Source organism: Rhodamnia argentea, chromosome 9 (assembly GCF_020921035.1).
Source record: "Rhodamnia argentea isolate NSW1041297 chromosome 9, ASM2092103v1, whole genome shotgun sequence".
Classification (NCBI taxonomy): domain Eukaryota; kingdom Viridiplantae; phylum Streptophyta; class Magnoliopsida; order Myrtales; family Myrtaceae; genus Rhodamnia; species Rhodamnia argentea.
The window spans coordinates 13,519,812-13,644,700 of record NC_063158.1 but is presented as its reverse complement, the minus strand read 5'-3'; the positions used below and the strand labels follow the sequence as shown (position 1 = coordinate 13,644,700).

The following is a 124,889-nucleotide window of genomic DNA, read 5'->3' as shown; positions in this document are numbered from 1 at the left end:
CAAACCTTCACAAAAGTGCACGCACATGCTAGGGCTCTATTTGTTTTGCGGAATTTGGATTATGTGCTAAAAATAATCGCTTACATCGCTTGAAATAGTTAATTAGTGAAAATTTATTTTATTACGGGCAATAATCAATATTTAAATATTTTTGTAAATGATAAAAACGTATTCTTTTGTTCATTTTTATAAGTAATATAGGCAATCATTTTTAAGAAAGTAATATCTAATTCATAATTTTTTTGCGGAATAAATGGACCACGGATAACTATCGAGTAAAAACACATTATTTGAATCAAAAAATCAATCATGTTTTGAAAGGACATGACTTTCATGGGAATATACATATACTTCCCAGTGCCCACCCCCAAATTAACTTTTAAGCACGTTAAGGTACAACAAAAAATACCAATATATAGATCAAACATAAATTGATTTACATATCGAAAATGGAAACACCTTAAACCCTTTAAATTTCAAGATTAAAAAAATAATCATCCTAATTTTTAAGCCTATATTTATCTTTCCACGCAAAACGCATGTTCTTATAACATGCTCCTGTTATATGTTTATCATTAGGGAATTTACAACAAAAAAAAATCGTAAACATATTGCACTTGTTCCAATTGAGTCCTAAGCGTCTTTATTTGGCCAATTTAATCATAACATTTGGAGAATGTGTCAAGCGAGCCCTTCAGGCAATTTTGCTCGGAAATTGGTGATGTGATGATTCTATTTAGCACCGCCGACACTGACATGGACAGTTATTGTATTTTAAAAATATTTATTTTTAATGTTTATTTTCCTTTGTTTTTTTGCATTTTTTTTCCTGTGCTACGTGGCCTTGGTGGAGTCCATACAGACCGCGGGCCTTGCTCCTGGTCGCAAAATTGCGATGGCCTCACCCATGAATTTCGTCACCCCACCTGCCGCAGGAGGGGTGACCCTCACAAGCACAGAAAATAAATGCAAAGAAAAAAATGAAAATTAAATAAAAACATCATAATAATTTTCTATATTATCGCCGACGGTGCCACATAGGACAATCAACATCGATGCCAGCAATTTCTGGCATAAATTATTTGAAATGTCTCAATTGATAGACTGTCAAAAAACTTAGAACTAAATTTTCCGAATTAAAAGGTTTTGAACGTAATTGGCACAAGCGCAATAAATTTTGAATTTCTTTGGTGATTTTCCAAGCCTATCCTGACATAGTCACGTCTTTCATCAATAACAAATCTTCGCAAAAATGTACGTGTATACCAATGTTATAATGTCATTATATTTTCGAAAGAATATAGTGCTTTGTTAATAGTATTTATTTGATGCAGAGGACGTGTCTTTTTTTTGGTGCTCCTTTTTTTTTTTTCTTTCTTGCACATGTAGTTAGAAATTAAAATACTTTTTTACGCAATAAAAGGAGAACTTCCTATCTTCGTGATTTTTCCAATATAAGCACCACAGATCTATACATAAAACTCGTACAAATAAAATCAAGCATAAATAATAACCCAAAATTACTTTCTTTTATAATCAATTCACTTGTATGTGGTGCCAAAACTTTTCGTCGGCTTACTTACTTGCCAAATTGAAGAAACACAAGCACTTAAGTGGCTCTCGTTATAAATCCTGGCAAAAAGTCCTACGTGACCTTTTTTCTTTTAAATTTAATTGTACATATATATATATATATATATAATGTGCACTATGAGGTAGCTAGTGTCGACCTAAACGATGTTGCATTGAGTTCTTTTCTTCAAAAAGAGAGAGATCTAGTCGCTGGTTGCCCTCGCTCTCTTGCTTGTCGCTGTGTGTGTGTGCGTCTCTCTCTCTCGGCCATCGTCATTCTCTCTCATCCCCTTGCTCAACTGATGCCGAAAACAATTAGGGCTTGGCGGTTAGAGGGAAAAATTAGGGCTCAGTTCTTGGAGAAAAGAAAATTGGGGGTCGGTACCGGAGGAAGGAATCTTGTAACAAAGGAAAGGGTGAGCGTTCCGTCGGCGGTGAAATTAATCGCGCTGCCTGTTGAAACGAATTTGAGCCGCTTATCCTGCTCCTGCGCTCCATTACAAGATTCAACTTGTACTTTTGGGGTTTTCCAAATTAGGGTCTGAAGAATCTGGGGAAATAAGCTTGATTTGTCCAAATTGAGATATATTATTAGGCCAAAACACGTAGACCCTGTCGTTTAGGGTTATTTATGACGACTGGGCATACCAACAAGCCACATCGATTATGGAAGTTGCTAAAATGCTATTACGTCGGATGTTTGGGACTTTAGTGATCGTTTCTTTTTAAGCGGCACCAAGTGATGCGGCGAAAAGATTTGGCACCAAAATGAACGTTGTATGAAAGTTATGATACATGTGTAGTAAAATATGCAAACACATTAAGACTTACAAACTAATGTAAGTTGTGCATCTCATATGTTGCTTTTTTTTTATATATATTTTTCATTTTTTCTAAAGTTTTCAAAATGAAATTTAGCACAAGAATTTTCGCGCCTTTATTTTTATGTTTTAAAACTAATAAGTAAGGGAAAAAGAAGGAAATTTGAATTCAAATAGAAAATACGAAAAAGGGAAATGAATATAAGTAGATCACACGAGGCATAGTTTTCTAATTCATGCACACAAACCATGAATTGGACCTGAGCAAGTCCTTAAAAGGCTTAAGGAGAGACAAGAAAACAAACTCCCCGGTATGATAGAGAGGTCTCCCCGATATGATGGAGAGGTCTCCCCATAAGTTCTCTCCGTATTTTAAAAAAGAAAAATATATAAAGAGAACTTAGGAGCCTACAGCTGGAAGGTAGACCCCAAGTTAACTTCGGTTGACGACTATTGGGTAGATAGGTATAGTAACCTCCTATGTTTGGAGCCATGTTGGGGAAGCTTTGGCTTCCTACTAGGTAGACCTGTGCTTTGCACAGTGTCGAAATTGACTTGTCCACCTCGTACTTTGGTTACTAGATACCGTTAAATATTTTACCGTAATGTAAGGGAGACCGTCATTATTCTTATTCTGAAAATATGAATCTTACCTGTATGAATGAAGCCAGCTTTCAGGGGAAAAGAAAAAAAGTAATTTTAATAGCGCTGGTAAATTATAAACGTGACTACTACCTACAGCAAAGAAAGTTGCAATATCATATACGAAGTACGTCATTCACCATTCCCAAATCCCTTCTTTACCAAGCACAAGAAACCCTGGGGCTGCTTGAACTTTCTCATAGAAAACTGCTAACTCAAGCTACATATGGACACCAAATCAAGCAAAATAACCCGCAATACTTATAAATTATCTCCGTCCCTAATATCCATCAAAGACTGTAAGAATAATAACATCAAAATTTCATGATAACTATTTGTCATAAGAAAGGAAGAATTCTGTCGACAGATCCCACGATTTCAAGGTGACCCTGCAGTTTAACTGGGTTTCTATCCGTCAGTCTCTTTTAAACTGTGTCATCAGTTATAAGCGAACCACAAAATTACCGCTATCTTCTGCGCTTGGATTCTTTTCTCATCTCCATGAAGTAGTCATCCAAGTTCGACTTGATCCATAGACGTCTTTTGATCAGATCTTCTTTGGTCGGTTCATCTGGATTATAACATGCACCGTAATTGAGTCACCACAAAAACTCAGTATACAAATCTTACATTTATGGCAAAAATATCAGTATTGACTCAGTAAAGCGTTCACTTTATGATAAAGTAACTCATAAAGTAATTGTTACCAAACATTTTAGACCATACATTTTACATCGCCAATCTATCATTTAGTCCAACTATCACAAAGAATTTAAAAATGATCTGCCACCCTTTAGTTTTTAAGCAAGCATCCTTGCACTTTCTAAAGGCTTCTTTTGGCAGAAAAAGAGAAAAAAGGGCCATGAAATATTTACCTATATTGCTCCAGGCATCAACGGGAATGCTAAGTGCTCTCTGTGTGAGGTAAGCAGCATCTTCCCAAGAATATGGAGCCTCTTTCACCTTGTACCTCCAAAACCAACATCCGTACCATACTAATAGCTGAGGAAAAGAACCAAATTAGTCTATTCAATTGCACACGCTAAAAACCGAGACACAAGATGAGAATGATAAGTAGTGAACCATTATACCAGCGTATTAGATATATCCATTAGCTGATAATATATAAGTCTTTACCTTGACAAATGTGTAAGGTAGAAGTATGAAACGCACTCCGACAAGGTTCCACATAGAGGGTTTCTCAGTCCCTTTTATTTCCAATTCAAGTTCTTTGCTAATTTCTTCCTCCACTTTTCTGCAATAACACATGACACTTCTTTACCTCAATCACAAAAGAAGAACCATGCCAGGATAATAAGAACCTGCAGTTAACTCCAAGAGAAAAAGACACTAAAAAGCAACTTTACGTTTTCCAAATAAATGCCGCATCAAATGCTTATGACAGTATTGCAGAGAATTGTGATTTATAAATCCCATTAATCGAAGGGCTATACTGTTGCAAAACAACTAAGTCTCCAACTGATGCATCAAAAACTCAATATTTGGCGAGAAAATAATGCTGATTTGTCAAAAGAATATTAAACTGGGGGTAAATAATAAACCAATGGAAAAAAGGATAAAAGACAAAAAGGAGTCACTACTTTGCCCTTAAGTCATGCAAATTAGGAGTGATCCTAGCGTTCGATCTACTCTGTTTCAGTCAACATATGTCACCAAGTCACTCAATCTACTCTGTTTCAGTCACCAAGCTATTCATCAGTTCAGAACATGAGACTACATACTTGTCCATTTGTCTCTGGTTCTTTTTCTTATTTGTCACTCCTCCACTACGTTCCAGTTCCAAAGCTCGAAGTCTGTTTTTGTATGCTGGAGTCTTTTTTACCATGGCTACAGCCTGCAACATAAAAAAGATGCGATTTATTTATCAGTGTCATTTAAGGCTTAAGGATTATCAATTATACCAGAAAAAGCAAACTTGAAAGTTATCCAAATTATTGTTCCCACATATGATGCTTGCCTCGGTTTGAGAGTACGATGAAGAAAATAAACGATTAGCAAACTCTCGACTAAAGTGCATGTGGACACAGGGCCAGCATTAATATTCATAGCAAGCATCATTATTTAATATGACACTGAGAAAAACAGGAACTTAATGTATGAGAGTACCTGGTTGTACCTTGTACACTGGTTCAAGTATTGAAATCCTGAAAGAATAAAAAGGAGGCCGACAAGGACAGCACGAGTATCCTGACAAGTGAACCGTCGGTTGATAAGATGAAAAATATGCTAGAGAAAGAAAGTTCGACAAGAGGAGCAATACGCCATCGAAAGATGACAAGGTCTTACTGTTTTATGACCATAATATGCCTGATAGTATCTTGCCGTATTGAAGAATACCTGAATGGTGTAACAATAGTAAGTACTCATCGCAATAACAAATGATTGAACATATGCTTCTTAATGACAGAGGACATTTGCAGCCTTGCAGGCCATATTCCTACTTTAAGAGAATGGAGAAGAGAGAAAACTCAATTCGTATAGCGGTATGACACAAAAGTTGTAAACATACATAGATTAGACCGACTGAAATGTAACAAATCATAAATGGAGTTGGGAACCAAAATCCACATTGATGACACAGTAATCAAATCATTTTGCTCCATGATGATCCTAGCGCTCCATGAATCAAAGCAACAATTTGCTGAGCCACATTATTTTCCAAACAAGGGAGCTGCCTATGTCAATTGCCGTCAAACTAAAGTTAGTCTTGCAGGATCATGATGTCGTTTTGTCCTTAAACTAACACAAACACAGAGTAAGCAATGTATTCAGCTATAGAATGTGCATCAAGATGATTACTGCTGGATAACAAGTCAAATGCTCAATCAATTTGAAAACAATCCACAGAATTGAAGTAAACAAACCCATTTGGTACATTTTGAGTTGCACAAAAAAGGTTAACAGTACCTCCTCTGGATGCGCAATAGCATAGTCATACTGCTCGCGAGTTGCTTCATCTTTCAAAATCTGCAATTTCATCACCATTTGAGCTACACACCGAAGCTAAGCAAGGGTAGAAACCACACTAGTTGGCTGATGCCTCACGGCATATAATTCATAGAGCAGTAAAAAAAATCTCGAAACTCAGATAACTTGAGCATGATTGGCACAAACTTTGCTGCATCAAAGTCACATCACACTTCGCAAATCACAAATTCATAGGACTTGATTTTCAAAACAAGCTGCATTGACCAATGAAATTGAAAACTCCACCGACCAACACTATTGTGATTGAGCCAAAAGCAAGAGTCCCACAATGCTACAAACCTCGTAAGCATTGGCTATCTTCACGAACACCTTCCTTGACTCCGGATCCGGGTTTTTATCAGGATGACTGAGTATTCATGGCATCAGATCAGAAACGAAATGCGCAAAACCATCACACCAGAAAAAAAGGAAACAAACCCAGAAGGGCATGGACAGCGAACGTACTATTTCAAGGAGAGCTTGTAGTAAGCTCTCTTGATCTCGGAAGCATTCGCACTCTGCGAGACCCTAGAAATAACAAAAGCAACGATGAATCCCCAAGGCCTCCGATAGCGTAATGAGGTTAATTTCACGGTCAAATGAGCGAGCACTGAGCAGAGAGCTGAGCTGACCCTAGGAGATCGTAGCAGTCGTCCTCGTCGCAGTAGATGGCCGCCGATCGAGCGGCGAGGATTGACAGCACGAGGAGACCAGTGACCGCGCGCCACCCGGTCGCCGTCGCCGACGGTGGTGGCGCCATTATTCTTCCGGTGGCCTTCACGTTTGGATCCCCTTCGACTTCTAGCCCTTCCCACGGAATGGTTTGTGACGGCTTAAGTTTTTAGCTCCAAAAAGCAAAGAGATGGGAAAAAATAACAAGAATGCCATTGTTAGGAGAAGCGGAAAAGTCAACGAACTCCCTCGTTGACTATCTTGTTGATTCGGATCGAGCCCGAGCCCGAGCCCGAGCCCAAGCCCGAGCCCGAGCCCAAGCCCGAGCCCGACCGTCATGGCCCAGACGGAGTCGTCTTCTCCCTCTCTCTACCCTAATACTCAGGACTCCACCGGCAGAGGGTGGGTTCTGGGGTCTGCTGTAGAGAAATGGCCGAAGAAGCAATCCTAGGGTTCTTGGAGAGCCACGCGGAGATCGCCGATTCCGGCGAGTTCGCGGCGCAGCATGGGATCGACCACAACGAGGTGGTCAACGTCATCAAGAGCCTCCACGGCTTCAGATACATCGACGCTCAGGTCCCCCTCTCCTCAGTCATTTCCGCTGTCCAGGGACCACCGCTTGTGCTTATTGTCCTGCGCGCATGTGCGTCAACTTTGTGTGCTTTCCTGCGTTTTTTCCTTGTAGTAAGTGTAAAGGGCATGTGTACGGGCAATGCTTGTCCGTTGTCTTTCTCGTACACCACGAGAGTTTGATTGTGGGGTTGGACATGGCGGAATTGGTGTTGATATGGGTACATTGGAGTGTGGACGCCGATGAATTTCATTGAACATACAACTTGTCTTTACTTCTCTGGTACACCAAGGTGAACGTTATGGACTGGATGTGCAGGACATTAAGAGGGAAACGTGGGTGCTTACAGAGGAAGGAAAGACATATGCCGAGGCCGGATCACCAGAGGTGCAGCTGTTTTTGGCTGTACCACCAGAGGGTATCTCTCGTGAAGAACTTCAGGTCAGTATTTTGCCATTTTCAATCTGATTGGTTTTGCGATGCTGGCGAATGTTGTGCCCGGCAAGTGAGTCTTTCTTAGCAAGCTTGCTTTCTTGGGGGTCAATGTGGATTTCATCCTGTGGTTGTGTGTATAGCATCTCGAGCTGTTTTCTAAAACAGTTCCCTTTCAAATTCCACGTAAGAATATCTAAGAATGGATAGATTATCACTGAATTAATTTGTGGATGCAGAAAAGGCTTGACCCCTCAGTTTTCAAAATAGGTACTGCACAAGCAGGGAAGAATAAATGGGTCGAGATGGGAAAACAAATATCTAGAAAGGTAAGCAACTATGGTATTTTGTTGATGAATTTTCTAGTATGGTATTTTTTGTTCAAAAGCTTTCTTCTTTGCTTATTTAGGTTACCTTAGGGTGTGATACTTATGGAATTGATTAGATCCTCTGATCTGTATGCCTCCAATTTGTAAGAGCGTGATAGTTCTTTCTTATTAAATGCTTTTTTCTTGAGTTTCATGGAACACGTTAAGTACGTATTTTATAGGTATCTGGTTCTTGATCTATAAATGTTCTGACTGCAGATGTGTAGATGCAATTTCATTCATAATGGCGCCTCATTATAGTTATTTGGATGCTACTGAAACTTACTGACTTTAAAGTTGGAAGAATTGAACTAAACATTCTGCTAATTGCTGTAAAGGTGTATTCCTGCCTTTCAGTTCAACATCCAATGAAAGCCATCTTTTTCTGGAGTATCCATAATTGAAGAAGAAAGCACTACAGAAAATCTGTTGTTTCTTATTCGCTGCTACTTACACATTGCCTTTGGCATTGACTTTTACTGAAAGCAGCTGAGATAGAAGAAATTTGCCCCATTTTCGAGTCATTAGGATTTCTCTGAACATTTTTCTGCCTTCCGTCCATGTTGGACTTTCAAGTTACCCAGTGCATTCTTTCCCTGTCAACATTTGGGCTTTCTCATTAGCTATTGTTTTTCTGTGTCCATAGTTGTACTTGTAGAATCTATGATGTACTCATCCTTTGCACATTTGTAATTTGTATCACAGTCAATGCCTTATGGTACACTAAATACAGAGCGCTAAGATTTACATTGCCAAAGTTTTTGTGGAGAAACACAGGAACACTTGTATTGAATCTTTAAATATCTTACAACTTAGGGTATTCATTTTAGCCTGATCTTTTCTACCATTTAGCCTTTTGAAATGTTTTCTTCCAACAAATAATTCATTTAGCATTTCGTTTTCATATGCCAATCATATGCCAATCGGCTGCCATCCTTGCTCTTGGCGATGTTGGTTTCCTTCTAATTTTTTTAATGCATGGCCTATTTAATATTTGTAGACTAAACTAAAAAGGATGAAGCATACGAGCAAAATAAATGGGCTTGAGATTTACTTGAGAGCTATAAAGTATTTTCTTTTAGGTTCTACGATGGAATATACTGTTTGAGCTGCAGCCGGCTCTTCATGTTTAACCTTCTACTTTCCGAGATTGTAAGCATTTGATTGTGGGTATTTAAGTTCAATGTGACTTTTCTTTGTACCAGTGGTATTATAAAGTGCTAAAGGAAGAATCACTGTGTTTTGGATGTTATATAATCTAACATCAGACAGTTTGGTGGTTTGCCTTATTTGGTTTGCTTCTTCAAGTGGGTTTTTTGTTTTTTGCAACATTACTTTTAGCATCAGTTGTCTTCATAAGTTTTAAGAGTGAAGTCAAATGTTTGATGCGATTGTGAAGAGCTTGTGGCTGGATTTGAATTTTAGTTGGTGATTTAGTTTCTGATACATAGTTATTGGTTGATTTTTTTTTTCAAGGAAAAAAAGGAATACTTGTTCTGGGCTCCAAGTTGTGAATGCACCCCATTTAGTATTTCTTTTTTTTTTTTTTTAATTTTTTAACAAAGAAACGGAAGACTTCTTGTAGGTTCAACACGTCGATGACAAAGTCAAAGATATGCTTACACGGATAAAAGATGGACAGGTGAGTGAACTGTTCATGAATTCTTTCTTACGACTTCATGTTTTGCCCTTTTCATTGTAAACCGTCATACACTTTTCTTTTGTCATTGTAAATACTTTCCATGTAATAAGCACCATCTAGTATGTAATGAGAGATCTCTCTGAAGTTTGAGCATATAACAGTAAGATCTTCTAGTAAGTGGGTTTCTTCAAAAGATGCATACGAATAATATCAAACACTCGAGAAAATTATTGTGTAATACATCCACGTCGTATATCTTTTGGTATGAAGTCACAAACCTCATTAAGCCAATTGTGGCAAATGGTCTCAGCTTTTTGCTAGAGATACTCCTGAAATTCCTGTGGTTAGTCAACATGCTACTGTTTGCGTTGCAATGGGTGCTGTAACTTATTGAGGTTCACAATGTGGGCTTATCCATCCAGGAGAAGTATTTTATGTGTTGGTCATACGGCTGATCTGGTGTGATTGACCAATCATGTTGCTATGCATTTCATTTTATTTGGCACGTAGAATTTGAAATCACTTGATTTTAATTGGCTTGTCACACCACGTATTATTGGGAAGTGGTGTACTTCTCACATGGAATAACTTTCTTGTCCACCAAAGAGGTTAAGTCATGCACAATAGGCTATGGATATTTGGTAGGCTTTTGTGAGTATGTGGTTGCTTGTGCATGGATGTGAGCTTAAGGATAGGTAGCATGAGGTTTACTACAATAAAATGGACACGTCAGTAATTTAAGGACTTGTTGCCCTCTTGTTGTTCTCTGTTTGATCCAGATGTATATTTGAGTAGTTTATACAGACTATTTTGTCCTTTTTTTTGCTTCCCGCTTATCTGATATTTGAAAGTTCTCCTTACCTAATATCCCTTATCCCTTTGTCTCAGTGTATTGATGCAGACAACATAAAAGCTCTCAAAGCTAGAAAGCTTATTACTCCGCAGTAAATACTATCTTTTGACTTTTGGTTTTCAAATCACTTGGTTGGTCGAGAAGTTGTAAACTTTCTTGGGATTTTTGTTCTTGATGATCACATCCATGTAAAACCTGTTATTTTCAAGGACATGGAAGGGTTACTCAGTGAAGAGAGGTCCTAATTATGCCCCTAAAAGGAAGAAGGCTGCTACAGATTTGACTCGGGAAAATATCCAGAGGTATTAATTTTACGTTTTAGTTAATTTATTGAGAAAGTTGTGCATTAATGTTGCTAAATTAGTTGGCATATGAATGAAATTGTTTGACATGTGAAAGTTTCTGTTTTCCCTATGTCTCCTACCTTATGGCTACATATTCCTAAAGATTTGAACGTCCATTTGTTTCAGGAAAAGTTTGGGATCTCTGTCGTATGAAAGTCTTCGGATTTATCATTAGAGAGAGGAAAAGGAACATATATTTACCTTTTAAGTGGATTTCAAATGCTTCTCACTTTCCTTATTGACAGAGGAAATGGAATTACCTCAAACAGCAATTCAGTTGAAGGCTGATTTTTGCCTTCCAGACATAACCTTGTCTTATTGTGCTTACGTTTTTGCATTTTCTGTTGCTAATCTATTCACTTTTTCTTGCTTTAGCAGCCAAGCAGTTCTCACATTGTTAGAATCTATAACACTATTACCTAGTAACTTTCCACTCTTCATTTTCGTAAATAGTCGGGTTATTTATGCTATTATGGGTTGTCTTTGGTCATATACATGTAACTTGGCTATTTTAAATTGAGGAAATCACACAAGGCTGAGTGGTCGATGGATGTAGCCTCTGAAATTGGTAGCTCATACTGTTTTAGATGAGATATCATGTGCTTGTGTCTGATTCACTTTTGTTAACTGATAAAGCATACACTTATATTGCAGGGGTGACTGGAGGGAGTTAGAGTTCAAAGAGTATAACTTCAGCGCCAAGGGTCCACCTGCCGAAGGTGGCCATATTCATCCACTTCTCAAGGCAAGGATTTTATTCTTTAAATGTTTTTTATTGAGGAGATTATATTGCCCTTAGCCTGTTCCAGTCTGTTTGATCCAAGATAATTGGACGTAGGGTCTAAGGAGAATGTGAATTAATGATACATATAGCTTTGACCTCTGCTGAAGGGTCCCTACTTGGTGGTCAAATCAACACAATGGACCAGCTACATGAGAACCCTGGTTACATTTGGTGACAAAAGTAGAACCATGAGTCATCATGGCTACTTTTAATCTCGTAGACAGTTAAGGTGCTTAGTGCCAAGGAAACTGTGGCTTCCCCGGGCATGAATCGAGATTTTGATGTTATGTTCTACTCAACTGGTTGTTGCATGTATCGTTTTATTAATTATCGTATTGCTTCTAAATTTCGAGCTTTAGTAGCATCTCCTTTTCATGACATTGATGTGGAAAACCTTAATCAATCATGAGGATGAATTCTGTGTCAATTGCGTAGAGAAATACAGAGCTAGGTACTCGGTGGGTCCTGCAAGAATTGTAAAGAGCACATTTAGTTGGACTGTTTGTCATTTTCATAGGAACTGGCCGTCTGGATCAATAAATTGGCATCTCTTGAAGAAAATTAAGGGAATATGATAGAGGAGATGAAATCTGAACAAAAATCTACGATATGTTTTAACCTGAAAAAGGAAATTATGGAAAGTCTATTTTGTGACATGCTGAATGTGTTGAACTAGTTCTTGATTATTTTTTATGCGGGCCTTGTGTCACATGTTGTTGACAACACTCCATAAGGTCCGAAAAGTTTCAATTTTTAATTGAGCACACTTTACAAACTGTGCTACCCATCAAAGAAGTGAGGACAGTAGCTGAAGTCAAGTAACATGACATGAGAAACATTCTTGAACTTCTTGATGACTCATCTAAGTTTTTAGATTGGCTGTCAAAAGTATTAATTGATCCTTGGAAGATAAAAAGCAATTATAGCTGCCCAAAAAAGAAGTCCATGTGATTTATATTTCCTACCATCTTGCTTTGTCTGATTTTTATGGCAACTAAAAGCTACTCCATTTGTAACGTTCATTTGAAATCCTTCATAAACATAGTGGAACTTCCATATGACAGTGAGTTCTTTGCAGTATCATCCTTAAGTTCTTGCTGTTGCCACTGATATTTTCTCATATGTCCATCATTTAAAGTTTTTGCAAATTCGACATATGCAATTTAAGCTTAATTTCTTAAATTTGAAGTTTCAACTAGTTATAGATGCTCATCAACTTTGAATAGTCTGACTTCCCCATCACTTTTCTTAACTTTGGTTACAATTTTTTTTTTTTCCCTCATTTTCAGGTGAGGCAGCAGTTGAAGAATATATTTCTTTATATGGGGTAAGACTTGGCAATTTCTCATGCTACTGAAAGTATGACAGTTTGTTTACCCTTTTGTTGCTTGGTTCCATTGTTGCTTACGGTGGCTCTTTTGTTGCTTGTAGTTTTGAGGAAATGCCCACAAACAACTTTGTGGAAAGCAGGTATAGGTTCTCATCTCTCTGTTTTGCAGCTATGATTCATGTTGTAGTCTGTGCTCAGTGATATGTTAGCACTTGTTACTATGATCACAAAACTTACACTAATTGGTCTTATGTAATACATCTACAATAAGGTATTACTATATGTTTAGATATTTGGTAGAAAATGATTATCATGGTAAAATTAGTTGGTAATTTTATCTGCCAAATGACAACATTCTTCGATTCCCGGTTTTTGCATGCTCTCCAGACCCAGAGATTGATAGGAGAAAGAATATATTTATGTACACGGTACACAAAATGTCCGTGAATAAAAGGCCATCTCAATTGTCTGTGAGTTCTATCAGTTTGTGCTCAACATGGGGGGTTTTGATGCCTACATTCTTCAACTAAACTCAGGCTAAGCAGATGCATGTGAGCCCACATCTTGAAGGCTAAGTTAATGAAAATGAGTTTAGTTGTTTATTGTCTACTTCGTGAAATAAGTAATGAGAATAATGAGATCCACCATGCATGAGGTGCTTTTGCGCTGTTATTTACTGTTGTCTAGCTTTATTGTAGAACACCAGTCTATGGGGATTTTACCTATTTCTGGTTAATGTGCAGTTTCTGGAACTTTGATGCTCTGTTCCAGCCTCAGCAACACCCTGCTCGTGATTCACATGATACTTTCTTTCTGAAAGGTCTGTCCTAATTGATTTCATAATCGGTAGTTTCACTTTATGTGACGATGTTCTGATAATTATGTGGCTTGTAAAATGCATATAGTTCCTTCCACCACAAGAGAACTTCCTGAAGATTATGTTGAACGTGTGAAGAGAGTTCATGAATCGGGTGGTTACCAGTCTCGAGGGTATCATATTTATTTGTTCATGTTCTTATCAATTCATTTTCATTTTTAACTCCAATCCTGCATTTATCTCTCTGATTGATGTGAGATTTGCCTCACATTTTTTTTTTGGCTGATTTTTGGGGTGAACAGATATGGATATGAGTGGAAAAGAGATGAAGCAAATAAGAACCTTTTACGAACTCACACGACTGCCGTTTCCACGCGGATGCTTTACTTGTTGGCACAGGTGTGGTTGTGCTTTATGTTTTCCTGTCAGAAAGCTTGCTCTGCAATTGTTTGGCCAACCCTAGATTTTGCATTTCTCTTCCTCTGCAATAATTGGGCCAATCCAGGAATTTGCATTTTCTGTTTATTGTCTCGTTGCATAGTGTTGTAATGGATCACTTCATCTAGAATAAGTTGCAACATTCCATTTATGAGTCTTTCATTTTTGCTCCCTTGCTGTACCATCTCATAGCTAGCTATAGTATGTAGAACATAACAAATTTGGTTTAGACACTTGGTAAATACCGTCAACATGTTTTCTGCTGTTCTTCATGTTGCTACAGAACTGTTACATATCCACTTTCAGCTGTTTCTTTCTCACCAAAAAAATAAATATATAAAAACAATTACATGATTGCAATTGTGAAAATGAATTTAACTGTCCATAATTTTGAAGAATCAAGGTGTTCAACATTGAATAAAAGTACAATATCGATTGATAAAAAGTAAAACCCAGAATAGTGAGGTGAACCTCGATTCACACACTAAATGACTTTGTGATGTCATTGTGCAATTTGTCCTAGTATGTTCTGCTTTGAACTAGAAACATTATGGGGCCTCTTTGGAAGCAGAAGAAGAACTGATTTTTTTTATGTATGTGATTCTGTCCAGATGATTTGAAATGAAAGAAATTAATCGTTTGTAATTATGAAAAACTAATAAATGTCAATGTTTACATACTTTGAAAGATTTTGGGGAGTTCAGAATTAGATAAAGCCAAATGTGAGTCGCAAATCAATTCAAATGGACCATTTATTGTTTTATTTCTTGACATTTCTTGCAGAAGAAACCCTTTGAACCAAAGAAGTACTTCTCAATTGATCGTGTTTTCAGAAATGAAGCGGTAGATCGAACGCATCTTGCAGAGTTCCACCAGATTGAAGGTAATTATTGGAATATCCTGGCATATCGAGAACTATCAGAGTATATCTGAATTCTATGGGATGTTCAGTTACACTGCTTTTTGAATAAGTAGAATAAATATTTCGTTGGAATTCACGTCCTTTCTTCATCCCTAGTTTTCCAATCTCTACGGTAAAAAAAATGGTAGATCTGTGGGATCAGGAGTCAAATTGTGTCCAACGTACAGATATGCTGTCTCTAGATAGAACTGTGTTGAAGTGAGAATGAGTAGAAACAAATTTGTGTATTCTGGTGGAAATCACATTGGTTCTTTGTATTAATAACCTTTCTGAATCATGTTTCAGGTCTTGTATGTGATCGAGGACTTACTCTTGGAGACTTGATTGGAGTCCTGCATGATTTTTTCTCTCGTATAGGTAAAGAGTGTTTCCACGATAACAGCCAACAAAAAGATCTTGGGGAGCCCTCGTACAATGATGTGCAGGTTTAAGGTAGTCTTGGTAAACTATGTATATTTGATGTACCTCAATTCCTTATCCAGGCATGTCGAAGCTCCGTTTCAAGCCTGCTTACAATCCATATACCGAACCTAGCATGGAGATTTTCAGGTGAAGTAAATACCTTTACATAGCTTGTTTAGTATGGAATAGGGATCGATCTAGTAGCGGTGGTCCTCCCCATTACAAGACCTGTCTTCCGTTCAATTCCTACCTTTCTTCTCCCTATTGCTTACCTTCCCACCCCTATACTTAGCTAAGTAAAATGTTTTACATTTTGGCCAGTTACCATGAAGGCCTTGGGAAATGGGTGGAGATAGGGAACTCTGGCATGTTCAGACCTGAAATGTTGCTTCCAATGGGACTTCCTGAGGATGTTCGCGTTATTGCCTGGGGACTCTCCCTTGAAAGGTACATAGTGTCTCTTCATATCCTTTTTTGTGGCTTAATTAGCTGGTGAAGTTGTGGGGGTACCATCACATTGGGGCATGTTGTGTTGTTAGGATAAATCCAAATGACATTGATTTCCGAAGTAGCTGTGATTTTTCCAGTTTCTTTCGTTACAAAATGTTTAGGCTGCTTGGCATATTTGTTACTTAACTCCTTTCATGTTTTGTGGTTTTTGAACCAGACCCACAATGATACTTTATGGGATAGATAACATCCGGGATCTGTTTGGACACAAGGTATGATCTCTCTTTGTTCTTCCTTTTCGCGAGACCTATCTAGTGAGCTGCCCCTACTATAATCCATATACTTTTGTGTTGTGCAGGTTGATCTCGGTCTTATTAAAAAGAACCCAATATGCCGTCTTGGAATTAACTAAGTTTTATGCGGAACTCATTTTTTGGGCACATTTCAATTCTACACCTGTTTTTACCTTTCTGAACAAGCAAGCAGAAATTCTTACACAGGTCAAAAAGGGCGTTTCTTTTGAAGAACTGAACGTGCTGTAGAAGCACCATACTTCAATTTTAGTGGTTGCTAGTGAAATTGTGTTTCAAATCCTTTTTGCCTCTCTTTTTATCTTCGTAGATGTCCATTCCGCTGGCTAGTATCTGAAACTTTCGTCGAAGAAGGTGAGCCATGGTCACAGATCAGATATCTAGTAGGAGGTGTTGAATCTCATGATATCTGCGATCTTGGCTCTGTTCCTCCTCGCCATTTTGCTGATTTATAAAGAAAAAAGATAAAAGGTGTTTAAGCATAGATCTATCTCCGAACTTGTCCATCTTCATTACAGGATCTTAGATCTCTTTATATTTCACATTGTGACCCTCAGTAAGTGCATAGTAGTTGTATTTTTCCGTTTTCGTATGAACACTCGGACAACTTTCTGGATTCTCTCTCCTGGCGTAGGCTGTTTGTCATCTTCCGTGAGTTTAGTTAATCCAATCCTACTTATTCAATTAAATTGCATAGTCCTCTGTCGTGGGGTTCGCCGATCGTCTGCGAGAATTATAATTCTAAAGTTGATTTTGCATATAGAAATGATGGATTTAATTGGAAAATGTATGTATAATCAACCCTTTTATAGATATGTATATTGTGGAGACAAAAAGGGTTCGAGTAGCACATTGCAAAGATTTACGAGTTGTGTCTGATATCTATACTTACAATCATCGAAGATCATTGGTGAGACGAGGAAAGACATAAAACCTAAAAATGCCAATAATAACGGAACTTACCGGAGAATATGGAATTAGCTTAGTTTAATATGGCAAATTCTGTCTTTGTGCTCCTGTTTTTTGAAAAAAAAAATGGAGGAAAATTCTAAATAAGAGCTCAAAGTGCTTTCATTTTTTTAAATAAGAGATCAAAGTGGTCCTTGTTTGAAACAAGGACTACCTGAAGCGCCTATATTATTTCAAATAAAGGTTTGAAGTAAATATTTCAAATAAAAGTTTAAAGTTGTCTTATCGGTTTCAAAAAAGGGCCTCTCACTAGTTGATTAGGGGTATTTTCATCATTTATTTTTTTAAAAAATTTAATTTTTTTTGTTTATTCCTCTTTCTATTTTCTAAAAATTCAAAAAAACTCAAAAAATAAATAAACACAGGCAGGAGGGGCTGCCTCCTGCTTGTGGGTGCCGTCCCACCACCAATAGGGTGCAATGATTGCCGGCGACCTTAGGCCCTCGCCATATTCGAGAGAGGGTCGGTGACCCCAACAGCAACCCGTGGGGCGGCGTCCATAGGCAGGGGGCGGCCCATTCCCCCTTGTGTTTCCTCTTTTTCTCCATTTTTTATTTTATTTTTTGTTTTTTAAATTTAATTTAACTAAAAACAAAATTAAAATTGTATTTTGACGAAAATGTCCTTGAGCGGCCGATGAGGTCATGCCTTTATTTGAAACAAGTATAATCATTTCGGGCTTTTGTTTGAAGCAAACAGGTACTTTAGGCCCTTATTTGAAATAAGGACCATTTCGGACCTTTATTTGTAGAAAATGAGGGTACTTTGGGCCCTTTATTGAAATTTTTCCAAAACCTGAAGATAAAATCTAACATGACTAAAGTGGGGAGTCGTGGTGGTGGACTCATGCGCTAGCCCCTCTCGAGGACAAGTCGTATTCCATCGCTGTGTTAAGCGAAGCTCGCCCACTGCGCGGAACCTCGGTCATTAAAAAAAAAAAATCTAACATGACTAACTCACCCATGGGTGATTTAGTTGGTTATGACACACTTGGGATTGTGTGGTTATGCGCACCGGACTCGGATTTGATTACCCAACCGAGCACCCGTGATTTAAGTGGGGGGGCCATGGCAATGGATTACTATGCTAGTCTCTTCCGAGGAATAGTCGAGGTGCGCCCAAGCTGGCTCGGACACCTCGGTTATAAAAAAAAAAAAAAAATCTAACACAACTACTCTTCGTCATATTCTGCAGCAAAATCTCAAGGTCTTCTTCATCTTCCTTCCATTTGATTGATGTGTCATTCCTATACTTGGTTAGCACAACTTAATTGTCACAATGACAATAGTTCTTTCAACATCGTAATTTTGGTTGGCATTGATCAGCGCACCAACTTCAATTTGCTGGAATTAGCGACCGAGGTACTTGATTTTCTCTTGATTTTCTACCGAGGTACTTGATTGCACAAATTACAAATCGGAAGATCGAATTGAGGAAAAATATAAAAAATAAGCAACACAGTGGAAAGAGAGTACGTTTGCTTCTTTCCAATCCTCAAGGAATCTTAGTACCCTTTCCACACAAAAGAGAGATGCACTTTCTGTTCCCACCACGTGATTTCTAGCAGTGCCCCACGGTGGAATGCTTGAGTGGTCTTGCTGCTACGATCCACGATCTAGTACCAAGTTTAGATCCGCCCACGATCAAATGTCACTCAGTGCAATGTAAAAATTCATTGAAATCTCTTCTGGTTACTCTAAAATGTTAAATTGTTAGATGAATGTATGATAGAAGAAGGGTATACGGTAGACAAACGGAGGAAGTTTTGGGATATGAATCTTTTCGGTGCCCTTTTCCTCCCGCCCTTATCGACCAACGGTTGCTTTCTCATACTTAGGCTTAGGCATGAGAAGATGCTTTATTTTAGGGTTGAGCATTTGCATTTGCTTCCTTGGACGTGAACCCTTCCTTTCCCGTTAAGAAATTCGAATAAAGGGTGGGTTTATTTTACTAAAAATTGCATGGTGCAGAAAAATACTTTTCGCAAAAATCATTTTCGAGGAAAACGGATAGTTTTCATTCATTTTGTAGTTTGTGGAAAGTGATTTAGTTCTTAATAGGAGAGAAAGTCGTTTTTTCCAAATCTAAACTGTTTGTTTTCGATCCATAAACATGTTTTCCGTTCATTTAAGCACGGAAAGCAAGAAATTTTTTTCTCGGAAACAGTTTTCATTCAAATAAACCGAGCGAAGTTGCGCTTATCAATTGGTATAGTTATTAAAATTTGTCGATTATGAACTCATGTATCATGATTTCATTAGTTTCAAGACCTAAACAAGGTGTTCTCGTGAAAAAAAAAAAAATGAGAACACCTTGTTTCTATGGTTGCCTTTTAAACTTTTGATTTAGGAAGGCTAACGATTTCCTATTCAAACCCATTCACAACTCATTTAGTTTATAAAGGGTATTAGTTGAGTCAAGTCATTTATGTGCCTCTTGAACAATTTCGATTTTATTATTACAAAGAAAGATAATTTTTACATATTTCATATTTTGAAAATTTTTGATTTTTTTTAATTAAAACCGATGGTCAACAGAAGCATGCCGGCCGATCCTTGTCCCACTCCGAGCGCTTTTGTTGGGAGACGCATCTGACACTCGTCATGCTTTCACTGGTCGAGGAATGGCCGATGCTTTATCAAACATTGATGTTCTACTAGATCTACTTGGATCTTTGAGCGATTTCGATGATTCATCAACCTCGTGCTGTTATCCTGAATCTTTCTGTACAATTTGTAAGGTGAGCAATGAGCAGCAAGCTTTTAGGACAAAAGATCCGTTTTGGTCACTAATATTGAAGTATTTTAACTGTATAGATCGGGTCAGAAATAAGTCGCTAGATTTGTATTGCATGAAAATGGGTCAAAATAGATTAAATGGGTTAATATGTATAGGACAATTTTGAACCCCGAATTGTCCATTTGACACGTCTAATCACAATAGAAATTCTATCTAAAAGGAAACAAATGCTTGAACGCAGAAGTTGGCCGACAGAGCTGTAGCCATGAAAGATTTAGGATAAATAGACAGCCAACGAAGAATTGGAAAAGGCTGACAAGAAGAACTAAATAATATTAAAAGACAGTGGCAGTTCAGCTAGAAGAGGTCCCATGGTCTAGTGGTCAGGACATTGGACTCTGAATCCAGTAACCCGAGTTCAAATCTCGGTGGGACCTTTCCCCTTCTGATTTTTTTTTATTTTCATTTACATTTAATTTTAGTCTTCTCCGAGTTTCCAACCACACCCGTCCTCCGCTTCCGTCGTCACCGGCGAACGAGCCGCCGATTCGTTGACTCTGTTGTCTTCGCCGTCTCTCTCCGTTGCCCTCGTCTCCACAAACACAGCTCACGGCAGAGGGAGAGCTCAGCGGCTGGTCATGTTCTGTCTTATCCGTCCGACTCGTCGACCGACGTGCTCTGCAGGTCCTGAGCTCCTCGGTTGCCACAGAGCTCGGCATGCATGGCTCTTCAAGGCTCGGGCCTTGCCGGCACACATGAGCGGCTCTTCAAAATGGGGACAATCGATGGGGGAGCTCGACATGCCAGGGCCAAGCTCCGCCGTAGGCGACGAGCTCGACATCACCAGCGAGTGACCAGTAACAGAAGGGTGAGAAGAGAGCACGGCGCAGACGCTGGGTGTCGGTGATCGCGATGGTCGCCATCGCCGAGGTAGTTATTCCGCCAAAGATAGAAGTTACGACTAAACTTAAGCAACAATCCCCATTTTGCTTCTGATACAAGATGAATGTGCAACGAACATCCTAGGATTAATAAATCCTTATTGGCGAAAAGACCATTGGAGATAAAGCTCTAGGTTTTCTTCTGTAAACCACAAGCATGCAGCTCGCTTATGTCTCTATCTCTCTCTCCAGCCAATTTTACACAACAAAGATCAAGGGAAAGAAACGTAGTTAGAAGAGGAATACTATTATATGTCGAGATCAATCGAAAAATTCCCACGGGTTGGTGGCGGTGGCCGCCACCACCGCCCCCGGCGGCTCCGGTGGATGATCGAATGTCTCCCACTTTGTCGTGACGATCACGGGCTTTATTCTGGCATTCGATACTTTCAGCACGTCTAGGGTTTCAACACATTTCTGCACTCTCTTTCCCTGTAGAGAAAAACACAGCCATGGAGAATCACATCCTCTTCAATCCGATCCTAGTACTAGCTTCATATCATAAACCACATACTGCTCGGCACGAAGATACACGTCGATCTCGAAACCATCCGTGCCTTATAACCATCGGTAAAAAACCGGGAAGTGAGAAAGAGAGGAAGACTCAAATGGGGTCGCTGCGGCGCGTACCTGCAAGTTCTTGAGAGAAGCGGCGTCTCCCTCGGCGAAGATGCCGTCGAGCTTGATGGCTTGCCGCATCAGCATCTCTATCAGCGTCGTGATCTGGACATCCGGGACCTTATTTCCTTTGGCGATTGATTTCTCTATGGCGGAGACCTGGTAGCCAGTTAGCCACATTACGTACGCTTAGCATCATTTCGTCTTCAATGTACAACAAAACAGGCAGAAACCATTTGAAATAGTACAGAGAAAGAAAATGCTATTACTATAGAACCCTAGCGGTCCACATTTTATATTCGATTAGAGTCGGGGAGACAAAAAGGACTGAATAGATTGACCCAAATCGAAAATCGGTAACCGGATCGAACAGGTCTGGACAGCTAAGGTAATAATCCTCAAGGGGTGGTGCCGCTTGCTCGAGCGCTGGCCACCACGCCAAAGAAAGACATTCCAAATGGACCGTCCCAACCCGATCGATGGACCCAAAGACATCGCCAAGGTTTGGCGGCGGACCCACATTGATCCGCTCGATCTATGGTATGGTATTCACCATGCACCGCCTCGTTTCCATCTAGGCCAAGTATTGCACGCGCTCGGTGCATATGAGCCCACTCCATCTGATCTATCGGATCATATAGAAATCTCATACCGAGTCTGCGGTATTCGACGATCGAGACGGAGTGGTCTCACGTGATCTTGATGCACACGAAAACTTCTCCCAATTGGCATTTTTTTTTTTTTTTTGTGGTCGGCCCAATTGGCATTGATGGAGCAGAAAAGCCACCTATGTTTGGTGCTTCCATTGCAACATTGGCCCGCCCCCAAAACAAAACAATGTTAGCCAGCTATGTCGTGATCATGACAATGCAACTGTTTTCCACCCACTCTTTGTCCCTCTCACTCTCAGCATCTCCCCAATTTAGAGACCCTTGACATATCAACCCAAACACAAATAATAAAAAAAAATAACAGTACAAATAGCCTCGTAATGGCAGCGGAAAATTCGTTTTGAAAATTGAAATTACTCGGGATCGTTCGTATGCCCATCCCTTTCGTTTCGACTCGACGAGGTGCCAGTGCAGATCGAACATAGCGCGTTATAAATTCCGAACACGGAAGTGTTATGGCTCCATTCCCCTCCGAGTAAGGCCAGGCGGCGATGAGCCCCGGCCATTCGTCCCGTGAAGGGTTTCGATTCGCCCCCTCAACCCCGATTTCAGCTCTCCCATGGTGGTTGCAGAGCCCCTAGTATGACCCGGGTGGTTTCAATTTTACCTCATTGCCAATTTTGTCAATTGGAAGGCCAAAAATTGGAGGATACATGTCCCTAAAAAAAGACTCTATAACATCAAGTCAAAGTTTCCATTTTGACTCACTTTTTCCATTCTTCCAATTTTGCCCCCAAACCCCAAATTTGTTCTTGGTGGTAAGGAAAAGCCCACGAACTTTTTTTTTTTTTTTAATGAGCAAAATAGTAAGTTGATGCTCATGAAAGTTCACATCGACCGATCCACGTTTCGGCCACGTTTTGCTTTCACTTTCCAAATGTACCAAAAATTCGAAACTCTTTAAGAGGAAATTTATGTTAAATGATCCTCAAAATTTTATTTTAGGAAGATCTCTCGAAAGTAACGCTGATGCTCGAATCGAACATTCAACTCTAACCATAATTAATTCAAATTAAACGATCGCTTGGATACCACAAGGAAAGATGCGTTAAGGTGCAAAATGCGAAATTGATTGACTTTGCAAACATTAAAATAGTTGCCCGCCCCACGAAAAGACCGAAATACCCATGGCAAAATCGTAAAACCGGCTTCAAAAGTGCTGAGGTGGCAAAAATTTAAATGTGGATTATCTGATGGGTTAGTTCCTTGGTAATTACTATTAGGTTGCTGTCAACATAAAAGGGCAAAATATCATCTTCGACTATTTAATTTCCGCGATCACTTTTCAGTGGAAATTAGAAATACCGGTGAGAGAATGAGATTAATGGAGAAGAGTTTTCACCTGGTCGGCGAGCTTGTCGACCTCGGCGGCGACGTCGGAGATGGCGCGGCGGACGGTCTGGATCTTGGCGTTCCGGCGCATCTCGACGAGCCGCCGCTCGATGCTGATGGGGTCTTGGATGAGGTTGACCTTGGACCGGTCCTTGACCCCGCAGGAGTCCAGGTACTCGCCGTCGTCCCTCTCCTTCCCGCGGAACACCAGCCTCTGCTCCCCGGCCTGCAGCCCCGTCTCCGCCGCCAGCAGCTTCTTCAGCTCCCCTGTCCCCGGACGTCCCAAATGCGGGTCGATTCAGCATCGTAAACGAAAAAAAAAAAAAAAAACTGAAGAAAAAGAGTGATTTTTAAAAATTAAAAAAAAAACGCATGTTTTTTAGACTGATATCGCCGATCGACATAGCGTACCGAACGTGGCCTCGGAATTCATGGAGATCTCGTGCCGGATCGCGCCGTGGGCGACCCGGACCCGGACGTTCGGGGCGGGGAGGCCCGAGTTCTCGGTCCGCTTCTGCACCAGCATGCCTCCCGGCCTCACCTCCCACTCAACCTCTTCGTCTCTGCTCGTAGCGCTCGAGGACGACGTCGTCGTGGCCGCCGTAGCCGCCGCGGAGCTCTCGCGCGTCCTTGCGTACACATTCGACCTTCTCTTCATCATCTCTCCGCCCCCCACAAGAAGAAAAACACAGAATCCCCGACGGTTTCTCGTTGGCTTTCCCGATTGGGCCGAGGCAGTTTGCTCGGGAAAACGAGAGAAAATGTCGCGTCTCTCTCTAGACTCTTAAGACATTGACTGACCCAGGTTCCTCTGCCGACACAAGCTGGATCGTGTGGAGTGGTGATGGTGGTCTTTGGTCTATCTAGTACAGACATGTGACGATGAGAGAGAGAGAGAGAGAGAGATACATGTGGAAAGAAACCATGGAAGAGAGTGTTCTTTCTTTGTTCTTGGGTGGACCAATGGGAGGCGTGCCACGTGTGTTGACTTGTCCGATGAGCTTGTGGTGACAGCCAAGCACAAAGAAGGGAGGGAGGAAGAGAGAGAAAGGGAGAGATTGCCGACGGTCCAAGGAAGGAAGCATCCGCGCGTCCGGCGTGCAATTGGGGTCCGGTGCTCGGCCGCCCGGCGTACACCGACACCGTCTCGTCAGTGTAGTTCCGTCCCTTTCGTTCGAATTTTATTCCCTCGTGCTGAGTCGCTTGCAGGATCAAATCCTGTTCCACAAGATCCCATATCCGCTATACATCTGCTTTGCATTTTATGTCGAAGGCCACCTTGTCTCTCTCTTTTTTCCCCCCAATGCCGGGCATACCGGATAGCGAAACGAGTGGTGGGTCACAAACCGACCCACCACATTGTGGTCGTGGAAACTCATTTCAATTATATCAATAGCGGCGAAATTGGCTCATTTGCCTATCGACTCAATCGATAGAATGGATACATACATTCTATCAATCGTGTTCCAAAAAGTACAATACATGTGCCCGTAGTCATTACAGCCTTTCCCTATGAATGTAGGAAACTTATATTCTCATGTCTAGATAAGACTAATGTATGTTGTGATGCGGGATGCCATCGTTATTTAACTTACAAGTATACAGAAAAAAGAAATTAAGTTCTTATAATGGGATTTAACATGATGTCATCGTGAGCTTGATTCACTTGTATAATGTATGAATCTTGTCGCCACACAATCCTATCTGATGGGAAATAAAAAAATAATGTATTTGTTGATGACATCATTAAATAATTCTGACATAAAAGAAAAATAACAAGTTGAATAATTAATTACTTTAGACCAAAAATAATAATAATTAATTACTGAAAAAAAGAATGAGATAAAGTCCAAAATTAAAGTATTTTTAGCCAAGCAAGAACGCCTTGTAGGACGCAGATGACAACACTTTTGGAGTAGAATTTATGCTCTAGAAATGCTTCTGGAGCAAAAATCCATTTGGTAACGTAACATTTGGAGCATAAATCCGTTTGGTTAAGCAAATTTATTTTTCTATTTATATAGCATTTTTTTTACTTCAGAAATAATTTTAAAGCCACTTGAAGAAGTAAAAGTATTTACTTATCTCCATAAGTATAAAAATTAACTTTTGGCTAAAAATTGGTTTTTGGAGCATAATGCGCGCCCGGTTTACATGTTTATAGCTCAGTTTATTTTATTAAAGACAATTTTTCTTTTCAAAATTCAGCAAATGCTTAGTAAACTTTTCTTAATTAAAATTACCGACATATGTGTATTTTACGTTGAAGTACGAGTATAATATTAGGTGTGAGCATGGTCCCGTTCCTCATGAACCAAAGATCGGATCGGTTCTTGGGCAGTCCAATGTAACTGGAAAAATGGAAATAAAAGGGAAATGTATCCAAAAAAAGGGGATTTGTTCGATACTCACATATCTACGTATAATATTCTTGTGATTCATATGGAGGATGTCCATGACACGATGAATATCAGATACAATGTTCTATACCGTACGGAGATATATGAATCTCATTTCTATGTACAATATTTTATTTAACAACAAAATATTTAATCGGAAATTTTTCCTCTTGTGCAAATCCATTTCTTTGCCTAAAATCTCATTTCTACGTATATCAAATGTATTTAAAAATAAAAAATGTTGAAAATATGTCAGTCCAGATGGGCGGTCCATCGGTCCGTCTCCCCACTATAATTGGGAACGGAACCGCTTGGACATTGATTTTACCTTGAGGAACCGGGAACCGGACCTATAACATCCAGAATCGGACTAAACCCGTGAGTCCAGTTTGATCAAAGCAATCGGTCCATCTTGCTCATTCATATATAATATCGTGGGATAATAACACAAATTATCCTTGAACTTTGACCCAATGTGCGATGAAGTCCTTAAACTTTTAATTTGCCAATACGGTCTCCGAACTATTAACTCGATGTGCAAAATTGTCCACGGGCTTCTAATTTGACCAATACGGTCCCTAAACTATAATGAGATATTCAATGTGACTCTTCTCTTGATTCAACTTCGGGGACTAGATCGAACATGTCTCAAAAGTTGATTGATCATATTGGTCAAATTAAAAGTTCATTGATCATATTGCACATCGAGTTAAAGTTCGGAGATCACGTTAATGAAATTAAAAGTTCAAAAATTACATTATATGTTGAATTAAAGCTCAATGACTATTTGTGTTGTTTTGCCTAATATTATGGCAACAGAAATGCTTGCACAACAGCAGCGATGCCATAGTGCTTAATGCTTCTCGCCACGCGGAGGAACGTGATTGGTCAGACAACTGCAGGTGTTGGCCCTGGTGGTTTCGATGGAAGTGTCATGTCTAAATTTTTAGCACTTTTCGCTTTTTTTTTTTGTACTTTTTATTGCCTTTACTTTTATTTATCCAATTATTTATTTTGCCAATACTTTCTCCTACTTTGATGAGACTGGCCTTTGAAGTATTTCTTTCTTTCTTTCTTTCTGTTTTTTCTTTTGATGGGTGGCTTTTAAGTATTTCGAATTCACTGGAGAAGGTGGGGAAATCAAGTATTTTCACACGCAAAGTCGTGTTGTGGGGCTGGGGCCCAAAGAATTTGATGTAATTTTAGGTGAGCATTCGATGAATGCCTGCTTAAAAAAAATTAATTATTTTACATTTTGAGACTTGATTGGACGATAAATCCCGTATGAAGTTCTTTTTGTTTATCTCTTAAATATATATATAAGAGCGATTTTTGAAAATCATGAACAATTTGCAGATAATTTTATGTCCGAATGTCGAGATTTGGATCATCCGGTGTTAATAAATTCGAATATTAAGTGCTGAAAATAGAAAAAAAAAAGGAATTGGAAACAGCAGAAATGAAAGCCTACAAACACCCTCGAAATAACCGTGTTCCGCGCATCAATCGAGTTAAGAAGGAACTATCTTTGACCGGAATGATTATCCCTACTCTCTCGACGGGTCTAAAAGCGATCGACCGAACCGTCCATGCGAACGGCTCATTCCACGAATACCGAAAGGATAGAGGAGAATTGGATTCAAGAATTACAAAAGACATGGAGCTGCCGAGAGATATAATCGAGAGCGGGTTTTTGGATCTAATCGTGGCCGATGGAATAAGTTGAAGCCCGACATTTTTTGGATTTACGACAATGCGGTTCCCATTGCGTTTTCCAAATGGATTCATTCAAGACGTGAATTTTCACATGGCGCGACTACTATAAAATATTTTTATCACGATCAAAGATTTCACAATAATATAACTTAGGTATAGGTACGAGTTTTGAGATTGTACAACAATCCGGGCGGGAGGGAGGTCAAAAGGGGCATGATTTTGGAGTCGGTCGATGAGGGGTCGGTTCGGCCATAAGCGGTTGGTGGTGGTGCCGTATCAAGTCCGTTGCTTAGGTCCACCGCTTTATTACGGTTCAAGTTCGTATCATTCAAGCAGTTAACAACTTCCAAAGCCAACTCAAACATCCCAACAAACTCAGGGTTGGTGGTGATGTGGAAACTGAATCGAGTCCAGGTACCGTCCAAGGTTCGAACCCTCGACCTTGTCCCGGCGTCTCCAAACTCCTACCGTTCGGGCGGGCGGGCTCCCTATGCACGAAAAATGAGAATCATGGAAGGGGAAAATTTATCAAAATCGAATGCCAATTGACCAATTTAGTCATAAACCTTTTGAACGATTTACCAATTTAGTCCTTCCGACCAATTTAGACCGAAAATCGCCGATGTGAACACCGACAGTCTCACATGGGACCGCTGATGCCAATGTGAACAATTTTTGTAATTTTTTTTTTCCATTACTTGCATCTTTGGCGGATGCATAGAAAAGGATGGTTACATGAACAAAGTTACACTCACATCTGAAGGCACATGAGACGCTCGAAACTAAGTTTTGACAACATGCCCGCCACGCCATTTCCCAACGAGGGACATGAGTGGGTAGCGGCCGTGTCGAAACGGCCCATACATTTCGACATCGTATCGTTCTAAGCTTCTAATGGCGTCATAGCCAAAAGTCTACCCGGCAACCATCCACGACGGACTCGAAGCTCGCGGTAACGGACTTGAAGGGGACGGCGATGGATTTGGAGTCAACAACGGAATTGGAGCTCGCGACGATAGAGTTGAGGTAGCGAGAGAGGGAGAAAACGTGAGTCGGTTAATTTGCTTTCGGTGTTTTTTGGTTTTTAGGGTTTTGTCTATTTTTCAATTGGTTACGGGAACCTTGATTCAATCTAGGTAAAGCCACCAAATTTTGGACAAATTTGCCCTACTTTCGTTGCCGGAGCAAGCCGGCTAGCGTGTTCGAGCCTTTATTTGAGACTAATTTTGTTACTTTAAGCTTTTTATTTGAGAAAAGATCCACTATGGGCCCTCTTCTAAGTAAATAGCCAAACTTCGAACACTTATTTGAAAGTTCTTAGTATTTTCAACATACAGGCAATGAGTTCATTAAGTGTAGTGTATGGATCTGGATTTTAAGTTATTCACAAAATTACTGCAGGATTTCACAATTTAAACATAGCAAATAGCGCATATAGTGTGCATTCTAAAATAGATTAGGATAGAATAAAATCATAAAAACAAAAATCTAATTGTTTCTATTTTATACGACATATGCCTATGTAATGCCAATCACCTTTTGTTTGCCACCTCCAACACTAGGAGCGCGCATAATGACACTTCTACTTTACAAATCAATTTTTTGTCAGAAGTTGATTTTTCTACTTCAACTCAAAAGCGAAAATTAATTTATGATCATAGAAATTCGTTTGGTAATAATTAAAAATTTTTACTTCTAAAATATTATTAACATAAAATCTTCTATGAAGAATTATTGTCGATTGTCAATAAATTTCTTAAATTTCTTTAAAAAATAATTTTTATTATTAAAAAATATTATTTACTTTTTAAAAATAAAAAATTATTATTTATTTTTTATTTCGGCGGCCAGAGATGGTGACTTGGCGACAGTGGTGGTGGTCGGCGATCACGACCGGCGGCAAGCGATGGACGATGGTCGGAAATCATGGCCGGTGGTGGGCGGGGTCATGGCCGGTGGCGAGCAGTGGTCACGGCTAGCGAGGGGCAATGGTCGACGGTTGGCGGTAGTCGTGGGCGATAATGGGCAATGACCAGCGGTGGTTGGCAATGGCGGTTGTCGGCGGTGGCGGCGGGTGTTGTGGTTAGGGGTGGGCGGCGATGGAAGTCGGCGGAGACGGGCCTAATTGAAAAGAGGGTGAAGGCGTAATAAAAAGAAAGTGAGGCAAGAAGTACTTTGTGAGGTCTTTTTTTATTTATTTGAGAAGTACTTCTTGAGTTGAAAAGTTACTTTTTTTAACTTCTCAAATTGGGAGAAAAACAACTTTAGAAGTGAAAATTCACTTTAGAAGTAAAATTTTTTTTTAGAAGTAAAAGTTTTTACTAAACGAATTTACGCTTCAGAAGTTACATTACCAAACGAATTTCTACTCCAGAAGTATTTATGAAACATACATCCACTTCCAGAAGTATTATCATGCCCCCCCTAAGTAGGCACATCTTAATGGGAATTTTAACGGTGGCCGGACCAGAATTATCGCTTGGATGAAAGGTAGATGCCTTTTTGTACGCGCTTGAAAATTTGAGTCAGAATCGTCTATTAAGGTTCTGTTTGTTACATGAAAAATGTAATATTTACAAAGAGTCATTTTTTTTATGAAAATGATAATATTTTCGGTATTTGGTTGATACGTGAAAATGAATTGAAAATTATGTTCCGCTTTATGGTAAGGAAAATCTAATTTAATTTTTTTGCGTTATTGTTTAGCTGAAAATTACTAATGTGAACGCCGAATATCTTAGGTGGTTTGGTCAGCTAACATTGTCTTATAATTTAAAAAAAAATGAATTATTTTTTGAAATACAATGAATACCTGTGTTGCATTTTAGTTTGGAAAATTTTTAAATAAGAGTCCGAAGTGTCCTCATTTTCTCAAACAAGGATATGAAGTGAATATTATTTCATATAAGGACCTGAAGTGCTCAAATTATTTTAAAGAAAGGCCTGACCGAATGGCATTTTCATCATTTACTTTTTAACTTTTTTCTATTTTTTGTCATTTCTTTTTTCTATTTTTTTCTATTTGCCTTTTTTTGCCTTTTCTTTTCTTTTTTTCCTCAGGCAAGGAGAGTGACCCTCGCTTGAAGCTAGATGGCTTGGCGAGGTGAGGGGAGGAAAAAAAAAAGAAAAGAAAAGGCCAAAAAAAAGAAAAAAAAAGTAAAGAACGAAAATGCATTTTGATTAGGCTTTTTTCTGAGAAAATTTGAGCATTTCAGATCCTTATTAAAACAAGATCTACTTTATGCTCCTATTTGAAAAAATGAGGGCATTTCAAATTTTTCCAATAATTTTTCGTGTGAAAAAGGATTAAAGCCGAATAATTTATATATATTTTTGGTAATACCTCGACTGACGAGGTACACAGTAAAACCTCAGTCCGTATAGCAAATGGATTTACGTCCAACGTCGGATGTCAGCATCCATTCGAAGCCACTTGTCCGAAACCCTAATCCATTGCATAACTACAGCGTAATCTTCCGTTCCTCCATTTCTCAGCGCAATGTGCCATTGCTGATGGCGGGGAAGCAAGACCCGGCTCTCTCTTCTTCAAGTTAGGCAAAAAGTTCGTAACTTTTTTGTTCTTTTTTGGGTGATTCTTGATGATGTGTCGAGTTGATAACGATGATTTGATGCCATGTTTTCCTCGATCTCTGGATTGTTTGATTTGGTGTCTCTGTATCAGTTCGCATCCTTGGTGTTTGAGTAAATTACTTTGAAGCAAGTACCGTTTGGGTCCAAATCCTGAAGGGAGGAGATGGGTTCCACGAATCTGCCTGTTCATGATGGGTATTCGTTGGGAGTGCAAAGAATTGAATGTGAGGAGTTTGGTTTAAGTATCGCCATCGGATGGTGGCATTTCCATCCGTGGTGACCTGTCGTTGAAACTTTTAGCGATTAATTTTATTGTCGTCCTCAATGACCATTTGCCTCTTTCCTTATCGGAAAGGAAGATGCTTCCTGCCTTGACTTAGCGAGCGGAGACGCATGGCAACATGGCCACAAATGACCTGTGCCATTGAAATTGCCAAAGCTACCGGTTGACCTTCCTGTGAGTGGCCAGCTTGTTTTAGCGGTCCAATTTGTGGGAATGAGTAGCATTACTCAGCATATTATTGTGGCTTCTAGAACCTTTCACCGTGGTTTGGTGCTTTCTTTCAAATTGTATTTAAGGAGATTATGGCTGAGTTTGCCATTTTATGTTTGTCATCCACAAATGGCGAGCACAAAGTTAGTAGATGGTGTTGCGAGCTATATAAGTTTCTTATTGGCTCCATCTTGACAGTAAGTTATTTTGACAGTTTTATAATGACTCTGGTAAAATCTGGTTGTCGAGATTAAGTATCTGGAATCTCTATATTATCCTTGGCAAGAACTCTTTATGTTCTCCTCTCTTCCCAATGGAACTTTTGGACTTTATCATTGCAGAGACTGCTGGTCACTATTCCCTACATTGATGAAATGATGGATCACGAGGTGGATAGAAGGTTTGGAAGAGGTGAGTTACATTTATCTAAGGTTGATTTAACTTTCTAGTTCCTACAATGGGAGATTGCTACTTTTCTTAGCTTATGTTCTTGATGATGTTGGTTAATAGTACTTCTTTATGAGAAATCATTTCGTCATGCTGTCTATCAATTGGGATGTGTTTTGTTTTCTTCTGGTTTTTACATCAAATCACATATCATAGGCATTACTATTACAATATGGCAAGAAAAGCAAATTCTGGATTTGCAAGGGATGATTTGAACATAAGGAAGTAAAAAAAAAAAAAAAGAAGAAGAAGAAGCACTGTAGTGTGCTTGTTGGTTTGCTTTTTCCCTGTTCTCATCCTATCAGTGCTCTTGAGGTAGAGCATATTTTGTGAGCAAGAGCCTATCATTTCTTCAAATTTTGTGTTTACACTCCCTCTACCAGTTAATGCTAGATCTCCTAGCTTCTGTCATTTGCTTACTTTCCTTCCACATTCACTGTTTATTGGAGCTTCACGTTTTGAAGATTTTTGCGTGAAGTTTAGACGCAGTGAAATAACAATTCGAGGATATATCCCCTTCCGGACAGGAATAGATCGGTTGGGGTAGTTCTATGAAAGGTATACCTCAAACACGGAAAATGCGTTGCCAAGAGGTTTTTTGATCAGAAAATGGAAGATATTTGAGATTAATATTGTGTACAAAAATTTGGCAATTGATAGCAAGGTCAATTTGGTTTATCTCTGGGGTCATCACAAAGTATTCAACGTCCTTTATCTAGTCATAGTAAAAGGCCCTTTTGGAGTCCTCCCTCCTTCACTTGTGATAGAACCGGTCTTTTTGTACTTACTGTATGTCAGTTTAAAGACGATTGAATCTATTTTATGCTCCAGTCTTGATTTTGGTTTTCACGAAAATTTCATCTCAGAGAAAATTCTTATAATTATTACCTCATCATTTTGGTTTGTGATAACCGATGTGGTCGGGAAGTTTTGTGCCTAAAAGAGAGAAGGTTCAGATTAAAAAGGATTACAATTAAGAGCTGTTCACTGAACATTCTCCAGCGATCCTTAATGCTATGTTTGGGAAATGCGGGAAAATGGGAGAAGTGAAAATTTTAGTGGAAAAAACTTTTGAAGAATTAGAAATTTTGTTAGAATGAGAAGGGAAAATTTAAAATTGTGGGCTTTTTCTTTCCACTTTGTTCTCCTAGGGTGCTTCCAAACAGAGTGTAAATCTTGAGCTATCTGATGAGCGTCGGCATTTTCAAATTTTGCTCTTTCATGGGAGAACGATGTCATTTCACTGATTAGAGAATGCTGTCACTCCCCCTCATTGTGCTTTGGATTATCTTTGGGGAAGGAAACTGCCAGGTGATACGGCAAGCTTATCTTTATATTCATTAATGGGTCCTTGATACTTTCCCTCAAGAGTCATGCTGCAGCATCGTTTGTTTTTTCCTTTTTTACCTATATATGTGAAACAGTCAAGGTCAAAGTCATGTGAATAAACATGGATGCAAAAGGTTATATCTCGACGTTCATGAATGTTGTGTATGATCAGCAACATGCAAACATAATTAATATCTTATTTCCAAAAGTAGGATGTTACCAATTTATGTAGATTGTTCTAAAGTGTGGTGGATGTGCACAGTTTGTGTGGTTTTTTCTCTGTAGTTGGGGGGTTTGGGACTAGGGAATGTGGGTGGGCAGGATGGTGGACTGGCTGCTGATCTTTGGAAATTCATTTATAGTGACACCATTGGTTTACTTGGAAAGGGTAATAGATAGTTATGCAATTATAAACATTCATTTGCTACTCACAAGATAAATCTACTTAGTATGCTATTTATGAAAATTTTCTAGCCTACGAATACTATCAATACGAATCATTGGGATCGATCAACTTGATTACTCTAAATTAATACTGAGTTTGCCTCCTTTAAGAAAAATTTCTAGGCATATCCCTGATGCCAATTGCTCTCCTCCTTTGTCTAATGTACTATATCATTCAATTTTTAATTTTTCTACATTCTTTTACATGTCATTCAATTTTTTTTTTTTTTCCTTAGATGTTGCTATAAGGTGGTATTATGGGATGTTTTCTTTCTTTTTCAAGATTATGTTTAAATTACAGGACCTAGGGAGCTTTGTGGTGCTGTTGATCTTATAAGCAGGTTCAGGCTTCAACCTTACCATAAATTCTTTTGCAAGAAAGCACTTCCTTCATCAGTTTCAGATACAAATTATCTCAAAAGTATCGTGGGAGATAGAGAAATTAGGAAAGGAGAAAGGCTAATTTCGGACCAGCTACCTCTAAGCCCGCCTCATGTAAAGAAAGGAGGCTCACAAATCCATGCATTCGACTTGAAAGTTCTCTGGGAAGCTTTTGAGATTAGACAAGCACCATCTTTATGCCTATATCCTGTAAGATGCCTTTTATGCTTTCTCTATACCTTTTCCCTTTTGAATTTGCTATAAGATTGTTGCGCTTGCATTTCATGGTCCGTTGGCATGTTTCATGAATCACGTTGTTGCTTTCGAATTTCTTATGTAAATTAAGTTACCAATGTTGTGATAGCGACAGGGAGTGGAGAGGGCTGACGCTGCAGTTGCTAAGTATGGATACAAGGGCAAGAGGAAGCACAATGGCCACAAGACTAATAGAAAAGATAACAAGAGAAGCAAACATCATCATCATCATCATCATCATAAAAGGATGCGATCAAAAAGTAAATGGGCTGGATAGGTCTTGATCTATACTCGGAAGGAACGACCTGACAAGGTGTGTAATCCCTCTCTTTTTTTACTAGTAATATGCTTTGGAAAAGGTAGACACATTATGAGCAAATTTCAATTATCTCTAAAGCTAGGATGGACTAACCAGTAGAAGTTATTTCTCGCCATATATTTGGTCACACTATTAGTTGACCTTTGCTCTATCGCATGATGTGGTTACTATATGCAAGTCTTGAGATTGTTCAGGCCGAGTTTTTGATAGACATTGTGGTATTATCTTGTTCGGCGTACTTTTTATCATGCTATATTCTCAGTCTCCCCTACTTTTGAGTGTGTTTTACTTGGCCCTTCTTGTGCATTAGATATGCAAGTGCGCTGGTGCTCCTTCTGAACATTCTTTTCTGTTTCACTTATGATCAGCAACTTATTGTCTTTAAGCATGTTGTAATAGTCCAAAATTTGGCGATGGTTCCTTTCTTGTAGTGCATTCTCAAATACCTTTAGCTTCCTGCCGTTTTAGCTTTACCAACAGGTGAGAATTTGGTGGTTCGGAGCTCGCTTGCCAATAAATGAAGAGAGGAAAGAAAGAAGGCAACCTGAAAACCTCAACGGAATTCTCTCATTCTCTTTTTCTTGGTTTAGATTATTTAGATCCGATGATTTCACCTATGTTCTAGGGCTTCACTTCTTTCTCGCCCTGATCTTTTTCTGCTTGGCTTTTGTTCCTGTTTCAAAGGACTTGAGCTCGTTCGCATATATGGCTGGATTTTTCGACAGAGACCAGACATTTCTGTTCATTTCGTTTTGGCCTCAAATTCTGCTACTGAATGCTGATGCTGCATCTCTGTGCATAACTCTGCTATTTGAGAGATAATATTGATTCAAGCCTGAAGGTTTGTGCCTTTAGTTTTAGCACGCTTTGCTCGCTGTGCTAGCGAATCCCGTATTGTTTGCCTTCTCTAGGCCAGATTTTGTAGATTCTGTGGTGTGACATTGCCATATCAAGGCCTGTTCATCCTGGACATTTCTTCTTGAGGTATTATTTGCCAAGTTGAATAATGTTCATTAAGCTAACTTCAAATATTCGAACTAAATTGCGGATGAGTTCCTGTATAATAATTGAAATCAAATGACGAGGTTTAGTCAAACTAGTGCAATTTCTGGTTTTGGCGGCATTAGACGCTACATGAATCTTGCTACTTTAAAAACCTTTATTAAAGGCTTCAGTCTTGTGTTCTAATACGTGTGCCATATTTGTAATTTCTAGTTGTTGCGATCAAATTCATAATGCAAAAGAAGCCCTTAAAAGCTCAAACCTGTGAGATTGACAAGTTACGAATTTCACAAAGGTTGCGGAGCTTATGCTATAGGATTCAGGTTCGAAACATGTTCAAACCATATTCCATAAGAATTCAATTTCGAACTAGGATTTATGTCCCAAGGTAAAGCCGAACTGTATCGACACGCACTATTTCCTCCAAAAGAATTCACCCATGGAGTAGGAAGCCTTTTTCTTGGACTCTATGTTGATGACTTAAAACGAAAATGTCAAAGAGCTTTCCCGCCAAATGGACAGATTCCTAAGATGGTCACCATATAAGCCTTAGCACTTGAGTAAACGATGGAGAGAGAGCAATTCACCTTCTCAACACAAGCAGTGTGCACAATACTACTTTGTACAGTTACTCTCCCAGCCATGGACTGCCATCTCCCTAGTTCAAACACTTTGCATCCAGTTGCTGAGTCCACTCAAAGAAGGCAATGCTCAACTTCAAAATTATTACAATGCACTATAGCTCCACATTTAAGTGGCGTTGTTTGGTTCATCAATGAAAATGAGCATTGGGGCTTTAAAGTCCCTTGTCCAAATACAAATGGTGTTTGGTTACTTTTTTAACTCACTTTGGGAAGATGCAATTGTATCTCAAATGCTCTTCGAAGTCCGTTAGCCCAAAGTACCAGTACCTCTAGAGGTGCTTTGGGCTAAAAGATTTTTGCGAAATGCAACTAATTTTTTTTCTTTTAACTTTGTCACCTTTGCTTGCCGGCCCCCGCCCGCAAGCCCCCGCCGCTTGTCGATCGACCGGCCGCCCCCCGCCGCGGCAATCGTCGATCGCCGCCCGCCATGGCCGTCGGTCGCCACCCTCCTAGGCCACCGCCGGCCGTCGTTTTTTTTTTTCAAAAAGTAAAAGTACTTTACAAAATTTATTTTTCACCAAATAACTTTTACGTCAATGTTATTTTCCAAATGTGTTTTTAAAATATATTTTACCAAACACTACTTGCATTTTGAAAAAAGTCTTTAGCCCAAATATATTTACATTTTCTCAAAGTCCCTTGGTCAAATGCTGAACCAAATAGGGCCAGTATTCTGTTTGAGAACACTGCATTGGCATTTGCAGATTAATGAGCTAACCCTTGGATTTTTCGTTGGTAGTCTTATGTTGAAGCACATACTCTCTACAGCTTACACACGGAAAAGAGTGTTGATACACATCAACTTATTGGAGCCTAATCACTGAAATCCTCAGTTGTATTGCAGAGATTTTCTTCTGAAGTTCTTCAAGAGCTTTCAACAATCTCTTTCTGGCTACATGAACTTCTGCTGGAGCACATAAGTATCGAAGGGGAGAACCAAACAATTGTAGTAACTGAAATTAAAAAACCAAATCGACCAAACAAAAAAAAAAAAAAACCAAAGAGGAGACAGATGAAAGATAAAAGTGCGCATATAGAAGCTCAAATGAGACTCTAGGACTTCAGTACAAACATGAATTGTGCTCACTACCGCAGGTTATCGCCATAAAAAAATAAGGAAAAGAAAGAAAAATCCAAATGGTAACATTCTAGTTCTTGTCTATCATGTTTGCAATATCTAATGCATTTAAGGGAATTTTCATCAGTATTCTGACAAAACCTAGAAAGAGGAACAACTCAGTGCCTCCTTGTCTTAGATTCGCTCTTAGAAAGTGCCGACCCTGAAATCTTGTTGACTTCGTAAAGCAGAGCAGCTGAGAACAAGAAGCTGCAATAAAGCACAACATGTCAGCACCTTCTTCTTCCAGGCTAGAAAGTCTGCATGCAGTTAAATTTTCATACTTAGTATCACAAATGCTGAAATAATCCTATACATATTCCACTGATTCTCTCAGTGGCTTGCTCTTTCCTTAGCACAAAGGATATTGGAATGACTTATAATTGCAGTTTCCAAGAGGGTATTTTTCCTGCAGGAATGCCGATAAACCTGAGACTTGCTTGCGTTTTTAGCTTGTCTAACTAATGACACAACTGGCCATGAAACACTAGAGGAAACCTAAACAACTGGAGCATAAACTTTGCAAATTCAATGAACAGAGATTACGTGGTACAATGGATAGCGATGGTAATGGTAGCCCGAGGAATAATGACCTACACTGGCTCTCTGGAGAATAAACCAAGTTTTAAGGCAAATAGCACAGAGGTACATATACTCTGGTCATTAAGATCACTTGTCAATGAAGTGTTACAGTTCCAAATTCAGGTAAATGTATGCATTGAAGCATTCTTTTGGGGTCATTTACTGTTTCTCCTTCAGAAAAATAAGTGTTGAACCTAAATCAACTAGGATCTTCTGAGGGTTAGACCATTACCAAACTATTCACTACAGTTGACTACGACAAACTTGAGACAGTAGTTTAAAAACTACAAATAGAAGAGTAGAATACACTGTAATACTAAGCATTAATCACTGAAGGTTTTTTCTCCATAGATTGCAAAAGCTCAACATTTATGTTTGAGAGCTAACACAATTAGATTTAGGTCGGCCTTTACTAATTGCGTAGGTCAGGTGCAACCACATCATGGTTTGCAGAGGGTAGAGAGATCCAGACGCATTTTAACAAGCACACGAAGGAACTAGTTTGTAGCCTAAAAATAAACAAGACCATCAAAGGCATGATCCATCGTAACCAGCATGGCATCCGCAATCATGCTTTTGGGAGAAGCTTGGGGAATAAGAAATACCACCTATGCTAAGAGCTTCTGATTAAAGGAGTGCAATCTTCACAATGACAATAAAAATTACCAGGTTGTGATACAAACTCGGTGAACAGTGCCGGCAGCAATGAGAGCTACTGCTTCAGCCAGTATAACTGAAAATAGAAGAGAGAAAAAATAGATTTGAATGATACACTTGTTCCACTGCCAAGCAAACTATGTAATGCTGAATTATGTGGAAAATCCGTGTAATTTCTAGCAGGAAAGCTTTCAGTGCAGTAGCAACCAATGAGGAAAGCATCATTCTCACACGTCGATTGCAACATGATAAACACACAAACTGTAGCGATGGTCAGAACTAATGTTCAGGCAAAGAAAACAGCATACAAGCCACACGGAGTATGTCAAGAAGCATTACTTTTAGTAAGAATGGTGCATTATGATAAACACACAAACTGTAGCGATAGTCAGAACTAATGTTCAGGCAAAGAAAACAGCATACAAGCCACACGGAGTATGTCAAGAAGCATTACTTTTAGTAAGAATGGTGCATTACTTACTGCATACAGAATTTTCAAGTCAATAGTTGAACAATCACTGAGTGTGCACAAGTGGACGATAAATTGTGGCTAGGGTGTAAAAGAGGCCCATATATCCTCCTATTAATGATAGAAATCTACATGGGGAAGAACCGTTCAGGATCATAAGTTTTAAACTCCTATACCACATTACTTCGATGGCCACCAACCATGTCATGTTTGTCAACACATATCATCATTGTAAAGTGTCCTGTGCCCTTAAACAGCCAATAGGCAGAAAAATTTAATCGGCCAAGTGAATTCAGATACTCATGCCATTCAAAGTTCATTTACAGGGCAAGAGGGATGCTTGGTGATGAAATGCAACAGCTTGTGCATTCCTCCATATCTAATCTGCCAGTTCTCTAGTAGATATCTTGATGAAAGTAATAAGCGAAAACAACAAAGAAGAAAGAAAACCACTGTCTGCTTACCAGCACCCCAACCAGTTCTCACGCCACAGGATTCCTGGAAGTTGCCAATGAACTGCAAGAGCAGCATTTCATCAATGCAGAAAACAGAGATTTGATATAAACTACGGATTATCATCGCACTATGTGCAATCACAGTCACGGAGGGACTAGAAGGCACATTCCTTGGTTTTGTACATTCCCAGCAGCAATAACATGTTACAATAATTGCTTAAACAGTACATTAGGACTCACTGTAAGCAGGACAAGGAATATGATAGAACTAGTGAACCCTCCGAGTATCGTGAACAACTCCGAGGACGCCAACTTCCCTCTGTACATTTCTTGAAGGGAAAGAACAACGGTAAACAGAAGGAAGGAGTATACCATGGAACTCCCTGACCCTGCCATTGGACTAAGTACAACAACAAATAGAAAAAACAAAAAAACAGGCAACCCATCATCAGAGAGTTGAACAATACGAAGAAAATCAGCAAACACAGTCAATATCACCAGAAAATTTGCAGCTAAATTGACACAATCAATCTTAAAACCAAGAACCGAGTACAATATAAAAGAAGAATCTTTTTAAGAATCAACAAATATTTCACAGTAATTAATTTATTTGAGAAGCTGTTCAATTGCAATCTCAACAAAACCACAACGAATCGGATTCTGCAAGAAGTAAAACAACCAAAGACCAGATTTGTCCCCAGTGCATCCATCAAGCATCAGCACACGAATCGACTGTAAAAGAGGACACAAACGCCAAATTGGCTGGACAGACAACTAGCAGAGAGCCTCAAACCACAAAGTCACGTCCCTGAAAACTCAGTAAAATTCTCGACTACCCATTACTCAAGAACGGCGACCCAAATCAGAAGGCCTGGTTTTAACTTGTTGGGTGAGATCCAATTCACCGAGAATGTAAACTCGTATGATCGGAAGATGAAAAAGATTCGATTACCTGAGAAGGGTGAGGTGATGGTGGTGCCGCCTTAGTCGGAGCTAGCGCCTAGCGGCGGCGACGGCTGTGACTGAAGATGCAGTGCGATCGAGAGAGATGGAGGTGGACTAGGTGCGCGGGGACTTTCCAAGGTACTGTGACGGATCGCACACCCCCAAATGTTTTACAGAGATTTACAATAATAGTGCATCGTAAAATAACGATTTTTTTCCGAATAGCTGCGACAATACAGTGTTACGAGGAGCAAAACGCCGTAAGATTCTTTAAGACGACAAGACATAAGCAAGACCAAAAATGTACCTCATGACATATTTTTTTTTTCCTCACATATCTTTGAAGAAAAATGTCACGATCACGATAGTGTCACGTAGGATGATTCGGTCTTTACGTTAGTGATTACCGGCTAAATTTAGCATAAATAACTACATTGATAATTTGTTAAAAGATTTATGGCTAAATTAACGAAATTAAAAAAATTATGGCTATTGATCTCTATATTATTCCAAATAAGAGTTTGAAACAATCTTATTTTTTTAAATAAAAGCCTAAATTAGACTTTATTTCAAATAAGAGCCAAAAATAGCCATGTCAGTCTCAAAGAGGGACTTGACCTCTTCGGCAAACCAAATATGGCATTTTCGTCCTTTATTTTTTTTTTAATTTTCTTTCTTTTCTCTTTTTTTTTCCTTGTTTTTTCCCTCTCGTTTCACCAGTGGGCGAACTTAAGTGATAGTTGGCCACCTAAGAGGGCTAGCCACATCAAAGAAAAAAAAGAAAAAAAATGGGAAACGAAAAAAGTAAAAAAAAAGTAAAAACGAGAAAAGGAAAATTAAATCAAAAAAGCAAAGAACGAAAATGCCTTTGATTAGCCGATGGAGTCAAACCCTTTTTTGAGCCACTTTATATCCTTATTTGAGAAAATAATGATATTTTAGACCCTTATTTGAAACAAGATCCATTTGAGGCCCTTATTTGAAAAAATGAGAGTACTTTAGCCCTTTATTTAGAATTTTTTTTCCCATAGTTTATGACTTTTTTGGTTATTAACCCTATGAAAGATGAACCTACTTGTCCTATTAATTTGAACCCAACTTGCATTGCCAATACAAGATCGTCCAAGTCTGCTTTGTTTAGTATCAATAGCATTATCTAATGCACTGATGAGCGGAGTAACCTTTGGTTCTGCTTTGATGGTTATGTTTCCGCTTGGATTAACATCCCATGGTTTATTCCATCACTCAAACCCCAAGCGAGACCCCCAAATGGAAACTTGCTTAGTGAAAACACTAAGGGTGTGCATAACAACATTTCTCGAGAAAAAAATGTTTGATAGCGCAATTTCTAAAATTGAAATCGGTTTGATTACGCAACTTTATTTTTCTACTTTTAGAGCACTTTTTTGCTCCCGTAGTAGTTTTGGAGCCTCTTGAAAAAGTATAAAAAAAAAAGAAAATTACTTTTCTCAAAAATAGAAAAATCAGCTTCTGATCGGAAGTTAATTTCTAGAGTAGAAGTATCGCCATGCATTTCTCTAAGGAAACCTATGTTGAGTATATGTTTCTCATATGCAAGGGGGCTCCGATTCCTTGTGCTATTCTCATCTACTTTATCTCCAGGTTTTTTTGGCAACTTAATGCCAGACTAAAAAACCCTAGACCCCCTCTCTCTCTCTCTCTCTCTAGAGAAATCATCAGTAATAAGCTTCAAGCCCTTTTTTGACAAGACAATACAGTTCGTCTTTCCTACGCACCTATATTATTGTATTTTTGCAATTTGTTACAACATTTTGTACACAGGTTACTCTCGTCGAGTAGAAGTGACTTAAGAATTGTTATCTAATGCGTCCGGCTATTCACATTTGAATTAAATTATATTTAACTATAGACACGACCTTTGCATGATTCAAAAGAAACACGGGTATGGATCGAGGCCAATTCAAGATGTTGTTTCCTTATTCGGCGGAGTTGTGAGTTAGATAAGCAAGAGATAGAGCACGATTGCTTCATCTACTGTTGAGGCAGAGTACATGGCTCTTACTCATGCTGCTAAGGAATTGATATGAATGCACAAATTATATAAATAGCTTGGTTTTACACAAGGTGGTGTGAAGATTGGTTGTGACAGTCAGAGTGCTCTATTCTTGGCTAAAAATCCTGGATTTTATGCAAGAACTAAGCTCATTGTCATACAATAACGCTCCATCAAAGGAAAAAGGGAAAAGAAAGTTGTAGCACTAGATAAAGTTGAAACATAGATAAATAGTGCAGATTTTTTTACCAAGACAATGAGCACAAAAAAGTATGAATGGTGTACAAGTGAGTCGAGTTTAAAGAATGTTGGAGATGTGGTTCATATTCTCTATCGACATAAAAGCACATGGGTCCCGTTGAATGAGAGGTGCGAGGTGTTGCGAGAAAGAATATGTATTGCTATATACATTTTTTTTTTTTGCTTGTATGGGTATGATTAATACTTCTCATCATTTGGGTTTAGACCAATGAATAACTGCTATAATATATACTCTTTTTCGCTTGTAATTAAGTGATGTAACGAGAGGTGAGAGGTGCTAATTATAATGGAATGTTCTACTTGGACGTAGCTCTAGTTTAAGGTAAACAAGGATAAAATATTGTGTATCGATTTCTCTTTCCCACTTTTACTCTTTACTTCATTATGATTTGCATCGAATCCTAACATCTATTTCTTCCCATTTTAGTCCAATGTTAAGAAATAGAGTAGACTATGAGATGATTGCTTTTTATTTGGATCTACTTTTCCAATATAAATTGTATAAAAACCAAAGCTTTTGAGAGAATGAAGTTGTCAGTTTTTTACGAGAAAAGAGTAAGAAGTAGATAATTTTTATTGCACACTTATTTATCCTTATTTGTTCACAATTTCAATGATATTTCCAAAAAAAAATATTTAGGGCATCAAATAAAGTAAAAATATCCTTAAAAATAGGACAGAGTTATACATGACTTTCTAAAACAAACCTTATATTGCACATTTATCCTCATTAATGTAATAGATTCAGGAAATCCTGATAATATGGGCGGACGAGGACTGGAAAATAATCCCTCAAATAAATTTTTTCCAATTATATAATAGACAGATCGATAGAGGGCATTGATGTTAAATTAGAGTTATGGTTTCTATATTATTTGTCGACTATATAAAAAAAACTGAAATGAGACAATTTAGGGGCGCAAAATGAGATACTGTCAAAATAAGAAAAACCGAACTTCTTGCATGTAAAATTACGAAAAACGTCTTCGCCTATATGTCTGCGGTCACCCGCGTTCATAAAGAAAGCTTCTTCTTCAAGGGCTGAAGTTGCGAGAAAGAATCTGGAAAACTATGTCCAAATGAAGGCGGTGATCGACGATTCGACGCTCGCAGTACGCCTTCGCTCGCATTGAGAACAAATCTGAAACTTGTACTGCGGAACGGTGTAATTTGTAGCGCCTTGCCTTGGCTTTGGACCACCTGTCTTTTGTTCTTTAGCACTTCTAAAACCCTAGTGATTCACTTTGAAGTCCAGGAAAGTATGTGCATTGTGATTTACTTTGTGCAGTTCAATTCAAGTTGTTCATCAGGTTGTTTCTCTACGAGCATATGGATCTGCTCTCCACAGTCCAATTCTCCTCCTATTTTCTCCTTCCCGAGATTGTGATGAGTGTCCGTCTTGCTTTGGTTTTCTCGCTTTCAAGTGATTCCCGCTAAACCCTATCATAGACCGCTCTAGTTTCTCTCTTCCTCTTTCTCCTCAGCCATCGTGCCCGATGATCGTTGCATACCTCGCGGTCATCAATGGCAAAACATGTCGTCGTCGTCGTTGTTTCCAATCGCCGCTGCCACCACCTTATCGTGTTGTCTCCGTGTGTCCCTCAGCGTTGTCCCCCACTCTTGCTCTAGTTTAGGATGGCTCTCTCTCGGCCATTGAGACGGCAAAGCTCGACGCTACATATGCTTGGAGCTCCTCCGTGGCCATACCTAGGGCTCTTATGGCAATACAATACCTTCCATGAGGTCGTGTGCCACCTAGGAGTGGCCAGGAGGTGGTGGTGACAAGTGGTGTTGATTAGACCTTATCATGCACCTGATGATCTATGGGTGCGATATGTTAGGAGCATGCAACAAAATTCCGATACCTTCATTTAGGAAAATCTCCTAGAGAGAGCTCAAGTTCGAATCCGTCAACTTGCTAATTTGTCTACATTCACTTGAAAACTTAAGGCAATGAGCTATGAGCCAACTTTATATATTAATTACTCTACACCACACCAATTCTTTGATGTATAACTTTTCTAATGCAACTCACACATGCATCTCAACAATCTTCTCTCACATTTGAGCTCAGTGTAAAATTTGCTACCCCTTAATTCAAGTATACTTCTTCATCAATACATCTCAACTTGAATCTCCATTTTATTGCCTTATGAGGACCGTAACAATCACAATGCTCACATTCATCGCTCGCCTCTTTCTCCGAATCAAACCATGGTAGATGTCATTGAGACTACATTTCTACACCATAAGCCCACCTTCACCCCAAGCCTCTTTTGCCAAACCAAACCATGGAGGCTGTCGAAAAACACGTTGGTCATGAGATTCATTCCTTGAGATATTCACAAAACACTGATACACACGAGAGTGGACCACTAATCAACTTCAACTTTGATACTCACTTGTTGAGGACACATCAAAAGACCAATACCTCTATTTAAGAAGATTATCAAGAGCGAGTTCAAATCCAAGCGCGTCAACATTTGCAGTTGTACCAACCTTTACCAAAAAGTTCAAGGCAATGAATTATGAATCAATTTGAATATATTAATAAGCTCACACCACATCAGTTCTTCAATGAGACCTGTTTAATACAACTAATGCATCTCAACACAACAACCCATGAGCTCAAATGATACTTTTACATAGTTTTGGACAAACCTACTTAGTTGTAAAGTACCACTCGACTCTATTCGGCACGGGCAACTCGTCCTAGCCCCAAAACTTTATACATGGGGTGCGTCTAGAATCACTTCCAATTTTTTTTGCAAAATGAAATCAAAATTTTTTTTTTTTTTGGTCTTTAAAATGAAATCAATTGGCTTGTGTGCTTTTAGTACTTTCAAGAACCCTATCGAAGATACGAGACTCTGAGTATTTCTATGAACTAATTTAATAGAAGCAACTGCCCACTATCGAAAAAAAATCAACCGTTCAACTTTTATTTTTATAAAATTTATCACTCCACTTATATTATGAAACATCAATTGATGTAATGTATAAATTTAAATATATTGTTAGATTCAATTAGTTATTGTAAATGTATGAATTAAATTAAATATGGATATCGGTCCAACGTTAACATTAATAGCATATCTTGAGTGACAATTATCTTACTAAATTAATAATGTGTGTATGAATTGACATAGATCAATTATAAACGAATGTTTTAGTGTTACGGACATTAGATGAAAATCAATTTATTAAACTAATTATATCTGTGGCCAAAAAATAATTATATCTAATATTTATCTCCATTATTCGTGTATGATTATTGATGTACTTGCTCACTATAAGTAATGTACTTTTTATTATGATTACGATTTTTATTTGTTACGATTGCAATAAATTCTATATTAAATTACTTCGTGGTAACCACGCATAAAGTTTTCTCACTTCCATTTGTACATCTTATCGTAAGAAAGTGATATCCTTCGTTATGTTCCATTCCTTTACTTTTTCCTCCTCAATTTTTCATTTCGCTTCGTTATGTCGAGGAAAGCATGAAAATTCATTTCTTTGATATAACTTCGGATCCCAAATTTTGAATTTCCAAACGTCATTCTTAATTGAGTTAATATCACGAAAAATCTCAAATTAATACATCTATGATAAATTTACTCTTATTTATTTTTTTGACCATAAAAAATTTCAAATTGATATACTTATGACAAATTTATCCCATGTTATTTTTTTTACAACGATAAACTTTAAACTGATATACATGTGATAAATTTATTCCAAATTATTTTATCAACCATAAAAAATCCCAAAATAGTTCACCTATAGTAAATTCATCCCAAATTAAATTTTTTAACCACCAAAATATCCAATGCAGTACAGACATGACAAATCGTTAGTTTCCGATAAATCAGATTAATATCATAAAAAACTCTAAACTGATACATATGTGACAAACTAATGATAAAAACCCCAAACTGATACACTTATGAACTAATGTCATCCAACTTAAAATTTGATGGTAAAATTTAACAAAAAACAAATAAAGGATAAATTTGTCACAAATGTGTCACATGTGTACTCGATCGAAATTTTTTGTGGTACAAAAATAGTTTGGGGTAAATTTGCCGCAAGTATATCAATTTAGAATTTTTATGATAAAAAAATAATTTAAAATAAATTTATTATATGTATACCGATTTAATTTTTTTTTTTGGTATTAACCCTTGTTAATTCCGTCAGTTGAATAAGAAAACAACCTTGGATTGCCCAAAAATGAAGAAAAGAAAAATCATTCATATTAATAAGAAAAAGAAAAGAAAAAACTCTCTCTCTCTCTCTCTCTCTGTCTCGCGCTCGCCTTGCTCGAACTGAATCGGATCGCAGTTGCTCCTTGCTCTGCTTGGATGCATCATAGTCTTCGTCTTCGTTCTGCGATTTGAGATACGAGGAGGCGTTCAAACATGGGCGAGAAGGAAGGAGAAGTGCTCTACGAGATTCGTCGTCACGCGTCAGGGCCTTGCGTTTCCAATTATCCTCCTCAGCAGGTTCCCATGCGATGATTCTCTCATCCCCATTTCTCGTGAATTCTACGCCTTTTCGGGTTCCTGATCTTCTTCCTCGTTTTCTTCTGAGTTCAGGTGAATGAGGCTTCGAGTGGGAGCTTCCTCTCCTTGATTTCAGGTACCAAAAGTCTAATTTGATCTGTTTCTTGGCGGTTGTGAGGGTGAGCGATGGTGGTCGTCCATTGAGGTTTTTTTGATGCATTGCTATCCATTTCGAGTTCTGGGTTGGCTGTGTTGGGATTTTTCGAGGGTTAATGACTGTTCCTGGTTTTTTTTTTTGGGTCTTGAAGGCGTGAGCCGACTTAAACAGAAATGGAACGAGTACAGGGAGCCCAGGAAGCTGAAAAAACTGATTTCATTGTTCGTCTCACCGAGTGGCGAGCACGTTGCCGTGGCCGTTGGAAATCGCATAACCATTCTGCACAAGAAGGACGATTACCGGGAACCTTGTGGAATCTTTATCAGTAAGATGCCTCTTAGATTCTAAGTTTGGCTATGTTGATGGAGTAAAGCAGCTACTTAGTTTTTTTCCCGCTGAGAAAACATTTGTTCGGGAATTCTGATGCTTAGGATACATGCTTTTCTACTGTCAAAAGGTCCTGATTTGGAGGTGGGGTTATTCTGTCATGTGAATTGATGGCAATCGGAAAGGGTATGTAGGGTTTAGTTAGCACAGAGCACAGTGTTTGGACCAATGTTTGTTACTCCAGCACTTTTCCTTTGTCACATCCGACAAACAATGCCCCATTGAGAAGAGGGAACAGACCACATCTTATGAACTCAAACGGGACATCCTCTAAGATTTGTTATTTCTTGATGAAGCTGGTTTACTGTTGGCAGGATATGATGTTTCTTCTGGGTTTGATTAGATTTTATTTGATAGGGTCAGACTCTGTGTTCCTAATAAATATTTACCGTGGCTATTTCAGTGTGGTTTTGTCGCTCAAGCCCCTGATCAGGAACTTTAGCAACATAAAAAATAAATGGTCTTTGTCTTCCTATTTCTACGGCCAATTTAACATGATTATTGAGTCGGTTTGAAGCTTGACAGTACTTTAGCAATATGGTCTTTTTCTTCCTACTAACGTTTTTTCTACGGCCAATTTAACATGATCATTGAGTCGGTTTGAAGCTTGACAGCACTTTAGCAATGTAATGAATGATAAACCTGTTTCCTCTAACTTCTACTCCATGCATTAGATAGAAGCTTCTGTACCTTTACTGCTGGAGCCTGGTCAGATTATCATGATGTTCTTGGAGTTGCTGATGACTCTGAGACACTGTACTTTATCAAATCAAACGGTGACGAGATAGGGAGAATTATGAGAAGACACCTGAGAGTGCCTCTACCAATAATTAGCTTGATTGCACCTGACGATCACGATATGCAGAAATCTTCCTTGTAAGTACTTCCTTGTTGTTCAACAGCTCTGCTGAAGTTTGTGACATCTCAGGTTTAACAGATATTTATCCAGGTGCGGCTTTACGGTTGTTACATGTGATGGTTCTCTTCAGCATATTGAGATTTGTCAAGATTCAACTGCCTCTGTTTCTTCCACTCAATACTTGAATACTAGTTCAACACTAAAGGGGCAGTTGCATGATATCATCTGTCTCGACTACCATCCTAAACTTTTTTTGCTTGCCGCGGTGGGTAGAGATGTTGGGGGCTTGTCTCTGTCCAAGGGTAGCTCTGGTATATTTTCTACGACCATTATTTTTGTTCAATATCTTCTATTCATACTTGATATGTTTTTGCACATATTATTCGCATCCAAAAGAAAAGGCTGTAACTTTTCCTGCACATCTGTATCCAAGAAGGCAAGACATGATTTATGAATTTGGATCAGCCATTTGTTCTGATAACTGCTTTTACATTTCATGCCAATGATGAGAGTCTTGAACCCTGCAAAACCCGACTTGTCTTGACTTTTTGGCTAGAAAGATTGATGGGTCCCTGTAGAAGTATAGAGCAGCCGTTAAAAATCTTTAAAATGAGGTTTGGGTTCAAAGTATAGCTTTCTCCTTGCTTAATGAAGTTGTGGAACTCTTAATCACGAATCACATTACCAGTCACTCCCAGACAGCTTGCTTTAGAGCACAAAGAGCACAATCTGATTGTATCATGCTAAGTCTCTTTAGTAACTTGGAAACCCTAAAATTGCAGGATGCTATGTGCTCTCTTTCTGGCATAGAAATGCCACGTCGGATCTGGAACATCTATACGCTGCTGAGTTTAAAGGTGTCTATTCATTACCGAAAGGTTACCAATGTCACCAATCATATCCAAAGGTGTTGATTTCACCGCGAGGCACATTTGCAGCTGCTTTGGATGTGGCTGGAGAGATGCACATTTTTAGGCGGGATACTAAGGGGCTTTCTTTGGTGAATAGCTCTCTAGGCGGAAGAAGTGAAGTACAGGAACTCCTCAGTGGTACAGTGGATTTTACTTGGTGGTCCGATTATGTTGTTACTGTTACAAAAAGGGGTGGAGTAACCACTATGATTGATGTGACAAATGGTTTAAATGTAAAGGATAGTGACCCTGCATATAGTATCTCAGTCTTACAAAGAGTGCAGGAGGTCGAAGGACAATTATTTCTTATAGAGACGACACCATCTGACAACTCAGCTATTAATAGGCAGAAAAATGGCTCATACATCGTAGAGCAGATTACTGAATATAACTTTGATCAATTTGATCTATCTAGGCTCCAATGGAGCTTGATATCATTTTCTGAGAAATCTATCCAGGAGATGTATAGAATCTTAATTTCGAATAAGAAGTATGAGGCTGCCATGGAGTTTGCATATCATCATGGGTTGGATAGGGACGATGTTATGAAGTCACAATGGTTGCATTCTGACCAAGGAAAGCATGCAATAAAAGATTTCTTGATTATGATCACAGATCAGGACTTTGTACTAGCTCAATGTGTTGAGAAAGTTGGTTCAACAGAAGATGCTGCCAAGGCCTTGCTTGAGCATGGTCTGCGCCTTACCGACCAGTATGTTTTTTCAAAGTTGGAGGATGAAAATCGTGTCATTTGGGATCGCCGTATGACTAGACTTCAGTTATTGCAATACAGGGACAGGTTGGAGACATATATGGGGATCAACATGGGCAGGTAAAATGTTCTTTAAAAGCCTAAAGTTGCTTCTTGTAAGAAGTAGGGATTATATAATCTATAACCTCCTTTCTTTTTCCTCGAAGTATTCTGTTTATTTTTTGATTCAATATTCACAATTCTTGCAAAATGCGAAATGTGATTGTTAGAGCGACTTGAACTTTCAAATGTTATGACGCCAGTATGCATGGTCAAGAGTATTGTTACTTTCAAGAGTGGGAGCCCTATCTTATGGATATATATTTGTCTGCCACTGGAAGGGTCTCCTCAGATCTTGGCCATTCTGGGAAACAAGTGTGGAGTCCTTTTGTCTGAGCATGCTTTAGCTGGAATTTCCTCTGTATCTAAGAGCTGGGAATTTGAATGAGTACGTTTAATGTTGCATTTCGTATTATGGAGGATGGTGCCAACTTTTTCTGTTTCTAATGGTTAAAAAATTTCAATTTGCTCCCACCAGAAGAAAATGTGAACCTGGAGACACGTGTTCCTCACACTACAGGGGCTCATGTATTTGGCTTTTATCTGTGCTTATTTTATTCATAGTAATCTATTTGAACAGTAGCACAAGTGTGGTTATTGTAGATAGATGATGGAGGCCTAGCCAGGAATTTCTACTCTTCTTTTTAACCCCTTTGAAGGCAGTGTTTAGTTATTGTGTGTTTATGTCGGAAGATCCTGAATTTCTTTGGCGTGGTCGTCCATGCAAATGGTTTAGTCACATAGCACTGCTTCATGGGCTGTTATATCTATTCCAGTCATATTGATTGCTACAATAAGAAAAGTTTCTCTAGACCTCAGATTTGTCAGCTTTAATTGAGAAGTACCTATTTGCCCTTTACATACCACGCAGTCACATGTATGTGTGGGCATGGCTTCTGTATGATATCTTTTGTAGTTTATTTCAAACTTTCCTTTGTCCTTTGAACTTTTGATTATTTAATTACCTTAAATAACCAATGGCATGATAGGATTCATTTTGCTGATTCCACTAAAGGGGAATTATCCACCATGTGGAATGCTCTCCTTCTTTAGTGTGGTTGTGATACAAACTTAGAAGTTCCTCATTCACTGAAACTCTATTTTGGTGACCAGAATTTTGTGTTGATGCCCGTATCTGGCGGCTGCTATCGTGTAGTTTTCATCTTTGTAACACAATAGTTTTTAGACCATTTTTGTGATGGTTTCTACTGACTTCCAATGACAATGTCTTCTGCAGGTTTTCTGTGCAGGACTATTTTAAATTCCGTGACATGCCTCTGAATGATGCAGCTGTAAAACTAGCTGAAAGTGGGAAAATTGGTGCCCTCAACCTATTGTTCAAGCGTCATCCTTATTCTTTAATTCCTTTCATGTTGGAAATTCTTGCTGCAATTCCTGAAACAGTTCCAGTGCAGACATATAAGCAGCTTCTTCCAGGGAGTCGGCCTCCTACTAATATTGTTTTGAGGGAAGAAGATTGGGTTGAATCTGAGAAGATGGTAAACTTCATCCAGAAATTGCCGATGGATGATGAGGCTGCTTTCAAATTTAAAACTGAACCTATTGTCAAGCGATGCCTAGCATATTGTTGGCTGCCAACTGATGAAATCTTAAGCTGGTATAAGAAGAGGGCTATAGATATTGATAGTTTCAGCGGGCAGCTTGACAACTGCCTCTGCTTAGTTGATGTTGGTCGGAGCACAGGCATCAATGCATTGCAGCACCTCTATGAGGATATTTCATACTTGAACCAGCTTATTTACACAGATGATGTCGATGCTGACTTGAATATTAGTCTGAGTCTTGTTGCATGGGAGGACTTGTCAGATTATGAGAAGTTCAAAATGATGCTCAAGGGAGTCAAGGTTGAAACTGTGATTGAGAGGTTACACAACAGAGCAATGCCCTTTATGCAAAATAGGTTACATGGAGCAGCTTTGTTTTCTGAAGATGAGGTTGAGTCATTTTTGGTTAGATGGCTGAAGGAGATGGCTTTGGAAAATAAGTTAGATCTTTGCTTGGTGGTCATTGATGAAGGATGCAGAGATTTTGGACATAATGGCTTTTTCAAGGATGAGGTTGAAGCTGTGGACAGCACTCTGCAATGCATATGTCGATGCTCCAGTACCAATCAATGGAGTAACATGGCTGCCATATTGTCAAAGCTTCCACAGGTGCAAGGTGAGTTTTTGTGTTTTCATAGAGATGATTTGTGAGAAACAAAAGGGTGATCATTATAATGGCTAGGTGAGTTTTGTCTTTACATAAAAGTACTAGTAACATGCCAATAAATAAATGTTACTAACGGGTAAATATGCGAATGGAAAAAAAGGGGGCATATAATCTCCTTTTTTGGTTTTTTGAGCTCGATACCTTTTAGAGGGGCAAAAAGAAGGATGTGACTAACTGTTGTGCATGACACTTGAGATGCAGTACAACATGTTGTAATGGGGCTTCTCTGGACTCGGACTCCCATGGAATACGGTATAAAAAATCTTACGGTTGATCTAAACTGAATTACAATGTTGCAACAACATGAGCCAAATTATGTAAAGCTAAATGTAGCCAATTCAATATTAGAATAACGACTTTGTTCTATTTGAGTAAATTAATTCACCAAACTGTGTACTTTGAATAATGCCCACCTGTTGTATTTACAATTTTCCGTTTTTCTGATGATGTTTTCTGGTTTTTGTTATTAGTTAGTGGAAACACAGAATAAGCAAGTGTTATTATGATTGCTAAACTGGTTCCACTGTGGTTTGCAATAGGGTAGTGGGATTATATTGCAGACTTTTATGAGCTAGATACTTGAACTTAGAAGTTAGTGGCAAAGTTTGATTTAACTGCATAGGCAAACTTGCCCTGGGACTTGTTTAGAAAAGTTAGGAGTACATGTTCTTCATATTTGTGTGGTATCAGATGTTCCGTATAATTTTTTAATTAGCCTTTTTTTTCCACTCAAGCCAATTAGAGAGAATTTTTTACATATCATGTTTATCTTAAGTATTATTTTTCTTAGTTGAATATGTAAGACAAGATGTACAGAGCAAACCAAGCTTCTCTAGAGGTTTTTATTATTCATTGTGATGGACTGACAAAATATATTGACCATCAGGATTGATCTAGTTGTTTATGAAATTTACTTTTGTTTGTGGATATATTGCAAACCTTCCTATTATTCCATGCATTATCCTGCTTTTCCTTTGTTCTGACAAAAATCATATGAAACATAGAATAAGGTTGGATAGAAGTTTCATTCATGGTAGTGGTAGACAACAAAAATATCTCCGTGTATGTGAATTTGATGACTACTTATACTAATGAGTCCATGTGTTTGTAAAATATCGCCAGTGCTTTGGTGCAAGGATTATCGGGCATTTAGCTAGCGGATATCCCATAACTCTCTCTCTCTCTCTCTCTCTCACCCACACACGCACGGGCACACACACACACACACACATCCTTGCATCTTCCCAGCAAAATGGATTCATGCACTATCCATACCGTATGCTTAGTTGATGGGATCTGCATGCTTAACAATCTGAGGTTGGAATTTGATCTAGCTAGTTGCTTTGCGCTCAAAGCGAAAGCCAGTTCTTGAAGTTTGGATGCATCAGCACTAGAACATACAGTTAACGGAGCCCGTAGGAGCCACATGTTTTATGAACAAAAATGGCTCACTTAGGCCTTACACCAGGACTTTTGCTGTCAACTAGAATAGCCTGGAAGACATGTGGAGAGAAGAATATGAACCGTAGGCCAGGGCTAACAAAGATACTTCTAGCTGATGGTAAAATCTTGGTCTTTGCCTATTGTTGGGACGTGCGATTGATGAGGCGAGTGGAGGCCTCTGCCCAAAGGACCCTCAGTGAAGTAAAGAATGTGTCAAATTTTACTGTCGACTTTCTTATTGTACAGCTTTTTGGTTGATGATTAGTATTGAGGGAATGTGGATAAATATGGTGGGGTAAAGCAGCTCATTCTTATGGCTATATTCTTGACATTGGACCAGGCTGTTGGTAGACAGTCGACTTTCATATTGTACAGCTTTTTGGTGGATGACTAGTATTGAGGGAATGTTGATAGATATGGTGGGGTAAAGTGGCTTATTCTTTTGGCTATATTCTTGACATTGAACCAGGCTGTTGGTATATAGTACTGATGAATGTGCATTTTGAGTAGCCAAATTTGCTTGCAAAGGTACTACAACCTTCTAGCTGATGGTAAAATCTTGGTTTTTGCCTATTGTTGGGACGTGCAATTGATGAGGCAAGCAGAGGCCTCCGCCCCAAGGGCCCACCATGAAGTAAAGAAAGCATATTTCAAATTTTATTCAGTCGACTTTCATATCGTATAGCTTTAGAGTTCATGACTACAATTCAGTGCAGATTAATATGGTGGTGAAGTGGCTCATTCTTATAGCTATATTCTTGACATTGGACTAGGCTGTTGGTATATTGTAATGATGAATGTGCATTTTGAGTAGCCGAATTTGCTTGCTCTTAATAATGTAGAATAATAAGGTCATAGCAGGCCTTCTAATGTCTATAAGAAACTGATTTTAGGATAATGAAATAGGTAATGCTGATCTTGAGGGAAGACTCAAGCTGGCAGAAGCCCACATAGAAGCAGGGAGAATATTGGCATTTTACCAGGTCTGTCTACCTCTGTCTTTACCAATGCATTATTAGCCTTAGGCCTCTTATGTTTTTATTAATCAATCAGTTGTGCTGATATTATCTGAAAAGTTCTTTGGTAGGGAACTTGCATGAGTGGTAACTTCTAATTGTGTTTAGACAGTTGGGTTTACTCCATGCAGCACATGCATCTTTCCTCCTTGAGTAATGAGCTCATTATGAAATTGTTGATGAACATCTCAATTTTTAGTGCTTGTGTAGACAAAATTTACGGCCATGTGTTTCTTCTTCCTTAATTAGAGAATTTCCACCAACCAGTCTTCTGATTGGTGGTTGCAAATATGGACATCACTCATATTTACATTTAACTGAGTTTGCATGTGGATGATATTTATAAGTTGTAATCCATCAATGAAAGGCATGGTTAGAGTAAAATATAGCCTTAAGTCCTATTTGTTAGCATTATGGTTCATTCTAATACTTTTAAGCCTATATGACCATAATTGGTCATTCTCTTTATCGTTTATGAAAGTCTAACGAGTGTCCTCTTTCTTTTTGAGCATTAATTTTGTCATGATGATGGATAATCCTGACAATGCATAACAGTTGAAGCCTCAGCAGCATATGTTGATGTTATAGTCATGTTTATCAGGTTCCAAAGCCAATAAACTCTTTTTCTGGAGGCACATTCAGATGAAAAAGCTGTGAAGCAGATATTCCGCCTCATACTGTCCAAATTTGTTCGTCGCCAAGCTGGCCAATCAGATAATGATTGGGCAAGTATGTGGCGTGATATGCAGTCATTGCGTGAGAAGGCATTTACTTTTCTTGATGCAGAGTATATGTTGATTGAATTTTGCAAAGGACTGCTAAAGGCTGGCAAGTTCTCTCTTGCTAGAAATTACTTGAAGGGTACAAGTACAGTTGCTTTGGCACCAGAAAAGGCCGAGAACCTCGTTATTCAAGCAGCCAGAGAGTATTTTTTCTCTGCATCCACTCTTGCTTCCTCAGAAGTAAGCAAGTTGTTCGATTATTATGGAAAATTAGTGAGGCTATTTTGGTTGTGACTTGTCTGTTCTAATTTTTCATTTACCAGTTAATTCTGGGAAAATGAAGGCAATTTTTCAAAGGGCCTGCCCCATTAATTATAGCCTACTGTTTTTTTCATTGGTTAGTAACAAACACTATACCTTCAAATGAATTCAGGAGATTGGCACACGGCATATGCAAAGGAAGAATTTGCTGTGTATTGTGTGCACTTATGGTGGTCTAACCTCCAGAAAAGCTTGCCATTTCATTTATGCTATATGACTATGTTTCCACCTTTCATCTAGATGTGATGAGTTTTGCAACAAGACAAAGTCATGGACGTACGACCATGTCTCTTTGTTTTTTTTAATGTTCCTTGGGCAAACATATGCGAATGAGCCTCTTGTTTGCAGATTTTAAGGACATCTTATAGATCAGTGAGGAGTGCCTGTCAATTACATTTTTATTTTTGGACCCAGTATTTTAGAGTGAAATGGAGAGCTTATGCCATGTAGATGTTCTAAAGCAATTTTTGCTACATGTCTATATTCTATCCCATCTAACTTACTAATTTGGGAAACTTTTTTCAGATCTGGAAGGCCAAGGAATGTTTGAATCTGTTTCCTGGCAGCAGTGCAGTTAAAGCAGAGAATGATATAATTGATGCACTTACAACCAAGCTTCCAAGGTTTGGCGTGACTCTTCTACCTATGCAATTCAGGCAAATAAAAGATCCAATGGAGATTATTAAAATGGTGATAACAAGTCAGCCTGGAGCTTATTTAGATGTAGATGAAATAATTGAGGTGTCCAAGCTTCTTGGATTAAGGTCTAAGGATGACATATCAGCTGTTGAGGAAGCTATTGCTAGAGAAGCTGCAGTTGCTGGTGATCTGCAATTGGCATTTGATCTATGCCTCGTTTTGGTTAAAAAAGGACATGGTCTCGTGTGGGACCTATGTGCTGCTATAGCTAGAGGTCCTGGCCTTGAAAACATGGATGTTAATTCCCGAAAATTGCTGTTAGGTTTTGCTCTAAGCAACTGTGATGAGGAGTCCATTGGTGAGCTGCTCCATGCATGGAAAGACCTAGATATGCAAGGCCAGTGTGAAACCTTGATGACTTTGACAGGGACTGGTCCCAACTTTTCAGTTAAAAGTGCCCTGGTGAACTCGAATCCAGTGGAGCTGACTGAAGGAGCTTCTAGTTTGACTGCTGGCAAAGTACCTATTAATAGAAGTACAACAGATGATCGATTAGTTCATCTTAGTAGTACTGAAAATATAGTTCTTAGTGTTGCTAGAGACTTGCCACTTGAGACTGGGAGTATGTGGGACTCTCTTCTGGAGAATGAGAGGATATCATCTTTTGCTGCTTCAGAACTTCCCTGGTTGATTCAATTAAGTAGGACAGTGGGATCCAATAAAAAATTGAATTCTGGCTTAATTTTCGGAGAAAATTATGTAAATGTTAGAGCCTATGCTGGGGCCACCATAATGTCATGGCTAGCAAAATATGGTTTTGCTCCCAGAGATGATCTGATTGTCTCTCTGGCAAAGTCAGTCATTGAATCACAGGCGACTGAGTGGGAAGACATATTGGGATGCTCAGTCCTGTTGAACCTTGTGGATGCCTTTAATGGTGTAGAAGTAATTGAGGAAGAGCTGAAAAGAAGGCAGAATTACCAAGAAATATGTAGCATTATGAATGTGGGGATGAAATATGGTTTATTGCACAACTCTGGAGTGGAGTGTGAGGATTTCAACGGGAGGAGGGAGCTGCTACAGAGGTTTTTCAAGGAGAAGCACATGCCAGTTAGCTCAGGTAATTAACTTCATATTCTCATAAGATCAGTATCCAGAAAATGTGTGCAGAATACTTTGTGTTGTCTTTCCTTTTTGCGCTCACAGATATTATTGTCAACTTCTTTGCAGATGAAATAGAAAAATTTGGAAATGTACAGTCTACATTCTGGAGGGAATGGAAACTGAAATTGGAAGAAAGAAAGCATGTGGCTGATCATTCTAGGGTGCTGGAACAAATTATTCCTGGTGTTGACACTGCACGGTTTTTGTCTGGTGATACTGGCTACATTGAAAGTGTTGTTTATTCCTTGATTGAAAGTGTGAAAATGGAGAGGAAGCACATCTTGAAGGACTTGTTGAAATTAGCAAACATGTATAGCTTGAACCGGTCTGAGGTAGTCAGAGCTCATTCATATTATTAGAGATAATCAAATGCATGTTTCTGTCAGTAACTGAAATTTGTTTCTCGATTTTCTTTTCTTTTACCCCCCGCAGGTGCTTTTAAGGTTCCTGAGTTCTGTCCTTGTTTCTGACATATGGACCAACGATGACATCACAGCTGAGATAGCTGAAGTTAGGGGAGAAATTGTTGGCTTTGGTCAGAGAACTGTTGAAACTATTTCAATGATGGTCTATCCTGTTATTGAGGGGCACAAAAAACATCGGCTTGCTTACCTATATAGTCTGATCTCGGACTGCTGCATGCAGTTGGACGAAAAGAAAGAGTCATTGCCACTGATTCACCCAGATCAAGCAATCATAACTTCCTCTGGGTTGGCAAGGTTCTACAAGGTAATTGAGCAAGAATGCAGGAATATTTCTTTTGTGAAAGATCTGAACTTCAAAAACATTGTCGGATTAGGTGGCTTGAATTTAGAGTGTTTCCAAGATGAAGTCTATCGGAATATTGATGAACATAGTGTGGAAGCCTTAGCTAACATGGTACAAGCTCTTGTCAGTTTGTATGCTGGCATCCCACCTGAGGGACTTATATCATGGCAGGACGTTTACAAATATTACATCCTCAGTTTGTTGATGCCATTGGTGGGTGATGAGAGAACTAATTTCACTGTCGAAAGGCCTGAAACATATCAGGGATTTATTGGTCAGGTTGAGCACAAATATGAAATGTGCAGAAAGTATATAAAACTCTTGACAGATTCAGATTTTTTTGAAATAATGAAGCGGTTCTTTATCGTCAGCATACCTAATACTGCAACCCGTGGAAGTTTACTGGATACCTCAGCTTGGCAAGAATGTCTAATCCTCCTCATGAACTTCTTTATCAGATTGACTGAAGATATTGAGGAAGTTTCATGCCACAAGAGATCAGGAGAGATTCTTAGGTTCAATCCAACATATTTCATGAAGTGTCTTAAAAGTTTTACGAGGCTAGTGATTGAGGATAGTGTCTCCCCAAGTCAGGGATGGGGTACCATCCTTGGTTGCATCAACTCTGATTTTATGGAGGGTGTTGCTGCCGAGTCATCAATTTTTTGCCGAGCTATGATTTTTTCAGGTTGTGGGTTTGGAGTGATTTCTGAAGTATTCTCTGAAGCAGAAGTGCTGTGCTCGTCCAGTTTGGAAGCTGAGAAAGGGATGCAAGGTCTTCCTGCTTTATATGTAAGTATATTGGAACCAATTCTACAGGGCCTAGCTAGTGAAGTCCCTGAATATCAGAATTTGTGCAATTTGTTGTCGTCTTTGAGTAAGCTGGAAGGCGATATGGAGAACCAGAAAAGGGTCAGACGCATGGTTTGGGAAAGAATGGCCGATTACTCAAATGATTTGAAGTTACCTGGCCATGTTCGAGTTTATGCTCTTGAACTTATGCAGTCAATCGTTGGTAGACCTATTAAGAGCACCTTTTCGCAGCAACAGTTAAATGTTCTACCATGGGAGGGATGGGATGAGTTGCATGATACAGGTGAAAGGAGAGTAACTAGCCCAAGTCAAGGGGTTTCTGATTATCCTGATACTTCTAATAGGTTTACAAGCACTTTGGTTGCCCTTAGATCATCACAGATAATGGCACCCATCTGCCCCAGCTTAGAGATAACTCCGGATGACCTCTTGGACATTGACACGGCAGTTTCTTGCTTCTCAAAATTATGCAGAGCAGCTGATACGGACTCCTATCTCAAAGCTCTAGTTGCTGTTTTGGCAGAGTGGGAAGGGCTTTTCGTGGTTGGAAAAGATGGCAAGAATTCTGCAGAAGTGACTGATGCAGGAAATGACTGGGAGAATGATGATTGGAATGAAGGCTGGGAAAGCTTTCAGGAAGTAGAGCCACTTAACACAGAAAACAAAGGAAGCTCTTTGTCTCTCCATCCCTTGCATGTTTGCTGGTCTGAGCTAATCCAAAGACATGTAGCTCTGTCCCTTTTTGGGGAAGTTCTACAATTCTTGGATCTGTCTCTGTCAAAACCAAATGGCATATTACTCGACGAAGATAATGCTCGGAGCTTGTGCGAGATGGTGCTGGGAAGGGACTTTCTATGGGCTTTCAAGATGATGATGTTGCTTCCTTATGGAGATTTGCAATTGAATTGTCTGGATGCAGTTGAAGAAAAACTGAAACAAGAAGGCATGACAGATGGAATAGGCAAGGATCTTGATGTCCTGATTCTTATGCTCTATTCAGGGGTCATCTCTAAGATAATTTCCGGGTCCTTGTACGACAGTTCTTTCTCTTATATCTGCTATTTGGTCGGATACTTCTCTCGTCAGTGTCAAGAAGCATGTTTGTTGAGGCTTGCACATAAAGAAACGAGCTCAAGTGAAGATGAGAGGCCATCCTTAATTGTTTTCGAAAGAATCCTCCTCCCCATCTTCATATGTGAACTTGTAAAGGCAGATCAGAAGATGCTTGCCGGATTTATTATCACCAAATACATGCACACTAATGCATCTCTTTGTCTCATCAATATCGCAGAGGCCGGTCTTCGAAGTTTTCTTGAAGGTCAGCTGAATGAACTGCATCACGGAGACTTTGATCTTAAGACAACGTTTCCTGATATAGCTCTGAGGCATGCTATTTCAAGTTTGTTGGGTAGGTTGGTTGATCTGATCCCTTCTGCATTATCTTTCCTTTCTGAACGATGATAGGAGCCTGTCTAGATGGCCTTTCATGTTTAGGTTATTGCTGATTTCAAGACTTAAGTTCTTCCAATATGCCTCTCCCCAGCCCAAATTTTTGTCGCAGATCACCCCTGTAGATTTTGTCAATCCCTCAGTTCTCTCTGTTAAAAATAGCGTCTTGTAGAAAAGAGATGCGTGTGATATTTATACACAAAATGGTAAGACATTGTCTGACATGAAGTATGAGTGCACCTGCACAACTCTCATCTTTGGCCAGCCATTCTCTGAGTGAACACATGTTGAACGCCCTTGGTTAGCCTCAGACTTACTGCTCAAGGAACTTAGATTTGGATCATTTCAGTTCTCCAAGAGAGCTTCATTAAAACTCTTTTTCTGAAAACAGCTCTTGATATCTGATAAGACTGTTAGGTGCTTGTTTTGCGCTCTACCTTGTAGGGGCAAAACACTCGGAGTAGCCTGCTTTAAGCATCAAACCTTATGAAAGCTGTTACCCACTTTAAACAGCGAGATGAAAAGCAAAAACATCCCAAAAGAAAGGGAAACAAAACGGGGAGGGTGTTCCTTAATCATTCACGAAAGGCAAAGGTTGTTAGTCTTCTCTTGGTGTCCACTGTTCTAACTGCATTAATCCTTTGTAGGGGGGATGATTGTAAAAGGTGCGTTTTTCAGATGTTTCCGTCAGTTTGATCCTCTGGCGAGACAAGTGAATCTATACTGGCTTAGAGTTAATAATGGCATATAGAAGGTCGAAACACAACCTCTCGGTCTCGTTAAATAACAGTAATTCTCACATAACTAAGGTATTCAAATTCAATGTCGTTTGCCATATTTGGAATGGACGCACAAAATTCAAGGTGGTAAAAAAAAGCTTTAGCCAGGAAGTAGTACTTTAGGTTAGAGGTGAGTATGGTTCTAGGGTAGAACCGGGAATTGGAGAATTGAACCTGTGGTTCCCGGTCCTATTCCAAGTTCTAGTAAACTAGGGTCCGGTGTTTGATTCCGCATTTTGAGAAACCGTCGGTTTCGGTTCCGGTTCTCGATTCTCTATGGAACCGGAACTGTTATTTTTAAACCTTAACTTCGACTTTGGGTCGATTCGCACTAATCATTTAAAAAGTTTTTAGAATTTTTTTTGTGGGTTTGACCCGGCGAACCAAGAATTTTGGGTTGAGAGTGTATTTGCTGGGAAGATGTCTCTGAATTCTATCCTCTGGAGCCAGAGCCCTTCTCTCTGCCTTCGCCTCTTCCCAAGTGGCCTCAAGGTGCGGTTTTTTTTTTTTTTTTTTAATGTTCCCTTGTTTTCCTCCTTGAATTTTATGCAGAAAGTGAAGAGCAATTCCACCTTTTCCTAATTAAAACGTTGTCTTAGATTTTGGGTGTTCCTTGTTTGCATTCATGCTTTTGATGTGTTTAAGATCGGGGTGATTGATGAAGAAGTTTCGTTTAAGTTGCTTTGGAGTTTTCTTTGTTCACGCCTTTTATTTTATTCATTTATTTTGATAATGCATTGGTTTGTTTTTATCAAATGCTAATCACTCTCTAATTAACAATGATTATGTGGATGTTGGATTTGCTTTTCTTAAGTGTTCTTAGTAAAATTGACAGGTCTCCCGGGTATCCCTAGAGCCGGACCCCGAAACTTGTGCCAAGATAGGTTCCAGGTTCCACGGTACGTAGGGTAGGTTCCGGGTTCTAAAAAATGAAAAATCTGTACTAGCGGGTAGGTTTCGGGTTCTAGGTAGAACTTACTCGGAACCCGAAATCGCTCAACCTCACTTTGGGTACCTATGAGAATCAACATTACTAGTGATCTTTCATCAGAAAATACTTGCTTGGATTTAGGTCAAGTGGATCGGGTTCATCATAGGCATTAATGTTATAGATCTTGAATGATTAATGATCCAGTGGACCTGAATTTAGGCAAGACTTTTTTCAACTAGGTAGTGGATATCTAGCTTCAATTTACCATAAATGTTAAAATTAAATGCATTATTTGAGAGTTTTTAAGATATTGTTGTTCCTTCTCGATAAGTTTTAGAATTTCAAGTGCACTTATTCAAACTTTTATGATTAATAACATAATGTCTCGTGGTTATTCTTAAAAAACTATATTCTAGTAGCATAAAAGTTTTCTTTAAAACTTGTTAATTCTTGAACTTATGTTTTATAAAACATTCTCAACAAAGATTACGCCACTCTTTTTTTCTTAAACCAAATTGAATTTCTTAAATTTTCTAAATTTGGTCCGATCGTTAGTATGACTCAATTAATTATGTGCCACCTGGGCTTTCTCATTATGCGGACATCAAGCTAAGTAAAATTTGGTCCAAAATAGCTATGGCTTGATAAAATCGAACAGGAAGTTGCTGCGGTTACAAAGAGTCCAAAGCCAAGCAAGCATAAAGAGATGGAGAAAGCAAATGCAGATCAGAGTTTCAACTCGCTAAGATTTCCCAGTCGAGCATGGGATGGCGTTCTTTGTGGAAAGATTCCTGGAAAAGTGACTCTTCCTTCCAATTTCACTTCAATTGAATGCATTGCATATGTGGACTAGCAATTGTCCTTGTGGTTGTAATATAATGAAATGAAGTAATAGAATTACGACCCGCTCTACTTAGATCAAGCCCTCAGAATAAGAATTCTAGTGACCCACACAAGGTGGTGGTCATTTGGGAATCATGAATCGCCCAACGAGGCCTTACCCTAAACCAAAAAAAAAAAAAAAAAAAAGGCTTACCCATTTTATGTCACATGCCTCCTCACTTGAATTGATGTCCTCCTCAGTGCTGGCTTATTATCAGGTGGTACTTTCCCTAGTCATCACGTACATTTCTACACCTCCTTTTACAAGGATGCTAGGGTTCCCAAATTATCCGAGCCCCATGGTCCCGTCCTACTATCTTCTTGTCCGACTGATCACTTGCCGCTCTCATTGAAGGTGGCACGGGCCTAGTGTGTCCATAGACACAAATCTACTAGAGAGCGTCCTACTCTGGTACCATTTCTAACAATTTGGACTAGTTCATGCAGGTCAAATCCCAAAAGAAGTATTCTGATGACCACATAAAATAGTTATCATTTGGGATAAGTGTTTACTTTTAAATCACTCAATAAGGCCTCTCCACCTGACGTGGGACTTTAAGACCCCAAAAAAAATATGGTACTTGAATTGGTACACTAGGTAGGGTGACAGACTACAAGGGAACATTTAAATAATTAGTTCATAGCTAATGCTCGACCAAAGACCATCATATTATTTCTCATACCAATTCTTTCACAAAAATATGAGCATACCTAGTATTATTACTGTGTCAACTTTCTAGTATGACAACCCTCGCGAGTCATGGCTCCTCAGTATTACTGAACAAGTTAGTTTTCAAGCTGGCGGCAGGACAATCTTTAATTAGTTCAAATCGACACTTCAACCTAGTTATCGATCCAACGATGCTTGATTCTGCCTTTAATGTTAAGAGTCAAATGTTATTATTTCTGAACTAGCATCTAAAAGAGAATACCATACCCTAAAATGCAATGAACAAACAACAAAACTTCCCCCAAAAAAGAATCTCTCTATTTCATTTAAAGACTGCGCAAGAGTACAAGTCCTTCATGGCCTTCTTGGGGCCACCTCAACAACAAAAATTTTGCTTGTGTCCTACTCCAATGGGCGAAGGTATGTCTTCAGGGTCTCTTCTAGGCTTCACCCATCTTCCATGCTCATTGCACACAAGACCCTTGTGGGCCAATTGGTGCCAAGAGTGAGGCACCCTCAGCTCATCCACCAACATGTCGCATGCCTTGTTGACCAAAGCCACGTCCCTCTTGGCATCTGCCCTAAAATTGGACCTTGTGCTGAGGAACCCATCCACCAGATGGAGGTAAGTCTCCATCATGTGAAACCCTAGCAAGTTAAACCCATGTTTCAGGAAAGGTGATGACTGGACATCCAGCTTCAATTCAGCCCCAACATGAGTGTAGACCCACTCCAATGCCCCAGTTATGTGCTCATCAAACCTATCCAAGCTTTCATTGAAGACAAGCCCTGGCATCTTTGGGACTAGGTCTTGCTTCACTACTACCCTTAGGGTTTTGACCCCGTTTCCGCGTAGCTCGTCTCTGAATGCACTGTTCCCAACTCTTGGTGCACCGAAGGTTATGACGCTTGTGGGGAGGTTTGGGATGGCGGATGAAGCCTCGTGAGCATTGAGGAGAGCCAATGCGCCTCCTAGGCTATGGCCGGTTATGGTGAGGCTCACTTCCTCTCCCCTATCTCTGTAGAGATTCACGAGCTTGCGTATCTCGCTCATCGCTTGCTCCGACGCGCTCGACTTGTTGTACCTCGTGGACTCGCTCCTGGAGGTGTAGATGCTTAGGAACCCACGCTCTACCCTGGCATGATGACCGTCCTTATTCCCAATTGGCTCTAACTCCCTTTGGAAGTCCTCGTACCACTCCGACGGAGCCACCGTGCCCCGCCACGCCACCAAGATGTCCCGGCGCCCGATCCGGCGTGTCTCCTCGTCGTCGCTATGTGCTACATAGCCGATCCAATTAGAGTCCTTGCTCCACGTGTCCGCCACTTGGGACCTCTCCAGCCATCTCGGGATCTCCACGTGGGACATGGCGTAAATATACTCGGCGACTTCGTAACCGTTTTGGTTCAAGCCCAGCTCGTCGAAGAGCTTACGCTTGTTGTACCTACAACTGCCGCAGTACTCCGAGAAGGAGTCGAAGTCGAACGCGTCGTAGGTCGCCTGCGCAAACTCCCCATACTTGATTATCTCCCTCCGGAGCCCAGGGTGGAGGGGGTCGAGGAGGTTCTCCCAATCCGACGACCCGTGTATTTCGCGCCACTTATTGCATATCACCTCCTTAGGAGACTTTGTCGGGGCGGAGTATTTCTCGTCGATATCGCGTGAACTAACCTGCCTGGAGAAGCGGAGATCCTCGGTTCCCGGGGGCGCTTCGACGTGAAGATGGAGGAGGTTCAATAGCGATTTGGCGAGACGAGCGGCTTGGCCCGACGAGCTTGTGTGTGGTGGATTGAGAACTATCTCTCTTGGGGCACGGGCGATGGATGGTGATCTCTTCTTGGTGGATTGAGGGACGGGAAGTGGGTTATAGAGCACGGAGGAAGTTGCCATGGTTGGAGTTGTGATGATGATGGAGAGTTTTGAGTTGAGAGATTGGAGATGTATGAGCATGTCAGTTTGGAAATCGAGGGGGGTTTAAATGGTTTTCAGTCTTTGACTCAAAGTACGCGATTTCTTTCAAGGGTTTCATTTTGATTTTTTTTTAAAAGCTTGTCGTGCCCGGTCAAGGTGACCAAAACCGAAGCTGTTCAAACAAGAAATGGCAATTTTTCCAGAATTGACCCCAGCAAGATGAAGGTTCTTGTGTTTTATTTGTGAGACTAGCAGCTTCCCGGAAGGGAAATGCTTTCCTGACATTATTATCAGGGACAGTTTAATCTCAATCGTAGATCCACACATTATCACTATGTATTTTGCATAAAATATTCATTGATTGGAGAACCGTGTGATTAGAAATAACCTGCAAACTGTCATGCTACTAACTTCCTAAAAGAGAAATGTTGTTTTTTCTACAAGATTGTCGGAGATAGTATAATCTCAACCGTAGATCCACACACCATCATCTACGTATTTTGCATAAAACATTCATTGATTGGAAGATCGTGTGATAAAAAAAAACCGACAAGATTGTCAGACTATCAGACTAACGGCTCCCTCTTTCGAAAATGGACTGTGTTATGGTCCCCAAAAACAAAATAAATAACAAAAAAAAGGGAAGAAATAAAGGGAAATAATTGGGTGACGAGGGGTATTTCCGGCACTTCGCATGACCCTTGACTACCTAACCATCTTGAATTAGCATGGAGGAGAACTTGGACCTTCTCCTCCTCGTTTGACTTTCAACGCGTCCGCCTTGCGTTCGCACAAAGAAGCATCATTATTCATACTCGTAGTCGTATGCTTGGTCCAAAGCCTCATTTTATGTTTAAAATTGGACTTCGTAGAAACGAAAACACTTATAGAAGCATCATTATTTTTCCATCATTTACCGGTAATATCTTCATTTTTCCACGGACTCGCATTTCCACGACAAACGGAAAAAAGATATCGTACCTCAGAAATTGATTTAATCATAAGTAAGCAAGTGTCGCGATGTAACTGTTGCTCACGAATTTTATTTTCATTTTGACGTCGCCCGCCTCGCAAAATTCTTGATATGTTTTTCCGTCGACATGGTAGTATCGTATTTGCTAGGAATATATTCACTGGATATAATAAGGGAGTAATGCTTCTTTCCGGGTACTTCAGTTCGTAAGAGGAGTGGATGATACACTTCTAAAGTGCCCCTTTCTTCCTCTATTCCGGTTGAATTTGAAGATTTTGTGGTTCCATTGTTGAAGAAGAATCCACCAAAACGGGAGTTATATGCCTCTTCCTTGTGTATTTTATTTTGTATTGATTTTTTATGTTGATATTTGTAACTTGATCTTTTCTTCTATTCGTCACGTTTCGAACTTGACTTTTATTTATCTTACACGTTTCCAAATATAAGGTAGATATTTGCATATAATTTTTTGCATTTGAATCATTTTTTTGGATGCCCAATCTTGGGGGGGAGGGAACACATTTGCTATGACATCTTGAAGTTTCGCCATTTCCTGATATTATTTTTTGGGATATTAAGATGATATAATTGGTTTTTGTGTTAATTATTCGATAACTTCGACAAAACTACGACGTTATCATTAATCATATAACTCGGGAAAGTTTTCAGAAAACTTTGTTTCGGGGGAGCTGTGATAAATAAGAATGTGAATTAAATAGACGGGCATCAATGGGGCAATGCGGAGTCTGCATCAATGAAAACGCATGGAGGATTTATCGGCATTACAGGTCTTATAGAACATCAACCTGGTGGTTTTCGCAATATCCGAATACACCGTGCTTGCAAAATAAAAATTAAATTAAAAAAATCAACCAATAAAATGATTTTTTCTAATTTTAATACGCATAAATAAATAAATAAATATCGGCAAAAATTCAAAGGAGAAATTTTATTTAACAGAAGATTGCTTCTTCTTTTCTTTTTTGGCGCATTGACTTGTTCTGCTTCGATGATTGTTCGTAGAGGGACTAAAATTGAGAGAGGTAATAAAATAAAAACCTCAGCGAACCAAAAAGAAAAGAAAAGCTTGGGCAACATTTAAGCCTGATTTATGAACTCGGCCTAACTCGACCCTGCTCATTGATCACCTCTGCTTGCGGCCCATGGGATGTCAGTATATACTCCAAGAGGATCCCAACTCATGTTATATATCCCATCTCATGTTGTTCTTAATCCTGATTTCAAATTACAAAAAAAATTTGCTGAATATTAGTGTTGTGCAAGACATTTGATCCTTCCGAAATGAAAGAAGAAAAGACTGTCCAAAGTAATCTAATTAGAAATGGAGATCAAGATCCATAGTATAAAACTTACCGCACAAGGACGAACTATAGAATTTCGAAGAATTTCCACCTCCTTATGTGCAAGCCGACACATTCGGTCATCAATTTCTACCAAAATCACAGAATCGCGGGTTTTATCCCCTCCATTAGAGACGGGTTTGATGCCGGGTACTTATTAGAATATGTCGGATGGTCACTCCCAACTATTTGGGACACAGTCTACTTAGTATTTTTTTTTTTTCAAAATGATTTGAACAATACCTAGGTTCAGTAGTTAACTGGTCAAAAAGCAAACACCAGAGACTAAAAGAGTAGTCTTATCATGTCACCTCTCGGAACGTAAGGAATTATCTTCTTCTTCTGCATGTGGGTTTCGTTGTCTCCGGTATTGGGTGGGGGGCGTTAAGAGTAATCAATTTTGTATAATGGGAGATAATTCTTAGACTTGAGGTACAGTATTGACTTATGTGTTAGATGGCTATGATTCATGAGGACACATATTGACGGTTCGTCGATCCGTCTCCGTACTTGATTGTCACGGTTCATGCACATACGAAATCACATGTGTGCGCAAAATGAAATATTTCTTCTTGTCACGTGCAAGGTATGATGTCCTTTGCGATTTAATTATGACAATGCATTGGAAATTCTCGGCGAGGTTGTAATCGAGAATAAAATGTTTATGTCTTGTATAAATGCATGTTGATTGAATTTGTACATATGATCTAATTGGTGACTTGACAAATATTACATGGTCTTTGTTCGATCGGGATATAATAAGACGAATGGATTGAATTACTTTGTAGCCAAAGCCGACAGGTTCGTTATGTTCTTAAAAAATTCACACTGTCTGAGTAGTCATGACATATTGCTAGATGTCACTCATGGCTTGTGGAACCTAGAGGTTAATTGGGACAATTAATTATCTTGGAAGTACTAATGTGTTAGTGCATATCTTACTGCTAGCTCAATAATAAACATAAGGATGTCACACACCTTAACCGATACATAACGACGTTAAACGGAAAGACGATATTGTAAATATGTTTGCAATCACGACTATCGAATTAGTCGGACTAAAATTAGATTAAATTTTATTTTATTTTATTTTATTTTCGATCATTGACATACGTGCATATAATGACAAATATTGATGTGCCCAATTTGCGCACATAAGGGTGGTGTACCTTTTATTTTTATAGTAATAATAATTGTTATTATTATTAAAAAAAAAAAGGGTAATGCACTACGTGGTCGGCAAGTAGTTGTTGACCATACTTGCTGACCACATGGTCAACAACTACTTGCTGACTGCTTGCGCAGTGCACGATCAATTGTGCCCAACAAAATGCACAACGCGCACGATCAGCAACCGACATGATCGTGCGCGTGATGCATTGCAGACCGGAGAAATTAATCTGCAAAACGTTGCAGAGTTTAGTTTTCTTAAGGTGTGCACATGTGTGCGGAAAAGTGAGAGAAAACCAGAAAATTCTCTCTAGACTTTTACTCTTATGGTGACCAAAATTTTGATAGCGTGGAGAATTGATTCCGTAATATTGCTAGCACAATTCAAGTGGTGATTCTTGTGAATTCGTTCTTTCATTCGACGTTGCAATTTGTGATGTGTTTGAACTAGAGATCCGATATTTGTGAGGCTCGAACAATGAACACCCGAATCAATTTGTTTTCAAGCACGCTATGAGAGGTAATCCTTTAACCCTTTTAATCAATATATGATTTTCGATTGAAACGCATGACCTACGCCTCTGGAGATATGTGTATAGATTTTTATTTATTTCCGCTGCGTTTGATTATTTTATATGATATTTTTACCTGTACATGTCATGCGATCCCAACGCAACTGGGCAGAGTTGATCCCGCATCAACTCACTTCTCCTCGGCCTGCCAGGCCACCAAGACCCCGCCGCCGATACAGACCTCGGCTAAGAATACTTTTCAACTGGGCAGAGGTGGTGGCCCTTAGGCTTAACGTGTCGTCCATCTTATTAGCAGACCCCAGAGAGGACCTTGGATGCCCAGGACATTGTGGACGACGACTGCCTCACCTTACCGGACTTGGGTAGCAGCAATATACTAGTTTATCTCTGGAATGCTTCCGATGGCTCTACCTCAGAACTTGTCACCATCGACCATGAAAACGGCCCAGTCACCAGTGTCTGTTGGGCCCCAGATGGTGACAAAATTGCCGTTGGATTGAACAATTCTGAAGTGCAACTGTGGGATTTGACTCGTAGTAGTCTGGTCAGTGGTTTTCTCACGATGAAATTTTGTTTGTATAATCATCTCATGAAACGCCTGCCTGATAAGTTGTTGTGGTCCCAATTTGGGTCGAATTTTTCATTTGCAGCTAACGACTTTGAGAGGTGGCCACACATCTCGGGTTGGGTCTCTGGCATGGAACAATCACATCCTTACAACAGGAGGAATGGATGGACGGATCGTGAATAGTGTAATTACGAGAGTGGGATCTCCCATTGTTGATACCTACAGGGGTCACACCCTGGAGGTTTGTGGGTTGAAATGGTCAGCATCCGGAAAGCAATTAGCTAGTGGAGGGACTGATTACATCCTCCGCATTTGGGAAATGTTCGTGGCATCTTCACTTCACCGGCTCGAAGAGCACAGAGACACTGTTAAAGCCCTTGCCTGGTGTCCCTTCCAGGGGGATTTGCTGGCTTCCGGTGGAGGTGATCGGACCATAATGTTTTGGGACATCCACATTGGTGCGTGCTTAGACTCTCTGTATTCTGGTTCCCAGGTCTGTGCTCTTCTATGGAACAAGAATGAGAGAGAGTTGCTTAGCTCTCATGGATTTACTCGCAATCAGCTCACTCTCTGGAAGTACCCTTCAATGGTAACGATTGCAGAGCTGACTGGTCATAATTCTAGAGTGCTTTTCATGGCCCAGGTATGTTTGCAACTCACTAATTTCTGGTTCTAGAAATTGCATTTCTGCATTCACTACTTTCTGATGAGTTTTAGATCCTCAAGTAGTAACATTGTCTCTTTCCTGTCAGAGTCCGGATGGTCGCACTGTAGCATCGGCAGCAGGGGATGAAAAGCTGATGCTTTGGAACGTGTTTGGTCTTCTGGAGCTGGCTAAACCAGCTCCAAAAGCTAATCCGGAGCCTTTTGCTTGCTCGAATGGCATTCGTTGAAGGACTTCAAGAGATGCCCGACAATGGGATTGACAAGACAAGAAGACCATCACATCGTCCAAGTATTGTGGATTAAAGACAATGCATACATACAAACCAAACCCAGTGATGGGTGCTCATGAATATTCAGTAGCAGTCGCCCTGAGTGTGCATTTGTACATTTTATAGTCAAAATAAGGTCAAACATAGTGTTTTCCCAATGGCTGTAGTCACTGATGCGTGACGTGCCATGTATTTTTTTTTTTTTTAGTTGGAGGGTGAAAATCGTGCCATTTGGGATCGCCATATGACTAGACTTCAGTTATTGCAATATAGGGACAGTTTGGAGACATACATGGCGATCAACATGGGCAGGTAAAATGTTCTTTAAAAGCCTGAAGTTTTTTCTTGTGAGAAGTAGGGATTATGTAATCCATAACCTCCTTTCTTTTTCCTCGAAGTATTCTGTTTATTTTATGATTCAATATTCACAATTGTTGCGAAATGCGAAATGTGATTGTTAGAGAGACTTGAGCTTTCAAATGTTATGATGCCAGTATGCATGGTCAAGAGTATTGTTACTGTCAAGAGTGGGAGCCCTATCTTATGGATATATATTTGTCTGCCACTGGGAGGGTCTCCTCAGATCTTGGCCATCTGGGAAACAAGTGTGGAGTCCTTTTGTCTGAGCATGCTTTAGCTGGAATTTCCTCTGTATCTAAGAGCTGCGAATTTGAATGAATACGTTTAATGTTGCATTTCGTATTATGGAGGATGATCCCAACTTTTTCTGTTTCTAATGGTTAAAAAATTTCAATTTGCTCCCACCAGAAGAAAATGTGAACCTGGATACAAGTGTTACCTCACACTACAGGGGCTCATGTATTTGGCTTTTATCTGTGTTTATTTTATTCGGAGTAATCTATTTGGAAACAGTAGCACAAGTGTGGTTATTGTAGATAGATGATGGAGGCCTAGCCAGGAATTTCTACCCTTCTTTTTAACCCCTGTCTAGGCAGTGTTTAGTTATTATGTGCTTATGTTGGATGATCCTGAATTTCTTTGGCTTGGTTGTCCATGCAAATGGTCCGGTCACATAGCACTGCTTCACGGGCTGTTATAACTATTCCAGCCATATTGATTGCTAGAATAAGACAAGATTCTCTAGACCTTAGATTTGTCGGCTTTAATTGAGAAGTACCTATTTGCCCTTTAATTGATATCTTTTGTAGTTTATTTCATACTTTCCTTTGTCCTTTGAACTTTTGATTATTTAATTACAATAAATAACCAATGGCATGATAGGATTCATGTTGCTGATTCCACTAAATGGAAATTATCCACCATTTGGAATGCTCTCCTTCTTTAGTGTGGTTGTGATACAAATTTAGAAGTTCCTCATTCACTGAAACTCTATTTTTGTGACCAGAATTTTGTGTTGGTGCCCGTATCTGGTGGCTGCTATTGTGTAGTTATCATCTTTATAACACAATAATTTTTAGACCATTTTTTGTGATGCTTTCTACTGACTTCCAATGACATTGTCTTCTGCAGGTTTTCTGTGCAGGACTATCTTAAATTCCGTGACATGCCTCTGAACGATGCAGCTGTAAAACTAGGTGAAAGTGGGAAAATTGGTGCCCTCAACGTACTGCTCAAGCGTCATCCTTATTCTTTAATTCCTTTCATGTTGGAAATTCTAGCTGCACTTCCTGAAACAGTTGCAGTGCAGACATATAAGCAGCTTCTTCCAGGGAGTCGGCCTCCTGCTAATATTGTTTTGAGGAAAGAAGATCGGGTTGAATGTGGGAAGATGGTAAACTTCATTCACAAATTGCCGATGGATGATGAGACTGCTTTCAAAAAACTGAACCTATTGTCAAGCGATGCCTAGCATAATGTTGGCTGCCAACTGATGAAATCTTGAGCTGGTATAAGAAGAGGGCTATAGATATTGATAGTTTCAGTGGGCAGCTTGACAACTGCCTCTGCTTAGTTGATGTTGGTCGGAGCACAGGCATTAATGCATTGCAGCACCTCTATGATGATATTTCATACTTGAACCAGCTCATTTACACAGATGATGTTGATGCTGACTTGAACATTAGTCTGAGTCTTGCTGCATGGGAGGACTTGTCAGATTAAGAGAAGCTCAAAATGATGCTCAGAGGAGTCAAGGTTGAAACTGTGATTGTGAGGTTACACAACAGAGCGATGCCCTTTATGCAAAATAGGTTACATGGAGCAGCTTTGTTTTCTGAAGATGAGGTTGAGTCATTTGGTTAGATGGCTAAGGGAGATAGCTTCAGAAAATAAGTTAGATCTTTGCTTGGTGGTCATTGATGAAGGATGCAGAGATTTTGGACATAATGGCTTTTTCAAGGATGAGGTTGAAGCTGTGGACAGCACTCTGCAATGCATATATCGATGCTCCAGTACCAATCAGTGGAGTAACATGGCTACCATATTGTCAAAGCTTCCACAGGTGCAAGGTGAGTTTTTGTGTTTTCATATAGATGATTTGTGAGAAACAAAAGGGTGATCATTATAATGGCTAGGTGAGTTTTGTCTTTACATAAAGGTACTGGTAACATGCCAATAAATGAATGTTACTAACTGGTAAATATGCTAATGGACAAAAAGGGGGCATATAATCTCCTTTTTGGTATTTTGAGCTCAATACCTTTTAGAGGGGGAAAAAGAAGGATGTGGCTAACAGTTGTGCAAAACACTTGAGATGCAGTACAACATGTTGTAATGGGGCTTCTGTGGACTTGGACTCCCATGGAGTACGGTATGAAAAAACTTACGGTTGATCTAAACTGAATTACGATGTTGCAATAACATGAGCCAAATTAAGTAAAGCTAAATGTAGCCAATTCAATAGTAGAATAACGACTTTGTTCTATTTGGCTAAATTAATTCACCAAACTGTGTACTTTGAATGATGCTCGCCTGTTGTACTTGCAATTTTCCGTTTTTCTGTTGATGTTTTCTGGTTTTTGTTATTAGTTAGTGGAAACAAGAATAAGCAAGTGTTATTATGATTGCTAAACTGGTTCCACTGCAGTTTGCAGTAGGCTAGTGGGATTATATTGCGGACTTTCATGAGCTAGATACTTGAACATAGAAGTTGGTGGCAAAGTTTGATTTAACTGCATAGGCAAACTTGCCCCGGGACTTGTTTAGAAAAGTTAGGAGTACATGTTCTTCATATTTGTGTGGTATCAGATGTTCCGTATAATTTTTTAATAAGCCTTTTTTTTTCCACTCAAGCCAACTAGAGAGAATTATTTACATATCACGTATATCTTAAGTGTTATTTTTTCTTGAATATATAAGACAAGATGTACATAGCAAACGAAGCTTCTCTAGAGGGTTTTATTGTACATTGTTATGGACCGACAAAATATATTGACCATCAGGATTGATCTAGTTGTTTATGAAATTTACTTTTGTTTGTGGATATATTGCAAACCTTTCTATTATGCTATGCATTATCCTGCTTTTCCTTTGTTCTGACAAAAATCATATGAAACATAGAATAAGGTTGGATAGAAGTTTCATTCATGGTAGTGGTAGACAACAAAAATATCTCTATGCACGTGAATTTGATGACTACTTATACTAATGAGTCCATGTGTTTGTAAAATATCGCCGGTGCTTTGGTACAAGGATTTTCGGGCATTTAGCTAGCAGATATCCCATAGCTCTCTCTCTCTCTCTCTCTCTCAACTACGCACACATGCACACAAACACCCCCCCCTTCCCCAACACACACACACATCCTTACCATCTTCCCAGCGAAATGGATTCATGCACTATTCATACTATGCTTTGTTGATGGGATCCGCAAGCTTAACAATCTGAGGTTGGAATTTGATCTAGCTAGTTGCTTTGCGCTCAAAGTGAAAGCCACTTCTTGAAGTTTGGATGCATCAGCACTAGAACATAAGGTTATTGGAGCCCGTAGGAGCCACATGTTTTATGAACAAAAATGGCTCAGTTAGGCCTTACACCAGGACTTTTGCTGTCAACTAGAATAGTCTAGAAGACATGTAGAGAGATTAATTTGAACCGTAGGCCGGGGCTAACAAAGATACTTCTAACTGATGGTAAAGTCTTGGTCTTTGCCTGCTGTTGGGATGTGCAATTGATGAGGCAAGCGGATGCTCCTGATCTTGTTGGCTTTGGTCGGAGAACTGTTGAAACTATTTCAATGATGGTCTATCCTGTTATTAACGGGCACAAAAGACATCGGCTTGCTTACCTATATAGTCTGATCTCGGACTGCTGCATGCAGTTGCGTGAAAAGAAAGACTAATTGCCACTGATTCACCCAGATCAAGCAATCATAAATTCCTCCGGGTTGGCAAGGTTCTACAGGGTAATTGTGCAAGAATGCATGAATATTTCTTTTGTGAAAGATCTGAACTTCAAAAACATTGTCGTATTAGGTTGCTTGAATTTAGAGTGTTTCCGAGATGAAGTCTATCGGAATATTGATGAACATAGTGTGGAAGCCTTAGCTAACATGGTACAAGCTCTTGTCAGTTTGTATGCTGGCATCCCACCTGAGGGACTTATATCATAGCAGAACGTTTACAAATATTACATCCTCAGTTTGTTGATGCCATTGGTGGGTAATGAGATAACTAATTTCACTGTCGAGAGGCCTGAAACATATCAGGGACTTATTGGTCAGGTTGAGCACAAATATGAAATGTGCAGAACGTATATAAAGCTCTTGACAGATTCAGATATTTTTGAAATAATGGAGCGGTTCTTTATCGTCAACATACCCAACTCCTGGAAGTTTACTGGATACCTCAGCCTGGCAAGAATGTCTAATCCTCCTATATTGCGGAAGTTTCATGCCGCAAGAGATCAGGAGAGATTCTTAGGTTCAATCCAACATGTTTCATGAAGTGGCTTAAAAGTTCTATGAGGCTAGTGATTGAGGATAGGGTCTCCCCAAGTGAGGGATGGGGTACCATCCTTGGTTGCATCAACTCTGATTTTATGGGGGGGTGTTGCTGCCGAATCATCAATTTTTTGCCGAGCTGTGATTTTTTCAGGTTGTGGGTTTGGAGTGATTTCAGAAGTATTCTCTGAAGCAGAATCGCTGTGCTCATCCAGTTTGGAAGCTGAGAAAGAGATGCAAGGTCTTCCCGCTTTATATGTAAGCATATTGGAACCAATTCTACAGGGCCTAGCTAGTGAAGTCCCTGAATTCCAGAATTTGTGCAATTTATTGTCGTCTTTGAGTAAGCTGGAAGGTGATATGGAGAGCCAGAGAAGGGTCAGACGCGTGGTTTAGGAAAGAATGGCCGATTACTCAAATGATTTGCAGTTACCTGGCCATGTTCGAGTTTATGCTCTTGGACTTATGCAGTCAATCATTGGTAGACCTATTAAGAGCGCCTTTTCGGAGCAACAGTTAAATGTTATACCATGGAAGGGATGGGATGAGTTGCATGATATAGGTGAAAGGAGAGTAACTAGCCCAAGTCAAGGGGTTTCCGAATATCCTGATACTTCTAATGGGTTTACAAGCACTTTGGTTGCCCTTAGATCATCACAGATAATGGCACCCATCTGCCCCAGCTTAGAGATAACTCCGGATGACCTCTTGGACATTGGCACGGCAGTTTCTTGCTTCTCAAAATTATGCGGAGCAGCTGATACGGACTCCTATCTCAAAGCTCTAGTTGCTGTTTTGGCAGAGTGGGAAGGGCTTTTCGTGGTTGGAAAAGACGGCAAGAATTCTGCAGAAGTGACTGATGCAGGAGATGACTGGGAGAATGACGATTGGAATGAAGGCTGGGAAAGCTTTCAGGAAGTAGAGCCACTCAACACAGAAAACAAAGGAAGCTCTTTGTCTCTCCATCCCTTGCATGTTTGCTGGTCTGAGCAAATCCAAAGACAGGTAGCTCTGTCCCTTTTTGGGGATGTTCTACCATTCTTGGATCTATCTCTGTCCAAACCAAATGGCATATTACTCTACGAAGATAATGCTTGGAGCATGTGTGAGATGGTGCTGGGAAGGGACTTTCTATGGGCTTTCAAGATGATGATGTTGCTTCCTTATGGAGATTTGCAATTGAATTGCCTGGATGCATTTGAAGAAAAACTGAAACAAGAAGGCATGACAGACAGAATAGGCAAGGATCTTGACGTCCTGATTCTTGTGCTCTATTCAGGGGTCATCTCTACGATAATTTCCAGGTCCTTGTACGACAATTCTTTCTCTTATATCTGCTATTTGGTCGGATACTTCTCTCGTCAGTGTCAAGAAACATGTTCGTTGAGGCTTGCACATGAAGAAACGAGCTCAAGTGAAGATGAGAGGCCATCCTTAACTGTTTTCGAAAGAATCCTCCTCCCCATCTTCATATGTGAACTTGTAAAGGCAGATCAGAAGATGCTTGCCGGATTTATTATCACCAAATACATGCACGCTAATGTATCTCTTAGTCTCATCAATATCGCAGAGGCCAGTCTTTGAAGATTTCTTGAAGGTCAGCTGAATGAACTGCATCACGGAGACTTTGATCTTAAGACAACCTTTCCGGATATAGCACTGAGGCATGCTATTTCAAGTTTGTTGGGTAGATTGGTTGATCTGATCCCTTCTGCATTATCTTCCCTTTCTGAACGATGATAGGAGACCGTCTAGATGGCCTTTCATGTTTAGGTTATTGTAGATTTCGAGAGTTAATTTCTTTCAATATGCCTCTTCTGGACCCAAACTTTTGTCGCAGATCACCCCCCGTAGATTTTGTCGATCCCTCAGTTCTTTCTCTCTGTTAAAAGGCGTCTTATAGAAAAGAGATGCGTGTGATAGTTATACACAAAATGGTAAGACATTGTCTGACATGAAGTATGAGACGAGTCTCATCTTTGGCTAGCCATTCTCTGAATGAACACGTACTGAACGTCGTCGGTTAGTCTCAAAACTTACTGCTCAAGGAACTTAGATTTGGATCATTTCAGTTTCTCCACGAGAGCTTCAGTAAACTCTTTTCTGAAAACAGCTCTTGATTTCTGATAAGAATAGCAATAGAAATGCCACTGTTAGGTGCTTGCTTTTGCTTTCTACCTTGTAGGGGCAAAATTACTCAGAATAGCCTGCATTAAGCATCAAACCTTAGGCAAGCTGGTACGGACTTTAAACACGGCGATGAAAAGCAAAAACACCCCAAAAGAAAGGGAAACGAAACGGCGAGGGTGTTCCTTAATCATCCACGAAAGACAAAGGTTGCTAGTCTTCTCTTGGTGTCCACTGGTCTAACTGCATTGATCCTTTGTAGAGGGGATGGTTGTAAATGGTGCGTTTTTCACTTGTTTCCATCAGTTTGATCCCCTGGCCAGACGAGTTAATCTATACTGGTTTTAAGTTAACCGCATATGGAAGGTTTGAAACACAACTTTAGGTCTCGTTGAATAACACTAATTCTCACCTAACTAAGGCATTGCCATTCACAATGCCCTTCGGCCTACGCTATTTGGAACAGACACACACAATTCAGGGTAGTAAAAGGAACTTTAGCCCAAAAGTAGTACTTCTGGTACCTATGAGAATCAATATTACGAGTAATCTTTCATCAAGAAATACTTGCTTGGATCTAGGTCAAATGGATCGGGTTCATTACAGTCATTGATATTGTAGATCTTATGAAGGACTTATATGTGGGATTCACGATCAATGATAAAGTGGATCCAAATTTAGGCAAGAATTTTTTTCGCTAGGATAGCAAATATTGGACATCTAGCTTCAATTTACTGTAAATTTTAAAACTTGATTACATAATTTGGGAGTTTTCAAATATGGGTGTTTCTTCTTGATAAGTTTTAGAATTTCAAGTGTACTTATCATTAACTTTCATGGTTAATAATGTAATGTCTCATGCTTATTCTTGAAAAATTATATTCTAGTAACATATAAGTTTTCTTTAAAACTTGTTAATTCTCGAACTTATGTTTTATAAAACATGCTTGACAGATATTATGCCCCTCCTTTTTTTCTTAAATCAAATAGAATAACATAAATTTTCCAATTTGGTCCAATTGTTAGTTTGACTTAATTGATTATGTGCCACATGGGCATTATAATGATGCGAATATCAAGCTGAGTAAAATTTGGTCCAAAATAGCTATGGCTTGATAAAATCGAATAGGAAGTTGCTGCGGTTACAATGAGTTCAAAGCCAAGCAAGCATAAAGAGATCGAGAAAGCAAATGCAGATCAAAGCTTCAACTCGCTTGGATTCCCCAGTCAAGCATGGGATGGTGTTCTTTTTGGAAAGATTCCTAGAAAAGTATCTCTTCCTTTCAATTTCACTTTAATTGAATGCATTTCATATGTGGACAAGCAACTGTCCTTGTGGTTGTAGTGTAATGAAATGAAGTAATAGCATGCATACCGTAATAGAATTACGACTCGCTTTACTTAGGTCAAGCCCTCGGAATAAGTGTTCTAGTAACCCACAAAAGGTGGTGGCCATTTGGGAAATGCACAGTTATGAATCACCCAACAAGGCCTCACCCATTTGATGTCCTCATCGTTGCTCTCTTGTATTATCCAGCGATACTTCACCTAGTCGTCCCGTACATTTCTACAACTCCTTTTACAAAGGATGCTAGGATCCACACCTTATCCGAGCCCTATCGTTTTGTCCCACTGATCACTTGCCGCTCTCATTGAAGGTGGCATGGGCCTAGTGTGTCCATAGACTCAAATTTACTAGAGAGCATCCTACTCTAGTATCATTTCTAACAATTTGAACCAGTTCATGTGGGTCAAACCCCAAAACAAGTGCTTTGATGACCACATAAAATAGTGATCATTTGGGATCAGTGTTTACTTTTAAATCACTTAACAAGATCGCTCCGATCCGACATGGGACTTTTAAAAAAAAAAAAAAAAATGATACTTGAATTGGTACACTAGGTAGGGTGACGGTCTACGAGTGGACATTTAAACAAGTAGTTCATAGCTAATGCTCGACCAAAGATCATCATATTATTTCGCAGTACCAATTCTTTCACAAAAATATTAGCATACCTAGTATTATTACTGTGTTAAATTTCCAGTATGACAACCCTCGAGAGTCATGGCTCCTCAATATTACTGAACGAGTTAGTTTTCAAGCCGGGAGGCAAGACAATCTTCAATTAGTTCAAATTGACACTTCAACCTAGCTATTGATCTAATGCTGCTTGATTCTGTCTTTAATGATAAGAGTTAGATGTCTGTATTTCTGAACTAGCATCTAAAAGAGAATACCGTACCCTAAAATACAATGAACAAACAACAAAACTTCCCCCAAAAACAGAATCTCCCTATTTCATTTAAAGACTGCGCAAGAGTACAAGTCCTTGATGGCCTTCTTGGGGTCTCCTCAACAACAAAAATTGTGCTTGTGTCCAACTCCAATGGGTGAAGGTATGTCTTCAGGGTGTCTTCTAGGCTTCACCCATCTTCCATACTCATTGCACACAAGAACCTTGTGGGCCAATTGGTGCCAAGAGTGAGGCACTCTCAGCTCATCCACCAACATGTCGCATGCCTTGTTGACCAAAGCCACATCCCTCTTGGCATCTGCCCTAAAATTGGACCTTTTGCTTAGGAGCCCATCCACACAAGCAACGGATAATTGATGTGTGTGTTAATATATCTTAGTTAGCCCAATCCCTCTGGGATCTCCTGGCAAAGTATCGGACTTTTGCTGCGCACTCCCTACAAATGGTATCAGAGCCGATGGTTGATTAGTGGCTCATTCCCAATATATATCGGTGCTTGGTGAATATCTCAAGGAAGGAATCCGGTGGCCAACGCGGTTTCCGGGCCGGTAAGCGTTGTGGTGTAGCAATGCGGGCCCGATGGGTGTTGATGGAGATTCAAGTTGAGATAAGTTGGTGCGGAAGGATACTTGGATTAAGGGGGAGCAAAACCTAATACTGAAGCTCACACGTGATGGGGAGATTGTCAAGATACACGTGTGAGTTGTATTAGAGAAGTCCCACATCGGATAATTGATGTGGTGTGGAGCGGTTAATATATCTTAATTGGCCCATAACTCATAAGCTTAAGCTTTTGAGTGAAGATGGATCCAACTAAATATGTTGACGGGCTTGAACTTGGGTTCCCTCTTGGTGATCTCCCGGGCAAAATTATCGGACTTCTGCTGCCCGCTTCCTACAAGATGGAGGTAAGTCTCCATCATGTGAAACCCTAGCAAGTTGAACCCATGTTTCAGGAAAGGTTATGATTGGACATCCAGCATCAATTCAGCCCCAAAATGAGTGTATACCCACTCCAATGCCCCACTTGTGTGCTCTTCAAACCTCCCCAAGCTTTTCATTGAAGACGAGCCCCGGCATCTTTGGGACCATGTCTTGCTTCACTACTACCCTTAGGGAGCAACATTAGTTCCCAATTTTTTATGCAGTAAATGAACAAATGAACAGCCAAAATTTAGGTACAAAAAAATATGGACATAGCATTATGACATGGCAAGAATACAAACTATATTATATGATATGCAAAAAAAAATACCGAATAAATGCCTAAGCTCTATGCATGATATAAAAATGACTTAAACTACATGATATGCATGCAAATGATATTCTTTATAGTATTTTTAATGAATTTCAGAATTATGAATTGATGAAATCAAATCTACCCCAAATAAAGATTGTCCCAAACGTCTAGGAAATAAGTTGAATTAAATCCTTGAATTATCTAGGAAATCTTATCCTCAAATCTAAATGTTTTTAAGAATTGCAAATCTTATCTATATAGAAATGCAATCCTAACCGATATACAAAACAATTTAAGACGCACCTACCTATTAGATGATGGTATCTTTCCATATGCAATGCAATTTATGAGATGACGATAATTCCAGCCTTTCGAATTTCGACTGGAAACTGCGATTCCTAAGGCCTAAAAATCAACGGATTTTGGTTCAAATGAGGCTTCCGATCAGCATCCTGTGCGACACCTAGAAGGAGCCAGTCATCACCCCCACCACCAACCAATCAGATCTCGTCCGTCCGTCCATCCGTCCCGGGAAGCATCCGATTTCAAAATAAACCGCGTGCTCAGCTAGAAACTATAGGGTTGCGGAAATACTCATAGCAAGCATCATTTATTAATAAATAATATTTTTGCCGAAACAACAATTTATGTCTAAATTTTTTGGCGGACGGCGAAAATATTTTTCGTCCATTCATTTCCGTAAGCAATATAAGAGATCATTTTTAAAAAAATATTTTTAAAATCACTTATTTTCACGAAACAGAGCCTAAGTAATAAAACAATGTTGCATAAATAATGCAAGAGATTCAACCTCCAGTTGCTAGCTAGTATGATTAGTAGCCTCAAAGTAGACGTCAAACTTTTAAATTGACATCTCGATGATCCATCGACATGCCTGAAATCGGCAATTAGTCTTGCGAGTCGACAACTAGCAGGTTGAATCGACATCTTCAAATCTGGACACATTGAATCAAACTAGAGCCGAAATCGGCTTTTGCTTGCAGGAGTGAGATTGGGTCGGATCGATCAACGAGACCCGGGTTGAGCTTGAGAGTTGTTTGGTAGGATCCAGGTGCTCCCACATCAGAGACACTTCCTGATTGGTCAACTTCATAAATACGCATCGAGGTGCCCAGGCTACGGTCCAAAGCATGGTATGGCAATTATTCCCAGCAGAAGCACGATGATGGATCAGCATCATGAAGGACTTACGCTACTTCCTTATCGACAACTCGGGAGACCATTTGTAGAACCAAATGAAACTACACAAAGCATAAAAAAAATGCTGGGGCAAGCATATTATAAGTAAGAAAATCGTTAGTAAAGCCACTAAAATTGAGTTTTTGTGAGGCTGTCTTGGAGCAAGAAAATCGTTAGTAAAGGCACATTGTGTTTGGCTAGCTGCTCCCATCTGCATTATCCTCACAAGTCACCGTTGCGGCGGTTTGCGACAATTTCTGACTCAGTTTTGGTTTAAAATGTTTCAGCTTTAGAACACACACTACAAAACACCCAGAGGATCGCATCTCACAACACAATTATTACAAGGAAAAATACCCACAAAAAAAAAAAATCTGAACATATTGCATTGAAACCAATTTAGTCTCCTAAAACCTTTCAATTAGATCAATTTAATCCTACATATTTTTGCATTTGTGCCAATTCAGCCTATCCCGCAAACTTTGGCTAAGAATTGCCGACATGGATGTTGATCATCCTACATGGCACCGCCGACACTAACATGGGCATTTTCATAATTTTTTCAATTTTTTTTCATAATTTTTCAATTTTTTTCTTTCTTTCTTTTTTGCTTTCATTTTGGTTGGCGAGAGTCTCCGATGACCCTTGCTAGCCATTGGGCAAGGGCCAGCAAGCCCTCATCAGATACCGGCAAGGCCGTGAAGGCCCTCGCCCAAGGCCTTCGCGGCCCCACCGACTCTAGGCGAGGCATGCCTCGCCCAAATCTAGCAAGGGCCTTCATGCCCTATCCAGTGGTCAGCAAAGGCTTGTTGGAACATAAAAAGAAAAAAATATAATGAAGTACATTTTTTTTTTACAAGCCCTAAAAAGATGTCCACATCGTAGACGATTGTACCACATAGGATGATCGCATTCACGTCAGCGATTTTTCTGCCAAAATGAATAAATGGATTGAATTATCATAAATGAAACTAGGATTTAATTGGTCTAATTGAACTGTTTAGGCCTAAATCTGTGCCGATCCAGGTTTAGGATTTTTTCGTATTTTTCCCCAATTATTACTTATATCAAGCAAGGGCTGTACAAAAAAAAAATATTTATGTCCTTGACCAAGGCTTTTGGAAGGGGATTAAAAAAGAGGGTAAGAACTCAATATTCAATTTTCGTTGTCCCCTAACAAAAACCAAAAGCGTGTACTGAAGCTATTCGTGCTGACCGATTGTAGTCAACGGAATGTGTCTTGCTATTTTAGGTTAATCTTGCCAATTTTGTCGCCCCACAATTATGCAAACTTTGACTTGTGGTAGACACTAGATATTTAACTCAAATAAATCATATTCCACGATGAATTAGCTTTTTGGTCACTCATGTTTAGTTGATTGACAAACACAAATTGATTTTTTTTTAATTCATTTCTTCCGTTAACTTAACTTGTTTCCAAATATCTCCATTTTCTTAACATCTTACATGAAAAATAATAAATGGATCCATATCCAAAATACTTCTCTTGATTGATAAATTAAAAAAAAAATTACCAAAAAAGAAAAAAGAAGAAAGAAAAGAGCCATGACCATTTTGAAAAAAATAACACCACCACAAGTGCCATATAATTTTAGTGCGTCGCTCACTTTGATGTCATCATATTTCAATCGGACACATGAAAGTTGTAAATTAAAAAAAAAAATTCACTTTGATACCGTAATTGATTGAGAAGTTATGACATCAAAGTAAATGAAATACATGCGAAAGTTTTATGACAATTGGGATATCCAATCCCATCATTTCATCTCTCTATCTCCTTTCATGCGCTAGAGGGAGAAATCACAAATTACAATGCCACTTGTTGCAAAGAGAATTACCAAAAGAAGTCCTAAATATATTGTATTTGTGTTAATTCAATCCTAAACTTTTTTTTGTGGGCCAATTGAGTCATAAACCTTTTGCAATTGTGACAATTTAGTCCATTTTGCCGATCGGCGATGACGTGACAAATTTTTAAAATTTTTAAATTTATTTTTTCTGTCCTTTACTTTTTCTTTTGGTTTGGGCCGGCAAAGGCTATCGACCCTTGCCTAGTGGCCTCCTGCCGGCCCAACCAAAAAAAAAAGAGAAAAGAGAAATAATTAAAAAATAAAACATATATACATTAAAAAGTTAATAAAAAATTTCACATCAAGACCGGCCAAAGAAAATGAACCGAATTAGCACAATTGCAAAAAGTTTAGGACTCAATTGGAGGAAAAAAAGTCTAGAACTAAATTGGCACAATTGCAATAGGTTTAAAACTTTTTTGTTAATTTTTGCCACTCTATGCACTCTAGTATAAAACATGTTCAAAGGGCACTTGTTAAGGAGCATTAAGCAAGATTTAGAAATGTAAATCCTTTAAAAATTTAGAGCAGGCTATTCTTTAAGTATCTAGCTAAATTGTGTTTTCCCACCTATATTTCCCCATGATTAGTTTTGTAAAATTAGTTGTTAACAAGTCATTTTAGTTAAATTATATGGTGTAATTTCTACGAGTGTTCTTTGTATTGTAGCCGCACATCAAGAGTCAATCCCTTAAACAGTTACCACCCAAATGATTAAATGTGCAGCTAGAGAAGACTTGACCAAAAGCACTCTTTTATCTTTCCCTGAACATATAACACGTTTACAAAAGATGCGCAAAATCACACTAAAAACTACACAGATGAAACAGAAACAGAAACAGAAACACTACCTATGACATATACTGAACGAATCTAGTGTAACTTCCTACAAGCTTGGCCTGCTTTGATAGACACGGGGAAGAAACATTTCCAGTGGGAAAAGGACATATACTGATTTTTTACATCAAGCAAACGAGCCCGCCCTCGAGACTTGAGACATGGCATCCTCGAACTGGTCATCTTCGACTTTCTCCGAGCACAAGCTGGGAGGGACGTACGTCCGGAAGATGCGCTCCATGTGTGGCGTCTCCTTCATCTCGTGTGAGGCGACTTCCAGTGCCGGGTAGCGGAAGAAGCCATAGAACTTCTTGTTACACACGTAGCAAAAGATAAGGGTCGCGATGATCACTGGAACCAGTAAAGGAGCATAGTAGAATTTCTTCGCCCCAAAGTAGGCAAGCATAGTCAGCTGGTAAAGGAGAAGAGCAGCTAGGATTCGCATATGCATGTGCGGCCACATTCTTCCATAACTCTCATAGGATGGAACATAAACCTTGAGCGCCTGTCAACCAAAAAACAATCATATGAAGTTAAGGAATGCTATCTAGAAGAGGCAAAGATGGGCAAAAGTTTGACTCAAAACTAAGTACAACGTGGAGTTAGCCCAGAAAACTCGTACTCAACCTGATTTCGAAGAATAAGCCATCCTAAGCCGAAGTATACAACACCAAATGGGAGGATCAGAGGAGCAATGACAGAATAGCAGAGAGTAATTGTGACTATCAGCATGTCACCGGGAACTCTAGTCGCATAGCCTAGATCTCCGGGATACCATGCTTCTTTGATATCAGCTTCAGTCTTGCATAGGTATTTCCTCTTCAAGTGAAAAATAATCAGAGGAACAATCCGAGAAAGCTCCAGACCGTAGCCAACAAAGAACCTGACAGCCATTTCCCCAAGTTCAGACATTAGCACCATCACTATAACAAGAAAGCAGAGGAAAAGGTCCATGAAAGGGCTATGAAGTGAAACTTAACCATACTATTGATTAAATGGTGGCTGTATGAAACTGGAATCATTTTAAGGAACATAGAAAGTGCAAATTATCTCAATATCCATTTGCTTTTTTTTTTTTTTTTGTCCCCTTTCTCATCAAGGAAGAACCAGAATGTGTCACTCAGCAAGTTAGAAGTTAATAGAAGACTGAGGAGGAACAAATATATCTTACTTCAGAGCAACAAAAGTGAGGAAAAATGTTGCATTTCCAGGAAGACTGGCCGCCAGTACTGGGAGCAGAGAGTTGGGATGTTTCTCAATTGTCTTGAATGTAGCGAACAAGGTTCCACCCACAGTAACGCCAATAAACACATTCAAGACCGTGAAGTAGAAGTATTTTCCAGAGGCAGCACGTTCTATATGGCTCTGGGAAGGAATCCCCTCTAGCTTTGACAGAAACAACAGCAACTTGGGCAACAAAGCCAGAAACACGATGAGTGCAATCTGAGGGAGATAAGCTTCCAACACAGTTCTGATCGCTGCAATTTTCACAACTGGCTTTAAAAAGGGGAGATATTTCTTCAGATTTTGCATTGTTGTGAAGGCGGAAACAAACGTGATGGGAATCATGTAGAAGAATATGGTCAGAGCCACTATAATGTAGATAATGTACTGCCGTGTTTGTCGCTCAAAAAACTTGATGGTAAGATTAGTCCATATGACTTGACGAGGTTCAGGTGCCTCCATCACATTCCATGTGTCAAGCATTGTGGCATGCAGGCTCTGTGCTGCAGAGGCTGCAGTCACCCTGCTAGAAAAGAAGACCAGAGCCGCTGCTTGCTGCTTATCTCTCAAGGTGGCTTTCTGCTCAGCTTCAAGCTTTGGAATGAGTTCACGGATCTTCTCACTGTAGTATTCTATACTGTCCACCTTTTTCCCAATAAGACCTAGGAAGCCGATTTTGTTTGTGGGTCTTGTTCCTTCTGGGTTGCCTGTTGTCTTCGATTCTGCATATATCGTTTCGGCGCGTACAAGCTTTTTCTTGCACCCTTCCAACTCTTCGTAGAGTTTGTTAACCTACATGATAATTTATCACAAGGAAAGGTCTCTCAGTGGACGGAAATCAAAAGAAGAAAAAGCAAGTTGTTCTAGTATGACTACATTCTCTGTCATGATACATAACCGAAACTTTCATGCGCGGAACTTTAAGTATACGACAATTCTTTATTCCTCCAAGTATTTCTAGGCATGCATGAGATAATGCCTCTATGAACAATAAGGGGTTGCTGTGGTGGCACAGTAAAGAAGTTCATAAACCATGATTGCTTTGTTTTTTTTTTTTTTTTTAAAGATGAAAGATAAATTTTTTTAATTTTTCAAGAGAAATCAAAGGAAAAAAGCAAGTGTACATTTCCCTGAATAAGGTGAACAGAGCTCTCATGCCCCAGGCTGGTGGCACAGTAAAAAGTTCAAAACCATGATTGCTTTTTTAAAAAAAAACTACAGTCTATACTGAATACTGCATTCATTATCACACTCTTGGTACCAAAAAACACCTATTTTGTCCTTTAATAAATCCAGTCTGGGAGGGGGCCTAGAATAAAACTCGAAACTATGGGCCTGGTCAAAAGCACTGTTGGCTAACCAGTCAGCACAACTGTTTCCTTCCCGGGCCGTATGCTGGATTTGCACATTCCATTGCCAAGAGAGCAACTGTATAGTGGTAGGGGTCAACTATGATTGCTTTGATACATATAAATGAAGTCATTACCCTCAACTATTTGTGTTCAGTGAGCCTGTCTGTCTATGACAGTCTTATTTTGGTTCATTAATAGCAGTCGGCTACTTCTGCCATATGACAAACCACATAAATGCACTTCCTTGTTTTGTGACTTGATATAACACTACAACTTAAAACTGCCCGAGTGAACTGGGATCTGCCCTTCTACTTGGGTCATTCCTTGAGAACCTCTACATAACAAAAGGGTTCATTACTCATCCAGCCCCACAATATTACATAATCCTCCTCAAATGGAAGCAATTATGAAAATGGTCCAAAGCCAGGTCAGCAGTTCCTAACCAGTACCATAATCAATAGAACGAGCTGCACAGCCACTGTAGTGGAGAAATCATTAAAAGACTTGACCATCAGAAACCACACAACTTTTTTTATGATATTCTTTCACCTCTGTGTATTCTAACCATCAACCAGATACTTAAATAATTGCAATATATACTCACAAACATGTAAATATAGTTATAAAATGGACAAAGTTTGCAGAACTTATAGCAAGACTTAGCATAGCAACATCTGAGGAACAAACTGAATATTCTAAAAAGAAACACCATAAAAGCATACCTCTTTATTATCAGTCGCTATCATCGACCTGTAAAATGCATCGGGATAAATAGACTTGAAATATGAATCGACTTGCTGCTTCCTCGTTTGACCTTCTGGGCCGGGAGGTATGTCTCCTCACAAGGACAGCAAATTGTTCTGCTCTCACTTCGGGAGACATTAAAGCAGCTTCTCTCAAAGCAGAAACGTGTTTGTATGCCTTCCATAACAGGTAGTATGCAACGATTGAGACCCAGTAAGTAGCTATCAGGAATGCCCACAGCCTTGAACTTTTCTCCTGTACATACAAAAGGATGTGACTTAGAAATTTAGCACTGATTTTCTCTACACAACAACATTGTCCACCAATTCCTTCTCCACCAAGTATGATATGATGATTAATAAGACTGGAAACCTCCATAGTTTCCAAGAACTACTTCAGTCAATTTCCTAGAAATCATTGACAAGAAAAGGAAAAAGAAAATCCTTGTACAAGAGTTCTAAAACTTACTGCCAGATTTCCCATTGACAACTTGTCAAGATCACTGAATGTCCCATTGCTGGTTGTGTCTGAAGATGTGTTTGGAGCTTTGTCAGTGGCAGCAACAGGTAGAAGAACCGGTAGAAGCACAATGCCGGATAAAACCAATATCCCCAACACTGTCACAGAGTACAAGGAGGAAAACTCTTCAGAATTTGTCTCTTCCACAGACGGCGGAGTGTTTCAAATATAAAGCTCAAGTGCTCATTGATAACAACACAAGGAAAACTAAAGCAAAAGCTTCCACAAGTACGGATTCTCAAACATGCAAAACAGAGTTCTAACCATCCAGGGGAGAGCTTGATACGGATATGTATGCCACAATCAAGTGATTGTAGAGAATACACAAACAAGAAGCAAAAAAAAAAAGAAAAATGGCAAACTTAGGCTTCCTCATGAGCCCCACCTCATTGTATCAAGATTTTCAATCGACTGTAATCACTAATAGCTGACAACAGATATAATTAGATTGCCTGCTAGTAGGTGAAACTTTTGCCTCACTGAGAATGCCAAAAGCAAAATGAATACATGACCGTTACACTTCCCTATATGTAGGATTACACAGGTAAAATTCTTTGGAAATGCATAGAAGATGCTACTTCTCTTTTCTCCTTATAATTCAGAATACGTCGCACCCCCTCCCCCTTCTTTTTCTTTACCTCTCCCCAGGTCACAAAGCCTAAACTATTTGAGAGGTTATAAACATATGAATGGTCATCGAAATGCGATTATAGTTAATTTCCTGCAACAAAAAAATGCAACTGTGGTGAGTGCCTGGTTATCAACTATTCCGATTATGCACAGCTAGTAGAGCAAGCGGTATGTATCACCAGCCCCAGTTACATAGCAGATGTAGTCATGTATTATACAAGGATGGGTTCAGTAACCTCGACACGAGAAGGAGCGGTGACAATCAGCTAGACAATGCATCAGCACAAAATGCAGGTGCTGAAGGCTATATGCTTGAGTAAAGGGATAAATATTTGACCTAGAAACTCAAAATCCAATCACAACACAAAGTGTGCGCTTTAATCAAGTGATGCTGGATAGAATTCCGGCAAGGGAATGAAAGTGAAATGCTGCTGAAAGTGTTGATGCAGCACTTGAAATCTATTGTCCTAAAAGGCATGAGAATTACCGACGAAATCAACCTCTAAAATTCATGGAAAAGACTGAAAATCACACCATAAACGAGCATAAACAAACCAACACCCACCATAAAAGGAAGGTTAACCAACAAAGAATGAAACAACCTATTCACCTGAGAAACACCAGAAAACACGAAAAGAAGGAATCATATTCTGAAAGAACAGCCCACAACTGCCACTCTGCAAAAGACACGCGAAATCGCATAGTTCAACCATATCATAAACAGCGATGGACGCTGCAGCCTCCGGCAGCCAGTACTCTATCTCCCCGCCAAGCCTCCCCCTCTTCCCTTAATCCAAGTTTTCCCCGAACGAAGATATCACATAAGAAGAACCACCAACATCACACCGCAGACACCCGAACAAAGGGAGAAAGAAACAGACAAGCGAAAAAGGGAACGGACCGGTACTGAGGAAGACGAAGTAGACGGCAGTGTCGACGCCGGACATGGTGATGACTTCCTGCTCGGAGGAGGAGAGGGCTTCGCGGATCCAGACGAAGGGGTTGCGGGAGGCGTAGGAGCCGCCGTCGAAGGGGTCCATCCCCTTGAGGAGGCGGCTGGGGTAGTAGATCACCTTGTTCCCGGGCCTGCTGGAGAGCCACGCGAAGAAGGCCATCAGGACGACGAAGATCACGAACGACGTGATCAGCGACGTCAGGAACGAGCTGAAATCCATCTGGGTCTTTGTTCTGCTGCTGCCTCCTCCACTTCCTCGTCACTAAGCTCTCTCACAGCGTCGCAGTGCCAGAGAGAGATTTCTCGTGGAATGCGAAATGGGTTTGAAAGGAAAGGTCAGAGAGAGAGAGAGAGAGAAGTAACCGTTGAGGAGAGGGAAGCGAGGGGTGGGGGTGGGGGTGGGGGTGGTGGTTATGGTGGTGGTGGAGTGGAGTTATTATAACGCGAAGATGTCGACGGAAGAGAGAGAAAGCTTGCTGGGCTTAGAGAGGGAAAGAAGTGGGTGGTGTTGTGGTTGTTGAAGGGGGGCGATGAGCTGGTGGTGGGCCGCCTTGCTTCTTGCTTGCGCTCGCCGGGTCACTTATCCTTTTTTCCCCCCATTGTCTTTGGATTCGTCGTGGATGAGGTCGCATCATTCTTTAATCGCAGACGGAGAGACAGAGAGAGAGAGTGTGATGAGGAAGAGAGGACGCGGGGGATAAGACCGTTAAAGTTGAGGAGGAGGAGAGAGCGTGTGAAAGGACGAAAATAGCCTTCACGTTCGACACTCCCTTACTTTCTTGACGCGCTTGACCCGCTTTCCTATGGGTCGGTTGGGATGTTCTTGTCCGTGCGGCAATCGAGTCCCACGGTCCGCACGCGTAGGTAACGGATCTCATTACTTCTACGATCTCCGTAATAGCCACAATAATAATGATAATGAAAATAATGACGATAATAATATATTGTAATAATTAATACCACGAAAAAAAAAAATCTTAATTGGTACACATGTAACACCAAACCAATGCCCACTTTGACAAATACGAGATAAAAATCCCGAACTAGTACACCTTGCCAACCGTCACGTCTCATCTAACTAAACAATTTGATAGTAAAATTTAGAGTGAAATTTGATTAGCGGAAGGCTCCATGATAAAGGAAAATGATTAGTTTTCCTATATTTTGATGACATGTGACTGAAATTTTTTTCTATGTTTGAATCTCATTTTGAGTTTCAATTTTATGACTTCGTCTAAGGCAAGAAAACTAAATTTTCAAATAAATTTTATTTTTATTTCTTTTTTATTTCTTTTCCTTCTTTATCTGTCAATGTCGGCCACGGCAATGGCCGGCAACCGATCACAGGTGAGGACGAGATCTCCTCGCCGGATCCGATGATTGCCAACCTCCGGTGAGGCATCGAGCACACTCGAGGTGGACGGGCTCAATTGGCCGGAATACGGCGAGGCCGAGCCTTGTCGACCTTGGATGAGCTCGTCCTTGCCTGTGGCCGCCCACCGGCCGAGGAAGAAAAAAAATTGAAAATTGAAAATAAAAAGAAAAATATTTATTTTAATATGTAAAATTATTGAAAAATTCAAGAGTTGCAATTTCGAAAAATGTTTTCAGCTCTTTAGATTTAGGAATTTACTTTTCTAATTTTATGTATGAATATTTCGTTGATCAAAAAGTAATTTCGGTTGACCAATCATTTTCGACGAATCAAACGTGTGAAAGTCCGAAAAACACTTTCCCTCAAGCAAATGCAGCCTTAGTGGAAACTAACAAAGAGTAAATATGTCACAAGTATATCAGTTTAAAATTTTTTGTGATATTAAATCTCAATAATAATTCGATAATGATCTTTTTTTTAAATAGAGTCATTACCTCGACAGTTTGATTGTACGATCGGTTATTTCTGATCATACGATCTCCCAATTAATGAACGCTTTATGCAAAACACGTGATGATAGTGTATGGATTATGATTGAGATTATACCGTCCCCGATAATATCAAGAAAGCATTTTTTTCCCTTTTTTAATTGCCTTCCTCACTTTTTGAAACTCGTTTACGATCGGCCAATTTTTGCTGAAAATTCACTAACGTGGCGTTGTTTGTCACACGTGATACGGCTGACACAGACGTGGATATTTTTAATATTATTTTAATATTTTAAATAATTTTAAATTTTTTTAATGACTGAGAATAAAAAATCAAAATATTTACTAAAAAAATATTTAAAATATCAAAAAATATTCACGTCGGCGCAAATCATGCCACCCATGACAATCAATATCCACATCAGCAAATTTCTAGCCAAAATTGGCCAGATTGGCTCAATTAACAGAAATACAAAAGATTTGGAACCGAATTGTCATCAATAAAAGATTTATGACTGAATTGTATCAATACAATAGATTTAAGACTTTTTTTAACACTTTTCCCCAAATGTTCATCAAACCCTGACCGTAAATATAGGATTAGCAGCAAAATTAAAGTCGTTTTGTGATGACTGACGAGGGAAGTTCATTGCCTCACTAAAAAAGTGTTCGATAAACTTTTCAGAAAAAATTGCGTCCCTCTTCTCCATCTGCTCCCTCCCCCTAGGGTTTCTACTGCGCTGCAATCCTAACTTGCAGAAGCAGAAATCCCTAAGAGAGACAGAGCCTCCCCCCCAGCTCCATCTTCTGCTCCCTCCCCTCGGGCCACCAAACCCATCTGCTCTTCCTCTTTATTTCTATTTTTGTTTCTTTGTTTTCTCTTTTTCAGGCTTCTTTGGCGATCTCGTATCGTCGCGGTCAACACCATTCACGGTAGTGAGCTTTAAAAATCGAAGCATGTGTGTCTCAAAAGAATCTACTATATTCGAATATGCTCGCTCTAACCCCGGGTGCTTGCTCCAAATAATCGAGCACTTTATAAATCTTTGAGGTTTCTTTGCTGCTATTTCAGTAGTCAACTTACTTGAGAGTGATTTTATGATCAATCGCCATCTATTCTGTAGCCATTCTCCCACGATCTAGAGCTATATCTAGATTTGGATACACTTCTATCCCCGCCTAGATATAGATCCGGGATTCATTATACATTTTTTGTGTTTGTACAGAATATTGGTATTCTTGCGGTCTCTATACAACGATGGTGCTTGTAATACCGAAACTAGGCACTCACCGCCTTTTAGTAAAATCGTAATTACTCAAGAGGAATTTCTCGGTGTGTGTTCGTTATCGATGATGATGTGAGATTCGATGATTGATCGCCATATGAGCTCTAATGCTTCAACAGATCCGTCTTTAGGAAATGAGCCAGTCTTCGCAAGCAATATTAAGTTGATTTACTTTTCAAATTTACTTATTTTACTTATTTTGTGGGATTTATATCTTTGTTTCGAAGTTATGTACTCATTATTATTATTTTTTCATACGAAATGAAGATTTTTCTTCCGAGAAGAAGAAGAAGATGAAGTTGATTGCCTCTCGGCATTGGTCACGGTGAAGCCATCTGTTTGACAATGGTCAATCCCTCCGTTGGAGCTCGTGGGTGGGAGTAGCTCTAGGCTTCTATCAGTGGCTATGTTAGAAAAAACAAGAGGTGGAATAATAATAGAGAAAGGAAATACAAGAAAATTAAGAGAGAGAGAGAGAGAGAGAATCGGTTTCTTTCAAGTATCGTCCTCTTGGACTTTCCAACCGCCAATTTTGTCCATTGTCCACTTTGGACTTGATTTTTTTATCCCCCAAAAAAAAAAAAAAAAATACGCCGCCAAGATTTAGCCACCCATCGGCCCGACCCGGGCGAGGGCGGAATTTGGACGAGAGTCGCAACCCCATTGGCCATTGCCCTATCATCGGCGGTCCATTTCGAAGATGATGGGGTGGTCCTTCCCCGATTTATTTTAAATTTAGCTTGTTTTTTAAATTAATTTAAATGAAGTTTGGGTTGAAAAAATAAATTTTAGACAAAAACGACGTTGTTTTAGTCTTATGCTTCATGTTTTAACTACACCATCATTTTTCTTGTTAGCCAAGTTAGATTAAGTTAACGGAATGACTTGATTATACCAATTTAACAAGTTTTGAGACTTGATTGCACTTTTTTAAGAGTTTTAATGCTCAATTACACTTTCGTAACAAATTTGATGACTCTCGGTTCACTAATCCAAATATTAATTGAGCCTCCCTTTTAAGCGAGGCAACAAATTTAAAAGATTATTAGTTGAGTGCGACTAATCTTTTTAATAGCAAACATCATTATTATTAGGGTGCAAATCTCCTTGATTTTAGGGGAACTTCGTTGTTAATTACTAAATTTTAGGTTTTTTTGGCAGTTAGGTCATCATATTGCGAATTCAATCGTCCAGTATACTTAATTTGTTCCGAAATAAATGCACTTTAATCGTATTTTTACACTAATCCTCCTGTATAGTGACAATTCTAGCAACCACGTGGCCCAATGGTTGCTTGCAAGTTCGGAGGGTTGCTCCACCCTCTAATGCCATCACGAAGGGTGGAAACGGCCCTTCGAAACGGTGGCGCCAGCGGAGAGGTCCGAGGCTCGCGGGGTCCTCCAATTCCGTCGCAAAGGGGTCATGGGACCCTTTGTAGCTGCGAGTAGAGGGTTGCAATCTTCTACCACTCTCTTTTTTATCATCATTTAAAAGGTCTTTTGAATTTTCACATATCTTGGACGCCATATCAATGTCCAGGGTCCCGTGAGGGCAGCGGGTGAGGGGGTCAATCTTTGTGGCGCGGATTGGGGTGGGGGAAGAAAATGACACTGGCTCATTAGTTATTTGTTTTGCGAAAATGAGTTATTTGTTTAATAAAATGAATCAAGGGAAAATATTTTGACGTAAATTGTTGTCGGTAACGGAAATAATCTTTTTTTGACTAATTATTTTAAGCGATGTGAGCAATAATTTGTATGAAAATGTTTTTAAAATCATTTATTTTTTTTGAAATAAACGGGGCCAAAAAAAAAAGGGGGAGGGAAATGTGAACCGCACATTTTCAGCTATCCAGCCTTCAATGATTGAGATGTGTTCTCCCAAAAAAAATCCTACGCTCAGAAAATTCTCATCCAAGCCATAGGATAAGGAATATAATATGATTTTTTTGTTTTTGTTTTTTTTTTTTTTTTGGGGTCTTGGAAGGGAAATTCACTTGTAAAAAGAAAAACAAAAAAAAAATATGACAGAGTTTAGAATTACTACAATACCCCCCGAAGCCCAATTCTGTCATTTTGCTCCGTCTCTCTCTCTCTCTCTCTCCCTCTCCGCACATGATCTTCTTCAAAAGCGCCCCCATCCCTCCCGCTCGATTGACTCGCCTTTTTCATAACGCGTCTGCCACGCGTCGTCTCCGCACAGGGTCTCTTCAAACACTGTTCAAGATCAGGCTTCACTCCCCCCAACGACTCTGGATTTGCTCTCCTTTCCGCACGCGCGCGCGCGCGTACCCACCCTTTCCGCACTCGCTCATCCCACCACCAGCTATAGCGCTCGTCCCCATAGAATTACTGTCCATCCGGATACGGCCGACGCGGCCTCTTCCCTCGGCGCGTACCGCTCCTCTATCCCGAGCTCGCGAGTGGGCGCCGTTTCGGGACCCCCCGGGGAAAGCTAACCGTCAAAGCATGGCACGGAGCGCCAAAACTTGACCTTGACCGACACGTGTCCCGACGAGGTGGTGCCGACAGATTACGAGGGGGCGCCTTGTTTCCCATCTAGATTCTCTTTGCGCGGAGAAATCGCGGCCGTTGACGGGATAACGTGGGGCCCGCGTTGCCTTTGTACTGCACTGCTCTTAATTCTACTTCTTCTCCTTTCCCTGTCTTAAAGAAAAATAAATTAGTTTTTAATTCGGATTCAATCGACATACTCGTCCGTTGGCTATAACCGCTGTTTTGTCGCCATCGTGACATGTCGGCCAGAGCGTTATGCGGTCGAGCACGATTCGCTTGATTTGATTCAATATTCATTTTGTTCTGTCGCCATACATGATGTATGTTGGCAAGAATTGTAGTTTTACAACTACATGTTACACGTTTGAGCTCAATTTATGTGTTAGAAATTAGGGTTATAAAGGGCATGACGTAGAGATATGGCGTTACGCTTAATTTAGAATATAAAATATGCATACACAGATTTTATCAAGCCCATCTAGCAATTGGGGTTGTGTTAGAGTTGAGTCTAGCCCACAAAGTAATTTTGAGCTACGTAATCCGTTTTTGGTAAGTTTGTAGTTTGTTCGAATCTAATATGCATTCCAAGAATCACTGCACTGTTTCCGTGTCTCCGGAGCACGTCAAAAATACGTGGATATAAGCATAATTGTCACGCATTTTTGAAAGATGATTAAAGAATAGCCTTGAAATTCTTATACGTGAAATGCACATAGTTCAATTGGACTGCGGAGAATGATGTGGAGAATCGCGGAAATTATTCGGCTCGTATAATGATGTGTATGGACTTTTCATCGCAATCATATCCTTAAAATCATGTATTTATTTATACATGTCACGCCATCCATAAAAATGAAAAAAAAAAATCAATCGAAATAGTGACGTGGCCATTAAATGTCATGTTAACACATGGCGCCAACATGGCTATTAAACACTATGAAAATTGAATACCAAGGTTAATTCTTGTACAAATAATTCATCTTTTTAATTCATTTTATATTGAATTCCACATTAAAAGCTTTCTGGAGGAGCTTGCTAATAATGCAATGTCAACGCGAATGGCCATCCCGTGCCAGCTTTCACGTCTAAGCATTTTGATAGCAGAAGTAGCGTGTACACATTAATATATTTAGAGAAACGATTGAGAAAGATATATCCTGAGACGATATTACACGAATGAGAAATTCGAGGCTCTCGAGTCACCATCGAAATTCATGCAAATGAGAACCACAGAAAATTTGAAATCGCCACGAACAATGGGAAGTACAAAAGTAGTAAAACGTCGCGTTAAGTTCACCTTCAATGTGAAACAAAAAAAACACAGGCACATTATTATGTACGTGTAAAGTTTAATTTTGCAAATGAATTCTTTTACGTGTTAATAGTCCAACTGTGAATCCAACAGAAATCCTACGAAGTACACCAAACTTACCAAGCAGATTTACAAAAACGATATACTAAATGATGTATAACGAATGCCATGGCTACTAGGAAAAATATTTGTAAGCAACTTAACCCATCCCTGATTTGAGAGAACCATTAAATCAAGGATATAAACAAAGCCCAAAAAAAATTTCCTTTGCCTTTTCACAACGGACATACGTGTTCTTCATATAAACAAAATCATGAAATTTTTGTATTTGTGTCAATTCGGTCATTTGGCTAGAACCGACGTGGACTTTGTTAATCATATTTTAATATATCTTTTAAAATTTTTGTTCTCCAAATTATTTTTTATTTAATTTTCCTTTTTTTTTCTTTTTTTTTTTAGCTTCTTCTTTCTTTAGCCCGTTGCCGAGCTAGGCTCGCCCTCGCCGGTGCCCTCGTTTCTGACGGATCGTCGGAAAATTAAAAAACAAAAAAAATTATAGAAATATTAAAATATTATAAAAAAAATTGATTACGTCAATAATTTTCGGCTGAAATTGACAAAAATGAGTTGTTACAAATGCAAAAAAATCTAATGTGGAATTGCCAGAAAAAAGCTTAAAATTGAATTGATATTTCCCGAACACGTGACATGCCAAGGCGTGCAAATCTCGGACTTCTCCAGAACCCTTCATTTCCACGCTGAACTCCTATAGACAGAGATAGCGTGTCCCAATCATCATGGGGTTGTGGGGGAAATCATGATTGAGAGGCCGGACCCACGGTGACGGAAGATGGGCTGCCAATCATAATCAACTTCCCGTTCCGATCCGACTGGGAACCTTTTTTTTAATAATAGAAACAAGCTGATTTTCATTTAATTAGTAGCAAAATGAGAACAAAGCTGATGATTATCTGAACAAAATAAATCTCAAAAAGATAAGAGAGGCTTAGTAAGCCAATTAAGGAAAAGAGATCCTTTTCGATGGGTCCTTGCTATCCAATCTGCCGCTTGATTAGCTTCACAAGGACAATAAACTATTGAAACACGTTTAAATCGGGCCAACAATTCCTTGCACTCTTCAACCATATTTCAGATAGCCCATAAGCTTTCTGATAAGTCATTTAACGTATCAACTACAGATAGGCTATCTGAATTTATCTCCACGTTCAGATCAAGTGAAGCCTCATGTTTGTGCATCTTAGTCAACAAAGAAACTACTTCCTCAACTGCTAGGGTTTCAGGTGCAAAAACGGATGGGGCTCGCTCTTCCTTGGGAAATCCAGCAACCAGCAAACCAGAGTCTTCATCGGCATAACCCGGCGACGAAGCACGCCTCTGATGCATCCACCCAAGATCAGTCGACATTAAATTGCAGAGCACCCTTCTTCGCTAGTGTCCATCGCCCAGGTACCAAGCTTCTGCCTTTGCTTAAGTTCAACAAGGATGAGTGCCATCTTGCAAAGGACTAGTTCAGGGCGAATGCATCGTCAATGATTGTGCTCGGGTTGAGTCTCCGCTCCCGAAACACGAATACTTAAAGGTATCTATTTTTTAAATGGGGATTTTTAGAATGCGAAGAAAGGTTCTCAGCCCTCCTAGAGATGACAGAGTTTATTAATAGGGAGAGAAGTGACTAGTCCCCATATTAGATGGTCGGTGAGAGACGGGAAAGATTTTAACATTAGAGAAGATAAATGGTTGAGGATGGGAGTGCTAGGAGGACCAGCAAACCAGGATGATCCCCTAGTGGTTGCGGATTTGGTTAACCAAGAAGAAAGAACTTGGAATATACAGAAACTGGTTGATACGTTTGAAGAGGAGATAGTTCAAGAAATCCTAAAGATTCCGCTCAGCCCGAACTCTAGGCCAGACAAGTTAGTCTGAACTAGAAATAGCTTAGGGATTTATTTTGTTAAAGGCGGTTATAAGCAACTACAAGCATATCAAACATTTCCTAAATTAAACAGAGCATCCTCTTCCTACTAGCCACCCTGAGCCCTTTGGACTATGATTTGGAAGTTATCATCCTACCCTAAGATCAGATTCTTCATGTGGTGCTTGTGCCAAAATGCATTACCCACTAGAAAAAATCTGTACAAAAGAAAACTCTTACCAAACCCGCTTTGCCCCTTTTGTCGCCAAGCTCCAAAAACCACAGAGCACCTGTTTACTTTGTGCGACTAGACAAAGAAAGTTTGGTTTGATCCAATACTCAATATCAGGATATCTCCGACAAACATCACCAGAAATGGAAAATTGGGTCTTCGAGACACTAGAAGAATGCACAAACTTACTCACGCATGAGCTGGTCGCTAGTGTACTTTGGCTGATGTGGAAAGCACGCAATTGCTCCGTGATATGATTGGGAACTTGACTATACAGAAGAAGAAACGGACCAAAACGATGCCGTAGTGTACGTGTTCCCGTTGTCCGGGAGCACGAAATGACGTGTTGACCCTTGCCCAAATTAGTAAAATGGAATGGAACAGTCGACAGAATGCTGGACGGAGAGAGATTGTTTTTGCCGACGTGGAAGTGGGTGCGCCGTCCGTTTACCGAAAGAGGCGATTTTTGCAAATACGATACGATGACACGAGGACCTCGCGGGACAGGGCCACGACGACGACGTATTCACGTTGTGTTCCTCCTCAGTGAGTGGGGCCCTGCCTGCCGATGATATTAAATGGACACGTGGTGGACGAAAGGAAGAGGACTGTGAGAGAGAGCGCGCGTCCCGCGTGACGTTATCTTCCCTCCGCCTGGGCAGCATCTGCAAGAGAAGCGCTCTCGTGTGCTGTTGGGCCACGTTCGCAGGGCCAGCTCATCTGAAGGATAATTAATGATCCAAATGGGTTGGCTTCTGTTAACACACAATTTCAACGGTTCTCCATTAAGGGAAGTTGGGAGGACAGAGCAGAAATTCGATCCAGCCAATAATGAAGATCACCAGAAAAAAAGAAAAATCTAAATCGAACCTATTAACATATTCAATTGGATCCACTTTCTCTCGAAAACTTCGAGCTGAATATGTTAGTGAGCTCATATTCAGACTCACTCTTTGCAATTTCCTCGGCTGAAGATATTCGATCTACGCTACGCACTTTCAATGAATGGTATTGAAACCGATGGTTAATTGATAGCCCATTCTTAATGCGCATCGGTGTTTGGTGAATTTCTAGAGGAATCAATCCCATAACCAGCACGATTTTCGAACAATCTTCATGATTAGGTATGGCGAAGGAGGCCTAGGGGAAGGTGGTCATTTAATGGTGTAGAAACGCAGTCCCAATGACAACCTTTATGGTTCGATGTGGAAAAATAGATCAGTAATGAAGGTTGGCATTGCTGTTGTTTTTGTGGTCCTCAGCAACAAAATGGATATGATACGTGAATTAAGGGAGAACGGCCCTAAAACCGAACTTATAAGTGAGGAAGATAATTATTGAGATATACATGTAACATTGTGTTAGAAAACCCACCGTATCGGATGATTAGTGCGGTGTGACGTAGTTAATATAATCTAGTTAGCTTTTCATAATCATTAGCTTAAGTTTTTCAATGAACGTAGATTCAATCGAATATGTTAATAAGTTCGCACTTGGACTAACTTTTAGCGATCTTCTATCAAGATACTAATTAATTACCAATGTTCAGCATAGCAACCTCAATCTATCATCATCAGCGTTAGCAAAATTTCTATTTGACTAATTTTGAATAGAGCTGGTTCGATCCGGCTTAGCCGAAGAGATATTTTTGCAATGCAACATGATCACCACGAGACCATGCGGTTGAGGACAGGACAGTGCGACGGGAGACGACGTCGTTTTCGTCGGGGCATGGGGCTCCGCTTGGTGAATATGTCAAAGGGACACGTGGGCACGTGACGTTCTCTTTCCGCCCAGCTCAGCATCCACAGAGAAGCTCGCGTGGGTTGCTGTGCTGGGTCTCATTTGCCGGGCCAGAAACTAACTAATTACGATGTTTAGCATAACGATGATCAAGACAAATTTATGATTAAGTAGGAAATAGGGAGTTTCCAAACAATCTCATTCTATCGTCCTCATAAAATTTAATGGGATCTGTATCAACTGTTTTAAAAACTTAAACCATTAGATGATGGTATGGTTTGATATTTAATTATTTTATTATGCCCCCTCTCGCTTGATTTGACTTTTTTTGTCTAGTACTAAGGGTTGACATGTTTTATTAGGGAGGCAAATAGGGCCTGGAAGCATTTGAACTACGAATCCCATACTCTAATACCATGTCAGATTTGGTGAGATAATTGTCTAACTGTTTTAAAAACTTAAGCTATTAGATAAATATATGGTTTAATAATCTGGCCTTTTTGCCTAGTCCTAAGGGTCGACATATTTTATTGCGGACGCAAATGGGGCCCGAAAAAATGTGAACTCTAGATCACATGTGTTGATATGAGGTAAAATTTGATGGGATAACTGTCAATTCTTCTAACAGTTTAAATTATTAGATGAATGTATAGTTTAATATTTAATTATTCTATCAGCACAATCAATGTCGAAATCGCGAAATACTCTTGTAGGCATAATGCATACGCATTAATTGGAGCCGAGAGCGTCCGTTCACTTAGGCTTAAAGGTGGGGTGGCCTAAAATTACACCAGCTTTAACATATAAATGGGCTCGAGATTTCAGGCCCATTAGACCCATTCAACGTCCAATATAGGTGAAAGGCCCACCAGGAGACCATAGGTTGGGCAGTCGCGTTAATTCCAACAGGGAAATTGCATCCCAAATGCATCGCAAAGACTAGGGAATGGTCTTCAAGTTGCGCTCACGTCTTCCAAAAAGCTCTCTCGATCTCTCCACTGACTTAGAAGCACCAAGGATATGATAGTTGTCTCCGGGTTAGATGCATCATCGGAAGAGGATGATTACTTAAGAATAAGGGCACAAAAAAAAAAAAAAAATTCTTATTTCAATGAACGAACGCGTTTGGCTATCGGGATAATTTTACTGAATATGATAAGATTGGATAGGATAATGATAGAATAAGATTTGGAATATCCTACGTAATGTTTGGTGATGTCCGGATATGCATGGACACAATTAGATTAAAGTCAAACATAAAATATGTATTCCTTGAGATTTGAAAGAAAAAAAATTAGATTCCTTGGATCAGACCGTTCCCTATCGGAAGACGCCACAAAACTTCGATTTCGCTAGATATTTGTGGACGGTTTTTCCTTTAAGCAATGATGCGATTGATGAAATCACAGCAAGTACAGTCGTCGTAGACACATAATCTAGGGCTCGGATCGAGCACTAGTCTTAGATTTTGGCTCGTCGATGCTCGATCCTTGCCTCGGGTCCACCTTGGCTTATTGGCTCTCAAGGTCGATCCCAGATGAGGTTGGGGCTGCATGTGATAGAGTTGGAAGTGGCGCTTTAAGGCGACAGCAGTCGAGTTCGAGGGTAGTGTTGGCGAGAAGATAGATAGATTAACTGAGAGGTGCAGACCTGGTGCGGATGAAGGCGGGAGAGGGCGATGAGAGAGAAGATGATGGCGGCGGAGAGAGAGATGGCACATGATTGACGCGGAGATAAAACTTCAGGATAGCTTCGATTTGGGTCACATTTATAATTTTTTTTTCGAATAGTAGATATCCTATCTGGATATATCCTACCTACTATGTGACATTTTTTTTTTTTTTTATCATGATTAATATATGGATCACTTCCTGTATATCCAATTCTTGCATCGTCCCAAACAGCAAATTGGATACAAATTATCCTATTCGAAGTTATATCTGGCCTATCAAATAGCTTTATCGTTAATCATCTTCCATTTCTTCATTGCTTAGCCAAAACTCCTCCGGTGCTTGTCCGTCGCCCCACTGCTACTTGGACCTCCGGTGGCGTGCTGCCATTATTGTCGACCTCTGCTTGACCACTACTAGCCGTCATCGTTGGTAGGAGGCCGTCGTGTTTAATCCGAGGGAACGCCACCAACTCACTGGCGGTGGTCGCAATCCCTGGCAATGACAATGTTGCAACTCGGCGTGGCGGGGGCTATGGTTGCCGCCATCATGGTTTGTAGGAGATCGTTGGTGTGTTGGTTTAGGATTGCGAAATAGGGGCTATTTTGTAATTTTGAAAAGTTAGAGGTCTCACACTCTATAACTAGAGATTTTGGGGGCTCTTTACATATGAAGGACGCTTATGATGCTAGGTTCTTGATTAATTATACAATTAATTGTTTAATCTAACAATTCATCCAACTTGATTAAAAAGTGGGGTTGCTTTTGGTAGTTTCACAAAATCTAGGACATGTATATAGTGCGAATAAGATATTTATAAGGATCAAATAGCAAATGAATGGCCTCAGCTAATAAATTTAATTAGTAGAGCTAGATTAAGAGAAAATTGGAGGTGTGAGCCGCATTGAGAATTAATGGCATGTGATTTGCGCCGCTGAGATTGCGCAATACGTACATTCATGCGCTATTGTGAAGGGAAGGTACATGGTTGTGTAATTGTTGAGGGCATGTGATTCATGCCATGTCCGAGGTGAAATGAGAAAGCTAAACGTGCTTTGTGTAATGGATCACGTGGCCTGGCTTTCATTTTTAGTTTCTGTTTTTTTTTTTTTTTGACAAACTAGGAAAAAGAAATCCCATCTTTGTCGATTATTAATTAAAAAATAATGAAAAGATGAAATGGGAAGACTTTGAGGCTTCAAGTCCTCTCTTGATCTAAAAAAGTCCTCTCTTGATGGTTGATGGATGAAGCAAAAGAGCAGCCAAACTGCAATGAATATAGGTGGTCACCGAACATTAGTTTTAAATTAAAATCACTAGAAATCGAACTCAAATAATTAATGAAAAATCTCACCATATATATTCCTTTCACTTCAACTTGTAAACCCTATTTACCGGTAAGCTCCGAGTGAATATCATCCAAAATTAACAAAAATAAGATATTAAATAAACCATTCAATCATTAGATGTATGAAAGAATAACAAGATATATTCATGACTTACTCCACTCAAACTTTTCCGCATCCTCGATGCACTTTTCAACATTAATCGGCTTGTTAACCACTCTCTGCAAATCAAAGCTTCCACTACTCTAGGAGTCAAAGAACTTCGAAAGCCATTAGGCACACGATTAGATGTACTGAATGTTGACTCCAAAGGAATGTTGTTACATGAATAGACAAAATATCTTGAGCCATCAAAAGAGTGTAACAGAAAGCCTGCAGAAGCTAGCTATGCTTTGCAAGTACTAAAAGCCAAGAAAAGAAAGTATACATAAGTGAAAATGCTTATTGCATTCATCCTTTATTGAACTAACAACTTATCCTTTAAACAGGCCATACACCAACAAATAAACCCATAAAAATAGCAACTACTTTTGACCCACTATGCTAAACGTATGTGCATCAACATGCCGCAATAAATTCCTATAAACTAGGACAACTCTACTGACTAGGATTTATTGAAAAAAATCAAACGCATGCTTTTTGACTAATTCAACACCTTCCCTTAAAGTGATGTTGTAGACAACCAGTTTAAAGGACTAAGAACATACCCTCCCTTAATCTGGAGCTTCCAATTAACAAACACCAAGAAGCTTTCTCAACTTATGAAATGTAGACAATTTGAGATGTTTGGTGAATAAATCAGCAAGCTGATCTTCACTCCTATAGAAAACAAGATCAATCACTTTATCTTTTGTGAGATCTCTCAAGAAATGGTTCTTCACATCTATATATTTGCTCATCCCATGTAGAACTGGATTCTTTGATAGTTCAATAGCTGAGTTGTTGTCGCAATAAATTTTCGCTGCTTCTTGATGTTTAAACTGAAGTTCTCCAAGAATCTTCCTCAACCAAATAGCTTGATAAGCACTTGAGGTGGCAGCTACAAACTTAGCTTCGGTTGTTGATAGATTAACAATTGGCTACTTCTTTGACACCATGAGACAGCCCTTGAACCAAGCATAAACACATAGCCAAAAGGCTTTTGCAATCATCCACATCACTAGCATAATCGCTATCGGTGAAATCAAGCGAGTTTGATCTTTCTCCCTTCTTGTAGAACAATCCAAAAGTTGCAATCCTTTCAAGTAGCGAAAAATTCACTTTGCAACTTGCAAATATTTTTCGGCTAGGTTTTCCGTGTATCTACCGATAAGGCTTACGGCATGTATGATATCGGGCCTTGTCGCTTTTAAATACATTAGACTCACCACGATTTGCTTGTGGAGAGTGCTATTTACCTTTCTTCCACCGGGATCCTTCAACAGCTTCAGTCCAACCTCAATTGGTGTGGTCACCGAATTGCAATGCTTCATCTGAAATTTGTCTAAATCTCTTGAACGTATTTCTTTTGAGACACTAAAATTCCAGCTTCAGATTGAATTACTTCAATGCCTAGAAAATAATGCATCAATCCAAGATCAATTAAGTCAAAATTTTCCATCATAGACTTCTTAAATGTGTCAATCATGACACTATCTTTTCCTGTGAAGATAAGATGATCCACACACAAACATACCAAAAGCAATTTTCCACCATGACTAATCTTAATAAACAGCATATGCTCATAAGGACATTTTGTAAATCTATCCTTCAAAAAATAAGTATCAATCCTACTATTCCAAGCTCTTGGAGTTTGTTTCAACCCATATAAAGTCTTGTTGAATTTATATACTTTATGTTCATTACGTGGCTTGACATATCCAGAAGGTTAATTAACAAATACCTGTTTTTGAATATCACCATGTAAGAATGCTGACTTCACATCTAACCGGTAGATGGGCCATGAATTCTATGTTGCTAATGCAGTAACCAATCGTATTGTATCAAGTCTTGCAACGAGCGCAAACACCACTTTGTAATCCACTCCACATTCTTGCTTGTAATCTTTTGCCACCAATTACACCTTGTATTTTTCAATTTCCCCATTCTTGTTCAATTTTGTCTTATACACCCACTTGGCTCCGATTGTTTTTGGCCTTTTGGCAAGATCTGTCAATTCCCACGTATTATTTTTCTCAATTGCTTCGATTTCTGCATCCATTGCAACTCTTCAGTTTTTATTTTGTACTGCTTCATCAAAAGTGGTTGGGTCACTATCTGCAAACAAAGCAAAATGGATCAGTGGGTCTTTGGTTTGCTCAACTCCCGACACTTCATAATCTTCCATCCATGCTGGCCTTCGTCGAACGCATTGTGGTTGTTCTTCAAATGTTACAGTTGTTGTGGAATTTCCAACATTTTCACTTGTGACTTGGCTAGTAGTGGGTTGCTCTTCCAGCTTGATATCGTCTTCAAAATTTGTTGGAATTTGTTCACCACCATCTTCCTCACTTCACGACGAGAATCTCTCTTCATCAAAAATCACATCACGGCTGATGATGATTTTCTTGATTATAGAATCATAGAGTTTGTAGTCTTTTGAATGATCAATAATGCCAAGAAAAACACATTTTTCTCCTTTATCATCTGTTAGGAAATTTCGTTGAGAATAGGATGAACAATGAAATCAGACTTTGAGGCGTGATAACACTCTCTTTAAGGATTTATTTGCCCCACAACGTTGCTAATGGTTTTTGACAAATATCCTTTAGAATACAATAAAGTCTCGGTGAGAATAGTAGATATCAATTTTGATATTTCTCCAAGATCTCTCTAGGAAACAATTGGAAAGAGTGACTGTACTTCTCTTACAAGAAAAATGAAAATGAAAGATGAAGTTACGAATTGAACAGACATGTTTGGTAATATATAGAGAAAGTATTTGAACAGACATGAACTTTCAAAGGTGAAGGAGTTATGTCCAAAGAGAAACGACTTTTCAAAGATTAAAAAGTTATGTCCGAACAAACATAATTAGAATACACCTCTTCAAAGGTTGTAAAAGCCCTTTGTGAACAGTTGCATTATTTTACTAGAAAATAATGGTAATTGTTGATTAATGCCAAATATAGTCCACGTGTACACTCACATCTTTTCTATGTAGGACAAGGTATCTCTTAGTTTGTTTTTACAAACAAACCACCAACATCATCTAACTTCTTCCTCTTCTAGTCCGGAACATGGGCATATGCAATAAACCCAAAAATTCTGAAGTAATCAACTACATGCCTTTGTCCACTCCAACCTTCTTCAAGTGTTATATTTAAAACAGCAAAGGTGGAACTTCTTTTCAAAATATGAACACTCCAATTGATCGCCACCGACCAGAAGCTCTTTGGAACTCTACTTGACGTCAAGAGGCTTCGGACCATATTTAGAATGGTGCGGTTCTTCCGTTCACAGACACCATTTTGTTGTCATGAATAAGCTGCAGTGAGTTGTCTTTTAATCCCATGCTTTGCATAGAAATCTGCAAACCGTATTGACCACCACGATCCGTATGGAGAACTTTGATTGGATTTCTACTGTCTTTTTCAACAAGAGTTTTGAAGCTCTTGAAGGCTTCAAAGACTTTAGAACTTTCCCGCAAAAAATAAACCCAAACTTTCCGACTGAAATCATCAATGAAGGTAATGATATATTGCTCACTTCCATTGAAGATTGGAGAAATTGGTACACAAACTATCTAAATGGACCAGTTCCAGCCACTTCTTAGCTCTCTATGCTTTGCCTTGTGACAAATGAGCTCGGTGTTGTTTGCTAACAACACATTCTTCACATATTTCGGACGGCGTCGTGATTGAAGGAAGTCCCTCCACTATCTTCTTTTGATGTAATGTCCGCAATCTACCAAAGTTGAGATATCCATATCTTGGTTTGAAACCAGTTGAGTGTTGATCTTGATGTCCTCGTCCTCTACCTTGAGCTTCACAAGAAAAATAGCCATCAGATTTTTGATTGAAATTGCGGCATTCATTGGTTCCCCTTCCTCTACCATTGCCACTATTCGTTCTTGCTGCTAATGAAAGTGGTCTATAGTTGCCTTCAATGCCTTCTCTTCCGGCTCTTGCTATAGAAAATTTTGTCCATGAGCCAACAACGATCCTTGCAGCTCATCAATTGAGAGGTCTTTAATGTCCTTGGCTTCTTGTATGGAACAAACAATAAAGTTAAACTTTAGTGTCAAAGATCGAAGAATCTTCTCAACGATGGTTATATCCTCCGTTTTGTCGCCATGAATCCATATGTTATTGACAATTGCCATTGTCTTGGAGAAGAAATCGGTGATTGACTCTCCCCACATCATTCTTAGTGATTCAAACTCCCCACGAAGCATTTGAAGTTGCTTCCTTTTTGCTCTTACAGTGCCTTGATATTTTTTCTTCATGGAATTCCATATATTCTTGAAGGTATCCTTGTAGAGAATTGTCTCCAAGATAGATCTATCAATAGCCCGAAAAAGATAGTTTTTAGCCTCAAGATCCTTCAATCTTGTTGCTTCTAGAGCTGTCCATTCTGCTGCTATCAACATAGCTCCTACTTTTGGTTCGGCAATTCCAAAGATAACAACATCTCAATATTCCTTGGACTTTGGGAAGTTCTCCATTAACATGCTCCAATGATCATAATGACCATCAAAGCATGGAATAGCGGGCTAGATAAAGGTTTATGAAGCTATTGTTGTTGCTGCATATAAAAGAAAACTCATGGACAGTTGCTGCAAAAGTAGGACCACTATTGAAGTAACCTACTATTGCTACGAATGAGACTCTTTCCTCACATGTCTTAACTCTCAAACTCACTTTTGGCTACTGCCTTTTACTCTTGCTTTTTCCTCTCGTGTAACACTCTAGACTCACTTTTGTCTTCTTTGAATACTCAAAACACTCACTTTTCCTCCTTTAGGGGCTCTGATACCCCTGTTGCAAAAAGCCTACGGAAGCTAGCTATGCTTTGCAAGCACTAAAAGCCAAGAAAAAAAGTATACATAAGTGAAAATGCTTACTCCTTTCATCCTTTATTGAACTAACAACTTACCTTTAAATAAGCCATACACCAACGGATAAACTCAGAAAAATAGCAACTACTTTTGACACACTATGTCGAACATGTGTGCAGCAATATGCTGCAACAAATTCCTATAAACTAGGACAACTCTAATGACTAGTCTTTATTGAAAAAATCAAACATAGAGGATTTTAAACTTTTTACTTGCAGTATATCTCCACATCAAAAGGTTAAGATTATGACTTTCTTCACATTCATTTTTAAGAAACTTATCAAGCTTAGATAAGTGGCCCTTGGACCTTTTTTTTTTGTACCATTCCTCCAAAACAAAACTCACATCAAAACCAAGCTCCTTTCGGTTATCCTCCTCGTGGCTATGAGGATCCCAACTAATACTAGTATTGCTCAAAATTTAACCACCCAAATATTTGTCATAAGAACCAAGATAAGATTCCTAAAAAAAATAAAAACAAAATTTCCACGGCATTCATCAAATATTCGTACATCTCATTAACTTTCGCACTATCATCACAGATTAGTTTATAACAATACCGCACAAAATTCATCTTTTTTCTTGGATTCAATATTACTGCAATCAACATTATCATATTTATTTTATCGAAACCCCCATAATACTTGTCATACATTTCCTTCATCTCCGCACTCATAGCTTTCACCCTAGGAATCAAAGTCTTCTCCGTTAGTTTCAGAGTTCTATATAAACCAACTATCCCCCGAAAATAATCATTTAAATTCATATACAAGTCTCGAATATCTTATTAGTGGCATCATATGATCGCTTAAAGAATTTGGAAAGAATTTTGGCATTTTCCCAATCTTCATGTTTAGTACTGTCATAATCAAGCTCGATCAACAAAGAATGATCGTCTTCTTCCATCATTTCAAAAGCTTTTCTTAGCTTTAATGTGATGTCCAATACGAGGTAAGCGAAATTCCACCTAGTGCTGATATCAAGACAGTTTAGACTCTTATTAGTGATCCTAGCACTCTCAATGCAAGCTTGGAATGATTTTGCTCTCATGGGAAAACTCCTCACATACATAATCCCAATACTTGCAATAAATCATGTACCTCGATCAAGCTATCCCTCACAATCAAGTTTAATATAAGAGCTATGCTCCTTATGTGTAAAACCTCGCCATCTAAGATCAACAAACTCTCTCTTAACAATATATCTTTGACAAAAGCAATTGCTACATCATTCGAATTAGCATTATCCATAGTGATTGCGAACACTTTTGTCTCTATCCCCACTCGTGGATGCATTTTTCAATCATTTTTCTAGTGTCCTTACCCTTGTGACTATTCATCACCACAAAATTGTTGATCCTTTTGTATAATTTTCAATCATCATCAATAAAATGTGCCGTGAAATAGTGCAAATTCTGAATGGAATTCCATGTATCGATCATGAGTGCGACCTTAAACTTAAGCTTGCTAAAGAAAGTATTCAAATTTTTTTTTTACCAAGATACAACTTCATGCAATCTCTAGCCATTATAAATCGTGATATGTGATTGAAGAGAGGTTATAACTCATTGATAGAATTATGGAACCCCACATGCTCAACCAACGAAGAAGGTTGTTCATCCATTATAATCATTTGAACAAGCATTTTTCTACAACAATCCCGATCAAATTTACAAGTCAATAAGACATTATAACTACCGATATTAGTATTCCTCATTGGCAATTGACTCCCATTTACTATAGGCGCAACAAAATTTTTTTGCTTCTTATCTATATTGCGAGGATACTTATTGCATCTTCTCAAGTGCTTCAACATAACAGAATTATCATTGTCAACATTATACATATACTTGGCCTCATAATACCGACAAAATACGCCAGTTTTCCCATTCTCAATTTTATCTCTACGAAAATGAAGCCAAGCTACCGATTTTCATTTACCCAAAGGACAAGCATGAGATATCTTGTTTATGTTAGATGCCTCTTCGAGGTCTTCTTCACCTTCATGTTCTAGTGAGGCAATATACAAAATTGAAGTCATCACATAATTCATGTCCACTTCCATTGACATGTAAATAGATCACCCGAATCAAGCAAAATTGGTTTATTATGTCATATCGACATGTAAATTTGATCAAGATTGTTGTAGGAAAATGCTTGTTCGGATGATTATAATGGATGAACAACCTTTCTCGTTGGTTGAGAATGTCGGGTTCCATGATTTTATCAATGAGTTACAAGCTCTCTTCAATCAGATCTCACGATTTAGAGTGGCTAGGGATTACATGAAGTTGTATCTTGATGAAAAAATAAGTTTGAACACTTTTTTTTAGCAAGCTTAAGTCTAGGGTCATACTCATGATCGATATATGAAGTTTCATTCAAAACTTGCACTATTTATGCCTCATTGCACATTTTATTGATGATGACTAAAATTGCACAAAATGATCATTAATGTAGTGATGGCTAGACACAAGGGCAAGGATATTGAAAAAATGATTGAAAAATGTATCTACAAATGGGGAATAGAAAAAAAATAAGGTTCATACCACAAAAATTCTAAACTGGTACATCTATGACAAATTTGTCCCAAATTATTTTTTTAACCATCAAAGACCCCAAACTAATATACCCTTGATAAATTTACCTCAAACTAGCACACCCGTGATAAATTTACCTTATGTTAATTTTCATTAAATTTTAATGTCGGTTGCTGAGTTGGATGACACGTGACAATTGTTAAGGGTACACGTTTGGGGTTTTTAACATCCGTTTGTTACATATGTATCAATTTAAGGTTTTTCATAGTATTAGTTCAATTTAACGGAAACCAACGGAAGGTAAGTCTGTCACATGTGTATCAATTTAAGATTTTTTATGGTCAAAAAAATTAGTTTAGAGTAAATTTATCATAAATATACCAGTTTGAAGTTTTTGGTAGTCGAAAAAATAATTTGGAGTAAATTTGTCACATGTGTGCCAATTTGAGATTTTTTGTGATAAAAAAATAGTTTGAGGTAAATTTATCGCATGTGTACCGGTTTGAGATTTTTTGTGATATTAATCCAAAAAAGCATATGCACTCACTGTGGATAATGCTAGTTCGAATGATGTAGCCATTGTCTTTGTGAAAGATAGATTGTTAAGAAAGAGTTTGTCAATCTTTGATGGTGAGATTTTACACGTGAGGTGCACAGCTCTTACATTAAATTTGATTGCGAGGGATGGCTTGACCGAGGTATGCGATTTTATTGCATGTATTCAAAATGTGGTTAGGTATATGAGAAGAGTTCTCCCATGAGAGCTAAAACATTCCAAGCTTGCATTGAGAGTGCAAGGTTTACTTATAAAGTTTCAGTTTGTTTTGATGGCAACACTTGGTAGAATTTCACTTACCTCATATTGGACACTGCCTTAAAGCTAAGAATTTTTTTTGAAAGGATGGAAGAAGATGATCATTCTTTCTTAACTAAGCTTGACTATGACAATCCTAAACATGAAGGCCGGGAAAATGCTAGAATTCTTTCCATATTTTTGAAGTGTTTTTATGATGCCACTAACATGATGTCCGAGACTTTGTATATCATTTTAAATGATTATTTTGAGGGGATAGCTGGTTTATATAGAACTTTGAAACTAACGGAGAAGGCTTTGATTCTTAGGGTGAAAGCTATGGGTGCGAAAATGAAGGAAAAGTTTGACAAGTACTATGGAAGCTTCGATATAGCAAATACGATGGTATTGATCGCGGTAATTTGGATCCAAGAAAAAAGATAAATTTGTTTGGAATTGTTATAAACTAATTTGTGTTGATAGTGCGAAAGTTGATGAGATGTGCGAATATGTGAGGAATGCCATGGAACATTTGTGTTGGTTTACGAGAAATCTTCTCTTGGTTCTTGTGATGCTGGTAGTAATTGGGATCCTCATAGCCATGGGGAGGATAACAAAAAGGAGTTTGATTTTGATGTGGGTTTTGATTTGGAGGAATGGTACGAATGCTTTCTTAATGAAGAAAAAAATATGTTGGAATGCTACTTATATGAGCTTGATAAGTATCTTAAAGCTGAACGTGAACAAAGTCATGATCTTAACCTTTTGATATGGTGATATATTATTGGTCAAAAGTTTGAAATTATCTCTTTGATGGCTGAGGATATTTTGTCTATTCTTATAACAACCGTTGCTTCAGAGTCAACTTTCGGTACATCCGATCATGTGCTTGATGGTTTTCAAAGTTCTTTGACTCCTAGAGTGGTGAAAGCTTTGATCTGCACTCAAAATTGGTTGAGAGTAGTTAATAAGAAGATTAATGTTGAAGAATGCATAGAGGATTGCAGAAAATTTTAAGTGGGGTAAGTCATGAATATATATTTTTATCTTGTTATTCTTTCGTACTTCTAATGATTGAATGTTTTATTTAATATCTTATTTTTGTTAGTTATGGATGATTTTGTGTATTTTAGAAGAATGAAAGTAACATCGATAATAGTTCATTGGACTAGAGTGATAAAGAACTAAATATATCGGATGATGAAGAGTCTATGACAAAGGAGAAAGATGAAAGAATTCGAAGAAGCTGAATGGAGGAGGTAGATGATGGTCGAGCTTTAGTTGTAGGTTCCACCAATAAATGAAGATAGGATGCTGATGATTTTCGAGATTTAGTTTTATACGAAAATGAGGCAACCGACGAAGACGGGGATTTTGATAATGAATCTCCGAGTGGACCTAATATTGACGATTTTGAAGAAATTAGTGGCATATCATGCCGGGCGACTTAGAGGTATGATCCTATATGTAACTATAACAAGGAATTGTTTAGTCTAGGTATGAGATTTGAACATGAACAGGTTTGTTAACGTCGAATTTTGCCCAACAAGTCTTTAAGTCTTAAAAATTGAGATTTTGGGCATATCGATTGCGATGCTTTCACTTCAACATGCCTTCGTTCGTGATAGCTTTGAAGTCCGTTTCTTAGCCAAAAAGATTTATACTAGTTCTTGAATGCCATTTTTTTGAAAAGATTCGAATAAAATCAAAGTACATGTCTTTCTCATTTGCTGCCACTCAATAACAGCCTATTTCACTCATTGATTTAGCACCAGCAAATTGAGATCTAAAGCAGCTGGTTGGATAAGTTTATATTAGGAAAATGCTCTTTTGAATGAATCCTAAGAACAATTGGAATGCTTTCAATGGCCTAACAATCGATTAGGTCCGCAGCGGAATGCCATTTGACCTTGTCGAGAGGTTCAAGCGCTAATAGTTTCCTAGTTGGAGTTGGTACACGTAGGCCCAAACTATATCATACTCTCCTCCCTATCTCTCTCGACCCATTCATCGGATTGAAGCTCTTCCACATAGCGGAGCAAGGGAGGACTATAACTATAATGGACTATAATGAGGAGGACGATAGACCCACTCATTTCCAAAGAATTACAGTTTCGAAAAAGTATAATGCGGGAGTAGGAAAAACGTTAGCAAGTAATCCCTTTTCGTATTCCCCCTTATTCAAAAGGAATTGATAAGTTGACTTTTTGGTTAATTTTACCTTAATTTGAGTTAAAATCAGCTCAATTTTACCTTAATTAGACTTTGGCATTCTCAATTTCAAAAATTTGATCAAAATTCGACTTTTTCCTAGAATTCGAAATTTTAATTTAATTGATCAACATCAAAATTGAATTATTTTTTACTCTTTTTCTTATAATTTTTTTCATGGCATTGGACTGGGGATTGTATATCATAATTTCAAGCCAATTTTGTCAAATTCAAGCTCAATCGAAATGGCCATTTGGTGAAATTACCAAATTGCCCAAAATTGCCTCTAGAGCCAACAATGAGCAAAATGTCCTTGCATTAATAAAATGGCCTAATCTTAGCCATTCATTAGACATATAGTCATGGCCATCTAATCATTCCTTATTCATCAAGTGTTCACATGAGCCGTTAAATTAATCATAGGGCCACAATTATAATATGTCCAAATGACATGAACAAAACCTAAGATAAACCTTAGAGCCACCATTAGCTCTCTCTCAGCCGCAAATTGTATGACTGATCTAATGGCTCTTGTGAACACTTGATGAACAAGAAATGATGTGATTAGCTCCTTTAAGGTGACATAGCTTGGTGATAAGTATGAGTTGCAGCTAAGAGAGGGTTGATAGGGGCTCTAAGGTTTGCCCTAGGTTTTGTTCATGTCAGTTGGAAACAATTTGATTTCAATTGTGGCCCTATGATTGATCTAATGACTTATGTGAACACTAGATGAGCAAGAAATGACGTGATTGACTTATTTAAGGTGACCTAGGTTAATGTCATGTTATCTTAGATGGCCATGATCATATGTCCATTGAATGGCTAAGGGCATTTTGGTCATTATTGGCTTTAGAGAGCAATTTGGTAATCTAACCAAACGACCGTTTTGATCGAGCTTGAATTTGAAAAAATTGCCTTGAAATTATAATTAATGACAATCCCTAGATCAAATGTTATGAAAGAATTTAAAAAAAAAAAAAAATGAATGAATTTTGATTTTGATCGATCTAAAATCAAAATTCCGAATTTTAGGGAAAAGTTGATTTTTGATTGGATTTTGTGATATTGATGATGCGAAAGTGAAGTTGACGTAACAATGAGCTGATTTTGAGTCTTTTTGTTTTTTTTAGAAAAGTTGACCGAGGGTTGACTTTAGGGGTTTGATCAAAAAGTTAACTCAAAAGTTAACTTTAGGGGTTTGATCAAAAGTTAACTTATGTCTTTTCAGAAAAATGGTATCTAAGGAGTCATGTGACTCTTTTTGGTCGAGAAACGGGTTCTGTCATGATTGAAATGTCCAGAGTCTCGATTTTAAGACTTAAGACTTGTCGCCCAAAATTTAGGTGTCAACATAATTCAATAATGATGTATGAAGGAATGCCGTAATTAATGAATTTGACACTCTTTTTTTTTTTTTTACAAAAGAGTGAATATAAAAGAATGGAAAGTGTATAAGAGGATGCGGTTGGAGGTAATATGATGGTTAGATTTACAATGAGAAAACTTTTGTTTTAAAGAGAATTAGATAGCTCCATATTTGCAATAGATCTAAAAAATAGGCAAGTCACTGCTAAATGGCTTGCTCAAGAGTACACGTCTAAGATTAGAGCCAAACTCACTTACTCGGTTGCAAAAATGTGGGCAGATTCAAGAGAAAGGTTTGCCCTAACACTTGAGAGAATAAATGTACAGAGCTATATGGAAAGCTCTTAGGATACAAGGGACCCAATAGAGGAGCAATATGACATGTCGAGATCTTATTTGACGGAGATCAAGAGAGTTAGCATGGACGGAACATTTGACATAGAAGTCGTCCAAACAACTAAAATATTTGAGAGGTTTTATGTGGTTTTTGATGAGTTGAAAATGAGATTCTTACTAGGATGCGGGTGTATCATAGGCTTAGATAGGTGCTTTCTTTATACTGGATTGAGTTGTATGTTGTTGTGTGCTATAGGACGAGATTGAAGTCAAATGTTTCCAATAGCTTGGGCAGTTGCAAAAGTTGAGTTTGAGGCATCTTGGACGTGGTTTCTCACCTTGTTATTCACAAACATGAGCATTAGAATGGGCGAGGGTTAAACTTGTATCGATGATCAATAAAATATTGTGTCATCTTTTGTCTTTATTAGCTGTTACACCACAATAGTGCAATTATTGACGTGAGTTATTTATTTTTTATCAACTTATTTTTTGTTTGCAAGGACTAATGAATGTAGTTTCATGCCTATCTCCACAAGCAAAGCATCGATATTGTGCAAGACATATGTATGCCAATTGGGAAAAATTGTACAAAGGAGACACTCTTAAGAATCTCTTCTGGAGGGCTACGAGGTATACATTTAGAGCAGAATTTGATCAAACAATAGTGGACTAAGGTAGAGTACCATAAATGTTATGAAGACTTTATGAGACGGGGCCTTGAACACTTTCGTGGAGCTTTCGGGTACCAAGTGTAATGCGATTGATAATAACTTAAGTGAGACCTTCAACGTATACATTTGCATACCAAGAGCAAAACCCATACTTGAAATTCTTCATGCAAAAAGAACTATGTTATGTAGAGGATGGCAGAGAGAAGTCACTTAATGGTGGATCGAAAAAATCCAATTCGCCCAAGGATTAGAATGAAGTTGGAGAAGACTAAGTTGGAGTCTACATATTGTATTGTTAGATCGGCAATGGGAAATAACTTTGACGTTCAAGTATTTGATAATAGATGTGTCGTTGAATTGGCTGGAAAGACTTGTGCTTTTAGGGAATGTGATATATTTGGAATGCCATGTGAACGTGCTATATGTTGCATTAGTTTGATGAAGTTACAATATCAATGATCTCATTGATGACCGCTTCAAGAAAAATGCTTACGAGAGATGTTATCAATTTCCTCTCCCAGCCATGAATGGACAGTAAATGTGACCCAAAGTCAATGGTGAGCCAATCAAACCCCCACCTTACAAAAGGAAAAGGGGGAGAGAGAAGAAAAACATAATCAAAGATAGAGATGAGCGAAGTAGTGATGGTAAGAAATTGATGAAAGTTGGAGTCCAAGTATAATATTGCGTTTAGTATTGGCGTAACAAGAAAACATGGAAGAATCCTACAACAACTAGACCATTTAAAATAACATTTATTTGAATATTTTGTAACTTTGAATAATAATTTTTTTTGGGCTATCATGATCATTAATGCTAGTGCTCTTGCGTTTCTTCACATGTAGGCAAAAAGAGGAAGACCAAAAAAGGGGGATAAGTACACCATGAGTGTTATAACTTGTGTACGGCGTTCACTTGAGTGCCATAACTTTTAAAACGTTCACTTAAGTATCATAATTTTCAAAAATCGTTCACTTGCGTGCTACAACAACTTTTCCGGCATGCCACGTCGGTTTTCCGGCGTGCCACGTCATCTTTCCGGCGAGCCACGTCGGCTTTTCCAAAGTCCACGTTAACATGGCACTCAAGTGAACGATTTTTGAAAGTTATGACACTTAAGTGAACGTTTTGAAAGTTATGACACTCAAGTGAACGTCGTACAAAAGTGATGGCACTTCTAGTGTACTTTTCCTCCAAAAAAGGCTACTGATGTGTGGGATGGTGCACAAGCTAGTAGACCATCTAATAGAGACTATGCTATCATTAGGAAGAAGAGAGCACGGGTTAGTGTTTTCTTAGCCACATTATGTCTTTATAACACTTGCGTATATTATGATTAATGTTTTATGCTCATTTTGTATTTTCAGGCTCGACAAGGATATGGACTTTTCATGCCCGAAATTGGGAGTTCATATTTAAGAGTAATATCTTTGTCTAATGTTTTATATATACACACACAACAAAAACAAGTTCATATGTCATTCTTTTTTTTACTGCATATGCTTGGTAGTGATATAGTTATTGCCATTGAAGGTCCATCCTTCTTGTCGGGACCTAAATTAGTCTAATGGATTTCTAAGTTTTTAAATCTAGCTCGGACTCCCAAGTCCATGCCAATTTGCAACTGAGATTCAGATATTTAACATGCGAAAGATTCAAACACGAATTCTCCATTAATAAGTTTTTTTGATAGGTCGATTATACACATAAGTAAAATAAGGAAGCATTATTTTACTCATACGAACTAGAGATTTGGAGTTCGGGGACTTGATTGCGCTAGATTATTCTAACGACCTTTCGGTACCCATTCCTTTTAATTGTTTAAAATATTTTTGGCAAGCAGCTTGGATTGATTTTAAGACCTATCTCCCAACATGTGAGATGTTCATGTAAGTGAACAACCATTAAATGAAACACTCATAAACCAAAGAGCTTAAATAAATTGTGCAAAACAATGAATTAAACACCAAAGATGAAGAAAAATAGAAACTACTCCTATCGTAACCATGGTTTCTAAAAAAGATTTTATATGGTTTTCTTAATTTTTACTAAAACTAGGTTGTATGCAATGCATGTTATGCAAACCTAATTCTAACTACAGTCTACATGACCTACTCTATTATGGCACACGACCTAATTGAATTAACCTAAGACATGTATTTAACCAAATGACATACAAATGGTATCTTAGGTATTTTCTCCACTTTATTCGTTAAAAAGGCCATACATTAAACATGCAATCTTAACCTATCTTAAGAAGATATTTTTTGGTATCTTCCATTAAAATTCCGATATCAATTAATGAAAATTGATCATCTACATTTAGATATTATCTAATTTAAACTAGGAATTAACCTATCTTTAATCCCAATTTAAAGCAAAATCTAATTCAACTATATATAATATCCTAACATGCAGATTATATCCAAATAAACTAAACTATCCTGTCAGGAAAGTTCAAATCAAAATCTTATCTCCAAACTATCCAATCTAAATGTGTTTGATATATTTTATTACATTCAGAATAATGAAAACCCTAAATTAAACTATCTATAAAGAATGATTATCTAACCTAAATTAGGGTTTAATTTCAACTTAACCCCATCCTAACTTAGATATCCATTTTAAACATGCAGTTTATCCTAAAATATGCAGTTTTATCTAAGACATGCAACATTTATACAAAATGTATCTAAATATTATCCAACATGCAAGTGTTATCTAAAATCTATAATTTGATCTCTAGAAACTATCCTAACATGCAATACACGTCAAATTAGGAAATTTTCCTAATTTAGAAGATATGCCTATAACCTCAAAACATACGCATTAGATCATGAGATCGACAAGTTAGGTAATAAGATATTCAATTTGAATAGGATGAGATTTTACCTAAATTGAGGATTATGCTTCCAAATTGAATTCGACGGACAGATCGGGATCGGCGGTGTATCGCGGCTCGTGACCAGCAGTTGACGGTGGCAAGGGACACGTGGAAGAATTCCCGGTCAAGTGGCTACTCGACAGGTCTCAGCGAGGACTGGCCGGTGATAGTGTGCTCACGGTGAGGTGCGAGGTGGATGAGGAGCGCCTCCTGGTGGTGCTTGCAGCTGGCTGCTTCACCGCCGGTTCAGTGCAGGTTACGGCTGAGAAACCTGCAGAAGATAAACGAGGCAATAGATCTAGCTGGAAGCACTCGATGGGACTCGCCAAAGGCTGGCCGGTCAGTGCTGTATACCCGGCAGCTGTGCAGCAAAGTACAGCGGAGGCGCGAGTCAAGGAAGCGAATCTGAACAAGACCGGCAAGAGGTGAAGCAACCCGTCGTGGCTGAGCAGGAGTGCCGAAGACTAATACTGGTGCCGAGCTGGACCGATCCGGACAAGCTGCAGGATGCACTTTGAGGATGCTGAGACGGGCCTATGCTTGCTAGATAGACATTGGATTCTCACCGGAACACAGAGGGGGGGACGTAGCGGGGATGGTCTGTCGCCGGACTCCGAGGATGGACAGCGACGACTGCCGGTGGTCGTGAGAATAACGCTATCGATCGAAAGAAAGGAGCCCTCTTGTCCGTGGTGGATCTGCTCTTATATAGAAGGGGATGGCTCAGGGTTTCGAGGAATTTTTCACTCTTTCCTCGTATTCTCAAATGCACGTACAAGTTCCTCGAAGATTGTTGCCGATTATTCAATGTGTGTCCAAATCTTGGTAATAACTTGAAAACCAATTTTTTTACCTGGCAAACATAATTCCGGTCACCGCAGGCTTTAGTCCAGTCAATTAAGTTTAGAACATCGAATCGAATCCGATAAATATGCAAATGTATGGGCTTAACTATTAGTGCAAATGTTAGAATATCCAATGCTACTTAATTGATTTCTGCCTTCGCCTTCTTTCTGAAAGTTTCTATTATACATATATTTTGATCTACGCTGAGTGGATAATAACCCTTATCACTGTAGATGCTTTTCACCGGTAATAATGAAAAGGAAAATTGACATAATTACTTTCATCAGTATATGCCGCGCTGTTAAAGAGGAAACTCCGAAGGCCTATAGAACTTTATTTGGGTCTTCATACAATCGAGTCTAAAATTCGTCAAATTAGTGCAATCCTATTATTCCGTTAATTATGTCTAATCCGGCTAACGAAAAATTATTGATGTTGTATTTTTTATTACTTTCTATCTGCTATGTGGCACTAGCGTGGTTAAAACGGTAATGAAAAGTCTAAAATGAAACACATATATAAATTAAACTAAATTAGAAAACAAACTAAATGAAAAGAAAAAAAAAACAAAACCGGGCCCTTGCAGCCGCATCGCCCCACCAACCATCGCCGGAAGGACCAGCTAGGGGCCCTAGTTGGCGTTGCTGTGGGCAACGCTGGGGACGACTCTCATTGGTTTTGCTTTTTTTTTTTAAATAGCAAATTTCATTTATCTTTTTAATTTAATTTGATTAATATATTATTAAAAAATTAAATTTAACCAAAAAACGAATTCGTTTTGAAATTATCTTTCTTGTTTTAGCTATGTAGGAAATAGAAAAAAAAATATCATGTCAATATTTTTTATTAATTGAATTGGACATAATCAATGAAAAAACTCGATTATATCAATTTAATAAATTTTGAGGCTTGGCGAATTAAATTGCATTCTCATAATAAATTTTAGGGAAATTTTCAAAAAAGGACCCAAAGTGCCATCATTTTCTCAAATAAGGGCCTGGAGTGAACTTTGTTTCAATTAAGGGCCTAAAATGCTCAAATTATTTCAAAAGAAGGCCTAATCGAAGGGCATTTTTGACTTTTACGTTTTTTTATTATTTTAATGTTTTTCTTTTTACCTTTTCTGTTTTCTCCTCCCCTCCCTCCTGTTCATCATCTTCCCCACGCAACTGATGGATCCCGCCATTGAATTCATGTAGATTCCACATAAAGAGGGAGAGAAGCCATGACTGGAAAAAGCTAAAGTGGTAGTCGCCCTCTCTCTATTCAACACCCTCTCTCTCTACCTATGCTTCCGCCCTACCCAGAAGCGAACCCTCGAAGCTTCTTCCTAACAAATCCGTGACGACGATCCGACCGGTTTCATCCCTCAATCAACCATCCTCGGGCCAATGGTAAAAAAATATAAGTCACGAATTCAAAACCTTTAATTTCAAAAGAAAGAAACCTTCAAGCCTCTCTCTCTCTCTAGCCGTGGCAGACCTCGTCGGCAACGCCCTCCGGGCCCTTGACTGGCAATTTTGTGAAGCAGATGACGACCCCATGTCTTCGCAAGTCTCTCAGTCTTCTTCTTCTTCCTCTCAAGCATCCACCTCCGAAACTTACCTCCTCGACTTCATCATCGCCAACAAAGTCGGGCTCCGCCACTATTCCGGCACCATCAGCGGCCGCGAGATGGTGGGCCTAGTCCGCGAACCTTTGAATCCCTACGACGAGAACACAATCCGCCATCTGGGTCCTCAACACCAGGACCATCCAGGTCGGCCACGTCGAGCGCAACATCGCCGCTGTCCTTGCCCCACACTCGCAACTGCGGTAGCAAGTTCAGGATACCCTGCCTAGTTCACATTTTTGCAAGGCTCGAGGCCTTCGACCTCGTTAAGTCGGCTATTTCACGAGGCGGGTTAGTGCTCATTTTGGACGTGGGTGCTTCGTTTGCCTTGTCGGAGGCGGTCGTGGTGATGGAGAAGAAGGGTCAAAAGGAGGTGAGGTGTGTGGATGAGATTTTTAAGCTGGTGGACAAGAATGTCAGGAAGAATGCGACGATGGAAGCCCTGGAGCCACCGAGGGAGGTGATAAAGTTCGCGCTCTTCGATCACCAGAAGAAGGGGTTGGGTTGGTTGGTTCATAGGGAGAACGCCAGGGAATTGCGTGGAATGATGATGAACAGGAGGGAGGGGAGGAGAAAAAGAAAAGGTATAAAGAAAAACATTAAAGAAATAACAAAAATGTAAAAGATAAAAATGCCCTCGGTTAGACCCTCTTTCGAAACAATTTGAGCACTTCAAGCCTTTATTCGAAACAGAGTTCACTTCAGGCCTTTATTTGAAAAAACGATAGCACTTTGAGCCCTTTTTTGAAATTTTCCATAAATTTTAAGGCACTTGATAGTATCATTATTAC

General features: G+C 39.2%; 11 protein-coding genes, 1 non-coding gene and 1 pseudogene across 18 annotated transcripts; 8 read left to right on the top strand and 5 right to left on the bottom strand.

The window, feature by feature from the left end:
* Positions 1 to 3,219: 3,219 nt before the first annotated feature.
* On the bottom strand, positions 3,220 to 6,885 carry LOC115728777 (chaperone protein dnaJ 50). 2 transcript variants are annotated; one of them, XM_030659172.2, is made up of 11 exons: positions 6,656 to 6,885; positions 6,489 to 6,551; positions 6,324 to 6,390; positions 5,964 to 6,023; positions 5,343 to 5,393; positions 5,163 to 5,243; positions 4,778 to 4,890; positions 4,173 to 4,290; positions 3,911 to 4,037; positions 3,507 to 3,606; positions 3,220 to 3,370 (listed from the first exon to the last, which is right to left on the bottom strand). In XM_030659172.2, exons 1-11 carry the CDS (start codon positions 6,781 to 6,783, stop codon positions 3,367 to 3,369), a joined length of 912 nt encoding a protein of 303 aa, XP_030515032.1. In that variant the 5' UTR covers positions 6,784 to 6,885; the 3' UTR covers positions 3,220 to 3,366. The 2 variants fall into 2 exon arrangements, with proteins under 2 accessions (XP_030515032.1, XP_030515031.1); XM_030659171.2 differs by having other exon boundaries at positions 3,220 to 3,606; positions 6,656 to 6,884.
* Positions 6,886 to 7,070: 185 nt separating this feature from the next.
* On the top strand, positions 7,071 to 16,641 carry LOC115728776 (phenylalanine--tRNA ligase alpha subunit, cytoplasmic). 2 transcript variants are annotated; one of them, XM_030659170.2, is made up of 18 exons: positions 7,071 to 7,271; positions 7,585 to 7,707; positions 7,938 to 8,027; positions 9,652 to 9,708; positions 10,597 to 10,652; positions 10,771 to 10,863; positions 11,560 to 11,650; positions 12,979 to 13,016; positions 13,121 to 13,159; positions 13,763 to 13,839; positions 13,925 to 14,009; positions 14,139 to 14,235; positions 15,061 to 15,157; positions 15,482 to 15,553; positions 15,679 to 15,745; positions 15,920 to 16,045; positions 16,266 to 16,320; positions 16,407 to 16,641. In XM_030659170.2, the coding sequence occupies exons 1-18, from the start codon at positions 7,125 to 7,127 to the stop codon at positions 16,458 to 16,460; spliced, it is 1,464 nt and encodes a 487-aa protein (XP_030515030.1). In that variant the 5' UTR covers positions 7,071 to 7,124; the 3' UTR covers positions 16,461 to 16,641. The 2 variants fall into 2 exon arrangements, with proteins under 2 accessions (XP_030515030.1, XP_030515029.1); XM_030659169.2 differs by having other exon boundaries at positions 15,058 to 15,157.
* A 3,791-nt stretch (positions 16,642 to 20,432) lies between these two features.
* TRNAQ-CUG lies at positions 20,433 to 20,504 on the top strand. The gene has a single exon. It is a non-coding gene; the product is annotated as a tRNA-Gln (tRNA).
* Positions 20,505 to 21,034: 530 nt separating this feature from the next.
* On the bottom strand, positions 21,035 to 47,483 carry LOC115728778 (BAG family molecular chaperone regulator 2-like). 3 transcript variants are annotated; one of them, XM_048285134.1, is made up of 5 exons: positions 47,457 to 47,483; positions 24,041 to 24,407; positions 23,640 to 23,896; positions 21,639 to 21,785; positions 21,035 to 21,440 (listed from the first exon to the last, which is right to left on the bottom strand). In XM_048285134.1, exons 2-5 carry the CDS (start codon positions 24,288 to 24,290, stop codon positions 21,270 to 21,272), a joined length of 825 nt encoding a protein of 274 aa, XP_048141091.1. In that variant the 5' UTR covers positions 24,291 to 24,407; positions 47,457 to 47,483; the 3' UTR covers positions 21,035 to 21,269. The 3 variants fall into 3 exon arrangements, with proteins under 3 accessions (XP_048141091.1, XP_048141092.1, XP_030515033.1); XM_048285135.1 differs by lacking the exon at positions 47,457 to 47,483 and adding an exon at positions 42,542 to 42,559; XM_030659173.2 differs by lacking the exon at positions 47,457 to 47,483 and having other exon boundaries at positions 24,041 to 24,537.
* LOC115728780 (mediator of RNA polymerase II transcription subunit 19a-like) lies at positions 31,833 to 35,857 on the top strand. Of its 2 annotated transcripts, none has more exons than XM_048285138.1 (5): positions 31,833 to 32,025; positions 32,170 to 32,239; positions 34,350 to 34,639; positions 34,800 to 34,997; positions 35,372 to 35,857. In XM_048285138.1, exons 1-4 carry the CDS (start codon positions 31,921 to 31,923, stop codon positions 34,959 to 34,961), a joined length of 627 nt encoding a protein of 208 aa, XP_048141095.1. In that variant the 5' UTR covers positions 31,833 to 31,920; the 3' UTR covers positions 34,962 to 34,997; positions 35,372 to 35,857. The 2 variants fall into 2 exon arrangements, with proteins under 2 accessions (XP_048141095.1, XP_048141094.1); XM_048285137.1 differs by having other exon boundaries at positions 31,836 to 32,025; positions 35,472 to 35,857.
* On the bottom strand, positions 37,663 to 41,067 carry LOC115728781 (protein KRTCAP2 homolog). 2 transcript variants are annotated; one of them, XM_030659177.2, is made up of 6 exons: positions 40,952 to 41,067; positions 40,882 to 40,913; positions 40,170 to 40,329; positions 39,939 to 39,990; positions 39,015 to 39,081; positions 37,663 to 37,976 (listed from the first exon to the last, which is right to left on the bottom strand). In XM_030659177.2, the coding sequence occupies exons 3-6, from the start codon at positions 40,323 to 40,325 to the stop codon at positions 37,886 to 37,888; spliced, it is 366 nt and encodes a 121-aa protein (XP_030515037.1). In that variant the 5' UTR covers positions 40,326 to 40,329; positions 40,882 to 40,913; positions 40,952 to 41,067; the 3' UTR covers positions 37,663 to 37,885. The 2 variants fall into 2 exon arrangements, with proteins under 2 accessions (XP_030515037.1, XP_048141104.1); XM_048285147.1 differs by having other exon boundaries at positions 40,882 to 41,048.
* LOC115728782 (MAG2-interacting protein 2-like) lies at positions 47,468 to 61,634 on the top strand. Its single transcript, XM_048285078.1, is given in 13 exon segments — positions 47,468 to 47,678; positions 47,772 to 47,814; positions 47,987 to 48,160; positions 48,897 to 49,098; positions 49,172 to 49,392; positions 49,864 to 50,824; positions 52,041 to 52,984; positions 55,385 to 55,461; positions 56,096 to 56,113; positions 56,115 to 56,456; positions 57,063 to 58,296; positions 58,407 to 58,672; positions 58,773 to 61,634. Coding segments are annotated over 13 exon segments (7,176 nt in total). The 5' UTR covers positions 47,468 to 47,594; the 3' UTR covers positions 61,383 to 61,634.
* Positions 61,635 to 64,765: 3,131 nt separating this feature from the next.
* LOC115732666 (phospholipase A1-Igamma1, chloroplastic) lies at positions 64,766 to 66,565 on the bottom strand. The gene has a single exon (XM_030663350.2). The coding sequence runs from the start codon at positions 66,521 to 66,523 to the stop codon at positions 65,009 to 65,011; it is 1,515 nt and encodes a 504-aa protein (XP_030519210.2). The 5' UTR covers positions 66,524 to 66,565; the 3' UTR covers positions 64,766 to 65,008.
* Positions 66,566 to 70,707: 4,142 nt separating this feature from the next.
* LOC115732489 (cell division cycle 20.2, cofactor of APC complex-like) lies at positions 70,708 to 72,134 on the top strand. The gene is made up of 4 exons (XM_030663141.2): positions 70,708 to 70,802; positions 70,873 to 71,125; positions 71,232 to 71,792; positions 71,902 to 72,134. Exons 1-4 carry the CDS (start codon positions 70,708 to 70,710, stop codon positions 72,040 to 72,042), a joined length of 1,050 nt encoding a protein of 349 aa, XP_030519001.2. The 3' UTR covers positions 72,043 to 72,134.
* A 2,126-nt stretch (positions 72,135 to 74,260) lies between these two features.
* Positions 74,261 to 77,886, top strand: LOC125316440 (MAG2-interacting protein 2-like). Its single transcript, XM_048284764.1, has 4 exons — positions 74,261 to 74,513; positions 76,479 to 76,578; positions 76,645 to 76,925; positions 77,100 to 77,886. The coding sequence occupies exons 1-4, from the start codon at positions 74,261 to 74,263 to the stop codon at positions 77,339 to 77,341; spliced, it is 876 nt and encodes a 291-aa protein (XP_048140721.1). The 3' UTR covers positions 77,342 to 77,886.
* Positions 76,962 to 78,898, top strand: LOC125316539 (MAG2-interacting protein 2-like). The gene is made up of 2 exons (XM_048285130.1): positions 76,962 to 78,371; positions 78,418 to 78,898. The coding sequence occupies exons 1-2, from the start codon at positions 77,348 to 77,350 to the stop codon at positions 78,429 to 78,431; spliced, it is 1,038 nt and encodes a 345-aa protein (XP_048141087.1). The 5' UTR covers positions 76,962 to 77,347; the 3' UTR covers positions 78,432 to 78,898.
* Positions 78,899 to 86,375: 7,477 nt separating this feature from the next.
* On the bottom strand, positions 86,376 to 92,260 carry LOC115757289 (CSC1-like protein ERD4). The gene is given in 7 exon segments (XM_030697470.2): positions 86,376 to 86,980; positions 87,103 to 87,358; positions 87,647 to 88,491; positions 89,774 to 89,887; positions 89,889 to 90,050; positions 90,264 to 90,412; positions 91,846 to 92,260. Coding segments are annotated over 7 exon segments (2,178 nt in total). The 5' UTR covers positions 92,120 to 92,260; the 3' UTR covers positions 86,376 to 86,602.
* Positions 92,261 to 123,967: 31,707 nt separating this feature from the next.
* The window catches only part of LOC115757295, a 1,079-nt pseudogene continuing 157 nt past the window's right edge, over positions 123,968 to 124,889 (top strand).

Excerpts from the sequence above, each read along its gene's own strand:
- LOC115728777 (XM_030659172.2), bottom strand. The coding sequence starts at position 6,783 with ATGGCGCCACCACCGTCGGCGACGGCGACCGGGTGGCGCGCGGTCACT. Across the intron at positions 6,391-6,488 it reads TACAAGCTCTCCTTGAAATA|TCATCCTGATAAAAACCCGG; the intron begins GTACGTTCGCTG and ends ATGAATACTCAG. Across the intron at positions 4,038-4,172 it reads TACCTTACACATTTGTCAAG|CTATTAGTATGGTACGGATG; the intron begins GTAAAGACTTAT and ends TCTTTTCCTCAG.
- LOC115728776 (XM_030659169.2), top strand. The coding sequence starts at position 7,125 with ATGGCCGAAGAAGCAATCCTAGGGTTCTTGGAGAGCCACGCGGAGATC. Across the intron at positions 10,864-11,559 it reads ACTCGGGAAAATATCCAGAG|GGGTGACTGGAGGGAGTTAG; the intron begins GTATTAATTTTA and ends CTTATATTGCAG. Across the intron at positions 14,010-14,138 it reads GGTGGTTACCAGTCTCGAGG|ATATGGATATGAGTGGAAAA; the intron begins GTATCATATTTA and ends TGGGGTGAACAG.
- LOC115728778 (XM_048285134.1), bottom strand. The coding sequence starts at position 24,290 with ATGATGAAGAGAAGGTCGAATGTGTACGCAAGGACGCGCGAGAGCTCC. Across the intron at positions 23,897-24,040 it reads GAATTCCGAGGCCACGTTCG|GGGAGCTGAAGAAGCTGCTG; the intron begins GTACGCTATGTC and ends GTCCGGGGACAG. Across the intron at positions 21,786-23,639 it reads TCGACAAGCTCGCCGACCAG|GTCTCCGCCATAGAGAAATC; the intron begins GTGAAAACTCTT and ends ACTGGCTACCAG.
- LOC115728780 (XM_048285138.1), top strand. The coding sequence starts at position 31,921 with ATGGCTGAGTTTGCCATTTTATGTTTGTCATCCACAAATGGCGAGCAC. Across the intron at positions 32,240-34,349 it reads GGATAGAAGGTTTGGAAGAG|GACCTAGGGAGCTTTGTGGT; the intron begins GTGAGTTACATT and ends TTTAAATTACAG. Across the intron at positions 34,640-34,799 it reads CATCTTTATGCCTATATCCT|GGAGTGGAGAGGGCTGACGC; the intron begins GTAAGATGCCTT and ends TGATAGCGACAG.
- LOC115728781 (XM_030659177.2), bottom strand. The coding sequence starts at position 40,325 with ATGGCAGGGTCAGGGAGTTCCATGGTATACTCCTTCCTTCTGTTTACC. Across the intron at positions 39,082-39,938 it reads GAGAACTGGTTGGGGTGCTG|TTATACTGGCTGAAGCAGTA; the intron begins GTAAGCAGACAG and ends TTCTATTTTCAG. Across the intron at positions 37,977-39,014 it reads CGAGTTTGTATCACAACCTG|CTTCTTGTTCTCAGCTGCTC; the intron begins GTAATTTTTATT and ends GCTTTATTGCAG.
- LOC115732666 (XM_030663350.2), bottom strand. The coding sequence starts at position 66,523 with ATGGCAACTTCCTCCGTGCTCTATAACCCACTTCCCGTCCCTCAATCC.
- LOC115732489 (XM_030663141.2), top strand. The coding sequence starts at position 70,708 with ATGCGATCCCAACGCAACTGGGCAGAGTTGATCCCGCATCAACTCACT. Across the intron at positions 71,126-71,231 it reads ATTTGACTCGTAGTAGTCTG|CTAACGACTTTGAGAGGTGG; the intron begins GTCAGTGGTTTT and ends TTTCATTTGCAG. Across the intron at positions 71,793-71,901 it reads GAGTGCTTTTCATGGCCCAG|AGTCCGGATGGTCGCACTGT; the intron begins GTATGTTTGCAA and ends CTTTCCTGTCAG.
- LOC125316440 (XM_048284764.1), top strand. The coding sequence starts at position 74,261 with ATGGAGCAGCTTTGTTTTCTGAAGATGAGGTTGAGTCATTTGGTTAGA. Across the intron at positions 74,514-76,478 it reads AAAGCTTCCACAGGTGCAAG|GTTGCTTGAATTTAGAGTGT; the intron begins GTGAGTTTTTGT and ends TTGTCGTATTAG. Across the intron at positions 76,926-77,099 it reads AGATCAGGAGAGATTCTTAG|GTTGTGGGTTTGGAGTGATT; the intron begins GTTCAATCCAAC and ends TGATTTTTTCAG.
- LOC125316539 (XM_048285130.1), top strand. The coding sequence starts at position 77,348 with ATGGCCGATTACTCAAATGATTTGCAGTTACCTGGCCATGTTCGAGTT.